Source organism: Amblyraja radiata, chromosome 11 (genome assembly GCF_010909765.2).
Source record: "Amblyraja radiata isolate CabotCenter1 chromosome 11, sAmbRad1.1.pri, whole genome shotgun sequence".
Classification (NCBI taxonomy): Eukaryota; Metazoa; Chordata; class Chondrichthyes; order Rajiformes; family Rajidae; genus Amblyraja; species Amblyraja radiata.
This window is the reverse complement of record NC_045966.1, coordinates 11,154,300-11,298,478: the sequence shown is the minus strand read 5'-3', so window position 1 is coordinate 11,298,478 and position 144,179 is coordinate 11,154,300. Positions and strand designations below refer to the sequence as shown.

Here is a 144,179-nt window from a genome sequence, read left to right as displayed (position 1 = left end):
AAATACCCAATTGGTTTTTCCGTAGTGAATTAAGATGAGAAACATACAAAGTGATGAATTCCGCTACAGAATTTGAACCATCCCAAACCGCCCCCCTCCCGTTTGAAAAACCTTCATTTACGCGTTGGGTGGCTTGTGCGTGGAAAGGTTATGTTTAATATTTTGATGAACTGGGAAGACCTAAAGGCTTATTTCACTTCTGCTGAACTAACCCAATCAAAGTTAGATACAAAATTCAAAGCAAGACTCCTAAAGGAAATGTTATCAGACTACAAAAGCTACTTGTTCTTTGAGTTTGCAACACCTGGTGTGCAGGAATTTGAAAGACTGAACAGCCTTTTTCAGCAAACCAAAGCTGATGCTCATGAATTGTACCAACAACTATTCTTACACCAGAAGAATCTTCAGAACAGACTGTATGATGCCAAAGGGCAGAAAAAAATACTCATCAAGTTGATTTTTGTATTAAATTCTTAACAGCATGTAATACGTTCCTGCAGCAGAACAACAGTGCTGAAGCTCATCTGGAAATTTTAAAAAGTGTCAAAGAAAGATGTATGTCTATGCTAGAAGAAGCTCTCTGTCAAGTTACACGTAAACTTCTGTCGGCAAGAGATACATTTGAAAGTTTATCAAAATTAAGCCCTGTGATAATTATGAATCAAATTTTGAGGCCTAGGTTTTCCGAGTTACCCTTTATACACCATGCAGGAAACAAGGTTCAACACAATTGATTGGAAAGATGAAGCTAGATTTAAGAAAGATAGACTCCCTACTGTCTCTATAGACACTATTGCATCCGCTGCTCTAGATGTCAGCTGATCTACATCGGTGAGACCCAGCGGAGGCTTGCCGATCGTTTCGCCGAACGCCTCAGCTCAGTCCGCATTAACCAACCAATAAGGTGGCTCAGCACTTCAACTCCCCCTCCCATTCCGTATCCGACCTCTCTGTCCTGGGTCTCCTCCATGGCCAGAGCGAGCAACACCGGAAATTGGAGGAACAGCACCTCATATTCCGCTTGGGGAGTCTGCATCCTGGGGGCATGAACATTGAATTCAACCAATTTTGTTAGCCCTTGTGGTCTCCTCCCCTTCCTATCTCTCCCTCAGCCTTCGGGCTCCTCCTCCTCCTTTCTTCTCACCGCCCCCCCCCCCCCCACCCCCCATCAGTCTGAAGAAGGGTTTCGGCCCGAAACGTTGCCTATTTCCTTCGCTCCATAGATGCTGCTGCACCCACTGAGTTTCTCCAGCATTTTTGTGTACCCTATAGACACTGACCAGTTTTGGATTGGTGTACTTTATTCAGCATCAGGCATTTAAAGAGCTCGCCACCTTTGCCCTTACTTGCCTAATAACCCCTGTCACCAATGCTGTCGTTGAGAGGATATTTTCTCTTGTATCCTCCGTTAAATCGAAGGCAAGAAACAGAATGCAGCTGAACCTTCTTGATGCTATTGTGAGAATCAGGGCAGAACTATTGCTTTCAAGTAAATGCTGCAAAGACTTCACTGCATCTCCAGAAATGCTGAAAAACTTCACATTGGACAAGATTTATGCCGTATGTTCCACTCATTCCAGTGGGGAAGATAGTAATGACGTGGATCTGAGGCTTTCCATGTGATGTGTGTACGAAATATATATCAAAGATTGTTTGGCTTTTTTCTGGGTTTTTCTAGTATTATTTGGCTTTTTAAGGCTTTTTCCTCGTGTTGTTTGGCTGTGAATTAAAATTTCAATCTGGCAACCCTGCAAGGCAGGAGAATGGAGTTAGGAGGGAGAGATAGATTAGCCATGATTGAATGGCGGAGTAGACTTGATGGGCCGAATGACCTAATTCTATACCTATCTCTTATGATATGTTGCTGACTAGAGGATGACCTAAAATAGATCAAGCCACCTTCCCCAATGCCACAGTGTCAGTTCAGATGGATAAAAGGATAGAACCTGGTCCCAGGGACAAGATGACTCTTATAAATGGTTCAAGCCCTTTGGTAGCTCTATCAATCTAAATATTTCTAGTAAGGCCAAACTTCTAATTGTTATATCCAATGACCACTGGAGATTTTAGTTAGACTGCAGCTCTAGCTGGGTGGCACAGTGGGCAACTGGTAGAGCTGTCGTCTCACAACACTGGAGACCCAGGTTCAATCCTAACTTCGGGTGCTCTCTGTGTGGAGTTTGCATGTTCTTCCTGTGGCTTTGTGGGTTTCCTCTGGATGCTCTGGTCTCCCCCCACATCCCAAAGAGCTGTGGGTTTGTAGGTTGACTGACCTCTGTAAAATTGTTTGAAAGTGGGATAACATGGAAACCAGTGTGAATGGATGATCGATGGATAGCGAATTCTTGATGGGCCGAAGGGCCTGTTTCTCAGCCGTATCTCTAAACTAAACGGACTACATTTGCTTACCCATCCCCCTTCTGGCCACATTATCTGGCACCTTGTTTGTACTTTCCCTATTTTACCTGCACATACGCTAATCTGGATAGCTAATAAATATAAAGCTTTTTCTACAACATAAATTGAAATGCAACAATTTCACTCATGTATCAGACGTCTCCATGGAAACCTCATGCATTTCCTTTGAAAATGGGCCTTTTATTGGTTGTCTTTTCTACAATGTCCAATGACCCAATCCAAAACGATGATGAAATATTCATAAATGCCATCCCTGGTTTCTTTTAATAATCTGGGATAAATGTCAACTTTTTCTAGAGATGTAGACACAGACTGCTGGAGTAACTCAGCAGGTCAAGCAGCATCGCTGGGGAACATGGATAGGTGACGTTTCACAGACTGCTGGAGTAACTCAGCAGGTCAGGCAGCATCGCTGGAGAACATGGATAGGTGATGTTTCACAGACTGCTGGAGTAACTCAGCAGGTCAGGCAGCATCGCTGGAGAACATGGATAGGTGACGTTTCACAGACTGCAGGAGTAACTCAGCAGGTCAGGCAGCATCACTGGAGAACATGGATAGGTGACGTTTCACAGACTGCTGGAGTAACTCAGCAGGTCAGGCAGCATCGCTGGAGAACATGGATAGGTGACGTTTCGGGTCGGGATGCTTCCTCAGACTGATTGTGGGGTGGAGGTTGGTGGGGGAAGCGGAGGGGGAAAGTTGCAAGGGAGCAAGGGAAGGCCAAAGCCTTGTCTAAATTTGCTGGAATTACTGTTCATCCTGAATTAGTTTAGTTTAGTTTTTTCTCACGTGTATCGAGGTACGGTGGAAAGCGGTTTTGTTGCGTGCTGTCCAGTCACCAAAACGATTATATGATTACAATCAAGCCGTCCACTCTGCACAGATACAGGATAAAGGGAATACCAGTTAGTGCAAGATGTAGTCCAGTAAAGTCTGATTATATATAGTCCGAGGATCTACAATGAGGTAGATCCTTAACTGGAACCATTTTTAACAATGTCAAATACCAAATTATTCCATGAAATGAACTTATTTGCACCACTGTTCACTGAATATATCGAGTGATAAACCAGGCAGCCTGCCAAAGAAATGCAAAGCTTGGGACATCTTTGAGTTTAGTTCAGTTTATCATCATATGTACTGAGGTACAGTGAAAAGCTTTTGTTGCATGTTTTCAAGTCAGCGGAAAGACTGTACATGATTATAATTGAGCCATCCACAGGGTGCAGAAACATGACAAAGGGAATAACATTTAGTGCAAGATAAAGTCCAGTAAAGTCCATTTAAAGATAGTCCAAGGAGGTAGATAGTAGTTCAGGACTGCTCTCTAGTTGGTGATAGGGTGGTTCAGTTGCCTGATAACAGTTGGGATGAAACTGTCCCTGCATGTGGAAGTGTGCGATTTCACACTTCTGCACCTCTTGTCTGATGGGAGAGGGGAGAAGAGATAGTGACCAGGGTGAGACTGGTCCATGATTATGCTGCTGGCCCTGCCGGGGCAGCGTGAGGTGTAGACGGTGTCAATGGAAGGGAGGTTGGTTTGTGTGATGGTCTGGGCTGCGTCCACAATATGTTGTGATTTCATATGGCCTTGGATGGTGCTGTTCCCAAACCGTGCTGTGATACATTCTGATAAAATGATTTCTACGGCGCATCTGTAGAAGTTGGTGAGAGTTGTTGGGGACATGTCAAATGTTTTAAGCCAAAAGAGACGTTGGTGTGCTTTCTTGACCATTGCTTCGATGAGGCTGGTCCAGGACAAGTTGCTGGTAATATTGACTCCGAGGAACTTGGAGCTTTCAACCATCTCTACTTCGGCTCCGTCAACCTATGTGTACATGTACCGCTTCGCTTCCTGAAGACAATCTGTCCTAGTACTGTCTGAAATAACAAATAAATAAAGTTGACGGAAGCAAGCAATAGAAATGGCCTTCATAGAAAACATAGAAAAATAGTTGCAGGAGTAGGTCATTCGGCCCTTCGAGCCAGCGCTGCCATTCAATATGGTCATGGCTGATCATCCAAAATCAGTACCCCGTTCCTGCTTGTTTGCCAAATTCCTTTATTCCGTTATCCCTAAGAGCTAAATCTACCTCTCTCTTGAAAACATCCAGTGAATTGGCCTTCACTGCCTTCTGTGGCAGAGAATTCCACAGATTCACAACTCTCTGGGTGAAAACGTTTTTCCTCATCTCAGTCCTAAACGGCCTACCCCTTATTCTTAAACTGTGAGCCATGGTTCTGGACTCCCCCAACATTGGGAACATTTTTCCTGTATCAAGCCTGTCCAATCCTTTAAGAATTTTATATGTTTCTATAAGATACCCTCTCATCCTTCTAAATTCCAGTGAATAGTGACACAGATGATCAGGTTTATTATTGTCACTTGTATCGAGGTTCAGTGCAGATCTTTAATTTGCATGCTATTCAAACTATCCATGAATACAATCAAGTCAAACTCGAGTACAATAGATAGTGCAAAGGGGACGATGCAGAATATACTTCTCAACATTGTAGCTCGTCAGTCGCATAGACATAGACACATAGAAACATAGAAAATAGGTGCAGGAGTAGGCCATTCGGCCCTTCGAGCCTGCACCGCCATTCAATATGATCATGGCTGATCATCCAACTCAGTATCCTGTACCTGCCTTCTCTCCATACCCCCTGATCCCTTTAGCCACAAGGGCCACATCTAACTCCCTCTTAAATATAGCCAATGAACTGGCCTCAACTACCTTCTGTGGCAGAGAATTCCACAGATACACCACTCTCTGTGTGAAAAATGTTTTTCTCATCTCGGTCCTGAACGATTTCCCCCTTATCCTTAAACTGTGACCCCTTGTTCTGGAATCCTTAAACTGTGACCCCTTGTTCTGGACTTGTAAAGTCCAACGTCCGCAATGGGGTAGAGGTGAATCGGACGGCACCCTAGGTTATGGAAGGACCATTCAGAAGCTTGATAACAGAGGGGCGAAAGCTGTTCCTGGTGGTGCGCGCTTTCGAGCTTGTGTACCTTCTGCCGGACGGGAGCAGGGAGAAGAAGGAATGACCAGGGTGGGACAAGCCTTTGATTACGTTGAGGATATAATACAAAGTACAGTAGTAATCTGTGCGCCCGTGCATTAGGTATTTCAAGTTAAGGGCATTAGGTGCACTCTGTAATGTTCAGCCCTTGCAATTTGACAGAACTCTTTGTGATGTCTTCAACATCTGTGACCCTGGACATTTTAACAACCTTTGGTGTGGGCCTGGCGCACAGTGAGGGCGGCATCGACTAATGGAGCTGGCTTTGAGGCTGGTGCGTGTACCGGGAACCTCTAAGATAGGAAAGAAAATTACTTTGACTTGCAAGCTGAATGAGAAAGAAAAAGGGGAAAAAGGCAGCCAGGTGGCCAGGTATTGTTCCACTCTTGTGATTCAGCAACTGACATTGTTCCATTGTGTGTGGAGCTGTGCCTGGTGTACTTTGCAGGTCCATCAGTGCAAATGATAAAAGGCTAGCGAGGAGAACAATTTATGCCTTTTCTGTCTGTGCTGTGTGTCTCCCCATTCCGCAAATGTGTTGAGAGCACCAAATGTCCCATCAGTTTTCATTCTTTCATAGACAGTAACTTGAGATGCAGACATTGATTTCCACCAGCATGCAACAGGCACCATGTTTTGTGTAAAACTATGCGTTTTTGGACTTGTTTTCACTCTCATTGAAGAAGGCCAAAAGATTACTGCATAGAAGTTGTATTAAAGTTTTGCCAAGACACATTTTAGGTTTAGATTTATTATCATCACGTGTACTGGGGTAGATTGCAAAGCTTTGTTTTGCGTGCTATCCAAACACATCAGATATACCATACATGGATACAATCAGTTCAAACTCAAGTACAGTGGACACTATAGATGCTGATGAAGGGTCTCGATCCGAAACGCCACCTATTCCTTTCCCCCAGATATGCTGGGGGAAAGCACAGAATAAAGGGGAGGTCATTTAAGACTGAGGTGAGAAAAAACTTTTTCACCCAGAGAGTTGTGAATTTATGGAATTCCCTGCCACAGAGGGCAGTGGAGGCCAAGTCATTGGATGGATTTAAGAGAGAATTAGATAGAGCTCTAGGGGCTAGTGGAGTCAAGAGATATGGGGAGAAGGCAGGCGCGGGTTATTGATAGGGGACGATCAGCCATGATCACAATGAATGGCGGTGCTGGCTCGAAGGGCCGAATGGCCTCCTCCTGCACCTATTTTCTATGTTTCTATGTTTCTATGCTGACTGACTTGCTGAGTTACCTCAGCAATTTGTGTCTACAATAGCTAGAAGATAGACACAAAGTGCTGGAGTATCTCAGCGGGTCAGGCAGCATCTCTGGAGGAAAAGGATGGGTGAGGTTTAGGGCCTGACCCGCTGATGTGCTCTAGCATTTTGCATCTATCTTCGGTGCAAACCAGTATCTGCAATTCCTTTCTACAGATATACAGCAGATCGAAGATGGATTCAAGGAACTGCAGGTGCTGGTTTACAAAGAAAGACACAAAGTGCTGGAGTAACTCAGCGCTGACCTGCTGAGTTACTTTAGCATCTTGTGTCTTTTTTTTACAATAGATGGAGCAGAGGAGAAGATATCGTTTCATGCTCAACTACCTCTTCCAGCAGCTCATTCCATACACCCTGTGTGAAAAAGTTGCCCCTCAGATTCCTATTAAATATTTTCCGTCTCACCGTAAACCTACGGTTATTCTCTGTTTTTTTATTCCCCTGCTCTTAGAAACAGAAAATAGGTGCAGGAGGAGGCCATTTGGCCCTTCGAGCCAGCACCGCCATTCATTGTGATCATGGCTGATCGTCCCCTATCAATAACCCGTGCCTGCCTTCTCCCCATATCCCTTGACTCCACTAGCCCCTAGAGCTCTATCTAACTCTCTCTTAAATCCATCCAGTGATTTGGCCTCCACTGCCCTCTGTGGCAGGGAATTCCATAAATTCACAACTCTCTGGGTGAAAAAGGTTTTTTTTCTCACCTCAGTGTTGAATGACATCCCCTTTATTCCAAGACTGTGGCCCTCTGGTTCTGGACTGGCCCAACATTGGGAACATTTTTCCTGCATCTAGCTTGTCCAGTCCATGTAGCTAGTTCCCTCGGCCTCATTGAGGCACTCCATTGGCGTGATGTATACACGATCTGCCCGGTGTGGAGTGTGGTTTAATACTCACAAGCCATGTCCTCTGTATTGCTCAATCTCCTCCCCAATCGAGCAATTGCACAGTGCGGACTATGTAATGGCTTTCTGATTATCTGTCATCATGTGATGAATGAAATAAATATGTACCGCTCAGGGTAAAGATAGGATGGTTAACACATCATCAGTGTTAAATTGTGGGTGTTCAGGCAGTGGGAGAAAGGTTGTAACAGGCTGTATATCACTAACTACGACTGTACAGTGAGCTGGGAGGATTATAATTACAATAGAAACCATAAAGACAAACAACAACCTGGCCTCTCCGAGAGAAGATAAAATCCTCGTGCAGTTAATAAAGAATGTTCCCACAATGGGAACACTTGCTCACTGATACGTTTACTAGTGTCGCTGGGGGAGCTATTCATTTTTGGTGCAACAGGGAAAAAAACAACTTGAATTTCAGCTGCACGTTTTGGATCGGCATGTCAGTACTGACGTGAAATTAATGCGTTTGCAACCTGCAACCTACTTGGATTGGAAAATGGGCTCGGACAAATTCCTCCCCAGCTGTTATCGGGCAATTGAACCATCCTACCTGCAAGGTAAACAAAAATGCTGGAGAAACTCAGAGGTTGCAGCAGCATCTATGGAGCGAAGGAAATAGGCAACGTTTCGGGCCGAAACCCAAGGAAATAGGCAACGTTTCGGGCCGAAACCCAAGGGGTTTCGGGCCGAAACGTTGCCTATTTCCTTCACCCCATAGATGCTGCTGCACCCGCTGAGTTTCTCCAGCACTTTTGTCTACCTTCCAGCATCTGCAGTTCATTCTAAAACATCCTACCTGCAACCAGAGAGTAGTGTTTGAGCTACTTCATTGGAGACACTCGGACCATCATTGACAATAGACAATAGACAATAGGTACAGGAGTAGGCCATTCAGCGCTTCGAGCCAGCACCACCATTCAATCCACAATCAGTAACCCATGCCTGCCTTCTCATCATATCCCTTGATTCCGCTAACCCCGAGAGCTCTATCTTGATAAAAGATTCTGTGCAACTACCCTATCTATTCCCCTCATGATCTTATACACCTCTATAAGATCAACCCCCACCCCGACTATGCTCCAAGGAATACAGTCCTAGCCTGCCCAACCTCCCCCTATTGCTCAGACCCTCAAGTCCTGTAAATCTTCCCCGTGCTCTCTCCAGCTAAACAACATCTTTCCTCTAGCACAGTAACTGATACAATGGTTAGACTATGTGGAGACCATGTGGAGACCATGTAGAGACCATGTAGGAATGCTGTGGTGGCTGGTGACAGGTCATATGGGTTTGGATTAGTTTTCAGGAAGAGGAGAATTTAATGTCAGACTAAGGTAGAGAGAGTAGAAAAAATGAAAAAGGATGAAAGCAGAGAGGAAGAAGGTAACAACATTAGAGGCGTCACGATGGCGCAGTGGTTGAGTTGCTGTTTTACAGCGCCAGAGACCCAGGTTCGATCCTGACTACGGGTGCTGTCCGTATGGAGTTTCTACGTTCTCCCTGTGACCATGTGGGCTTTCTCCAGCACTCCAAAGGAATGCGGGTTTGTAGGTAATTGGCTTTGGTAAAGATTGTAAATAGTGTGTGTAGGATAGTGCTAGTGTACCAGGTGATCGCTGGTCGGCACGGACCCGGTGGGCCGAAGGGCCTGTTTCAGCACTGTATCTCTAAACTAAACTAAACTAAAAATTCAAAAGTAACAAGTAATTGGTCCATGCTGGAATCTTGAGCAAAACACAAAGGGCTGGAGTAACTAACGATAACAGCATTTGAAAGGCACTTGGACAAGATACATGGATAGGAAAGGTTTAGTGGGATATGGGCCAAATGCAGACAAATGGGACTGGCTTTGAAGGGACATCTTGGTCGGCATGGACAAGTTGGGCTGAAGGGCCTGTTTCCATGCTGTATGACTGTATGACCCTATGACTCAAACTCGGCAGGTCAGGCAGAATCTATGGAGGAATGAACAGATGACATCTCAGATCAGGACCAAGTCTGAAGAAGGATTTCTCGATGTTGGGGGAGTCCAGAACCAGGGTCACAGTTTAAGACCCAAAACGTCACTTGAGTTTGAGTTCATTTTATTGTCATGTGTACCGAGGGACAGTGAAAAGCTTTTGTTGCGTGCTAACCAGTCAGCGGAAAGACAATGCCTGATTACAATCGAGCCGTCCACAGTGTACAGATGCATGATAAAGGGAATAACATGTATAACATTTAATGCAAGATAAAGTCCGATCAATGATAGTCTGAGGGTCTCCGTGGGGTAGATAGGAGATCAGGACCGCTCTGGCAAGAAGCATTTCACTACACCTAGGTGTATGTGACTAATAAATAACCTTTGACCTTTGACCTTCTAGTTGTTGGTGGGGTGGTTCAGTTGCCTGATAACCTGATACCTACCCATGTTCTCCAAAGATGCTGTCTGACCCGTCAAGTTACTCAAGTCAAGTCAAGTGAGTTTATTGTCATGTGTCCCTGTATAGGACAATGAAATTCTTGCTTTGCTTAAGCACACAGAAAATAGTAGGCATTTACTACAAAACAGATAAATGTGTCCATATACCATGATATAAATATATACACACATGAATAAATAAACTGGTAGTGCAAATAACAGAAAGTGGTTGCTAATAATCAGAGTTTTGTCCGAGCCAGGTTTAATAGCCTGATGGCTGAGGGGAAGTAGCTATTCCTGAACCTGGTTGTTGCAGTCTTCAGGCTCCTGTACCTTCTACCTGAAGGTAGCAGGGAGATGAGTGTGTGGCCAGGATGGTGTGGGTCTTTGATGATACTGCCAGCCTTTTTGAGGCAGCGACTGCGATAAATCCCCTCGATGGAAGGAAGGTCAGAGCCGATGATGGACTGGGCAGTGTTTACTACTTTTTGTAGTCTTTTCCTCTCCAGGGCGCTCAAATTGCCGAACCAAGCCACGATGCAACCGGTCAGCATGCTCTCGACTGTGCACCTGTAGAAGTTAGAGAGAGTCTTCCTTGACAATCCGACTCTCCGTAATCTTCTCAGGAAGTAGAGGCGCTGATGAGCTTTTTGATAATTGCGTTAGTGTTCTCGGACCAGGAAAGATCTTCAGAGATGTGCACGCCCAGGAATTTGAAGTTCTTGACCCTTTCAACCATCGACCCGTTGATATAAATGGGGCTGTGGGTTCCCCTCCTACTCCTTCCAAAGTCCACAATCAGTTCCTTGGTTTTGCTGGTGTTGAGGGCCAGGTTATTGCGCTGGCACCATATGGACAGTTGCTCGATCTCTCTTCTGTACTCTGACTCATCCCCATCAGTGATACGCCCCACAATAGTGGTGTCGTCAGCGAACTTGATGATGGAGTTCGCACTGTGGTTCGCTACGCAGTCATGGGTATAGAGTGAGTACAGCAGGGGGCTGAGCACGCAGCCTTGAGGTGCTCCCGTGCTGATTGTTATTGAGGCTGACACATTTCCACCAATACGAACAGACTGTGGTCTGTGGACGAGGAAGTCGAGGATCCAGTTGCAGAGGGATGCGCAGAGACCCAGTTCTGCGAGTTTGGTAACCAGTTTGGAGGGGATGATTGTGTTAAATGCCGAGCTGTAATCTCCGGCACTTTGCGCCCATTCTTCAGTAATCGGTCTACACCAGCGACCTCAGAGGTTGCCGTGGGAAACGAGGATGGAGTTAACAGTTGCACGGAACGGTTTTCAATCTTTGCTCTTGCCTGCTTGCCACTCTTGCACATCACCATCCCTCTGAAGAGTTGATTACTGCATCGGTGTGACTCACGGAGAGAGCGATGCGGTGAAAGTGCATTAGGAGAGCACTAATGTGGCTTCTGTTAGCCGCATTGTGCTTTCAGGCCATTCCCAGGCATCTTCCGTAACTTCCTCAGTGGGAAACAATGTGACGGCTGGATACTCTGACTCTTGCCACAGGTGGAGAGGGACAGACACCGCAGGCTGCAACAGGTTGAAAAACAGCCGCAGCACAAAAATCTAAAAACTCAATCTACATTGGGCGGCACGGTGGCACAGTGGTAGAGTTGCTGCCTCACAGCACCAGAGATCCGGGTTCGATCCCCACTACGGGTGCTGTCTGTATGGAGTACATACGTTCTCCCCGTGACCTGCGTGGGTTTTCTCCAGGTGCTCCGGTTTCCTCCGACACTCTAAAGTCGTGCAAGTTTGTAGGTTAATTAGCTTTGGTAAAGATTATAAATTGTCCCTATTGTGTTGGATAGTGCTAATGTACGGGGATCGCTAGTCGGCGTGGACTTGGTGGGCCGAAGGGCCTATTTCTGGAGGGCTGCGCTGCATCTCTGAACTAAACTGAATGAACAACCACCAGTTCTCCCCTGCACACTCCTCTTGACCCTGTGACGGAGGTATTCTCACTGTTGGAACCTGAATTGCAACCTATTTTTGTAGAGCCAAAATATTTTGTCATTCATCATTAGGGTGATACGGGTGGAGCTGCTGCCTCACAGCTTGCCATAGAGGGAGTACAGAGAATACATTCTTGCCATAGAGGGAGTACAGAGATGGTTCACCAGACTGATTCCTGGGATGTCAGGACTTTCATATGAAGAAAGACTGGATAGACTCAGCTTGTACTCGCTAGAATTTAGAAGATTGAGGGGGGATCTTATAGAAACTTACAAAATTCTTAAGGGGTTGGACAGGCTAGATGCAGGAAGATTGTTCCCGATGTTGGGGAAGTCCAGAACAAGGGGTCACAGTTTAAGGATAAGGGGGAAATCTTTTAGGACCGAGATGAGAAAAACATTTTTCACACAGAGAGTGGTGAATCTCTGGAATTCTCTGCCACAGAAGGTAGTTGAGGCCAGTTCATTGGCTAATATTTAAGAGGGAGTTAGATGTGGCCCTTGTGGCTAAAGGGATCAGGGGGTATGGAGAGAAGGCAGGTACAGGATACTGAGTTGGATGATCAGCCATGATCATATTGAATGGCGGTGCAGGCTCGAAGGGCCGAATGGCCTACTCCTGCACCTATTTTCTATGTTTCTATGTTTCTATGTAGCTCCAGAGGCCTGGGCACACTATAGCGCAGCAGTACAGTTGCTGCCTTTCACTGCCAGAGACCCGGATTTGATCCTGACTACGGATGCTGTCTGTACGGAGTTTGTACATTCTCCCTGTGACCGCATGGGTTTCCTCCGGGTGCCCCGATTTCCTCCCACATCCCAATGACGTGCGGCTTTGTAGGTTAATTGGCTTCTGTAAATTGTCCCTAGTGTGTAGGGAGTGGATGAGAAAGTGGGATGACATAGCACTAGTTTGAAGGGTGATCGATGGTCGGCATGGATCCAATGGGCCGAAGTGCCTGTTTCCACACTGTATCTTTAAATCAATCATCTGTGGCTGTGTAAGTGATAGCAACATGTAGCTTGTATAGACACAGAGAACTGCAGGTGTTAGTTTATTAAAAAAGCCACAAAGTGCTGGAGTAACTCAGCAGGTCACGCAGCATCTCTGGAGAACTTGGATAGGCAATCTTTCGGGTCAGGACCCTTCTTCACAACCTTTCTTGCCACACATTTTCTTGTATACCTTTGTCTGCTCACAGGAGGGATATGACAAAAGCTTTGAGAGACTTTCAACAAATTTCTCCCAATTTTGTTAGCCCTTGCTGTCTCCTCCCCTTCCTCAGCCCTCGGGCTCCTCCTCCTCCTTTTTCCTTCCTTCTCCCCGCCACCCCCTATCAGTCTGAAGAAGGGTTTCGGCCCGAAACGTAGCCTATTTCCTTCGCTCCATAGATGCTGCTGCACCCGCTGAGTTTCTCCAGCTTTTTTTGTGTAGATTTGAGAGACTGTTGTGGACACAGCCCAGACCATCACACAAACCGACCTCCCTTCCGTCAACTTCATTTACACTTCATGCTGCCTCGGCAAGGCCACCAGCATAATCAAGGACCAGTCCCAGTCATGTCACTCCCTCTTCTCCCCTCTCCCATCAGGCACACATCAAGTGCGAAAACGCACACCTCCTGATTCAGGGACAGTTTCTGAAGAAGGGTCTCGACCCGAAACGTCACCCATTCCCTCTCTCCAGAGATGCCTCCTGTCCCGCTGAGTTATTCTAGCTTTTTGTGTCTATCTTCGGTTTAAAACAGCATCTGCAGTTCCTTCTTACACAGTTTGTTCCCAGCTGTTATCAGGTAACTGAACCATCCTCTCATCAGCTAGCGTGCAGTCCTGACCTCCCATCTACCTTATTGAAGCCCTCGGTTGGTGGGGGCGCTGAGAGATGGCTGCCCTGCCAGCAGCGTGTTAGTCAATTCTACTTTTTTAGTTTTTTTTAGTATGTCCAAATGTTTGCTTTTAATGTCTCTCGGTGTGTCTTGTGTGGGGGGTGGTGAGGGGGGGGGGGGTAAGGGGGGAACCACTTTTGGTCGCCTCCTCCACGGAGAGGCGACTTTTTCCATGTCGCCTCCCTCGTGGCCTAACAACAAGGGTTGGTGCGGCCTTTCCCGGAGACGGGCCCGGAGCTTCAGCAGCGGGCGCAGCGTGAACTTTTCATCGCGGAACGGGCGAGCCCTCGCCGGGGGTCACCAGAAGTGAGTGCTCCGATCGCTGGCCCGCGGCAGCCTGAAGCAGTCTGCGGAGATTCCAGCTGGCGCGGCGTCCGGAGCCTGGGATCCCTCCTTGGGGACCCCGGAGGAGAAGAGCTCCGACCGCCGGCCCGCAGCCTACAACAGCTTGAAGCCACGGTCTGCGGTGCTTCTAGCCGTGGGCGCAGCAGGGACTTACTTACTTACCATCAGAAGCAGGATCCCTCCCCGGGAATCCCGGGAGAAGAGCTCCGACCGCCGGCCTGCGGCCTACGTCATCTTCAAGCCGCCGTCTCCGGTAGGGAAGCACTGATTCGGGACTTACCTTGCCTGTACATCTGGCCGCCCGCAGGGACGACTGCGGAGGGTTGTGGTCCCGACCACGGGGTAAAATGGAGGAGGACTGGCCGAACTTTGTGCCTTCCACCACAGTGATGAATGCTGTGGTGGATGTTTTTGTGTTAAATTTTTTATTGTGTATTGTGTGTTCTTTTTTATTGTACCGCTGCTGGCAAATTCATTTCACTGCACTTCATTGTGTATGTGACGAATAAATCTGACTATTGACTACTACTATTCTAAATGATGCTTTCTTTCATTGGAATTTGTTGGACTTCATTTTTATATCTTTGCACGAAGTGTTGTACCCTTTTATCCTTTATCTTTGCACTGTAGATGGCTTGATTATATTCATGTATAATCTCGCTTTTACTGCATAGCACGCAAACAAACGTTTTTCACTGTATCTTGGTACGCGTGGCATTAATAAACTAAACTAAACGGACCGAAACAGGGGCTGATTGTTGTATAATGCCCCTCATGGATAGAACACATGGTGCTGGAGTAACTCGATGGGTCAGGCTACAAATTTAAACGTGCTATACAAATAAATGTATTATTATTATTATTATTATTATTATTACATCTCTGGATGACATGGATAGGCCAGACGGGGAGAGGAGAGGGACGTCGGGTTTGTGGGAACTGCTCCAGTACATTGAGCGCGCGTGCCGACCGGCGGCCATTCTAAACGAGTATGACTGTCCTCTCATGTGACTTTGTTTAACGTGGGGAGACTGGTGCACAGACAGCCACCACACAGTCCTTGTCAGATCTGGGTCAGTATCCAGTGGCATGGAGTCCAAGATGACCGGAGACCTTTTACTACTGCAGCCTTCATCCGCCTTCCCAGTCGTTGTGACGCTCCACTAAAGATCAGCCATCGTCCTCCGCCTGTTCCACCGTTGAGGTCTCGGTTGGATTGCTCTTTGTCAGAGACCTCCCCCTCGACCTTACCGCCATGGGTGGCCCTACCAGGAGCACAGCTCCAGGCGGCATCGCTCTCAGGATCTCAGGTCCACACAAGCTTCTCCACCACGACAAGATGACGATCCACGGAGAATAATGGCGCCAAAAATATATATATTTTTTTTTAATTCACTGTGAGGCAAATAAAGCACCATTGAACCATTGAGAATAGACACAAAATGCTGGAGTAACTCAGTGGGACAGGCTGGAGAGAAGGAATGGGTGATGTTTCGGGGTGAGACTCTTCTTCAGACTGGTCCAGCTTTTTGTGTCTATCTTCGGTTGAAACCAGCTCCTGCAGTTCCTTCCTACACATTGAACCATTGAGGCGACATTTCGGGTCGGGATTCTTCAAGCACATTATTTAGCATTGATTAATTCAGTATTATCAATCAACGACAAATAGATGAGGAAAGACATTCTTGCCATAGAGGGAGTACAGAGAAGGTTCACCAGACTGATTACTGGGATGTCAGGACTTTCATATGAAGAAAGACTGGATAGACTCGGCTTGTACTCGCTAGAATTTAGAAGATTGAGGGGGGATCTTATAGAAACTTACAAAATTCTTAAGGAGTTGGACAGGTTAGATGCAGGAAGATTATTCCCGATGCTGGGGAAGTCCAGAACAGGGGTCACAAGGGTCTGGATCGCCTCGGCGCAGAGGGAGAATAAGAAGGAAAGAGACAAAAACTTAAGACTTTTGCCTTCCATCACAGTGAGGAGTATTCAACTCACTGTGGTGGATGTTAATTTGTGTTTTTTTGTGTGTGTTTTTGCCATTTTTTACTATATGTAAGACTGCAAGGCAACAAAATTTCGTTCAGACCGCAAGGTCTGAATGACAATAAAGGCTACTTTACTTTACTTTATTTAAGGATAAGGGGGAAATCTTTTAGGACCGAGATGAGAAAAACATTTTTCACACAGAGAGTGGTGAATCTCTGGAATTCTCTGCCACAGAATGTAGTTGAGGCCAGTTCATTGGCTATATTTAAGAGGGAGTTAGATGTGGCCCTTGTGGCTAAAGGGATCAGGGGGTATGGAGAGAAGGCAGGTACAGGATACTGAGTTGGATGATCAGCCATGATCATATTGAATGGTGGTGCAGGCTCAAAGGGCCGAATGGCCTACTCCTGTTCCTATTTTCTATGTTTCTATGTCTATGTTTCTATGAGAGAGAATTTTCTGCTTATACTTTTCTTGCCCTAGTTCGTGCTCGAACTTGCAGCCCAGCGGATGGGCAAATTACACAACTGTGGCTCCTCTAAACTTTATTATTATTATGACAAGTGTTTAAAGCTTTGATCATTGTGTTGAGGGATTTCTCATTAACCTCCCTGAACATGCCACTTCCACCAATATTTTCCAAACATTTTCATTTACTTCTCAAAACGTCACTGTTTAAAAATAAAATTGAACCAGGAACCTTCTGCAATCCCCATGATTAACGCGCAAAGTATTGGCGGAATTGTTATGTTTCTAATTAATTCTTTTTGCTGCATTATAAATCGACAAGGACACTTGTGCTCCATCGGCCGGCTGAACAGCGTCCCCTGATGCGAGGATTACAATCAGTCGAAGCCAAGAATCACTCCTCAGTTCCCAGCAGAACACTCCCTCAGTTCCATGCTGAATAATTGCAGTCAGGCAGGAGTTATTTTCACTGGGTTGTCTTTTTAATTCTTCACCGCACCAGGAGATTGAAGTGAGATTAACTTAATGTCACTTCACATGAAGAGAAGATGAGACTGATTTCAGGTCGCTGGTTGGAAGGGACTGTTAATTTAATTTTTTTTTTTAAATCCACATCAAAATAATTGCATTCGCGGTGTAACCACAAAAGTTGCCGATGTCATTTGCAATACTTTCAACAGTGGTTGGACTCCAAGAGTGTGGTATTCAGTGTGTGTGCCTGCAAATGGGTGATGGGTGAAGTGTGTGTCGACAATCTTTCCCAAGCTGGAAGTTATAGGGTCATAGAGTCGTACAACACGGAAACAGGCCCTTCGGCCCAACTCATCCATGCGAACAAGATGCCCCATCTAAGCTAGTCCCATCTGGTCCATATCCCTCTAAACCCGTCCTGTCCATCTACATGTCTAATTGCTTCTTAAACGTTGCGATAATACCTGCCTCAACTACCTCTTCCAGCAGCTCGTTCCATGCACCCACCGCCCTCTGGATGAAAGAGTTGCCCCTTGCGTTGTTAGTAAATCTTTCCCTTCTCACCTTAAACTTTAGTCCTCTGGCTCTTGCTTCCTCTACTCTGGGTAAAACAGTTTATGCATTCACCCGATCTATTCCCCTCATGATTTTGTACACCTCTATAAGATCACCTGTCAGCATCCTGTGCTCCAAGGAATGGAGTCCTAGATTGCTCAACCTCTCCCAATAACTCAGGCCCTCAAGTCCTGACAACATCCCGGTAAATCTTCTCTGACCCCTTTCCAACTTAATAACATTCCTCCTGTAGCAGTTTGACCAAAACTGAACATAATATTGTAAATGCAGCCGCACCAACTCTTGTACAACTGCGCAATAATGTTCCAACATCTATACTCAGCACTCTGCTACAGTCAGTTGAAGTGCAATGAACCAAAGGCCTTATTTACCACCATATGTTTATGTTTAGAGATACAGCATGGAAACAGGCCCTACAGATCACCGATTCCGTGCCAACCAGCGATCCCCACACATCAACACTATCCTACACACACTAGGGAAAATTTACACTTACCAATTAACCTACGTACCTGTACGTCTTTGGAGTATGGAAGGAAATCGAAGATCTCGGAGAAAACCCTCGCGGTCATGGGGAGAATGAACAAACTCCTTACAGACAGCACCCGTGGTCAGGATCGAACCTGGGTCTCCGGTGCTGCAAGCGCTGTAAGGCAGCAACTCTACCGCAGCGCCACAGTGGCGCCCTTGTTGTCACTTTCAAGGAACTATGTACATGTACTGCTGGATCCCTCTGCTCTACGACAATCCTCTTCTAATCACTGTGAAGGTGTTGCCCTGGTTTGAGTTCCGAAAAAATCATCTCCTGCATCAAACTCCATTCACCATTTCCCAGCTGATCAAGATCCTGGATAATTTTTGATAACCATCCTCACTATCTATGAAACCACCTACTTTATTGTCATCTGCAAACCAATCATGCCTTGTACATTCTCATTTAAATCATTGACATAAACCATACATCGCTGGAGACCCGGGTTCGATCCTGACGACGGGTGCTGCCTGTATGGGGTTTGTATGTTCTCCCAGTGACCGCATGGGTTATCTCCGGGTGCTCTGGCTTCCTCCCACACTCCAAAGACGTACTGGTTTGTAGGTTAATTGGCTTCGGTAAGTTGTAAAATTGTCCCTAGTGCTGGTGTATGGGGAGATAACTGGTTGGCGCAGACTCGGTGTGCCGAAGGGCCTGTTTTTGCTCTGTGGTTGCAGGTCTTACCTGCCACTACCTGCAACCTCCGGCAACCACCTTCAACTAGCATCGCAACCGGCTTCGACTAAAAAATTACCGATCTTTAAAACGGCAACCTATTTTTAGTTGGGGCCAGTTTTGAATTTTTTTAAATAATCGCCGGAACATAGAAGAAGCGGAAACCACTTTCGACCATTAGGGAGACTGACAAAAACCTCCGGGAACCGCACGGAAACCTTGGGTGGGGCGCAAAGTCTCCAGAGGTTTCCGTTCAGGTTTCAGGTGGGACAGGGGCATAAAGTCCAAACATCATCTGGTAGGTTTCTAGGTTTATTGACCTTCTGTAAATTGCCCCAAATGCATAGGATGCAAAAGTGGGATAACATGGAACTTGTGTAGGGATGATCGGTGGTGGGCGTGGACTCGGTGGGCTGAAGGGTTTCGATTTCACGCTGTATCTCTGAACTCAACTTGGTTTTGCATGGCTTATGTGCAGAAGGATAAGCTTCTTACGTGGAACCGGTTGATGGACACTAACTTAAACACGAGCTTTAAGGTTATAAGACACGGATTGACAGAGATAATTAAATTCTCCAAGCACCATGATGAATCATGCAATCTTGGTACGAGCATCGATTGCTCACAAGAGTTTATATGAGTCAGGCTGAAATGTGCTACTTAATTTCATCGAAGCCTGACTTAGTTGGTCACCTCTCTAAGTGGTCCATTTAAGTGTCTGTGAAAGGATCAAATATAAGAGACTGAAAGACTGTATCTTCCTTTACATTCAAAGATAAACATCTCACTTATTTTGTAAGAGGGAACTGCAGATGCTGGTTTACACTGAAGATAGACACAAAAAGCTGGAGTAATTCAGTGGGTCAGGCAGCATCTCTGGAGTAAAGGAATAGGTGACGTTTTTCCCGACCCGAAACATCACCTATTCCTTTTCCCAAGAGATGCTGCCTGACCAGCTGAGTTACATACTGGTAAAATCATAAGGAATAGGAGTGGAGTTAGGCCATTCGGCCCATCAAGTCTACTCTGCCGTTCAATCATGGCTGATCTATCTCTCCCTCCTGACCTTATTCTCCTGCCTTCTCTCCATAAACTCTGAGGCCTGTAGAGCCACTCCAGCTTTTTGTGTTTGTCTTTTTGTGTTTTAGTTTTAAATGCAGTTCATCTGTGATGCAGTTCGCTTGATGCTGAATTTTCTGCGTTGACCGCACGCTGATAATCAGACGGTCCTTTAGTTTCAGGTTCGTTGGATCGAAGGGAGTGATATCGGTGGGAATCTCAGGAAGAGAGCCAAAGCCACCAGCATCGACATGGAGTCGTACAACGTCACTCAGGCCATGGTAAACGACACACATCTCATCATCCCCGACGCAGCGCACTACATCATTGTCATTCTCTACGCCTCGGCCACCGGCTTGTCACTGAGTGGCAACTTGCTGGTCATCTGGGTCTTGAGCATGGGCTGCAGGACCAGAACAGATATCACCGTGTTTCTCATCAACCTAGCCGTGGCTGACCTCACCATGGGCATCTTCTGCATCCCCCTCACCTTCACGGAGGTCCTCCTTCAGAGGTGGCTCTTTGGAGAATTGCTCTGCCCTCTGGTCCGGTTTGCACAAGTAAGTGTCTTGCTTGAAAATTATACGATTTTGCGATTTCTACAACTGCTTTTTTTTAGTTTGGAGACACAGGCACTTCAGCCCACTCCACCGATTCCCCGCTGGCCATCGTACACTAGCTCTACCCGACACATTAAGGACAATTACAAATGAACTATTTACAATTGTCCACAGCTAGGGACAATTAACCAACAAACCTGCACGTCTTTGGAGTGTGGGAGGAAACCGGAGCACCCGGGGAAAATCCACGCAGGTCACGGGGAGAAGGTACAAACTCCGTACAGACTCTTTTGTTACTGGTTTCAAAAAAGCACAATCTTGAACGAAGTGTAGTAAATGTTACTTTGCTTGGGAAGTTGAACTTCTGCCACACAGGTGAGTCATGTCTACATCATATGTGAATGGAGCAATGAATGAATTGTTCACTGGAGTCATGGACATACAGCATGGAAACAGGCCCTTCAGCCCAACTTGCCCTCACCAGTCAACATGCCCCAACTACACTAGTCCCTCCTGCCCATGCTTGGCCCATATCCCTCTAAACATGTCCTATCCATGTACCTGTCTAAATGTTTCTTAAACATTTTGGTAGTTCCTGTCTCAACCTTCCCATTTATCTTCAAGATGAGTAAAAAGAGAGGCATACAACATGGAATCAGGCTCTTTGGCCCAACTTGCCCGTGGTGACCAACATGCTCCATCTACTCTAATCCTACCTGCCTGTGTTTTGGCCATATCTCTCCAAACCTATCCATGTACTGACTACCACAATGTTTCTTATATGTTGTGATCGTACCTGCCTCAACTACCTCCTTCAGCAGCTCGTTAATGTGACCATTAACACGTCTATTAAACTAACGAGGCAGAGTGTCGCCGCCAAACACATGTCTTTGCCACATCTGATTCCATGCCCCACTAATTATGGTTGAATTGAAAATGTTCTGGTAGTCCGACAATTTACCTTTTCTGATTAATATTAAATAACATCAAAGACTGTATCAGAAATCAAGGCCGTTAACATTTGGAGAATCCACATGGTCCGTATCGCTTTGAGCCCCTCCTGCTCTGAAAATAATCTCCAGACACTGGTCTAAATATTATTTAGATGCACGAGAAATGCCAGCTTGAATCAGCCACAGAAACAGCCTGTACAAGTCGTGCACTAAATTAGATGGTATTCCTGCAGACCTCAACATCACTGGTAACTGGTTCCAAAGCAAACGGTGATGTAGATAGAAATAGAACAAATAGAATGAAAGATACGCAAAAAATATCCAAAGAATATATTATTTGGTGTAAAGTACACTTGGTCTACTCATCCGCCTGCTAAAAAGACATAAATGTTATTTCTTTACTTGTATAATTTACATTCCCTCAACTCTTCATTCCCTCGACTTTCTTTCTTTTTGGGATGAAGAGTGTCTCCCTCCATTGATCAGGTTTAAGCATTGACCACAGTGTTGCTTTGAGTTCTCCAGGCTAAGTTCATTATATCTTCCACAAACATCATTTGGTACGTGGATAGGAAAAGCTTAGAGGGATTCATAGATTCATAGAAAATAGGTGCAGGAGTAGGCCATTCGGCCCTTCGAGCCTGCACCGCCATTCAATATGATCATGGCTGATCATCCAACTCAGTATCCTGTACCTGCCTTCTCTCCATAACCCCTGATCCCTTTAGCCACAAGGGCCACATCTAACTCCCTCTTAAATATAGCCAATGAACTGGCCTCAACTACCTTCTGTGGCAGAGAATTCCAGAGATTCACCACTCTCTGTGTGAAATGCGATATGGGCCAAACGCCCATTGCTGTCCCCAACAACTCTCACCAACTTCTACAGATGCGCCGCAGAAAGCATTTTATGGGGATGCATCACAGCATGGATTGGGAACAGCCCCATCCAAGACCACAAGAAATTGCAGAGAATTGTAGACACAGCCCAGACCGTCACGCAAACCAACCTCCCTTCCATTGACTCCATCTCCACTTCACGCTGCCTCAACAAGGCCAGCAGCATAATCTCGGACCAGTCTCACCCCGGTCACTCCCTCTTCTCCCCTCTCCCATCAGGCAGGAAGTACAGAAGTGTGAAAATGCACACCTCCAGATTCAGGGACAATTATTTTCCCAGCTGTTATCAGACAACTGAACCATCCCATCAACAACTAGAGAGAGAGTGGTCCTGAGCTATCATCTGCCACATTGGGGACCATCGGGCTATCTTTAATCGAAATTTACTGGACTTTATCTTGTACTAAACGTTATTCCCTTTATCCTGTATCTGTACACTGTGGACGGTCTGATTGTAATCATGCTAGTCCTTCCACTGACTGGACAGCACACAACATAAAGCTTTTCACTGTACCTTGGTCACAGACAGCACCAGTAGTCAGGATCGAACTTGGGTCTCTAACAGTGTAAGGCAGCAACTCTACCGCTGCGCCACCAAGCCACCCAGGACACACCAAGTCAAGAGTTACCCCAGGACTTTGTGTCAGTTTTCTTAAAGGGCCTGTCCCACGGGCATGCGACTCCATGCGGCAAGTGCGACGTAAGCGACTCCATGCGGCAAGCGTTACCTAACGTGGTCGCTTGAGCCGTACGGCCTCGCGGGGCCGGTCCCACTTCGATCGCCGGAGCTGTATGGAGTTGCGCGGAGCTGGTCCCAAGATCGCTCCGAAAAACTGACCGTGTTCAAAAATTCCACGTGGCAACGGCCTGCCGGCCCGCAGCCGCCTCGGCGCCGTACGTCACGCGCGAACTTCCCGCGGACTTCGCTCGCACTTCATGTCACTCACTTGACCTCCGCGCGGCCCCCGCTTCTGGTTCCTCCCTCATCCTAGTTCTCCGACTAGTTTGACTATCCTCCTGATTAAATGTTACTTTGTGTGCCTCGTTGTCAGCTTCCCCAAGTTAACAATGATCTATTCTCAATTTTCCTTGAACTTCATCCTTTTTTGGTTCTCTCATTTTCACACCTTACCCTTCTCTATCTCTGTGTCTCCCTCTCCCATGACTCTGTCTGAAGAAAGGTCTCGACCCGAAACGTTACCCATTGCTTCTATCCAGAGATGCTGTGTGCCTGACCCGCTGAGTTACTCCAGCATTTTGTCTATTAATATTCAATCACTTCAGTCTACATAGCCCAGTTTATAAATACCACAGCTGTAGTTTCTTGAAATCTCAGTTGTATAAAAGAAAATACTCACTGAGGCATCGCGCAGCATCTTTACATCATCAGAGACTGTTCCAGCAAGCATTCCTCTTAAGTGCCTTCTGAAATAATTGAAGGGTTGACGCAGCAGACTGATAAGGTTTAAACAGAGTAGTTTGAGATGAGCAATGGGGTTAAATGGCGTTAGTTGTTAGGAGGAGTATTTCTGAATCCCATTTGAATTTAAATGAAATCTAGAAATAGGTTGAAACACAGAGTATGTGGGATGCTGTGAACTGTAGAAAAATAGGAAGAAAATGTAGGTTTTAGGCCACTTTCTTCGGCCTTCTGAAAGTCTGGACACCCCCAAGACCAGAGATAAACTTCCAATAGGTCCCCAACTAACCTGGACACAAAATGCTGGAGTAACTCAGCGGGACAGGCAGCATCTCTGGAGCGAGGGAATGAGTGACGTTTCGGGTCGAGACCCTTCTTCAGACTGAGAGTCAGGGGAGAGGGAGTCTAGAGATATGCATATGGGAGATCGCGTAGGACTACCAACGTTGCTCTTTCATGCCACATTCTGTTGGATTTCCATCCGAATTACCATGGGATTTTGATGGGAGCTCTAAGGAATTTGTAGGTTAATTGGCTTCTGTAATTTGCCCCTGGCGTGTAGGATAGAACTAGTGTTCGGGTGATCGCTGGTTGGTGCGGACTTGTTAGGCTGAAGGACCTGTTTCTATGCTGTATCTCTAAACTAAACTAAACTAAACTAAACTAAACCACCCCATTTTGCTTGAAAAACATTCCCTGGGGATGTTCTATGACGTTAAAGTTGATATATAAATACAAATTTATATATATGATTTATGATTTGCAAAATGCATTTCTAGATGTCAATTCTTTACATTATGGTTAATGAATTCTTTAACTCCAGCTTCGAGGTGATTGTTTTTAACTGGACAATTCTGTGCCTAGATTCTCTCAGTGTCAGTCAGCATCTACACTCTGATGACCATTGGTGTTGACCGTTACTATGCTGTTTGCCACCCCCTGAAGTCGCACATGAGTCGATCCCGGAGCAAGGTGCTAATCGTCGTGATCTGGATGGTGTCGTTCAGCATCGCCTCCGTGCAGCTACTTGTGTCCAGGGTGAGTGTGCAAGCACTGAGTTTATAGTCCAACACAAAGCTATATGTCCAAAGTCATTCCAAATGGGCCTTTAGAGATAAGAACCCAGGAATTCCCTGGACTGTTCCCAACCAGATACAAGTTTCAGCTTAGTCTAGAGATACAGCGTGGAAACAGGCCCTTCGGCCCACCAAGTCCGTGCCCACCAGCGATCACTAATTCTATCCTACGCACTAGGGGCAATTTACAGAAGCCAATTAACCTGCAAACCTGCACCTCTTTGGAATGTGGGAGGAAACCGGAGCACCCGGTGAAAACCCATGCAGTCACGGGGAGATCGTGCAAACTCCATTCAAAATGCACCCGTAGTCAGGATTGAACCTGGGTCTCTTGCAGCTGTAAGGTCGCAACTCCAACGCTGTGCCACCCTGCCACCCTTAAACCTTGATTGAGCAGGTCCTTTTCATGTAGTATATGGTTCAGATTAGTTGATGATCATCATTTAATCACTATTAAAGCTGTTCTTTGTTAACTATCGGGCACAACACCTTTCAAAACACTGACCAGCGATCACCCGTACACTGGTTCTATCCTACACACTAGGGGCAATTTACAGAAGCCAATTAACCTGCAAACCTGCACTTCCTTTCATTGTGGGAGAAAACCGGAGCACCCGGATAAAACCCATGCAGTCGCAGGGAGAACGTGCAAATACTGTACAGGCAGGATTGAACCCGGGTCTTGTGTGCTGCAAGGCAGCAACTCTACCATTGTGACTGTGTGGGCTTTCTCCAGGTGCTCCGGTTTCTGTAAATCACCCCTAGAGTGTAGGATGTAAAACTGGGATAAAATAGAACGCGTGTACATGTGACCAGTGGTTCTTGTGGACTCGGTGGGCTGAAGGGACTGTTTTCATGCTGTATCTCGAAACTAAACACTAAACTATGAACGTTGAATTCTCCATTTTAGATAACTTACCCTCCCTCCACATTCCCTTCTCTCCCCTGTACCCCACCTGGACTCGCACCTATTGCTCCCCCCCCCCTTCCTCTCGCTTCACTATTTGCTAATCCTCAATCCTTATGTCCAAAGATCTAGAGCTCGATGATCTTTGCTTTTGTCGCACCTTCTGTCTTCTCATCACTTGCCTTTGTCCAACCATGTGGCTATCAACCCCCTCACCTGTATCCACCTATTACCTGTCACGCTTTGCTCAGCCCCTCCTCTCTTCCAGGTTTCTTCTCCCCTCCACCTTACAATCAGCCTGAGGAAGGGTCCCAACCCAAAACATCTCCAAAGATGCTGCCTGACCTGTTGAGTTATTCCAACACTGGTTTCTTTTTTGAAAACCAGTATCTTGTTTCTATACTTGCAGTAGTGCTATTTATAGAAACATAGCAAATAGGTGCAGGAGTAGGCCATTCGGCCCTTCGAGCCTGCACCGCCATTCGATATGATCATGGCTGATCATCCAACTCAGTATCCTGTACCTGCCTTCTCTCCATACCCCCTGATCCCTTTAGCCACAAGGGCCACATCTAACTCCCTCTTAAATATAGCCAATGAACTGGCCTCAACTACCTTCTGTGGCAGAGAATTCCACAGATTCACCACTCTCTGTGTGAAAAATGTTTTTCTCATCTCGGTCCTAAAAGATTTCCCCCTTATCCTTAAACTGTGACCCATTGTTCTGGACTTCCCCAACATCGGAAACAATCTTCCTGCATCTAGCCTGTCCAACCCCTTAAGAATTTGTTATATGGGGAATTATATGCAAATTTTAATATTAAAGATGTATTAAGTGAAAAGTCATTACTGAAGTGTTGTCATTGGCAATTTGCTATTAATAGTAAATCAAACAGCTTGTCAAAAAACTTTGCCAATATTTAGTTTAATCAATTTGCCATCTGAATATCATTCCCAGACGGTTGGTTACTGAATATTTCAGTGTTAGAGCTCCGGTCTGCACTGAGTTTGATGATTAAAGGGAGAATAATTGAAAGTGGGTGATAGATTCGGAGAGAAAAATACCTAGCAGCGATTCCGGTTCAATTCTTCTTCAAAAACAGATGCCAGAAGAACAAACTTCCAATGTGGGATTCAAGTTCAAGTTCAAGTTCAAGTTCACGTTTATTGTCATGTGTCCCTGATAGGACAATGAAACTCTTGCTTTGCTTCAGCACACAGAACATAATAGGCATTGACTACAAATTCATGAATAAATAAACTGATAAAGTGCAAAATGACAGATAAAGGGTTATTAATGTTCAGAGTTTTGTCCGAGCCAGGTTTAATAGCCTGATGGCTGTGGGGAAGTAGCTATTCCTGAACCTGGTCGTTGCAGTCTTCACGCTCCTGTACCTTCCACCTGAAGGTAGCAGGGAGATGAGTGTGTGGCCAGGATGGTGTGGGTCTTTGATGATACTGCCAGCCTTTTTGAGGCAGCGACTGCGATAAATCCCCTCGATGGAAGGAAGGTCAGATCCGATGATGGAAGGAAGGTCAGAGCAGGGCAGTGTTTACTACTTTTTGCAGTCTCTTCCTCTCCAGGGCACTCAAGTTGCCGAACCAAGCCACGATGCAACCGGTCAGCATGCTCTCTACTGTGCACCTGTAGAAGTTAGAGAGAGTCCTCCTTGACAAACCGACTCTCCGTAAACTTCTCAGGAAGTAGAGGCGCTGATGTGCTTTCTTGATAATTGCATCAGTGTTCTCGGACCAGGAAAGATCTTCAGAGATGTGCACGCCCAGGAATTTGAAGCTCTTGACCCTTTCAACCATTGACCCGTTGATATAAACGGGACTGTGGGTCCCCATCCTACTCCTTCCAAAGTCCACAATCAGTTCCTTGGTTTTGCTGGTGTTGATGACCAGGTTATTGCGCTGGCACCATATGGACAGTTGCTCAATCTCTCTTCTATACTCGGACTCATCCCCATCAGTGATACGTCCCATGACAGTGGTGTCGTCAGCAAACTTGATGATGGAGTTCACACTATGACCGGCTACGCAGTCATGAGTATAGAGGGAGTACAGCAGGGGGCTGAGCACGCAGCCTTGAGGTGCTCCCGTGCTGATTGTACTGTTTTTTAGTTCTAGTGTAAAGATACAGCGTGGAAACAGACCCTTCGGCCCACCGAGTCTGCGCTGACGAACGATCACCCTGTACATTAAAACAATCCTGCACACACTTAGGGACAATTTACTATTTTACCAAGCCAATTAACCTACAAACTTGTATGTCGGTGGAGTGTGGGAGGAAACAGGAGCACCCGGAGAAAACCCACACAAGTCACAGGGCGAACGTACAAACTCCATACAGGCAGCACCCGTAGTCAGGATCGATCCTGGGTCTCTGGCGCTGTAAGGCAGCAACTCTACCGCTGCGCCACCATGCCACCCCGGAGTTTAATCAGAGTTAGTGTCTCTTTAAAAATCAATCTTTTCTTGGAGCGGGGACAGAGATAACAGCAAACAGTAAATGGAACTTAATGGCATCGTTTTTTAACTTTCATCTGATACTAAAAGCAAGTGGCTGATTTTAATTTCTACTGATTGAACCTGGAGATCTCGGAAGTCTTTTCTTAGCACTCTACCTTGAGTGGAAAATTACATTTTAAAGCAGAGCTAGACAACGTGGGACCCGTTGGGCCTCGTTCCCCCAACCACTCCCCCAATATTCCACCACTCACCCATAGCCCCCAACTGCGCCTCACCATCCCTCTTCCTACCCCTATCCTCCTCCATTCCCCCTCATCCCCCAGCATCCTCCCCTCCTCTTATTTCCCCGTCTCCTCCTCCCCTCCCCAACTCCCTCCCTCACCTCTCCCTCCCTCGCCTTTCCCCTACCCTCAGTCACTCCTTCCATAACCCCTACCCCTCCCTACCCCTTGCTCAGCCAAACTAGAAATATCATGCAGACACAAGGAAATGTAGATGTTGGAATCATGACCAAGACACAATGTGCTGGAGGAACTCAACGGGTCATGCAGCTTTCTGACATGAAACGCCACCTATCCATGTTCTTCAGGGATGCTGCCTGACCTGCTGACAGCACGCAACAAAAGCTTTGCACTGTACCTCTGTACACATGAGAATAAACTAAGCTGAACTGAAACCGAGTCTGAAGAAGGGTTTCGGCCCGAAACGTTGCCTATCTCCTTCGCTCCATAGATGCTGCTGCACCAGCTGAGTTTCTCCAGCATTTTTGTGTACCTTCTGAAACTAAACTGAGTTACTCCATCACTTTGTGTCCTTCTGAGTACAAATTCGAAGTAGGTTTTATCGCACACTGCTCAACCAAACTACAAATATCACAGACACAAGGAAATGCAGATATTGGAAACATCAAATTCTTAGATGATTGGACAGGTTAGATGCAGGAAAAATGTTCCCGATGTTGTGGGAGGCCAGAACCAGGGGTCATAGTTTAAGAATAAGGGGTAAGTCATTTAGGACTGTGATGAGGAAAAACATTTTCAGCCAGAGAGTTGTGAATCTGTGGAATTCTCTGCCACAGAAGGCAGTGGAGGCCAATTCACTGGATGTTTTCAAGAGAGAGGTAGATTTAGCTCTTCTGGCTAAAGGAATCAAGGGATATGGGGAGACAGCAAGAACGGGTTACTGATTTAGGATGATCAGCCATGATCATATTGAATGGCGGTGGTGGCTCGAAGGGCCGAATGGCCTACTCCTGCACCTATCTTTCTATGTTTATATGTTTTTAAGATCTGTTAGAATTAACAATTTGATCTGCAGATGAATCATGGATTTAAACTTTAAATTTTGCCCTTAAGGTATTACAGCTTACACTTACATCACCCTCAGAGTCAGGAAACTTGACTTGTCACAGAGAGTCCAACGATTCACAACATGAATTATTTAACATTTTGAAGGGCAGAAGGATAAACGGGTTTTGGATGACTTTGTACCTTCAAGCCTAATATTAATCTACTAAATGTCAAATTCCAAGAGAAAACTTGATCAGAGATGAGGTACCAAAGGGGAATAAATCTGCCCAGAAGTCAGGAACTGTTTGAAAGAGATAAAGAGTTTTTTGTTATTGAAAGTAATACTAACAAGGAACTGTTATTATCGAGGTAGCACAGTGACACAGCGGTAGAGTTGCTGCCTTACAGCGCCAGAGACCCGGGATAATATTCAATCCTGGGATAATATAGAACTAGTGTGAATTTATGATCGCAGATAGACACAAAAAGCTGAAGTAACTCAGCGGGGCAGGCAGCATCTCCAGAGAGAAGGAATGGGTGTTGTTTTGGGTTGGGACCCTATGATCGATGGTCGGCATGGTCTTGGGTGGGCCGAAGGGACTGTTTCCATGCTGTCTCTCAAAATGAAACTTAACCGTGGGCTGTCAGGTCGTGAGGATTTAGACAGCTTTACTTCAATGCTAGAACTGTACGGACCGATTTTCTTCAACTCTCCAAGAGCTTTAATTTGGTAAATGGGGACCAGGTATGAAAAGAAAAGATGAAAAGAAAAGTTCATCTCTTTCCAGGTCTGGCTCTGATGCTCCCAGGACCATGTTGGATCCACCAGCCTCAGTAGAGGCCTAATGTGACCCCCATAGTTCCTTCCCTGTGGCCTCTGTGTGTAAAGAGCCTGGACTAAATAGTGAGAGTGGCACTCAAAGAGTCTACGCCTATTGCAAGCACAGTCCCTACACTGCCCCTGACAAAGCTCCTGTATATCACAAGGTGGTGTAAAATCTGTTGTGCTGAGTGAAAGATCAGGAAAATCGGGCCCTCTGGTATGGAGATACTGTCAGCTGAAAATAGGAAATAGTTTTCTGTTTGATAATGATTTTGTTAAGGGAGATAACTAGTTCAGAAGTTCAAAAGTTCATTAGTTATAGGAGCAGGATTAAGCCATTCAGCCCATCAAACCTACTCCGCCATTCAATCATAGCCGATCTATCTTTCCCTCTCATCCCCATTCTCCTGCCTTCTTCCCATAACATCTGACACCCGTATTATAAGAGTCTGTCAATCTACGCCTTACTATCCATTGACTTGGCCTCCACAGCCGTCTGTGGCAATGAATTCCACCCAGATTCACCATCCTCTGCCTAAAGAAATTCTTCCTCATCTCCTACTAAAGGTACATCCTTTTATTCTGAACCTATGGCCTTTGGTCCTAGACTGTGTGTCTGTTATACTTCCATTGATATTCATTCCACTGGCATTAGGTAACTTTATGAATAGAATATTTCAATGCACCTATTTTTAATGTATATTTTTATTGGAAATAAAGTTTCGTTTTGAAATTTAAAAATATTTAAATTTTCTCTAGTCACTGGAAAATATGATCCAAAACTTTGTCCAAACATGTCCATATCTATGGGTATATATAAAATATATTTAAAAAAAACTTCTACAGATGCGCAGTAGAAAGAATTTTATCAGGATGCATCACAACATGGTTTTGGAACAGCTCTATCCAAGAATGCAAGAAATTTCAGAGAATTGTCAAAGCAGCCCAGACCAACATACAAACCAACCTCGACTCAAAATGCTGTTGTAACTCAGCGGGACAGGCAGCATCTCTGGAGAGAAGGAATGGGTGAGTTTTCGGGTTGAGACCCTTCTTCTGTCACCCATTCCTTCTCTCCAGAGATGCTGCCTGTCCCGCTGAGTTACTCCAGCATTTTGTGCCTACTTTCGATTTAAACCAGCATCTGCTGTTCTTTCCTACACAAACCAACCTCCCTTCCATTAACTACATATACACTTCACGCTGCCTCGGCAAGGCACCAGCATAATCATGGACCAGTCTCACCCCAGTCACTCCCTCTTCTCCCCTCTCCCATCAGCCAAGAGGTACAGAAGTCTGAAAACGCACACCTCCAGATTCAGGGACAGTTTCATCCCAGCTGTTATCAGGCAACTGAACCACCCTATCACCAACTAGAGAGCAGTCCTGAAGAACTATCTACCTCATTGGAGACCCTTGGACTATCTTTAAATGGACTTTACTGGACTTTATCTTGCACTAAATGTTATTCCCCTTGTCATGTTTCTGCACCCTGTGGATGGCTCAATTGTAATCATGTACCGTCTTTCCGCTGACTTGAAAACACGCAACAAAAGCTTTTCACTGTACCTCAGTACACACGACGATAAACTGAACTAAACTCAAAGATGTCCCAAGCTTTGCATTTCTTTGGCAGGCTGCCTGGTTTATCACTGGATAAATTCAGTGAGTAGTGGTGCAAATAAGTTCATTTCATGGAATAATTTGGTATTTGACATTGCTAAAAACGGTTCCAGTTAAGGAACATTATCTGAAGTCTGAAGAAGGGTCTCGACCCGGAAAGTCACCCATTCCTTCTCTCCAGAGATGCTGCCTCTCCCGCTGAGTTACTCCAGCATTTTGTGTGTATCTCCGGTGTAAGCCAGCATTTGCGCTTCCTTCCTACACATTTCGTCCTGAACATTATCTGAAGTGTGTCTTAAAACGTGTTGTGTTCTTGTCGTCAGGCTAAGTACATGAGCCTGGATAGTGACTCGGAAATGATCTGCTTGGAGACGGGTTGGCCCAGCAATACTTATCGGAAGATCTACACGCTCTTCCTGCTACTTTTTACTTACATGTTGCCCCTATTCATCCTCACCGTAACCTACTGGAATGTGGGGATGAGGCTCTGGGGTCGGAGACCACCGGGAAACTTGGACAGAAACAGGGAAGCTCAACACGACAAGTCCAAACGGAAGGTAACGTCAAACTGGAGCTGGAAAACAATGTGACTCTATCTCCACACACATACACCAAAACTTTCCTTGCCAATAGACAATAGACAATAGACAATAGGTGCAGGAGTAGCCTATTCGGCCCTTCGAGCCAGCACCGCCATTCAATGTGATCATGGCTGATCATCCCCAATCAGTACCCCGTTCCTGCCCATATCCCCTGACTCCACTATCTTTAAGAATCCTATCTAGCTCTCTCTTGAAAGCATCCAGAGAACCTTCCTCCACTGCCCTCTGAGGCAGAGAATTCCACAGACTCACCACTCTCTGTGAGAAAAAGTGTTTCCTCGTCTCGGTTCTAAACGGCTTACTCCTTATTCTTAAACTGTGGCCCCTGGTTCTGGACTCCCCCAACATCGGGAACATGTTTCCTGCCTCTAGCGTGTCCAATCCCTTAACAATCTTATGTTTCAACAAGATTCCCTCTCATCCTTCTAAACTCTAGAGTGTACAAGCCCAGCTGCTCCATTCTCTCAGCATATTGACAGTCCCGCCATCCCGGGAATTAACCTTGTAAACCTACGCTGCTCTCCCTCAATAGCAAGAACGTCCTTCCTCAAATTAGGGGACCAAAACGGCCTTACCACCAAAATGTGTGGCAAGCGTTTAGTTTAGAGATACAGTATGTGGAAACAGGCCCTTCGGCCCACCAAGTCCATACCGACCAGCTATCCTCGCACATCAACACTATCCTACGCACATTAGGAACAATTTTACATTTATACCAAGCCAATTCACCTACAAACCTGTACGTCTTTGGAGTGTGGAAGGAAACCGAAGATCTCAGAGGAAAACCCATGTAGGTCACGGGGAGAACGTGCAAACCCCGTACAGACAGCACCCATAGTCGGGATCGAACCCGGTCTCTGGCGCTGTAAGGCAGCAACTCCACCGCTGCACCCCCGTGCTGCCCTAAAGTTTTAGAAGAAACCTTACCTGTATATGTAAACTGAGCCTAGACCACACATTAAATGAAGTTAGTGGTTGAGCGCAGTTTTCAAATAAGCTCCACCGGCTGAGGGGGTGATCGTATCAAGATCAAGTTCTATTTCTAGAGTATTAAATCATGAGGGGAATAGATAGGATGAAGGCAGTCTTTTGCCCCAAGTAGGGGAATCAAGAACAAGAGGACATATGTTAAAGGTAAGGTCATGTCATAAGGTCAGAAGTCATAGGAGTAGATCTAGGCCTTTCTGCACATCAAGTCTAACCCACCATTCAATCATGGCTGATCTATCTCTCCTTCCTAACCCCATTCACCTACTTTCTTCCCATAACCTCTGACACCTGTACTAATCAAGAATCTATCTATCTCTGCTTTAAAAATATCCACTGACAGCCTCCACAGCCTTCTGTGACAGAGAATTCCACAGATTCACCACCCTCTGACCAAAGAAAAATTTCCTTATCTCCTTCCTAAAAGAGCGTCCTTTAATTCCGGGGCTACGACCTCTAGTCCTAGACTCTCTCTCACGAGTGGAAATATCCTCTCCATATCCACTCTAACCAAGCCTTTCACTATTCTGTATATTTCAATGAGGTTCCCCCCTTATTCTTCTAAGCTCCAGTGAGTAGTTTAGTTTAGAGATTTAGTTTAGAGATATAGCGCGGAAACAGGGCCTTCGGCCCACCGGGTCCGCGCCAACCAGCGATCCCCGTACATTAACACTATCCTACACCCACTAGGCACAATTTTTACATTTACAAAGCCAATTAACCTACAAACTTGTATGTCTTTGGAGTGTGGGAGGAAACCGAAGATCCCGGAGAAAACCCACGCAGGTCACGGGGAGAACGTACAAACTCCGTACAGACAGCACCTGTAGTCCGGATCAAACCCGGGTCTCTGGCAATGCATTCGCTGTAAAGCAGCAACTCTACCACTGCGCCACCGTGACCGACCTACAGGCGTACAGGCCCAGTGCCGATAAACACTCATCATGGGTTAACCTACTCATTCCTGCGATCATTCTTGTAAATCTCCTCTGGACCCTCTCCAGAGCAAGTACATCGTTCCTCAGATTATGGTGCCCAAAATTGCTCACAATAATAGGGGCAAGATGTAATAAGATCCTGAGGAGCAACATTTATACTGGGGTGGTGAGTATATTCAAGAGGAGGTAGTTGGGGCAGGTGCCATAACAACATTTAAAAGACACTTGAACAGGTACCTGGATAGGAAAGGTTTAAAGGGATATGTGTCAAACACAGGTAAATGGGAATTGTTTAGATGGGGCATCTTGGTCAGCATGGATGAGTTGGGCTGAAGGTAGACACAAAGTGCTGGAGCAACTCAGCGTGTCAGGCAGCATCTCTGGAGAAAAAGAACAGGTGATGTTTCAGGTTGGAACCCTTCTTCAGACTGAAAGGCTGGGGGGGGGGGGACTGGAGACAGGAAAGGGCCAGTATAAATCAGGGCTGACAACAGATGACTAAGGGTTGTCAGTGGCCCAATTGAAAAATGAGGTGGTGTTCCTCCAATTCGCGCGTGGTCTCAGTGCCGAAGGGCCTGTGTCTATGTTGTAAGACTCTAAGTCTTAGCTGAAGAATGTTATTGCAAATGAATAGACAATAAACAATAGGTGCAGGAGAAGCCATGGAGGGAGTACAGAGAAGGTTCACCAGACTGATTCCTGGGATGGCAGGACTTTCATATGAAGAAAGACTGGATAGACTCGGCTTGTACTCGCTAGAATTTAGAAGATTGAGGGGGGATCTTATAGAAACGTACAACATTCTTAAGGGGTTGGACAGGCTAGATGCAGGAAGATTGTTCCCGATGTTGGGGAAGTCCAGAACTAGGGGTCACAGTTTAAGGATAAGAGGGAAGTCTTTTAGGACCGAGATGAGAAAATCATTTTTTACACAGAGAGTGGTGAATCTGTGGAATTCTCTGCCACAGAAGGTAGTTGAGGCCAGTTCATTGGCTATATTTAAGAGGGAGTTAGATGTGGCCCTTGTGGCTAAAGGGATCAGGGGGTATGGAGAGAAGGCAGGTATGGGATATTGATATGGATGATCAGCCATGATCATATTGAATGACGGTGCAGGCTCGAAGGGCCGAATGGCCTACTCCTGCACCTATTTTCTATGTTTCTATGTTTCTATGTAAGACCATTCGGCCCTTCGAGCCAGCACCACTTTTCAATGTGATCATGGCTCATCATCCCCAATCAGTACCTCGTTCCTGCCTTCTCCCCATATCCCCTGACTCCGCTATCTTTAAGACCCTATCTAGCTCATTGAAGATAATAATGAATGTAAAGTGAAGTTGATTGTGCTGCTATGTAAGTTGTGTACTTTGGGGTAAAGATTAAAATCTATTATCAATTCTTTCAGGTTATCAAGATGCTGTTCATCATAGTGGCTGTTTTTGCTCTTTGCTGGCTCCCGTTTCACATCTTCAGTGTAACGTACGAATTCAACCCAGCTGTGTTGCCCAGCGACCCAGTGGACATCACCGCCCTTTACTTCTTCTCCCACTACCTGGCCATGTCCCATAGCTTCTGGAACCCACTCATTTATGGATTCTACAATGATAACTTCCGGGTACGTTTGGTATTTGACGTCATCTGTTCATTGGGTTTAGAGCCACACCGCACCTGGTAAACACATGACATACTTGGGACAAATTAGCTGATAGCCTTCAATTTGTGAATGCTTTATTTGTCAAAGCTTTTCACCACCATAAACCCCTGTTATAACGGACCATAGGATGGTGAGAATGGTGCCGATTTAAACTTGTTTAGACTTTAAAGATACATCGCGGAAACAGGCCCTTCGGCCCACCGAGTCCGTGCCGACCAGCAATCACTCTGTACACTTATGCCCCTGTCCCACTTAGGAAACCTGAACGGAAACCTCTGGAGACTTTGCGCCCCACCCAAGGTTTCCGTGCGGTCCCCGGAGGTTTTTGTCAGTCTCCCTACCTGCTTCCGCTACCTGCAACCACCTGCAACCTCCGGGAACCGCACGGAAACCTTGGGTGGGGCGCAAAGTCTCCAGAGGTTTCCGTTCGTTTCCTAGGTGGGACAGGGGCATAACACTATCCTGACACACCCTGGGGTACAAATTTTACCAAAGTCAAACCTACAAACCTGCACATCTTTGGAGTGTTGGAGAAAACCGGAGCAACCCACGCGGGTCACGGGGAGAACGTACAAACTCTGTACACACAGCACCTGAAGTCAGGATTGAACCCGGGTCTCTTGCGCTGTATGCCAGCAACTCTACCGCTGCGCCACCGTGCCGCTCCTTGTTGTTTAACTATTTTCAAACACGTTGCTTTTGTATCCTTATAAAATACCACTGTTTTCTGAAAGAGATGGTAAAAAAATCACACACAGCCCAAGGCCCAGCACCAGGCCTGACCTGGCCTGCTCGTGTGTGATGGCATGGTGGAAGGTTTGTGCAAACAAGAGTAATAGGGTCTAGGTGACTCCACATAGACAGCACCCAAGGTCAGGATCGAACCTGGGTCTCTGACACTGTGAGGCAGCAACTCTAGAAGCTGTGCCATTGTGCCACCCTGGAAAAAAAATAACATTTTGGGTCACTAGCTTCACCAGAATTAGAAAGTGCTATAAATGTCATTGGTTTTAAGCAAGTATAATGGCCGTAAAATAGCAAAAGGAGAGATAAAAACGGGGTAAAACCCCAGTGAATGATCAACTCAACTTTGACCACATGAACATTTTTAACTGGGTTTGTAGTTTTCCACAATATAAGTAGATGTTATTAAGATATTGACTACAAGTGCTTGTCTGCACAGAGTCTGTACATTCTCCCAGTGACTCGAGTGGGTTTTCTCCGAGATCTTCGTTTTCCTCCCACACTGCAAAGACGTACAGGTTTGTAGGTTAATTGGCTTGGTACAAAAAAATGGTTTTTTAAAAATTGTCCCCAGTCTGTGTTGGGTAGAGTTAATGTGTGGGGATCATTGGTTGGTGCAACCTGTTTCTGTGCTGTATCTCTAAACTAAATCTAACCTTATCCAGGTAATGTATATGGGATCTAGGACAACAGTAGAACTCTCTTTTTTCTCCCCCCCTCAGGCTGACCTGCAAAGACTGTGCATTCGTCTCAATCCATCCCGTTGTTGCCCCCACATGCATGGAGATAACCTTTCAACCTACAGCGACACTGACATCTTCAGGAAAGAGAACACTATCAGCGTGCACATGAGCTCAATGGACAGTTGTAGATCCCTGGTCTCCAGGAAGCAACCTGTCATTACCACCTCCCGGACAGTCCAAATTCATGGCAAGTATCGCAACAAAAAGCACTGTATTCCTGTGTGTGAGAGTAAAGTTGAAGTTTGACCTTGTAAACGATCGAAGCAGCTGATTCACCTAGTTACGAGGTGACTCGTGTGTGAATTAAATTGTGTGTATGTCTAGGAATTGTCTTTGTTTGTATGGCTGTGGAAACAGAATTTCGTTTGAGCCTCACTGAGGCTCAAATGACAATAAAAGGTATTGTATTGTATTGTATTGGAATGGTTTGGAGGAATGCTGCAAGAATTGTTTCCTTATCAATTCCAGAGCAACAAAGGAAGAAACATTGCTTTAATTGAGAGTGGGGAATAATTGGGAAATAGTCACCACAACATGGTTAGGTTCAAAAATGACACAAGCTGCTGGTTAGGTTCAATATAGGACAGAACTGGAATAATGGATAAAAATGAGGCATCAAAGCGGAAAAGATTAAACCAGAATCAACTGGACATAAAAGAGTGAGAAATCATCTGTGGACAATAGTCAAATATCATTTCCATGTCACATAAAATATATAATTTCTAAAGAAGAATGATGGTGCCTTAAAGAAGCTACATTAAGCTGCAAGTGTCTGACGAAGGGCCCCAACCCAAAACATCATGCCCATTCACCCCATTGATTCTGCCTGATCCACTGAGTTCCTCCAACGTTTTGTGTTTTACTCAAGATGTCTTCTGTCTGCATTAACAAACTTAAGACTCTTATTTGTCTTCAGCCAACAATATATATTCCTCAAACTCTGCAGAGACAAAATGGAAATGCCATTAACCATTGGGATATTGGCACATCACCCATCAGTCCACTTTGTAGTATGAGTGGGATTGATCTGGTCAGTAACTTAATGGCCTTCTGATATGGTCGTGGAATTGGGATGAAACAGCCCTACAGTCACCTCTAATAAATCCAAAGCAGCACAGCAAAAACATATTGTCCTAACATGGTGACTTACAGCCCATTGGCACAGCCATTCAAATGTTACTTATCAGTTTTAGTTATATTCCCAGGTTTAATAACGGAAAGGTAACTTTAATGGAATTTATAACATTTCTGCTCAATAGTGTTTATGTTGATAAGACACTTTTTTTCTCGGCTTGATGCGCTAAGGAAGCTCATGGCGTTAGAGAAATATATCGATCAATTATTGGGTGACACAGAAGCGCAGCAGTAGAGTTGCTGCCTTGCAGCACCAGAGACCCAGGTTCAAGCCTGACTACGGATGCTGTCTGTCTGCGCTGCATCTGTCAGCTAACAATGCCTTAGGGGAAGATTGTAGATGAAATGGGTGTGGAATCTCTTCATTACAATTATTATCAGGGTTTAAAAGAAACTCTGCTCATCGAAACGTCAAGAATTAAATCAACAATTAAATGGTGGCCGACTAGGAAAAGGGGAGATGCAGCGAGACCTGGGTGTCATGGTACACCAGTCATTGAAAGTGGGCATGCAGGTGCAGCAAGCAGTGAAGAAAGCGAATGGTATGTTAGCTTTCATAGCAAAAGGATTTGAGTATAGGAGCAGGGAGGTTCTACTGCAGTTGTACAGGGTCTTGGTGAGACCACACCTGGAGTATTGCGTACAGTTTTGGTCTCCAAATCTGAGGAAGGACATTATTGCCATAGAGGGAGTGCAGAGAAGGTTCACCAGACTGATTCCTGGGATGTCAGGACTGTCTTATGAAGAAAGACTGGATAGACTTGGTTTATACTCTCTAGAATTTAGGAGATTGAGAGGGGATCTTATAGAAACTTACAAAATTCTTAAGGGGTTGGACAGGCTAGATGCAGGAAGATTGCTCCCGATGTTGGGGAAGTCCAGGACAAGGGGTCACAGCTTAAGGATAAGGGGGAAATCCTTTAAAACCGAGATGAGAAGAACTTTTTTCACACAGAGAGTGGTGAATCTCTGGAACTCTCTGCCACAGAGGGTAGTCGAGGCCAGTTCATTGGCTATATTTAAGAGGGAGTTAGATGTGGCCCTTGTGGCTAAAGGGATCAGAGGGTATGGAGAGAAGGCAGGTACGGGATACTGAGTTGGATGATCAGCCATGATCATATTGAATGGCGGTGCAGGCTCGAAGGGCCGAATGGCCTACTCCTGCACCTAATTTCTATGTTTCTATGTTTCTATGTAACAGGTTTAGGTGGCACAGCAGTAGAGTTGCTGCCTTACAGTGTCAGAGACCCGGGATCGGTCCTGTCTATGGGAGCTGTCTGTACAGAGTTTGTACATTCTCCCTGTGACCCCGTGTGTTTTCTCCGTGTGCTGCAAGTTTCCTCCTACATTTCAAAGACATGCAGGTTGCTCGGTTAATTAGCTTCTGTAAATTGCCTCTAGTCAGTAGGATGCAAAACTGGGATAACATAGAACTAGTGTACGGGTGACCGTTCGTCAGCCTGATCTCGGTGGGCCGAAAGGCCTGTTTCCGCGCAGTATCTCTAAATTAAATTAGGAATGAGACAAGGAGAATTTTCTTTATCAGGTTGAAATGCCTTGCCATTTCCGACTAAAATGGCTGTGGATGCCATGGACATTGGGGAGACCAATATGAGAGTAGGACAACAAATTGAGTTAGAAGGTACAGAAAAAAGCTGGAGAAACTCAGCGGGTGCAGCAGCATCTATGGAGCGAAGGAAATAGGCAACGTTCCGGCCCGAAACGTTGCCAATTTCCTTCGCTCCATAGATGCTGCTGCACCCGCTGAGTTTCTCCAGCTTTTTTCTGCACCTTTGATTTTCCAGCATCTGCAGTTCCTTCTTAAACAAATTGAGTTGGAATATCAGCTGCGATCATGTTGAACTGCCCACTCCCACTTGTGTTAATTAAATCTTCCATTTATCTTGACATTTGTGGGTTTTTTTCCTTTCTCTTACTTCCTATCTTTAAAAAAAAATTAGAAGCAGAACCAATCTACAATTGATAATATTAACAATGTACGACTGATATACATGAAATGTTTATAATGTTTGCTTCTAATAAAAATATATTTTTTAAATCTTCCATTTATCTGTGATTTTGATTGCTGTATGTTTTGTTTTCTTACAGCCTCTTCTGTGATGTAATATGCAGCGTGAAAGCAACTAATTGTCCAGGTTACAAAAAGATGCTTTATATGTGGAAGAATGTGACCTGGTCACGGATGAATCTAATGCCAGCCGAGACCAATAGCTAATTTTGTGTATCACAATTAAACAGATATACATGGGATGTACAAATGGAAAGACAGCTGGGTAATCCATAGTTTATGTGAAAAGAGACCAGTTCGATGCCAAGATTATTAAAATAAAGATTACCTATTCTTTTCAGTCAAGGTCATCCCACACACACCATGTGGACACCCAATTGAACTCAACAATGAGGATCATCACAGGAACAATCCGCTCAACACCACCCCCCTGGCTCCCTGTCCTATCCAACATAGCCCCTCCACACATCCGGCGAGTAGTCCTCACTCAAAGGATGCTCCAAAAGACCAAAAACTCCCCTCACCTGCCAATTCACATGGACATCTTCAACCCACCCACTGCTCGACTTCCATCTAGACGACCAATTTGGAAGAACCCACCACCAGCTGATTTCACCATCCAATCAGCTTGGAAAAAGGGATGGGAGTCCAAGGACGTCCCAAATAAACATCTGGTGTCAGACCCCACCCTACCGGTCCCTGGCACCAATCTCCCAAGGAAGCAGTGGACCACGCTGAATAGATTCAGGACTGGACATGGCCCCTGCTTGGCCAGCCTTCACAAATGGGGCAGCAGCCCAACCCCACGGTGTGCTTGTGGAGAGCAGCAAACAATGCAACACATCATTGAAGCATGCCCTCAACAAAGACTCAAAGGAGGACTTGTCACCCTTCATACAGCAGATCAAGAGGCAACTGCTTGGCTAAAGGACTTTGCATTCGCTAAATAAATAAAGGTTGAATTATATTGAATTGTATTGTACTGAATTATATTGATTTAAATTGTGGGTAAAAACTCAACTCATGTTGTATATATGTAATCTAAGACTCTGATTTTAATAATATCTCATTATACAAAATATACTTCTTTTCAGTGATAGACACAAAGTGCTGGAGTAACTCAGCAGGTCAGGCAGCAACTCTGGAGGAAAAGGATAGGCAACGTTTCGGGTCGGGACCCTTCCTCAGGCTCTTCTTTATAGTCCTAACCCGAAATGTCACAGATCCGTTTCCTCCAAAGATACTGCTTGACCCGCTGAGTCACTCCAACACTTCATGTCTATCTTTGGTATAAACCAGCATCTGCAGTTCTTTGTTTCTACTCTTCTTTTCAGTGTTTGTTGGTAGATCATTCCCAGCCTAATGAAAAGATGTATGCAATAAAAACACTAATTATCTGAATCAGTAATCTGTGTAAAATTACTGGGCTGTTTTTATTTGTAAATACTGAGATTGCCTCAAATAAGCAACAGTAAGCTCTCGATGCTCGGCAAAACTAGAAAACTAGAAACTATAATCTTGTGCACAATCTGATCAAATTTATTGAATAACTAAAGATAAAATTCCAGTCAATAACAAACAAGCTGACAAATGTTGGGAATAGAAGAGTCAGGAAGTCGTGTGCAGCTTTATAGAACTGTGGTGAGGCCACATTGGGAATATTGTGCACAGACACAAAACGCAGGTGTAACTCAATGGGTCAGGCAGCATCTCTAGAGAAAAGGAATAGGTGACGTTTCAGGTCGAGACTCTTCTTCAGACTGAGAGTCAGGAGAGAGGGAAGCTAGAGGTATGAAAAGTTTCAGAACAAATCTTAGAAGTTCAAATTGAACCATTACGAGAAGGATGTGGAGGCTTTGAGGAGTTTACAGAAGAGATCACCTATTCCTTGCAAATGAGAGAAAAAACACAATGAAAAAATGTTTTGGGTCTAATGGAATATCAAGGATTGAATAATAATTTCTGGGACAGAGCAATGGGAAACAATGATGTGGGTACAAACTACACGAAGTGCATTCATTGCCATTTGCCAAATTCAGCCTAAGCAACTGTTGCAGGCGCAACATGTTTTTACGCTGAGCAAGCAATGCTGTTGTTTTTGACACCAACAGAATGATTTAAATCAAAGATTCAAATAATCAGCAGTCCCATTAACAAAGTGCAAATGTTATATCACGCCACTGATTTTTTGGTCGTATGGCTTAAGGGCTCATACAAGGAAACGCTCCTTCCTACTTGTCAGTAGTGCGATAGTGTAGTTTAACAATGTGGCAGCTTTCCTCTGCTGCACAGTTGGTTTTTTGGGGAGCTGCTCGCTACTTCCACGTGTTAGTTTTGGCAACACTCAAATTATACCATCCAGAACAAAACCTCCTGCCATACTCCTTCATCAGGATATATTTGTAAGCTCCACGCATGAAGATTTTAATGTTTTTCAGCACCACCCTGTGGGAATGATTCACAATTTAACGAGCGAGCGAGCGAGCGATCTCTCCTCGAAATGTCTATAGCAACGAAGATTGAACTTGATATGGTGCCTCACAATGAAGTTAAACTCTAATATGTCTTCGTATAAAATGACAGGAGACGACTTTGAAAACAATGGGCATCCAGACAAAAGAAAATCGAATGTTTGGATTATATAACAAGATTTTATTCAATATTCTAGCATTTAGCTTATCATGACATGACATGCTCTGTTACCATTAAAATAGAACAAAAAGGCATTTTTCCCTTCACATACAATGCAAGCACGCGATGCATGGAGAAAGAAACTCACTGGATGCCCTGGTACATAACCACCTAGCTGATTCACCTGTCTCTTTGCTGGAGGGGATAACAGACTTCACAGGCTTGAATAAATGTTTCACCTAACACTACAAAGTCGCATAAAGGTAAAATCATGGTGTTGACTGCCAAATAACGTTTTACACTAGTGGCATGATTTTACTGGATTAATTTACGCAAACAACTAAACTAAATATGTAAACTATTAGGTATCTAACTTTAAATGGATTTTGAATTGCACAATATAAACATTCACTCTGCTCTACAATGGCTTATAGAAAACGCAAAGTCTAATATAAATACAAAACCTGGGTCAAATAATTTAATCACAGTGAAAGAATAACAAACACACTAGACAGTAAATTCTTTCCAGCCAAACACAGTCCCAAATAGTGGAAAAAGATCAGACTAGTAGACTGTCAGTCATTAGTAATGTCAACTTTTTAAAACAGAATAATACACAGATGTGACAAAGGCTTTGTTGTACTCTGCACTTTAAGTTACAGTCCCTTTTGCATTATCAAATGGATTATTATGTCTATGCAGGCAAGATGAGGTTCTTGTTGTATGCTGAACCATGTTATTATAAATAGATAGCACTAACACACCATTTAATGTCAAATTTTGCAAAATGAATTAAAGGAAAAATGTTTCCTGAAGTTTTTGATAATGCCTTTGAATGTGGTTTTCCGACCACATAACTCACTTTTAAATTTACATTTTATTTTTCCTTCAACCATTTTTCTGGATAAAGTGATTTCAGGAGGAAAAACAACTGAGCCTGCAACAGTGTGAAAGGTTAGTGCCTGTTAAATTTAAAGGAATGAATGGCAGACAGTGCCTACTGCAAAGTTGGATGAGACAAAGCTTTTCCTCATTTCCATTCCTTTCCCGTGCTAATTGGAGTCAAGGCAAATGAACTCCAATTAAGGCAAGGACCTCATGGGAAAAGATGAAGGTGAAAAAGTAAACACAAAGATCTGCAAATACATCTCCCATTTTTCCATACGTATCCATTGAGCGATTGATGACATCAGCTGGAATTCCAGACAGAAGTAGGGCTGCAGTCAATACTGTTGTCTTCACCTTCTTCTCACTCTACAAAAAGATTAACATTGATCAGTGCCTTTTCCCTTTGTTTTGTCATTCTGACATTCAATCAAATTTCTAATGGCAAGTTGAAAAATGACCCAGCTGATGTGATCTTAGTTGAGGTGCCACCAATACTGAAGGGAATGGCAGCATTAACCACACACAAACTATCAATTAAGCCGATTATTAATCCACAGTATCATCCACCAAGGAGACAAAGTAATAATAGGATGATGCTCACTCATGGGAATGTGCAAGTATAAAAAACTAATTAAAAGAGTTGCATATTTTTTTTAATCAGAAGCTTTGAAAGTTAAAGTCCTTGCGTTACAATGCATGAGTAACATGTGACCTAGAACACATAAATGAGAAAGCTGTAAAGCAGACAGATTATTCACTCGCTGACAAACAATAGTAGATTATTATTAATGTCTAGTGATTTTTTAAGGGTTATTTTTACTTTTTTCAACAACACAAACGTGGCACAGAACACTTAATTATGCAAAAGTTGATACTCAACTCAACGATCGCATGACTCATCTTTAAATCAGTTTTAACCAAAGAATTTCAAACATTTGTAATGCACATTATAACATCATGTTTTCAAGAATTCAAATGATACAAATCCATCCTGGGTTACTGCCAGCAAGATGCTTTAAATATAATTGGGTAATGAATTAGAACACATAAGTTGCACATTATCCATTTATTGTATTTATTTCTGCGACGAATTGGAAGTTGGAACTGTCCAATCTGAAATCCATTTCATTACTTTCTATAATATAATGTACTAATGGTTTCATTTTTTAAAGATGCATTATACTAAATTCAGGTCAAGCATAAAGTTATAGTCCAAGAATTATATCTTACCTTAGGAAAGTACTTTGATAAGCCAATATATGCAAGTTGAAGAGTCAGAAAGGGGGCAAAAATGGCCTGGAAAATATTTTTAAGAAAAGATTAGTTCGGGAAAAGACAGCTGTCTGGGGCTAAATTGAATGACTTGATAAACGGCCAACACTACTGCATTTGCATCTGTTCCAATTCCTAAATTCTAGTGCCAATGAATGTGGCATTATAAATTGTAAGATTTCAGAAACATTGGCTCTGATTTTGCAGTTTGCAAAACTGCTGCCAGCAACTCCTGTCATGTTTATTCCAATGCACACATTTACAACATGCCAAGGGACCTTGCAGTTTTAAAGCATCAGCTTCAGCAGTACCAAAGATGCAGAGCTGGAAGTTTACTAACTTTGGACATGGCAGTGCGACACTGTTAAAGAGGTACAGAAGTGTGAAAATGTAAACCTCCAGATTCAGGGACAGTTCCTTTCCAGCTGTTATCAAGCAACTGAACCATCCCATCACCAACTAGAGAGTGGGCCTGACCTACCATCAATCTCATTGGAGAACCTAGGACTATCTTTTAGCAGGCTTTACTGGACATTCGCTTGCACTAAATGTTATTCCTTTATCCTGTATCTGTACACAATGGACAGTTTGATTGTAATCATGTATAGTCTTTTCACTGACTGGATAGCACGCAACAAAAAAGCTTTTCACTGTACCGCATTCATGTGACAATAGTAATAAACTAAACTATGTCACCACAGTCTGAAATTTTCAGCAATTCTTTGGCGAAGACTGCAAAGCCTAGACCATTTGAACAACTTCAGGATTAAATCATGTGCAAAAATTCTAATGCTGTCCCCACTTTCAGAATGCAACGCCAGCACACACCGTAGTTTTAAGGATGGTAAAACTACCGATAAAATGTCAAAAAACTATATCCACACATTTGAAATATACTTCATTTTCCAGATGTAGCATGCACAGATACTGATCCAGGTGTTATATACACTCCTAGCATTCCCCAAAAAATGACGAGAAGTAGGGACTATAGTGGTGCGAAGGTGCACAACGCTCCATGCACACCGGCTCAATGTAAGTGAATAAGTAAAACAAGAAGGCTGAACTTCAGCAGGGTATCTAGGGTAAATGGGAAGGAAAATGTGTTGCAGGTCAAATTCCCTCTGAAAAACTGCATTCAGTCTTGTCTTTCAACATGACTCATGAGAATATTTCGGGCTCTGTAATTAAGAATGCAGAGTGGTGTTTTTGGTTAAAGGGTTAATTACAAGGACAAGTTACATAACCACTGACTTTATGCCTTAAAATAAAAGCAACTGGGGTCCTGTATATAAAATGATACAAGAAGAAAAAGTATTTATTAACTGACAATCAACTACAAAACATTATGCTTCACTGCCTCACTGGAAACTTACTTTCCTTACTTTTTCCACAAATTATATACACAATTCCACCAGCAAATGTGATAATGTGATCTTTAATTTACTGTTTTAGAGATACAGGTAAAGATACAGCATGGAAACAGGCCCTTCGGCCCATCGAGTCCAGACTGCACGTCTTTGGAATGTAGGAGGAAACCTGAGCAATCGGAGAAACCCCAAGCAGTCACAGGGGGAACGTGCAAACTCCACACAGAGGAATGGCACTGGAGCTTTGCAAACATATATCATAAATAAAACACAAAGGACTGGAGTAACTCAGCGGTCAAGCAGCATCTCTGTAGAAAATGGACAGATGACGTTTTCTGCCGGGACCTTTCTTCAAACTCAAATATCTATGTGTTCTCAATCAGCCTTCAGGCAATGCCAGCAACAGGTCAGTTTGCACAAATTGTCAAGTGATGTTTCGAGTCAGGACCATTCTTCAGTCTGAAGAAGAGTTGCAACCTGAAAAGTCATCTGTCCATCTCCCTGATGAAGGGTCCCGACCAGGAACATCACCTATCCATGTCGTCCAGAGATGCTGCCCGCTGAGTTACTCCAAGTGTCAACCTAGTAAACCAAGAGTCAAGAGTGTATTATTGTCATGTGTCCCAGACAGAACAATGAAATTCTTACTTGCAGCAGCACAAGGAATATGTAAACATAGTACCCTGTAAACAATACAAGAAACAACAGGAAAGTTCTATACCCACACACACAAATAATAATAATAGTGCAAAAAGACAAAACCAATGCCTCAAAGTCTACGTAGTTAGGAGCTTATTTGGAAGTTGTAGTATTTAATAGCCTGATGTCTGTAGGGAAGAAGCTGTCCCTGAACATGGATATGACAACTTTCAGGCTCCTATATCTTCTTCCCAATGGCAGTTTCTTGTGTTTAAATCTCAAAAATATACTGGTACACATTTAAAAAAAAATCCCCTTTAACAAATATAAGATTCTTTATGCATGAAACCAGGTGCAGTACTCACCAGATATTTGCACACAAAGATTCTAACCACTAAGGCTAGAAGAGCGCTACCTACTAAGCGGAAGATCCGGAATGTACCAAACTCCTCGGCTTCACTTCCATTCTCCTGACCGGGCTTCTCACTCATCAGCTGATTCCGAAGCTTCATTGCTTCATCGAATCGTGATATATATTGCTCAATGCCGCGGCGGGGAGCCCGCTGAACCTGCTCCAGCGGAACATCTGGTTTACTTAGGTCCTGACTTTCTGGGTCTAAATCATTGTCAGCCTCAATACTTTTAAATGAGTCTTTTCCATCTGCAGGGTAGAACCCTTGGTTCTCTGTTCCATTCGTGTAGTGAATGGATGTTGCTGAACCATCAGTCTCGTCTGGAATTCCTGGGGTTCTTTTGGAAAAGCTCGAAGTAAGCAGAGATTCTGTTTTCTCCAGCTCATACGGCGGAAGGGAATCTGCATCGTTCCCCTCTTCTACATATAAAGGAAATTAAGATAGATTATATTGATCTTTCCAGTGAGTATGATGAAATACATTTTTTAAATATGAGTAAAAAACCATCAAGACTTAATTTTTTATATAAGATCGTTACAAGATTGCTTCCAATTCTAAACCCTCTCATTTCCACATCAATAACATGCTGAATCTGATAAATAGCTTCTGGAAGACCATATAACATGAATACCACATTTTTGTTACATTTTTACAAAACTGCTAGTCACATTTCCATACAGGGTTCTTATTTACTGCATTTTCTATATTGGCAAGACCGGGCTATTACAAAATTGAATATATTTACATTTTCTAAGCATCTACAATACAGATATTCAAGTGCTGAATCAGTAATAGGGGAAAAAAAAGTAAAGTATGCTGCCAGCAAAAACAAAACAGTTGTAGTCATATTTGTTTCATTCAATATAATTATTTGTCAAGAACAAACAAGAATAAAATTGTCGTCACACCTAGATTTATCCACACAGAAGGCACCTCAATGAAGGATTTGATAAACAATACAAGTGAAACAGATTACAAAGCCACAAGTAAGAAGTGGTTCATGTTGTCTGGCATATAGGCAATGCATTTTTCATCACCTTTACTATTCCAAGAGCGTTGTTAGCTTGCATTCAGAGGTCAATCAGAGGTCAATCAGACATTTAAATACAGGAACGTAATTGGTTTACTGGAATTGCAAAGACATTTGTGCAATGGAGTCAGCCAGCCAACTATCCTGAAAATTAATAATTTATTTTTATTGCAGGATGATAAATCAGATAAACTTTCCCTCATAACTGATCAATTGGGAGTTCCCAACTAAAATGTGGAATACATTTTTTTTTTTATGACAGCTTTTTTCTTTCATTTGTCAATTTCCAAAGTCTCTTGTATGTTATGGAACACAAGGTATGGCATAACTACTGTACTGCAATTAAGTAGAATTACAAATATTCAAACTGCAAGTATCGAGATTTAAAGTACATTCGGTTCTGTTGTTGCTGCAAGATAGTTCCATAAACAGCCTTACTTACAAATTCAAAAAAGGTAATTGCTCTATTTGGAAATTTGTCAAAAATCGCTAATTTCAAATAACATCAGATTTCTAACTATATATTGGCTCCACACAAAATACTGCAACACTGCCCAATGTATGATAACAGTGAAGAAATTTTGTAAAAATGCATTATCATAAATGTATAAATTATGGTATTGTTAAAGTACAACATTTTATACTTGATTGATTTAAAGATGAAAAAAATTAGATGACAAGGTTAGCCTCGACGGAACTTGTGTAATCCATTAAGGAGCAGGCTATCAGAATTTAAATTAAGGCATCATCTTCTATTGATCCCATCCTCTCACTCAATGATATATTCCTAATCCCTTTGTGTTCTCAGGTTATGGATAAAGTGATCTAGCTACACACGGGTTTCATGGAACCAGATGAGAAATTGTGAACAAGTTATCGGTATGCTTGATTTTTCTTCCAGCGAGACTCCAACCGTCCCTCAAATTTTGTTTACACCAAATACACCAATGCTTCACCAAATGGCATGAGGTCCAATGTTCCTGACGGGCTGTGCGGTACATGCAGAGACTAGTGGGTGTATTTGACTGTTGTTTCGCCACTGACTGGGACATTGGTTGAGCCTGCTATTGTCTGCTGACGAGCCTGGTGCCAGTGGCCAGGAGGGCCGTTGCCAAGGGACCCGTTACCAGGAGCCCGTTACCAGGGGCCCGTTACCAGGGGCCCGTTGCCAAGGATCCAGTTGTCAGGGGACCAGCACCAGGCCTCGCGCCCTACTCCCAGCCACCCCACCCCACCCATTCATTCATTCATTCCCACTCACCCGCCCCGTTCTTGTTGAAACCCATTATTCGGTTCAGCCGATCCTCCGAGTTGAGGAGCAGCTTCCTCCGGCGGAGCTCGGCTCGTCTCCGCGCCGAACTCATCTTCTTCTGATCGCCGCCGCCGCCGCTGCCGCCGATCTCCATGGCCGCCGGCCGGATGTGCGGCGCCGCCCGCCAGTCCAGCCGCACTTCCGGCGCGCCGTGGTGACGTCACAGGGCGCAGTGGTGGCGCCACTGGGCGCCGTGATGACGTCACATGGCGCCGTGGTGGCGTCTGTGCGCCGTAGACACGTCACAGGGCGCCGTGGTGACGTCACGGGGTGCCAATCACCTTCCCCCACACAATGTGGAGAATGTAATCTTTGCTCTATATATTCTTCTTTTGTGTGCATTTTTCATGTCATAATCTAATATTTCATCAATCAAGTTATTTATTATTAATAACAACAATTATTAGATAATTACTATTAAATAATTTAATAATCATGTTATTTCAAAGGTTTCTTTATCGTCTGCCTCAGAATTCTCTGCTTCAGAAGGCAGTGGAGGCCGGTTCACTGGCTGCATTCACAAGAGAGATAGATAGAGACCCTTCTCCGTGGATCGTCACCTTGTCGTGGTGGAGAAGCTTGTGCGGACCTGAGATCCTGAGAGCGATGCCGTCTGGAGCTTTGCTCTTGGTAGGGCCACCCATGGCGGTAAGGTCGAGGGGGAGGTCTCTGACAAAGAGCAATCCAACCAAGACCTCAACGGTAGAACAGGCGGAGGACGATGGCTGACCTTAGTGGAGCGTCACAACAGCAGGGAAGGCGGATGAAGGCTGCAGCAGAAAAAGGGCTCCAGTCGTCTTGGACTCCATGCCACTGGATCCTGACCCAGATCTGTCAAGGACCACGTGGTGGCTATCTGTACACCAGTCTCCCCACGTTAGGGAGTCCACTCTAACAGCCTGGATTAAGTCCTATCGTGATCAGCAAGTGGCGACGGGGGCAGGATTGTGAGATCTGGAAACCCCAGTCCATGAGCTGGCACCACAGGCGGTGGGTGCTAGATTCAGTCGCTGGACTCTTGGAACGAGGCAAAAGAGCCCTTCGGCAGCTGCACCCACGACTGAGCTGTCCTCTTTAGGATCCATTCTGCTCACCCCACTTGGGGAAAGGGCTAGAAAAGGTTCCCTAAAAATAGCCTGCCTCAAACTTACCGACTGGATTACTGCGTCCAGAGGTATCACCACAAGCGGTCAGAAACACAGGTCTCAACCACCCACGTTGCATCAAGGTATGTAGATCGCAGATCGGTCTATACAGACATCTGCATACCCACAAGTAGACGACGACCCCGTTTCGAGTGACCACCGATGATGATGATGAGATAGAGCTCTCAGGGCTAACGGAATCAAGGGATATGGGGAGAAGGCAGGAACGGGGGCACTGATTGTGGATGATCAGCCATGATCACATTGAATGGCGATGCTGCTCAAAGGGCCGAATTGCCTACTCCTGCACCTATTTTCTATGTATGTCATGTGTACCAGGTGAAATACATTTTTTGCACACAGCTCATTAAGACTATCCCAGTACATCAGCATTTCTTATTAATTAAATTGTTGCTTATTTGTGAAATAATGTAAAGATTTAAATTAAGTATAATCATGTATAATCATGTGCAATTCTATATCTATCCAGATACCTGGTATAGTATTATCTGAAGATATACTCAAAATGCTGTAGTAACTCAGGCAGCATCTCTGAAAAGAAGGAACAGGTGACGTTTCGGGTCACGAGTTTGAAGGGTCTTGACCTGGAACATCACCTTCCTTCTCTCTAGAGATGCTGCCTGGGTTACTCCAGCATTTTGTTTATCTTCAGCATAAACCGGCATCTGCTGTTCCTTCCTACACATCTGATCTGATTGGAAAACATGCAAAACAAAACTTTTCACTGCTCCCCAGTATACGTTACAATAATGAAGCTAAACCAATTTTCCCCAATCAATGTACACTAACAGAGATTACAAGATATATAAACAGAGCTATATGTATATGTCAGAGGCACTGAAACAGCCCCTTTGGCCCAACTCATCTATGCTGACCAAGATGCCCATCTACACTAGTCTCATTTGCCTACGATTGACCTACATCTCTAGGCAAATTAAACATTGTCCACCTTTTCAAAAATGGGATCTATTTATGACTCTACATTTATGGTGTTTCTAAGCTTGTATATTCTATGATACGAGACCCTCAGTTACACTTTATACTGTTAAATACAGTAGACTGCTCCCTCTTCTGGCAAGATATATTACAGCAGGCTAGTCACCAGCAAAATTGCACTGCTCAAAGGCAGCGCAGGGAACGGCAGATGCTGGATTACAAAAAAACAGACACAAAGCACTAGAATAACTCAGTTGGTCAGGCTGGTGTGAGAGTTGAAAGTAGGAAGAGAGGTGGAGGCGGGACAAAGCCTGGAAAATGATAGGTGAGGGGAGGGGGTGACTTTGGCAAATTGCAGGACAAAAGCCTGAGATGAAGAGACAAAGCGACAGAGGAGAGGACGGACGGAAGATTGACAAATTGTGAAGCCAGAGGAAGGAAGTATAGGTGGAAGGGGAGAATTGGGTGCGAATCCAGGTGGGGCACAGGAAAGGGTGGGGGTTGTTTGTAGGTTAGTTACCCAAAATTAGAGAATTCAACGTTCATACCGTTGGGTTGCAAGCTATCCAAGTGGTATACACGGTGCTGTGGTAGTCAGAGTGTGGAAACAGGCCCTTTGGTCCAACTTGTCCACACCGACCTATGTCCCATCTACACTAGTTCCACCTGCCTGCATTTGGCCCATATCCCTCCAACCTATCCTATCCATGTATCTGTAAAACATAGAGAAAGTGGATTTGTAGTATACCAAAGAGGATATGCTTAAAAAAAAGTAGGTAATTTATTTTTAATTTGTTCAAAATGAAGTGGAAAACACCTACTTTGAGCATTTAGTTCTAAAAGTATATGTCACTCAGGCACAGTAAAGGGCCTGTCCCACTTAGGCGACTTCAGCGGACTGCCTGTGGTCTTCAAGCTCGCGGCACTCTGAAAAACCGCGAACTGGATCGGCGACCGTCAGAGCGGAACACACACACACACGCATGGCAAAGGCGGGGGCCAGGTAAAGCGGGGGAGCGCAATCTGTAATTCGCACAGTGCAAAGCCAAGGTGATACAGACACACACCGCGATGAACAGGAAGGTTAAAGAAGGCTAGCACAGTGTACGGTAAGTCCTTTAAAAGAGCGGGTAGCCGGGGAAGGGAGAAGGAGTGGAGACTTTTAAGAAGCCAGACAACTTTTAATAAGCCAGAGATACACAGCTGTGAAGTTTAGCGGGCATTTAAAACTGGTTGGTTTTCCTTGGTTCTGAAAACTCGTGCTTACGCGTTTTTTTTTCCCCCAATGGAAATGCCCGGTCAGCAAAGGAGATTAACTAAAACTACCTACAACGACATGTCGACCCCACTACCACTGCACCTACGACTACAAAAGTATCGCTATTCTCCATGGCAACCAATTTTTGGTTGCAGAAAAATTTTCAACACGTTGAAAAATTTGCTGCAACCAAATTTGCTGTGACTATTTCCCAGAATGCAGGAACTCCTCTCGACCATGGAGACTCACCAGAGACCACCAGCGAACATGTGGCGACAATGAGGCGAGCGCAGACTCCTGCACTTGCCTAAAAAGACACCAAAGTGGGACAGGCCCTTAAACGTAATGAATTTAAGAATCCCTTTCCTTGCTGTCAAAAGATAATTTTAAGCCCAAATACTAGAGTAAGATTATTACCCCACTTTTCTCCCCAGCAATCTGGTGAAATCTGTAACTTGCCTTGTATACAAATCCACAAAGGCCATGAAGACGTATCCAATATATTCCATACTATCCTTGGTGCTCATGATTCACAACACCAGGGATTGGGTTTGATCCTGATCTTGGATGCACTGTGGGGGAGTTGCATATTCACCCTACGGCTGCATGAATCTTCCCTGGGTATTCCACTTTTCATTTGTAAATAGGTTGCTGTAAAAATGACCCCTTAACATCAGCAAAGGGCAAGAGGAATTGGATGCGAGTTGATGGGAGTGTAAGTGTATGAAGGACAGGATTCAGGGAAATGTGACTGAGGAAAAGTAACGCCTCCCTGCTATTTAGACTTTAAAGATTGTGCGGAAACAGGCCCTTCGGCCCACCGAGTCTGCGCCAGCCAGCAATTACCCCGTACACTAACACTATCCTACACACTATGGACAATTTTACAACTTACTGAAGCCAATTAACCTACAAACCTGCGCGTCTTTTGTGTGTGGGAGGAAAACCGGAGAAAACCCATGCGGTCACCAGGAGAATGTAAAAACTCAGTACAGACAGCACCCATAGTCAGGATCGAATCCAGGTCACTGGCGCTGTAAAGCGGCCTTTACACGGGGCGACTTGACGCAAGAGTTAACCAGAGTTTAACATCGTGGGAACCTCGTGCGATAACAGTACGGCATTCGTGGACCACCGTAGCGCTAACGGCAGGTAATCGTGTATCTTGGTCACTCGGGAGAAAATTCAAGAAAGTTTGAATTTCTCCAAGTGACTTGTACACTTGTGGTTGATCATTGCAACATTATATGGACGTAGTGGCCAGTGCGATATCCGTAATAACTCTTGCGGGTACCGTGGGAACTCCTGCGAACGGTGAACCCGGAAGCTGGACAGAGGGGACAGAAGGTGAGTAAAAATTGTCTTCTGTGGGATTGAATTTAAAAAATAAATAAAAATAAAGATTTGCATCCGCATATGGACATCAACTTATGAGTTATGTTAATGAGATTCAAGAAAATAACTATAATCTTTAAAGGGGACTTTAAAAGGGACTTTACTGAAAGGTTACGCATTTTTATGGTCCGTGAGAAATTTTTCACATGTACTTCTTTGAGAGATACAGCTCGGAGTCCTCGCCGACTAGCGATCGATGCCTTTCCGAAGCAGGGTCCGGAACGCTACCAATCAATGTTCTCCAGAGACCCGTGTAAGGAGTGAACTGCACATGCTGGTTTAAACCGAAGACAGACACAAAACGCTGGAGTAACTCAGCGAGTCAAGCAGCATCTCTGGAGAAAATTAGCTGATGTTTCGGGACGAGACACATCTTCAGACTCAATTCCGATTAGGATGTCTGAAGAAGGGTTCCAATTCGAATCGCCACCTATTGTTTTTCTCCAGAGATATCGAGACCCTTCTGATATGCTGCCTGTGGTCGATAAATGCGTAACCTTTCAGTAAAGTCCCTTTTAAAGATTATAGTCGAGGGAGAGACAGATGGGGGTGTCTTCATTTACTGGCTGCGGGTGTCTGTCACTGAAACAGGCAGGTGAGATTTCACATCCACCTTGTGTGTGCCTCTCTCTCTCTCTCCCTCCCTCTTACACAGGCTGAGACTCTGCCTCTGTGAGTGTACGTCTCTTTCTCCCCCTCTCCCACACACAGTAAGACCGAGGTACTGTGCTCAGTCCATCTGTGTCTCCCACATACACAGTAAAACATGTCTCCAAATGAGCCAATTCAACCAAGGGAGGATATTTATAGTGTGTGAAAAAAAAAGTTACATCATTTGTGTCACGTGTAGTTCACGATGTTCATTCAAGATTTAACCCGAAAGCTCGGGAGACGGACAAGTCACTCGCACAAATAACAGAAATGCCGAGTACCGTGGGAACTCTTTATCTACCCCCCGTTATATCGTGCGAGACTCGTGCTGGACCACGACCACTTCACTCTGGTGACATCTTGTGTCAACTCGCCCCGTGAAAAAGCCCCATAAGAGAGCAACTCTATTGCTGCACCACTGTGCTGCCCTAATCTTGAAATCTCCAACTCTTCCCCCTTCAAATTAGTGAATTAATACACGATGATCACATCAAGGGTTACAACGAGGTGTATTATCTCAAAGTTTGAAGAAGGGTCTCGACCCTAAACATCACCCATTCCTTCTCTCCAGAGATGCTGCCTGTCCCGCTAAGTTACTCCAGCATTGTCAACCTTGTATTATCTCAAACGTTGAGACAATTGATTGTGTTGCAATAGAATGGGTTGCCTTAGTAAATATCCCTCTGTACATAGAGCTCCCATAAGCATGTTAAGATTTTGTAGTCAATAGGGAAGGGACGTTGTTTACTCGGGACACGGACACACCCAACTCTGTCAAGTAATTCTCATTCAGATTCTAGATTGCTCTTTCTAAAGTTGTGTACCCAAAGGTCAAATCTCACTAGATAATAATTCTTCATAAAACATTGCTCAATGTGAACTTTGTGTTGCTGTCCTAGAAAACACTCACCAAAGATTCAGAAACCAAATCTGAATGGCAAATTTATACTCTGTAGCATGGCTTTATCTATGAGAAGAACAAGCAATGTTAACTGTTAACACTTTTAAGTCTCAATTCGCTCAACATAAATGTTACTGCGACATTTCAATTTTTCTCATGAATTAAAAAACAACGGCAAGTACATGAAATAAGAGTTTTACCATTTTAGTTCAAATCTTAAGCTGTGGAAATCCAACTGCCCTAATTGTAGAGGAAGGAACAACAGATGCAGGTTTAAACCAAAGACAGACACAAAATGTTGGAGTAACTCTGTAAGACAGGCAGCATCTCTGGAGAGAAGGAATGGGTGACGTTTCAGGTCGGGAATGTCTCCCTCTCCTGACTCAAGAGGGGCCTAGACCCGAAACGTCACCCATTCTTTCTCTCCAGAGAGAACATGTTTTGTTGCCGTCAATCGTCAGGGTTAAATTGGTGAAACTTCTTATCCCGGGAAAGAAACTGCTCGCAATATATGGTTGATCTACACCATACATATAACTGTTCATAAAGACAAAAGATCCCTGGCAGCATTTTACTCCAATCCGATTGAAATGTTTATTTGGAGAACAGCTGGTCAGAAAACTTAGTCATGTCTGAATGCATTTACAATCTTGAGCCATTTCAATATGAGGAACTTGTACTCTGAACACTCTCTTATTCTTTGTCACCTGGTATAAATCCTGAAATTCATAAGTGTTTTTTACAAATTCTTCAGTCTTCAGCATATTTAGCAGTGCATCGAGTGTTTCCGATGATCATCCGCTACAAACTCTCCCCATTTACCTCCCACGCCAAAATATCCCTCAAAAATCCATTACAACTGACCCTTTTGTTCAATAATTTGAAGAGTAAATGCACAACTGTGTGAAAGGTTACATTCTCCTCTGCACTCCAAATCTCACACCCTCCTTCCCAAGAAACATCTAAATTGCTGAACACACCAACAGTCAAGTTCTCAGTATTAGACACTTTAGAGAATTAGGATTTAATTTGTTACAATTTTATACACTACTTTACAAAATGCAATTTACTATTTACAGATTACATTTCATAGTGTATGGACTTTCAAATTGATATTTGTGGTCCCAGATACTGTCACAGGAGGTTTTTGCAGCATTAATTTTTGTTCACTAATTTAAACAACTCTGTAATAAAAATCCTGTCTGCAAAATACACACGTTCCAATGATTTCAAAAGTGTTTGTTCTATTCAAGTAGAAATATCAGACATGGCAGGTAAGATTACAATCTCTGCCCTTTAGCATTAGAATCATTCAAACTTAAGTATCAAGACAAATTTAAAAAGGTGATGCACATGATACTCCAAGCACAAAGATGTGATAATATTAGCAATACAGCAACATCAATATAAATCACACTTTACCATATGCTGGTGAATTACATAAATAAGTCACTTTTGCATAAATCTGTATTTTCCTAGTAAAAAAGCAGGAGAAACTAGAAAAATATACCAAATTTAGGATAATGTTACACTGAATGTAATCATATCTAGCGGTTTCAAGACCAGATATAATCAGACAGGAGAAGCAAATGTTAAAGTTAAGCCCAGAGTCTAAAAACTGCTTTATCAGCATATATGATTACAAACAATGACTTTAAGTCTGCCTGATCTCTCACGTGCCAAGTTGACAAGAGTACATGTACAATTAAGTGATAAAATTCCATTGTTACACTTTTGAATTCTTTACAAGCATCTCCTGTAATATTGTGCCTCGTCTTTGGGGGAGGGGGAGGGGGGGGGGGGTGAGGGGAGAGGAGGAACAGACATTCGACCATTGCTTAAATTGAAATCAGAAATTTACATCATACTCTACATTGTGATGCTTTCCTCTAGTTTCCACAGCTTTTACAAAGAGAATATTTAAACCATGCTACTACATCTGTGTGGCATTTAAAGAAAAAACAGCTCCACACTCCCAACAGTAGAAACCCAAATCATGAACAGAACCTAGGTTTTCACAACTGTATGCAGCTAGGTTTTACTAGGTAAATCTTCAAAATGCTATTAACAGAAAATGGCTTAGTTCGATTTATATTTTTGTGATCCAATCTATTAAATGGTTCCACACTGTGCAGAAAATGTAGACTGCCTCAATGAAAGCTAGAATGTGACTTACAAGGATACCAATAATTATTTTATTAAGCATATATAAATACTGGTACCCCTTGTACCAACAAGAGCCATCTCCACACAATTGAAGCATGCATTTCTTCTGTAGATCACTTATTCACTTGTTGCTGTACATGAAGCAGGAACTCATAATAAGACAATGCTGATTCTGTTCTATCTTCAACCATATTCTGTAGGAAGCTATTCCTATTGGGAGTCTCGTCCCTAGAACATGGAGAGAACAAAAAAAACCTCAGTTATGAAAGTAGCCATATTTATTTATGCAAAAAAAATTCAATCCGCGTCACTAATCTAACAAATGATTATTGTTTTGAAACTTCTGAAAAACGTTACAAGCATTTAATATCTGTACAAGAATAAGTTGTTTCTTGTCCAGTTCTTTTAACTTATCGGCTGTCCTGGCAGTATCAAGACAGATGTATTTATTGAATTTTGCATTCAACATTAAGAACTACCATTTTTAGATGATTAAACCTCTAAAACTGGAATTTAAACTCTAAACGCAGTACAGGTCGATTTTGCTTTGTTTGGTAGTTTTAGGAATTGTAAAAAACAGTCCTTAATACGTGAAGGGGAAGAACTGTTAAGTGATGCCCACACTACGCAGCTTATGCCCTTCAACATATGCCCTTCAACATTTAAAGTGTTGAAATTTTAATAAATAATGTCCTTTCTCTTGTGAACTCTAAACTATTTACACCACAAATTCCACAAACGACGTAAAATAAATGATTCAGCAGAGCTAATGTTATTCTCAAGAGGAAAATACAAATGTAAAGAAAAATTAATTGCACCCATTTCCAAACAGTCAACATCTTTCCTCCATATCACCGACCAATTAGCCCTTCTCCCACTACCTCAAAATACTCCGCAGATTAGCGACTAGAAAATTCTTCTGCCAATTTCAAAACTCTTACATTTATCAAATCTATCTTAGGCACACTGATGAATTTTAAAAACATTGGTGGTGGGTACATGGAACAAGTTGCCAGAGGTGGTAGTTGAGGCAGGTACTGTAACAACATCTAAAATACATTTGGACAGGTACATGGATGGGAAAGGTTTAGAGGGATTTGGACCAAATGTGGGGCTAGCGTAGATGGGGCATCTAGGTCAGTATGGATAAGTTGGGCTGAAGGGCCTTTTTCCGTGCTGTACGACTATGACTACCACCCATTGGTTCATTTAACTTCAGGTCTTGAGGCATGAGTAATTCCTGCTGAGAGAGAATTTCCCACTGTTCCTGATGTAGGTTGATGACGTGCGACCTCTCACTATTACCTTCAACTCCAATGCCAGATAATGCTTTTAATGGAACAGCTGACTGTTGCTCGTTAGGTAGCTACTTGTGTAGTTTTTAAATTAAAGATTTGGAAACCATTAAAAGTAACGTTGCTGTATCAGAGAGCTTTGTTTGAGGCTAGCTCTCAAAATCAAATGCTATGTTTTATCTCACTGAACAAAAACCAATGCAAAGATTTATAGAAAGATATCCAATGAGAAAGGTTATACGATAAAAGATAAGACTGAAGAGTAAACAGGCTTTGTGCTACAGTAAGTTTTTAGATTGTGAAAAGAATCAGATTCACAGACTCTGTTTGTTTGGTGCCACACCCATGAAGACTTGTTTCATGCATAAGGGCTGAACAATTTTAGATGAATAGATTGTACTGGAATCAGCCAGTTGGTGGTTGTGGAGGGTGTGGGGTTAGTGAGGAGATGGACAGTTAACAACCAGGGGCAGTAGTTCTGTTTTCCCAGCACTCCCCTTTTTCAGATTTCCAACAGCACCTCTTTCATTTCCTTTCTCTCTCTCCATCAATATCTCCAGATCCTTCCACACCATCGCCTAATCAACACTAATTTGCAATGTCTTCTGATTTCCACCCGAGATATTCCTTGTACTCTCAAATTCCACCCCCACTTCCCCAAAGTTGAAATACGTTTATTTTCGAAATTTAAAAAAATAAAGAGACGCTAATAAATTCCATTACAAAATTCAAGAGGGACTTTATTTGTAGTGCAAGATTGTGGTACACAACATTGCAAGTCGTTGAGCTGAAGAGAAGAAATGGTGGCTACATTAAAAAAAAGTGATATTAATTGGATTAACTCTAGGACCTCAAGCAAAAGTTCTTAGTTACATAGCATATATCGCACAATAGGCTTTATGGCTCAACCAGTCCAAGACACGGTGAACACTACCTGCGGAGATGGTCTGTGTTGCGGTATCAACACGTTTAGAAAATCGCATCACTTACTTAATCACTTGGAGTACAGGGTAAAAGGGCCTTTGATCCCGCAGCCAAGAAAGGAAGGCTCTAGTTCGTTCAGATTCAACGGTGTCCAGTTCGGGAAGCTGTGCCTGTTTTAACACATAATTAACATTATTAATATGAAAAAAGACTTCCCTTTCAATAACACAATTCTTAAATAGCCCAAACCCAGTGGGAAAAGACCAAAAGTAGGTTTTGACATTCTTGCAGAAATTCAAATCTAGGACGTTGAGGCCACAAATCTGTGTTGGCTATACACATAAACGGAAGATGCAGCTATCAAAATATAGATTTCCACCTCCGAAAATAGTTTCTGAAAATTGCTAAAGCACAAGAAAAACAGATTTAAATACTTAACCTACCATGCTTTGCGGTATTGAAGCACAATTAGAAACACCCAGCACTTGGGTCACAAACTGCGAGCAACAATTTTTTCCAATCCAAAGAAAGAAAGCCTGAAAGATAGAAGAGAGTAATTCTTCAAATCATTTTTCCCTCTGCACATTAAAGACAATTAAATCTAACATTACTCAAGTTATCTGAAAAATGTTCCTTTGTGAATTAAGCTTAACAATTTTAAGTGTTTTTTTTCTTACGAAACAGCACATCTGTATATTCAAATTAAGTGGAAGCAAACCATGAACAAAAAACTACTTAGAAAATGTAACCATTCCCATCTCTGCCACAAAGCTAGGCAAATTGAATTACAACACTTTGGCCAAGGAAATAGCAAACAATATTGCAATACCTCTCAGAAAACAGTTTCAACAAAGCTAAATGAAAAATACTGCTTTGTGGAAGTGTATTCATCAATTTAATCAGCAATAAAAGGCTAGTTAAAATCACAACCTGAACTTTAAACAGCAGTCACAAAGGCGATAATCCAATAAACTAAAACTAACTAAGGAAACTAAGGAAAAATGTTCAAGAAATAAATTACATTTTATCTGACAGATTTTCTGTAGACTAAAGATAAACCCAGAGAAAGACTTTTAATTCAAAAACAACCTCATTTCATTATGAATTTGAACAGGTCAGTATGAAACGGGTGTCAGGGGTTATGGGAAGAAGGCAGGAGAATGGGAGTTGAGAGGGAAAGTTAGATCTGCCATGATTGAATGGCGGAGTAGACTTGATGGGCCGAATGGCCTAATTCTGCTCCGATAATTTATGAACACCAATTTGGAGAAACCTGGGTGTGTACCTGTTCTCAATCTAACATTTTCATCGGCAATATTTTGAACTCTCTTCAAAATATAATATGCAAATGTGCTTTTTAATCTTTCAAAAACAAAGTTAACGAGTAAAACCATTAACTATTTATAGGGCGGCACGGTGGTGCAGTGGTGGGGTTACTGCCTTAAAGCGCCAGAGACCCAGGGTCGATCCTGACTATGAGTGCTGTCTGTATGGAGTTTGTACGTTCACCGTGACCACGTGGGTTTTCTCCGGGTGCTCAGGTTTCCTCCCACTCTTCAAAGATGACAGGCTTGTGGGTTAAATGGCTTTGGTAAAAATTGTAAACTGTCACTAGTGTGTAGTATAGTGTTCAATAGTATAACTTCCCAACCAGATAAATAGCAGGGTGGATTGGGCAGCAAACATTTCCCACTTGGGAGTTGTCGGGGCAGACGATGCTTCCAGTCCGAGCGGCGGACAGGATTGTGACTCGAACAAGCGAGGTCAGTATTCCGAAAAACGCAAGGAATCATGGGATTTGTCAAAGGTCATTCGCGATAAAGAAAAAGCAAACGAAGCACTGGCTGTATAAACGGTGCATAAATTCTTATCTTTATTCATAATTTATGTGTAAAAATATATTTAATCTGGGGAACGGGGGTGCCAGATAGCAGGAGAGCAGGGTGTAACAGCAAGAGAGAGGGGGCAGATGCGAGTGAGAGACGTGGAGACATTCTCAGCCGCTGCACTGCTGCGCGCACACAGACCCGCGCCTCATCCGCAGCCAGGATCGGACCCGGGTCCCCAGCGCCGCCGAACCACCACTGGACCGTCCCTGTCCCACAAGTGTCCCATCCACGCCTGGGGGGCGGCCGGAGAGGACCAGGGCGACCCTGGACCGACGGGAAACCGGCAGCCCCAGGCCCACAGCAAGCGCGGAAAAGAAGAGCCAAACCCAGCCCAACTCCTGAGGAACCCGCTCCCCGACGGGCCGGGGACTGCCAGCCGCACCTACCGACCCACCCAGCGGCCGTCGGTCAACCCCCCTGGTGCCAGCGAAAGCCGAGCACCAGCCATCAACGGGGACACACAAAACGCTGCAACAGCTCAGCGGGACAGGCAGCATCCCCGAAAAGGAATGGGTGACGTTTCAGGTCAAGACCCTTCTCCAGAGATGTTGCCTGACCCGCCGAATCACCGCAGCACCCCATGTCCACCCCCGCCGATGACCGTGGGGGCCAACCGACAGCCACTAGGCAAGGCGAGAGGCACAGCCGACAGTCCCGGGAACGGGCCCACCGGGAGCAGGAGCTGGGCCGAGCCGGAGGCATCGCCCCCCCCCTACAAGTCCACGGCCACCACCGATCCGGGCTGGCGCCCTACCAGTCCAGGGCTGCCGGCAAACCCAGCGGGACCGGCAAAGCCAGGCTGGAGCCGGCACCGCCCCCCCTGCGCCGGCTGCAATCTCGGGGCCGCCACAGTCCCCGGCTGGCGCCCCGCTGGCCATGGGCCACCCCGGACACCTCCGGCCGCCCCTGGACAGGGACGGGGATGGTCCAGCAGCAAGTGCGGAACGCAGGCCTATACACACGCTGCAGCACAGCTGCCGAGAATGTTTATCACAAGTGACCTATGACCTGGGCATGCGCAGTCGGAATACCAAACTTGCTTATTCTGGCGCTGAGGCTCGACCGGTGTCAGGCAGAGCCACAGTGGCGGGTGACTCCATTATCGTGGACAGGAGATTCTGTGGCGACAGGCGAGACTCGAGAAAGGTGTGTTGCCTCATTAGTGCCAGGGTCCACGATGTCTCAGACCAACTTAAGAACATCCTCGAGAGGGAAGGTGAACAGCCGGAAGTAGTTTAAGAAGGAACTGCAGATGCTGGAAAATCGAGAAGGATGCCTATCTCCTTCACTCCATAGATGCTGCTGCACCCGCTGAGTTTCTCCAGCATTTTTGTGTACCAGCTGGAAGTAGTTGTTCATGTAGGCACAAATGACGTGGATAAGGAGAGGAAGGAGGTTCTGCAACGCAAGTATAGAGAACTAGGTAGGAGGCTGAAAAGCAGGACTTCTAGGGTAGTTATTTCTGGGTTGCTTCCAGTACCTCATGCTAGTAAGCATAGGAACAGGGAGATGGGGGATCTGAATGTGTGGTTGAGGAGTTGGTGCAGGGGGCAGGGATTTAGATTTCTAGATCACTGGGATCTTTCAGGGGCAGGGGTGACCTGTACAAAAGGGACAGGTTGCACCTTAATTGGGGGGAGAGCGACATTCTGGCAGGTAGGTTTGCTAGTGCAAAACAGATGGGTTTAAGCTAAACAATGGGGGGGGGGGGGGGGGGGGGGGGGTGGAGTCAACAACGTGGAAGCAAATGCGTGCAGTTAACAGGAAAGAGAGTGTAGGAAAGGTCACATTTAAATTAATAGGGCAGTGGGATGGGAACCAATGCAAGGAGAGAAGGACATAAAAGGAGGACAGAAGTAAAAGGTAGAAGGGAGATAAGAAAAACTAGCCTGAAAGCTTTGTGACTTAATGCGAGTTAGTAGTTAAGGAATATGATATAGTTGAAATTACGGAGACATGGCAAGAGGATTTGAGTTTAGGAGCAAGGAGGTCTTTCTGCAGTCGTACAGGGCCCTGTTGAGACCGCACCTGGAGTATTGTGTGCAATTTTGGTCTCTTAATTTGAGGAAGAACATTATTGCTATTGAGGGAGTGTAGCTTAGGTTCACCAGGTTAATTCCCAGTATGGCAGGACTGACATACAGTATGATGAAAGAATGGGTCGACTGGGCTTATATTCACTGGAATTTAGAAGGATGAGAGGGAATCTTATAGAAACATTTAAAATTCTTAAAGGATTGGACAGAGTAGATGCAGGAAAAATGTTCCTTATGTCGTGGGGAGTCCAGAACCAGGGGTCACAGTTTAAGAATAAGGGGTAGGCCATTTAGGACTGAGATGAGGAAAAACTTCTTCACCCAGAGTTGTGAATCTGTGGAATTCTCTGCCACAGAAGGCAGTGGAGGCCAATTCATTGGATGTTTTCAAGAGAGTTAGATTTAGCTCTTAGGGCTAAAGGAATCATGGGATATGGGGAAAAAGCAGGAACGGGGTACTGATTTTAGATGATCAGCCATGATCATATTGAATGGCGGTGCGGGCTCAAAGGGCCGAATGGCCTTCTCCTGTACCTATTTTTCCATGTTTCTATATAAAACACCTGATCAGATTATTGGCGCAGATAAGCAAATAGCTTCAGAAGTTACCTCATAACATGGACGAGTAATTGGAGGTAGAAAAATTTGAGATGAGAAGAGTATAATCTGCTGTGCTGGGGCCTTGGCTTTTCACCATTTAAAACGTAGCAATGCAAGGAAATGGCGCAGGAGTGGGCTACCTGGCCCTTCAAACCTGCTGCACCAGTCATCAAGACCATGGCTGATCAGCCTCAGTGCATTACCCCACATCGTTTAGTTCCTTTAAAATCCAGACAATTACCATTTTTTGTTTTGAATGAGTGTGTCGATAATTTGCACAGCCCTCAGGCGTAGGGGAATTCACTGGATTCGTCATTTGAAGCATGAGGACATTTCACCTGATCCCAATCGAACATGGCCCATCTCTTATTGTCAGACTCTACCTCTGGCATTAGACTACTCAGCCAGAGCAAACAACTTTCCCTGCAATTTTCTGCGTTAGCCCCAAAGAATATTGTATGTTTCAATGCGATCACCCTGTTCTAAACCCTTAGAGAAAAGTGGCAAAGTCTAGTCAGTGACACTTCAAAAGAACCAGCTACCCCAGAAAACAGTTTAGCCAATCTGTACAGCACTCCCTTTTGGCATCGGTATACTATTGTGCAAACTGCATGCAATATGGCAAGCTGCATATCCAAATATGAAAATGGCACCGTGAGAATATACAGTAGGTTGTGTGGAGCGGGCTGGGAAGCTGCAAAGGCACATGGGCAGGCTAGGCGAGAGGGGAAATATAAAGGCAGATGGTTTTCAGTGTGGCGATGCTTGGCAAGATGATTTTATATAAACAGCCAACATTTACTTAAGTGGCAAGAGAATGAATTGTGAGGTAAGCAGAAAGAAATTTTGATGACCGCGAAGAAAACAAAATGTATTAAAAAGCAGCAAAACAATCACAAGATTAAAGAGAATGCACTAAACTAGTTTGGTTTTGGGCACTGCACCTGTAAGAAAACAATGACTTAGGGGAAGATTGTGGGTGAAATGGGTGTGGAAATCCTTCACATATCAGGGTTTAAAAGAAACTCTGCTAATCAAAACGTCAAGACTTAAATCAACAGATTTTCAGGCAGGCAAGGGTGTAACAAAACTCAAACAAAGGTGTGCAAAGGGATTACATAAATGCACATTAGCAAGGGACTAAATGGCTTCGGAAATCCCTTGTTACTTACTAACAGACGGTGTTACTCAGATCAGGAAAAACATCAGAAACAGACAGGAACATTAAAAGGAGATAAACCTAGAAAGCTATCAATATTTTCATTCAAATAAAAAAGTGCTCATCTTTCATTAACACTTAGTTTGATTGCACAATAGAGAAAAGAAAATTACTCTCCAACTCTGGAAATTGTGCAGAAATGGTGGATTTTGCTGGCTTTAACTTGCACTAAACATTATTCCCTTATCATGTATCTATACACCGTAAATGGCTTGATTGTAATCATGGATTGCCTCTGCTGACTGGTTAGCACTCAACAAAAGCTTTTCACTGTACCACGGTACATGTGACAATAAACTAAACTAAACTGAACAAATCTGTGAGACAATTATTCTGCCAGGTACAGCTACGTCCAGGATTTTTTTATTTTTACTATTTGCAAGCAAGCGATTTGCTCTTTAATAAAGTTGTAATGAAAGTATATCTACAATAATGTAGAAACAAGGAACTTCTGAAGAAGAGCCCCGATCCGAAACGTCACCTATCCATGTTCTCCAGAGACGCTGTCTGACAGCTAAATTACTCTAGCACTGTGTTCCTTTTTAAAATATCTACAATAACATTTTCTACATTTAGCACCTGAGTTCTCAACTGGAAAGCCACAAAGCATTTTTCTGACAAATGTAGTACAACAAAAATCTAAAAGTTAACCATAAGTAGAATTAAATTGGCCCACCACCGACCACATCATCCCAACTCCTCCCGTTTGCTTTCCGCAGAGACCGCTCCCTCCGTAACTCCCTGGTAAATTCGTCCCTTCCCACCCAAACCACCCCCTCTCCTAGCACTTTCCCTTGCAACCACAGGAAATGATACACTTGTCGCTTTACCTCCCCCCTTGACTCCATTCAAGGACCCAAATGTCTTTCCAGGTGCGGCAGAGGTTCACCTGCACCTCCTCCAACCTCAGCTATTGCATCCGCGCCTCTAGGTGTCAGCTGCTCAACATCGGTGAGACCAAGCATAGGCTTGCCGATCACTTCGCCCAACACCTCCGCTCGGTTCGCATTAACCTACCTGATCTCCCAGTGGCTCAGCACTTCAACTCCCCCTCCCATTCCGAATCCAACCTTTCTGTCCTCGGCCTCCTCCATGGCCAGAGTGAGGACCACTGTAAATTGGAGGAGCAGCACCTCATATTTCGCTTGGGCAGTTTACACCCCAGCGGTATGAGCAATGACTTTTCTAATTTCAGGTAGTCCCTGCTTTCTCCTCCCCTTCTCAGCTCTCCCACAGCCCACTGCCTCCGCCTCTTCCTTTCTTCTTCCCACCCCGCCCCCCCCCCCACCCTCACATCAGTCTGAAGAAGGGACTCGACCCGAAACGTTACCCATTTCCTTCGCTCCATAGATGCTGCCTCACCCGCTGAGGTTCTCGCAGCATTTTTGTCTACATTAAATTGTAAATGTATCCCGATCTAAAGTGAAAAACGTATATATATAACACCGAGGCACTTACACAGCCAGCATCCATTAAGAAGGCGCCATCCCTATTTAGCTTCTCTACCGATAGTTGAAGAATTGGTGGCTGAGGTATAGTTTTGTCATTGATGTTAATGGATCCCTGCAAAAGAAAAAAAAATGCATTCAATAATGGCTCTTCAAGATACTTAATACGGTGCTTCAAAGGAATTAGTGCAAAAGGCACCAGCCTACCTCATCTGACAGATTATCAATCCTGTACAGACTTGGATGAATCATGAGGATGAGGTAAGACACAGGCTGGTATTTCAGTTCACACATGGCAAACACACGGTCATCCAGCCTTGTACTGGTTCCAGTTCTGAAAGCTTTCTGCAATAAAGACAGCAACGTTATTAACCACTGCAATCACAGGTCACCACTGTAAACACATGTGAAAGTACAAATTGATAAGCAGCGTGACAACACCCTCGAGTAAAATTAGTTTCAATGTCTTTGGAGTGTGGAAGAAATCAGAGCACCAGGAAAAAACCCACGTGGTCCCGGGGAGAACTCCGTACAGACAGCACCCAGAGTCAGGATCGAACCAGGGTCTCCGGTGCTGTAAGGCAGCAACTCTACCCCCTGCACAACCATGCCGCCCCTAAATGCGTGTTATCAGATTTGATATCAAGCAAAACAAAGCTTTACACTGTAACTCTTTACAATAATAAACCTAAACCAAACCATAAATGTTTTAATAGCCGTTTGCTCATGTCCAAGCACCAAATTTAGAGACATGTTTAGACTTGTACCAAATCAGATAGTTGAAGAGAAGAGCAAGGAAGGAACTAAAGATGCTGACAAAATGATTTCTCAAACTCCCCAGGAGGGGGATGGGTTTTTAAACTGGACACCGGAGCATACCTCAACCCCCCCCCAATTACGACATTCTTGAGGTTGGCGCCATTTGCAAAACTAGAACATTTTTTCATAACAAACTAAGCTAACCATACAGTATAAACAGAACAAACTCTTCGCATATACGTCAGGTTTTAGATAAGATTTGCATCCAGCATAAAAATGTTGTTTTAAAAGGTTTTGATATCTTATGAAGGGAGAGATGAGTAACTGGAAGAAAAAGATATCCCGTACCTGTTTCAGTAGAGCTAGCACATAGAGAGGAAACAGTCGCAGTGACAAGGGGGCAATCACACCGGGCTGCTGTTGCTGCTGCTGGCTTAAAACTGCAGTGCGGAAAGTGGAGAGTGAATCTATCACAGCATTGACCAAAGCATCTCGGGCATCACTCAAACTCGATGAAATAGATCGGTCAACAGCTAGAGAAAGAGGCAGAATAGGATCATGTTCAAAACTGAAATCTTGTTTCCTCCTGCAAAAATTACACACACATGTTCTAGTTTCTTTTGTAAATAAAATATGAGTGTTCAAAAATTAAATTGCACTTGCTGGGGTTTCCACAATGAAGATGCCATTATTTATAACTAATTTCTCTTCACGTGAAAAGGTGGCTCCAAAAGGCATTTCTAAGTTACTGCTTTTCAGACTTTGGTTTGGCTGCATTGGAGTATTGTGTGCAGTTGTGGTTTCCCCATTACATGAAGCTTTGGAAAGGTGCACAAGGTTTCCTAGAATACAACCTGCATTAGGGGGTATTAGCTATCAGGAGAGGTTGGACAAACCTGGACTGTTTTCTCTGGGGCATCAGAGACCTGATTAGAAGCATATAAAATTATGAGGCATGAAAGGATGAGAGGATGGAAATGAACAAATTCATTATAAAGTACCACTGAACCATTAAAATGTCAAAGACTGGAGGACATAACTTTAAGGTGATGTAGGGCAAAGTTGGAAGGAGATGTAAAGGGCAAGTTGCTTTTCCACACATTGGCGAGTGCCTGGAAGGTGCTGCCAGTGGGGGAGGGGGCAGGGCAGCGATAGTTAATGTTGCGATGGAACCAATTTGCCTGCCTACATGTCAGAGAAATGCTCTGTAAGTATGTGGCTACCACAATGAGAAACAAGGAGGAAAATTTAACAAACATCCGTGGACATGCATTTTGTTTTAATCTCATTGATATATTCAGAAAAAGATAAAGTTATCTGTTACAAACTGTCCAAATGGGAGAATCTACATTCACTCGCACAATGAAAACAAAAAAGGGAAGCATTTCAAACAGAACTGAGTTTGCACACTTACCCATGCTGGCGAGCAGGCAGGTAACAGACTGAACATCAGCTCCTGCGTACACATCCGCTAGTGAACTCACAACTGGCAGACACAAGGTATGAACCCGAATCCGACGCTCACCTGTAACGTGACAAGGCTCAGATTTACATTTTGATGCAATTTGAGTTGGTTACAACATAGCAGCATGTTAAAGTAAATCAAGAACGAGATTGGAACAGTAATCTCTCCCCATCAAGCTGAGATACCCGTTATTCCTCGAATTCTGCTTCAGCAAGGAACCGTAGTGAGGTGTGTTGATAGATTCTTGGCTAATACAGATATCAGGGGTTATGGGGAGAAAGCAGGAGTGGAGTTGAGAGGGAAAGATAGATCAGCCTTGATTGAATGACGGAATAGACTTGAATGGCCAATTTTGCTCCTATAACCTAGGAAATAGGTGCGAGTCCAGGTGGGACACAGGGAAGGGAGGAGGTGGGGAGGTACTTAATGGGCCATATGGCCCAATTCTGCTCCTAAACTTAAGAACTTATAATGCTGTATGACACAAATGTACGCAAAAGCAGCTACTCAAAACAAAACATAAAATCCTAGCCATGAGATTTGGGGGCAATGAGAAAGAGGGGGGGGGGGGGGGGAAGAGGGGGGAGGGGGAGAGAGAGAGAGGGGAGAAATATTTGGGAAAATGAAGCTCGAGGGGAGAATAGAAACGTAGAACGTTTTATTTGGTTAACGTTCCAGGTGAATGACCCCTTGATCATGCTGAATTGCGTACAGTTTTGCTCTCCAAATCTGAGAAAATACATTCTTGCCATAGAGAGAGTACAGAGAAGGTTCACCAGACTGATTCCTGGGATGTCAGGACTTTCATATGAAGAAAGACTGGATAGACTCGGCTTGTACTCGCTAGAATTTAGAAGATTGAGGGGGGATCTTATAGAAACTTACAAAATTCTTAAGGGGTTGGACAGGCTAGATGCAGGAAGATTGTTCCCGATGTTGGGGAAGTCCAGGACAAGGGGTCACAGTTTAAGGATAAAGGGGAAATCCTTTAGGACCGAGATGAGAAAAACATTTTTTACACAGAGAGTGGTGAATCTCTGGAACTCTCTGCCACAGAAGGTAGTTGAGGCCAGTTCATTGGCTATATTTAAAAGGGAGTTAGATGTGGCCCTTGTGGATAAAGGGATCAGGGGGTATAGAGAGAAGGCAGGTACAGGATACTGAGTTGGATGATCAGCCATGATCATATTGAATGGCGGTGCAGGCTCGAAGGGCCGAATGGCCTACTCCTGCGCCTATTTTCTATGTTTCTATGAAGATAGACACAAAATGCTGGAGTAGCTCAGTGGGTCAGGCAAAATCTCTGGAGAAAAAGAATAGGTGACATTTTGGGTCAGACCCCCCTTCAGTCTGAAGAAGGGTTCCGGCCCGAAATATCGCCGTTTCGTTTTCTCCAGAGATGCTGCCTAACCCACTAGTGTCTATCTTAAGTATAAAGCAGCAACTGCAGTTCCTTCCTATACATGTTGATCGTGCTGGCAGAGGGTGCCCAGCCTGCATTTTCTGGCACCTACAGCGTTTTATATTTTTTTGTGAAGAGGAGATTGTTCTACTTATGTGAGGGTATTCGCACCACAATCACAAGACAATTATGAAAAAAGCCCCAACTGGTTTCTGGAGTAGAAACTCCATCGATCACCAGTTCATACTTCCATGTTATCTCACTTTCTCATCCACACTCTGCACACTAGGGATTTTTTTTTTTATATAAAGAAGCCAATTAACCTACAAACCCGGAGTTCATTGGGGTGTGGAAGAAAACCACAGCACCCGTAGAAAATCCATACGGTCATAGGGAGAACGTGCACATTTCTCCACAGTTTGTTTCCACGGTGATTCTCAACTAGTGAACACAGCAATAAATCAAGTTAAGATTCCAACAAGTGTGGGATTCTCCACATTCCCACACGGGCGGCACAGTGGTGGAGGTAGAGTTGCTGCCTTGCAGTGCCAGGGACCCAGGATCAAACCTCACTACAGGCACTCTCTGTATGGAGCTTGCATGTTCTCCCTGTGACCTTGTGGGCTTTCTCTGGGTGCTTGGGCTTCCTCCCACTTTTCAAAGACCTACAGGTTTGTAGGTTAAATAGCTTTTGCCTCTAACATATAGAATAATAAACTGGGATAACATAGAGCTGGTGTAAACAGGTGATCATTCATCAGCATGGACCGAAGGGCCTGTTTCCATGCCGTATCTCCAAGCTAAAATTTATAGCCAGTACTTTTGTCTGTCCACACCTTTACTTGAAGTATACAAAAGGGCAGCTTGAAATGAGACAAGCTGAACATCCACCAGATTCTCCTCTATTGACATCTGTACTGCAAACCCAGCATCAGGATTTATGTTGGGCAGGGATAGCAAGTCTGTAGAACGCACAAAGAAGTTTCCATGGAAAGTATGAATAGCAAGGCCTGAGGGGAACAAGAACAAAGGTTATTATTTCATTTTCAAAAAGACAACATTGATGTACTTATTGTACTGTTATTAAAGTATTAAGCTCAAGAACCAGAGAACATAGGTTTATGGTGAGAGGTGAAAGATTTAATAGGAACATAAGGGGCAATTTATTCCACACAATGCATGATGGGTGTATGGAATGAGCTGAAAGAGGTAGTTGTACCAGGTACTATCACAACATTGAAAAGACATTTGGACAGGCACATGGATAGAATGGGATTAGAGGGATATAGGCCAAATGCAGGCAGGTGGGACTAGTGTAGATTGGGCAACTACGTCGGTGTGGGCAAGTTGGGCCAAAGGGCCTGTTTCTGTGCTGTATGACTCTCTGACTATGTTCTTCAGGCACATTCCATACCAAAGAGTGTTCAAAAGTGGAAGAACTCCCAACTCTTTCAAAGTAACATTAAACCATCATCCTGTGATATCCAGCATGTAAACGTGATCAGTGACTTGCCTTTTGTGCAGCGTATCCTCATGACTGCTTCAAAGCCGATCTTTCTAATCAAGTAGCGCTTTAAGTCCTTTTGAAATTTCTCCACCTGGACAAGATTGTGTTTGTGATGATAGGATGGGTAATAGTAAATGCAACCAGCCGAGAACTTTGAAATACAAGCTGAAAAATAGTAGCAAAAATTGTCAAATTTAGAAAGGACTATCAAAACAAGAGCACATAAATTACTTATTTTTCCTACAAGTAACTTGCACTTATGTGGCGTTTTAAACAGAGTAAAATACTTTCTAATGCTTCATAGATCAAAGTCAGCAAATACCACATGACCAAACATATTGAGATGGACAGCATTGATATAGATTTTAAATGAATGTTTTAAGAGAAAACTACCCATTTTAAAAAGGAAATTCTGCAGCCTTGACGCAAGGCCTCTCAAGCTATAGCTGACTTTGCTAGGTGAAGTGAAGTGATGCATGCACAAGAGGCTAAAGTCAAAGAATGGAAGCATTTCTTGCAGGGTTGAAAGAATAGAAGGAAGAAAGGGATAAGCAGGTTTGAACACTAGGGAAGAAAATGTTAAAGCTGGCCAGTAAACATTGGTCGGATTGGGGAACAAGGAAGGAGAAAATGGAGTCAAGAATTTTGGAAGAAGGGTCTCTACCTAAAATGTCACCCATTCCTTCTATCCAGAGGTACTGCCTGTCCCACTGTCCCAGCATTTTGTGTCGATCAAGAATTTTGGATACCATCAAGATTGATGGCGGTATGAAGTAAGTGGCCAGGAAACGCAGCAGAAATTACCAAAAACATTTGTTGATGGCTTTTGTTAGCAATAAGCAAAAGTAATGGTTGTCAGAAATGTTTTTTGTTTTTTTTTGTTTTAATTTTTTTTACACATTTTGAAATAGGCAATTTTTGAAATGAAGGGGAAATCAGAAGCTCAGTCAAGGATAACAAAAGATTGCAGAGGATGGGAAGGTGTCCAGAGTGAAACATGTTGATATAAAGAGGAGACACAAGGAACTAGAGATGCTGGAATCTTGTGTAGAACATGAAATCTTGGAGTAACTCAACAGGTCGGGCAGCATCTTTGGAGAAAATGGATAGGTGACGTTTTGGGTCGAGACCGTCTTCCAACTCAATGTTTGTGTTAATATGTTAACATAACATGTTTATATAATACCGAAGACATTAGCACAAGAACAGCAATTAGGGTCTAACTTTCTGTGATGTGAACACTAGACTTACTTACCCAGAGAGGCCAAGTCCGTATATTGGCCATTCAACATAAAGAGGTCTACTGCAATCTGTTGCCCTGAACAATCCAGGGCAAGTTTCTTGTAGAAATCAATCGCTGGAGAAAGGTGCTGGACATCCTTAGAGAATATTTAACAAAATACATTTTAGAAAGCATATTTTAAAGACATCTAGTTAAGAAATTTAGAATTCAACCTCAATTCAAAAACAGCTGACATTGGGGGGAAAAAAACACATCTGTATGTGTGCACTTGCACCATATTTACAAAAAAAAGACATGAAAATTCCAAAGCATTTGAACATGATCCGTGAGAAAAATTAGGGAAAAGAGTTTATTTCTAGGCTTGGATAGAAATATACATGTTTTTCATTTTAAAAATATTCATACATCATTTTAGTTTAACAATAATCAACTAATAACAAAAGTAATTAATATGTAAAAAATATAACGTTAGTCTTTTGAGGGATAAACGCCACCGTCTGATGAAATGATGGGAGGAAGAGTAGCAATCTACCTTTATGTTAGACCTTTGATTGGGGTCTTCCCTTGACTTTAGTGCCCCTACACCTAATGATGGTAACTGTGTTTGGAAGACTGAGGCCCGGCCGCCTGTTGGGGACATCAACTTGTACGCAGCCTGCAGCGCAGGACCCAGGGCACTTTGAGTCTCCAATGTATTGGTAAACATTTGTGGCAAGTTTCTTAACAAGTCTTGGATCAACTGGAATGACAGAAAAATGTAACAACCGATTTAGACGAGAGTTTATATGTTAAACAATTGAAGCAATCCTGGTAGTCTTCAATCTCTTTGATAATAAGCGTTCCATCATTGTTTACATTTGACAAATGATTACGCGAAAACTACTTATTCATTGCTCAGCATTTATCACCTACATCCTAGAAATGGATGAAAAAAATCCAGTTTAAGCGTATGAGAGGATTTCGGCAGCAGAGTGGCGCAGCGGTAAATCTGCTGCCCTACAGCGTCAGACACCCAGGTTTGAACCCGACGACAGGTGCTGTCTGTATGGACTTTGTACGTTCTCCCTGTGACCGTGTGGGTTGTCTCCAGGTTTCCTCCCACACTCCAAAGACGTACGGGTTTGTAGGTTGATCGACCGTTAAAAATTGTGAATTGTCCCTAGTGTTTTAGTGCTAGTTTGCAGGGTGATCGCTGGTTGGTGCGGACTCGGTAAGCCGAAGGGCTTGTTTCCGTACTGTATCACTAAAGTCTAAAAGGCAAAAAAAGCACACTGCATTAAAAATTGAAATAGTGCTTAGATGTTGCTTAAATGTTGTTATCAAAGTGATATGTTCAATCCAAATTAATAAAAAATCCAATTTATCCAATGCAGTGTCCACACTTGCACTCCCCAAGGACATACTCTATTAATGGTTAGGTGCGGCAGTGTACTGGAGTTGAGCAATCACAGCTCCATGAGTTGACAGTACAGAGCATGGGAACATTTCTATTGCTGGACCAGCAAGAACTACCTTTCAATGACTGAGTCATTTGCCACGATGCTTGAAAATTGGGATGATAAAAAACTCCTATGAATGACCGATCTTCCTGGAAGAGATGTTGGAAATCGGAAACAAATACAAATACATAAAATGCTGGGGAAAACTCAGCAAGTCAGACAGCATCCCTGGAAACAGAAACACGAGTTGGCCAAGACCTGAATGTCAACTGGTTTCTCTTTCCACACTTGCTGCCGAATCTGCTGATAAACACCAGCATTTTCTGCTTTTATTTTTAGATTTCCAACATCAGCTTTTGGATTTTCATTTGCTACGAGATCATTTTAATTTAAATATTTTTCGGCAATATGTATGTTAACTCAAAGCCACAGAACTTAAATGGATAGTTTACTGCCTTAACCTTGTCCATCCTTCAAAAAAAAGCATGGATTAGTTCCTACTAATCATTTTAAAGATTCCACTGACAATGTAGTTCTCCAAATCTTTTCTGATCAGATTAAACAGCCATCTCTTATCCGTCCACTGCAACTGATCAGGATAAAGAAACCAAGAGCACCAGTGCATGTGGCAGGCACAGGCAGCCTCCAGAAATGCATGTGACACCTATTCAATCGATGCCAATTGTGGAGGATTTCATACAGCCAGGTGTAGTTAGTCCAATGTTGTATTCCATATTTAATAATCACCAACTTCTTCAAACAGTAGTTCCTCTTTTACTAATAGTACTTCGATTGGTCAATAGTTCCATGATATTGTGCAGAAACCGTGATTGACAATTTTGATATTATCTTAGCTTTCTTAATTTTTTTATAATTCCATTACATATTTCTATAATTGAATTTTATTCAATATGAATGTATTTCATAATATTTACCTCTTTACTTTCATTCAGATTCACCAACAAGTTGTCTGGTGTTGGTATAAAGACATCTGCAAAAGGCAAACAATATTTCTGATTATTAATAAAGAATCTTCAGCTTCAATCAAATGTTTTTCAATATGACACGTCTAAATATGCCTAGTTGATCTATCCCATTCATTAATATGGTTCATACTCAATGGATGGAAGTTTCCACTAACTTGTTGACAAAGCTACCTGTATCATTACAAGAACACAAGATATGCTGCTCATAACCTAGACCAACTAAACATTGGGCATGACAGAAACATGGAAATGCTAGCATTTGCACTGGCATGGGTTTCAACAATCAGATGTGATGAGAGTCAGAAACAGCTGATCAGAACAAGCAACAAACCTCAGACATATGTGTTCTCAATCAGCCTTCAAACCATAAATGTAGGTCATTTTTCACAAACAAAATCTATTTTAACATGGAGGCACAAGAAAATGCAGATGCTGCAATCCTGAGCAATAAATGCTAGAGGAGCTCAGCAGATTAGACAGCACCTGGAGAGGCGATGTTTTGCATCAGAACCTTTTTCAGACATGGTGAATCAATTACGATTGAACTCATTATTCCGTTCTGCACACATTGCTATATTTGGGTCTTCACTGTGTGTGAGGTTGATAATGGGCTGCTAGAAGCTTGATCAAAGCTTTTGAGAAATGCAAGATGGAAATCCAGACATTTTGCTAATTCGAGGATTTAGGAGTAAAGCCAGCTGAGGATACAGCTGCGAGTCTTAAGGAATGGATAGAGTCTGAAAATTTGAGAATTGCATTGAATGGCTGAGGCTTACAAGGATGAGGTTTGTTAGAATTTCTGCTTTTTAAAATTAGGCTACAAGACAATGGTACATTGAAAATGGTTAACAAGGGGAAGCTTTTTGGTAGAAGGGATTTGGTACGAGATAGTAGATCGAGTTTGGAGACTGGAAGCCTGGCTACAAAAAGCATCGTCAGGAGGGAACTGGAGACGAGGGTGATTGAAGTCCATCCATTCAAGTTCAAACACTAGCAGAGCTGGAAACTGTCAAGTTCAGTCAGAGGCAATGACAAGAGGACAAAGAGTTTTTGACACAAGTAGAGAAGTTTCCAAACATGTGAAAGAAAATACCGATTCAACCAAGAACGGAAGTAATGCCCCTTGATTGCAATCACATTTGAATGCAATTGTTCAAGATTTGAGTATCTTTGCAGTGGTAAAATTACCATTTGTATTTCCATGCAGTTACTGTGAATTAATCCAAATGATGTTTATTTCACATGCAAATACACATTATACAAAATATGTGAGATTACACAAGAAGTTGTTACAGGCCATGCAGTAAAAAAGACAACTGTTCAAAATGTACCTTCTATATCAGAGACCACCATCATTTGAGGCTGTGACAGGCCTTCTTGCAGATTGTAGAAATGAATGGTGCTATCAAATGTAATAAAACCTATCCTTGTACGAGAATCACCAGGTAATCTGAAATTTAAAAACAAAGCCATGTCACTCAGGATCTGAAACATTCGATTTCTCTTTCCACAGAGTGGCCTGTCAAGCTGAGTATTTCCAGCATTTTATTTATTTTTATACAAGAATCCTGAACAACCAGTCTGATATTTATTTTTACCAAAATATCCAAACTGCCAATTTATGCAATCTAGAATGTGCTTCAGTTCCAAAGATTAGAAATCACAAATGGAGACGAGTGCACCCATTATGAAACCTAACATATTTGACAGTAATCAGACATCGAGTGATTGTAACCTGCAACATTTTCTCGCAAGACAGCCACATCAAGTAACTGCACACAATAGGTATCAGTATAATATACTTTCTATGACTCCCAGCTATTATATATCTTTTCTTGTTATAAACTCAAGCAGGGATTACTAGTAGACATGCAAAAGGGAATTTAATGAGCCCAATTCCATACAACCTGGCAGTCAAGGTCTAACCACCTCTCAAGGAATTGCATTCCCTTCAAGGAAGAAGCCATGGGATGCAATGAGGGATTGAGCACTAATGTGAATGATTGAAAGTGGTAACTGAAGATATTATCACATCATCAATTTGCATCTAAGATTTGGAGTATTTGCCAGAAGACTGCATATAGTGACAATTCTGTAGCCAGTTAGAAGGGAGTCAACTGGGCAATTCATTTGCCATCAGGTTTGGTAGCCACATGCTTGCTGTATGTGACTGAGAATGATTTACTACACAATTTCGTATGTAACTTCTCTTCATTCAATTTTTCTGTAGTAACTTCCAAGCTTTAAATTTGAAATGCTAGTTTTAATTTCCCCTCCGTTCATTTAGGTTCCGTTTCTTGGCTTTGCTGTACTGTGGACTGCTTGCTACGGGTTATGTGTCCGCGCCACCTCCAATAGTATGACTTTAAACAATAAATGATACTTCTGCAAACATGGATCCATCTCTCTCTCTGATAAGTTGCTCTTATCACATCCTCTCAGATGTGCTAATAGCAACTTTTGCTTCCAACTCAAAGTTTTTGTGCCATGAAGTAAACTGAATATCATTCCCAATCTTTTAGTTCATAACACATCGATATACAGTATGTAATTATAGACACCATAAACATACAAATATCAATTATTCCAACAGCAAGGCAGTTTCTCCTTTCAAATAACTTAATAAAAGCAGCAATGAGGGGGAGTAAGGTGATAATCTTACGTGTCCAAATTATCCAACAATAATTGGCAGACAGTATTTAAATATCCAGACTCTATCGCATTATGGGACACGTCCAAGATGTAAAGGTATACTGCAGGTTGTGGTGGTCGCAGCTAAAATAAATAGAAATAGATAGATTAGAAAAAAATTATCAAAAAATGAAACCGGTTCACAGACCTATAAATAAACCATGCCATTGGAAACAAAAATTACCAATAGTTTGTTTTCCTTAAAGTCACTAGCGTAACAGATTGTATAAAGACAAACTCAATTAAAAAAAAAAAATAATGCCAACATTTATTTCTCAAACGACATAACAAAATTAAATTCCCCATGTCCCAATACTGGCTCGCACGCTTACAGCAGGTAGTGTTACTCAAGAGAGTAAACCAGAGTTAATGTCATGAAACCACCTCTGTTTCTGTCCTAACTATTGTGAACAGGTCTGTTAAAAATCTGTACTATGAGCTGGGGCAGGGAAGGGAAGGCATGGACAAAGTATTATTTATTGCTATTATAGCTATATTACAATTGCATGGAATTCAACACGGCTTCCTTATGAAATCATTAATCAGTTGCATTGCATCAAAATGCATTTGAAATTATTACAGGTGTGCACAATACTCTTCTCACAATCTGCACTGGTTAGCTGCACAAGGTGGGGGTAGAAAGGAGGAGGATGGGAATTTGAGCAGGCACATGGTCAGAAATTGAAAATCAGTTTGGGGATTGATGTGGAGAAGGCTCTAAATGAACCAAGGTGCCAAAGACACGCTCAACATCAGTAGATGTTGGAGCTGGGTCATGAAAAAGAACAGGGAATGGAAGCATCTAAGGATTTTGGTAAGTGTTTTAACTAAATCTACTTGCTTCCCAGTGTGGGACCACAAAGACTTCTCAGAAACCTTTACGAGCACACTACTAGTATAGCATAACCCAAGTCTCGCTGTAATGTTCCAAAACGAGGGTTGTCCCGCTGTGCAAATAATGCTGGGGTTATGATGGTGAACCTCAACAGGAAGTGCTCATCCAATATTCCCAATTGGTACAATTTGATCCAGAAAGTTACAAATTCTGTTTATTCAAAAATAAGAATAATTTTCAGTCATATAATAGCAGCATTACAGAATAAAATTGTATAAACCATATGTTTCATCAGCAAAATGGGCTGGACTAACATCACCAGAAAAACTGTGAGGAGATGACAGTGATGCAATTTATTGCCCCGAATGAGTGTATTACTTGAAAAAAAATAAAAACCACACTACTTACCATGTACTCTGAAGGAGCAATAAACTCTATGGTTGCACTTTGAACTTCAGGTCGTTTATGTGGCTCTCCATATGATCGCGTCACAGGGTTATACATGAATTCTTCAGGAACTAAGCATCAGGGGAACACATTTTAAAAATTATTTTACAGCAAGAAAGTACAAAATATCCTTCAAACTTACATTTTTGCAATTTGTGCCCAACTATGGAAAGACATTACTGGTAAAATTTTTGAAGATTTTCCCTTAGACTGTAGATCGTACATCATGTTCTTAGATCAAATTATTTGTAAATAAATAAACCTGCACCCTGCCCTAGCACAGCCTCAGAAGTCCATCGCCAATGTGCGGCAACCATTCATTTTCACAATAGCCTTTGTGCGCTCATCATTTTATTTCTGAATGAAATTGAAAAATCATACAAAAATAATTTAATTTAGGACTTTAGGAAAAACTGTTCAGAGAAACCCCCAACTCCCAGCACATCCAGGCTCATCCCAAATTTGCATCTTTCTTCAATTGATGTCCCTAACCTCAAGTTTATTTACTCCACAAGTTCCAACTCCTCCCCCCTCGTTTCCTCCACTGCTGATCATCCAACATCCCTTGCAGATTTGTTAATTAAGATTCTTATTCCATTTCGGCACCCCTCTTCAAATTTGCTACCTAAAAAAAATCTCAACTGACCCTTTTCTTTGAAAACTAGTACTCCTCACTTCCTTTCTAGATTCCCTGAACATATTATTGACTCCAAATTGTCCTGGAATTCCAATCATCAATCCTGGGACTCCGGGAATTTTTTTTTAACATATTGTCGTTTTAGCTTTTAAATGTCTCCATGTCCCTGCTCACTTCTATCTTCATTCATACTGCTGCATGATATCCTTTTCCAATTCTGGACTCTTGCACTTCCTCACTATTAATAATGCAGCTGTTAGCAGCTACGCCTTCAAAGTTAAAGGCCCCAGTTTCTGTATTTGCTCCATTTGTCTAAGACAATCCTTAAAACATAGCTATTATGTGGCAGGAGTTAAATTTTGTTCGATAATATGAGACACACTCAAGGACATGCTAATACGTGACAAACGTAAATTGGAACAAAAGATTTCATAAGGAAGTCTTTCTCCACTGAGAAATTTGGCATTATTGTGGCCCCTAAACACAAAAATCCAAGTACGTAGCTTTTTTCATGCATGTGTACAAAGCTGCTTTCAAATATAGCAGATTTTCAGTATTTTAAAGTGCCTGCAAAAATTAAAAAGACACCCAACTGCTGAGATCAGGCTATTAATACTCCAGTCCTCCAACACAAAGCGGAGGATGAAAGGACTGAGAATTTGTTAAACCAAGACTATATTAATTTATTGAAAATGTCTAAAAAAATGCCAAGACCACCTGCAGGAGTGTCTACAATACAAGTACCTCAACCAGTGCCAAAACCAATTAATTTGCTACGTTAGTTCTTCATTGCTGAACATAACTGTGCTCAGACAGAGGAGCCCACTATTAATGTAATCCTTTCAGACAGCATTCTTGAAATACAAATTCCCTCATCTCTCCACAAATGTTATTTCCATTGTCCACACACCCTCCTTCTCTGCTCCACAATTGTTGACTGTATTTTAAGCAGACTCGGTGGTACAATGCTAAAATCCTTCTAACAATTTAGCCAAACCTCCCTTCAACTAGCCAGTTGTATCTGAAGACCATGTGACAGCTGTGTTGACGTATTTTCCTCTTCTCTATGCTATAAATCACCAATACATTTCAAACTTTTTTTTCAAAATTCCTTTAACATTATTTGAGGTTTATGTAACTTTGCTGAGCCTACCATCATTAACTCGATAGCACAAGTTACATTTCCATCTTCTTTGGTCCAGAAAGTTAACAAAAGGATTTATGTAGGTTCGGCAAGAACGACATCTCACAATGGTGCTCGATGTAACCACGGGCAATTGCTGCAACAATAAAGCATAACAATAAGGAACGAAAGATGTGGGCATGGGAAAGATAAATTGTACAAATGAAATCATTTCCACCAAGGGAAAGATTGTCTGCTTGTGCATGAAGAAGTGCCCCAACTCACCCTGCACATCACCCATCCTTTTTATCCAAAGATGCTGCCTGACCTGCTGAGTTAATCCAGCACCTTGTGTCTATCCACACTTATAAAAATTTAACATTAGACCCGACCAGCATAGTCAACCATCAAGCATGGGCAAGAGTACTCTACCTCACTGCCTTTACTTTTTTTAAATTTTTAAATTTTTAAATTTTTATTTTTTAAATTATTTTTATTAGAAGTACGGTAAATTACAATAATACACAACACATATCTTAATACATTTTTTGTACCGCTTCATTTTTTTGAGCTTTAAGAAAAAGATAGAAGTAAGGAAAGTAAAGAAAGTGCGCAAGAGTCGTGAAGTGCAAGAGAGTGTTGGGAAAAGAAAGCCCCTTAGAAAAGAAGTTAGAGAAGGAAGTAAAGTAAGAAAGTAGACCCTAGAAAAGAAAGAAAAAGAAAGTAGGAACAATCGCTCTATTATAACATTAAACTCCGCAGAAAGGGGACTACCAACCAAGTCTGTTTTTGTTGTTTTACCTCCCATTGCCAGGTCCTGATACCATTTATTTATTTATTTATTTATTTTTTAGATTACTATTGCACCTCATGCTTGTAATAGGTCCAGAAACGTAGACCACGTCTTTTGGAATTGGTCTGCTTTACCTGCTAAGAGGAATCTCATCTCTTCCAGATGTAATGTTTCAAACATATTTGATATCCATATTTTTATTGTTGGTGTGGGCGCATTTTTCCAGAATTTAAGTATGATCTTTTTTCCCATTATTAGCCCGTAATTGAATAAATTCTTCTGATACACGTTTAATTCAGGGATACCTTCCGATATTCCAAAAATGATCCATTCTGGTTTTGGTACCAGTTTTATTTTGATTAATTTTGAAAAAATATCAGATATTTCATACCAGAATTTTTGGATTTTTGTACAAAAAACAAAAGAATGCGCTATGGTAGCTTCTTGACACAGACATTTATCACAGATTGGTGAAACATTAGGAAAGATTTTATTTAATTTAGTTTTTGAATAATATAGTCTATGTAATGTTTTGAATTGGATGAGCGTATGTCGTACGTTGATCGAACATTTATGCACCTGTAGTAAATGATTATCCCAGCTCTCTTTTGAAATTTTTATAGCTAATTCTTGTTCCCAGTCTCTTCTAATTCCATCTGTTGTGGGTATTTCTATGTTTAAAATGATATTATATAAGTACGATATTAGATTAGCTGATTCCGCCTTTGTCTTCATTGCTTCATCCAGTAAGTCGGAAGGCATATTATGAGTCTTTTGTGTATTTTTTCAGATAATCACTGCCTTTACCAAGTGCTATTAACGTGACCAAGCTATGACTTGCCATCAAGAAACCTGATTAATAAAAAAAAAATTTTAATCAATTTTCCAAAATAGACTATATCACTAGTTTCTTCTTACCGATAGATCTCTGAATGGATGTAGCTGTAATCCTAGAGGAAGCTTAGCTTTGCTCAATAAAGACTGAGTTTGAGGGATGTTGGTCAATGTGCATCTGAACACTCTGAAATAGAGAGAAAATAAATCAGTTGAGCAGAACTATTCTGTAGTGAAATTATCAATTACCTAAGAATTATACAATGTATTGAAAACTCCAAGCTTACTCGGGATTGCAGTTCAGTTTCTGTAGATCCCTGTGCAGGTTTGGTAGAGGGGCTTTCACTGGTGTTGTAGGCAGAATATTTCTTTCTTGCAGGAGATTCAGAGGACATACTCCTTCTGATTGGTGGTCCTGCTGCAGACTCAGCCCGCCAATGCCAGCCATTATTTGATTAAAATTCGGACCCTTAAAGAAATAGGATTTGGCATGAGGAAAACATAGACCAGCAATGAACACAAACTCATTCATTATTTTGAAGCAGACTTCCCAGCCAACAATTCAAATAGTCAAAGGTCACTAAAATTGTTTTGGTGTATATTGTTTTGCATTACCCTAAATCTTGAAGTTTCTTTGTGATACACTCAAAAATGCATTTCATTCAACCGAGCAATCAAAACACTGAATAAATTCACCAATAACAAAAAATAATTCTCCAACCACAAAGAGATCAAGAACTTCAACTTAATGGAATCACTGAAGCCCGATGGTCTTAAAGAAAAAGTGATACTTAAGTTGCAAGAGCACAAATGAAAGTTGTGGTAAAAAGGGGCATGAAAACAGGATTATATATATTTCAATAAGCATTATCTGCAGATAACCTTCAATAATTCTGGGCTTGTTTTAAACAAAAATCAATTGTGGCAGCAAATGGAGATGGCTTCAATGGGAATAGATATAAACTTCCTTTCTATTAGATTTCTGTCGTAATGTAAAGACGGATCAATACCGCTGACTGAGCATAGGCAAATACGAGACAAATCGTTTATCCGGATTTACTCCAAAATGTTGTGAAGAGAACAAAACTGGCAAAGATTCAACATTCACGACATCCGGTTGGAGGGTACCAAGCTCGAGTGGATGTAACAACTATACAGTTCTCCCACCAGTACAAATAAGGAGCTACTTATAAAGTGTGAATGCAAGTAGATTTCAAAGAAACGACATAACACAAGTGTACTGCTTGCTCATAGCAGAAGAATGTAAATTTCCTAATAAGGATAATCTGCATCTTAATTTTGTTTCCTTTCATGAACATTTCTCTTCACATTGCACACCAAGTAAGACCATGAGCAAAACAAAGACAGTGCTGGAGAAACTCAGTGGGTCAGGCAACATCTCTGGCGAACATGGATAGGCGTTGCTTTGGGTAAGGACACTTTTCCAGATTGATTGTGGTGGGGGAAGGGGGTCTGAGGGGAATAAAGCTGGAAGAGGTGGGGGCTGAATAAAATCTGGCAAGTGATCGGCGGAGATAGATGAGGGTGCTTTTGACTGGCAGATGGTTGGACAAAGGCCAACAGTGAAAGCACAAATTGCGAGAAAAGGATAAGAGGCTGAATTGTGAATCGGAGTAAAGAATATTGGTGATGTTGGTGGAAGGGGATAGAGGCGGGAGGGAGAAACGGGTCGCCTTTCCATGTTCTCCATATATGCTGCCTGACCCACCGAGTTACTCCAGCACCATGTCTTTTTTGTAAATCAGTATCTGCAGTTCCTCGTTTATAAGATCATAAGCAAATTGCTCACAGATCTTTATTGTTACTCAAAAGGAGGGAATAAAGATTTTTCCAATAATCCTCCTTCCAGCTTTGTTCCACTTAGTTTAGTTTAGAGATACAGCATGGAAACAGGCCCTTTGGCCCACCGGGTCCGCGCCGATGAGCGATCCCCGTACACTAGCACTATCCTACAAACTAGGATAATTTACAATTTTTACCAAAGCCAATTAACCTATACGACTTGAGTGTGGGAGGAAACCGGAGCACCTGGAGAAAACCCACGCAGTCGCAGGAAGAACATACAAACTCCATACAGACAATACCCAAAGTCAGGATTGAACCAGTCTGGCACGGTAAGGCAGCAACTCTACCGGTGCCTGCCACTTTAACTCGAGTTTCCACTAGGATCACATATTTCCAGCAGGAATTTGTGCCCCACCAGCCCATGATCTCGCAACACCATTCAAGAGGAAGTACTAGTTCCTCCAAGTATGGGGATGCAAACCTACTCCGATGTTCACTAACTCTCATTTCTCATTAGCTAAAAGGCAAAATGTAGTTGACTATCTGCACCTAAGTACCTGAGGATATTGTTGTGAACCTGCTGCATCTGGCACCTGACTGCCAGGAATTCCAGGGCCAGCTAAGTTTTGGTATCCTGGTGGCAAGGAGGGATAAGGGTGGCCGAGTGTTCCTCTGGCCTGAATACCTTGTTGAAGTGGCTGCACTGTAGGGAAACACAAACATCGTCAGGTAGTTAAATTGCACATAAAAATACAGCAGAGAACCGCACAGTTATACAGCATGTCAGTATATGACATAACATGTCACCACCCCGATAACAGATTAAAGTCCGCATACAATAGAGCACAGTTCAGAGAAAAATCTGTTTCATATTTGCAGATTTGATCTTCCATTGATTAATTTAAGTGTAGAGACTTGTTTACTAATTACACAATTGACAGGTTTATTTGATAATCAGCTCCTGTTCTCTTTACAAAGCAACAGCACAAACATACTGCGATTAATTTCACTTACTAATTTTACCACCTCCTTCCAAAGAATCATAGTTGTCATGAGATTCTGATTGATCGCCAGATGATCCAGAAACGAATCCTACAAGATACAGGATAATTGCATCAAAATTAAAAGCACACTTTATTACACTGCGATCGCTATTTAAAAAATATTTGTATCTTTTATTTTAGGCGGACCATTTCGATGCCGTTCGACTACTCTCTCGGAGGCCACGACCTGTTGGTCTGGCAAAACGGATAATCTAGAAAGGCTCTGGAACCAAGGGTGCCGGAAAATGGTGGGTGACAGTGAACCGGTACTGTTCCTTGGAAGCATTACCTTCAGAGTCCCTGGAAATGTTCTGCGTTGGCGGTGCATCATGATTAGTGTTCACCATAGGTTGAGACGGTCTGATCAAAGGAGGACCTCCACTTGGAGGGGGACCCAGGGGTGTCCTGACTTGTTGATACATCTGGTGTGGTGGTTGGCTGACCGGTGGATGAACTGATCCTGCAGACAATAAAATAACGTCAACTTTGGTCACACATACCAGCAATTATACTCCATTTAACAAAGCGAGTCATTCCATCAAATACTGTGGACCTATATCAGAATCCTGAGGAAGACAGTGAAGAAACCTCAGTGCAAGCTTCCATACAATACATTATTATCTGTACATTTTCTCTATGGGTTAGCCTAAGCGGTAAGAAAAATGCCTCCAACTCATTATGAAGCAACCGTGACATCAAATTCAACAAAATGTGTCCTGTCTTGCCATGAGAAACCAAGGGGTTTATCAAAATAAACCTGTAAAGCAGCTCAAAGGAATAAATTGTTCCTTTCAATTTCAAAACTTTTGAAATCGGGTGTGGCTGTCCACAAGACTTAGAAATGCACAGGGAAGTTGTAGCGGTTTCATCAAATCCGTATTAATCCACAAAGCTGTTGGAACTGTTAATTTTCAAATCATTGTTAAAGCTAAATCAATTTTTCAAAATGATAAAATGTAGAACTTTTCCTATGGAAAACACCATGGCAAAATAAAGGTCAAAACATCAAACAGAGTTTTGGAGAATGAAAGATGATCTCATTGCAGCGTTTCGCTGCACCCAGTACACATGACGACAAACTAAACTAATTTAATCTAATCTTGAAATGCACAAAATTGTTAAAAAGAACCAATGAGGTAGTTGCAGAGTTGACATTTCCCATGGCTGGAGTGACAAGAATCAATTGTTGTACAGGATAGAAATATTTCTTCACTTTTAAGATATTGGGCTTTGGCATTCTCTATCCAAAAGAATGCCTATTCAAGATTTGTATGTTAGGGGAATCAAATGGATTTTGAAGTTAATATAGGAAAATGAAGCTTCACTTGATTCAGGTTGTGACAAGTGCCCTGGCAAATGATATAACATTGGTTTGTATATATAGTGCAGTGGGGATAGGGTGCTAGAGTAATGTGGCAGGAAATAGAGAAAATCAATGACATTTTAGAGAAATAAGTAACATTAACCAGTGACAGGAAGAAACAGGGCATACTTACAGAAAAGTGCACCTGCAACAAGAATCAGTATTGAAAAGGCACTATCGAGGCTCTTTGTCCGACCATATACTACATTCACACCGATAAATTAAAGTCACAGTAGAAACCAGCTGGCGTGATCAATAGAGGCAAAGACTGGAATTAAATATTCTACAGCAACTAACATTTCCTAGGGATAGCAAACAAAAAGGCTGCTGGGTTAGCCCCATTAATTAGATTAGTTAGAAAATAAGAAATTACCTTGGCTCAGAAGGTCATGTTATGGAATCAGTTTGTGTGGAGGCAATAATTAAGAGTTGGTAAGAGTAATTTGTTGGCCACTTAATAGTAGCTACAGTATAAACCATTGTGGCTCAGCATAAACCATATAATAATGAAAGGCGCCACAATAATCGCGAGCAACTTTAATCTGGGTAAAATCAAATTGGTAGAGGTACACGAGATGGCGTATGCGTCATTTGGCAGTTTTCTTCTTTGGTCAGGAAACTGAGTAAAGAGGTGAAAAATAAACAGCTGGAGAATCTCAGCAGATCAGACAGCATCTGTGGAGGAAAATGGACAGACCACATTTCGCAGTACCCTTCATCAGACGAAGGGGATTGTCAAGTCAAGTCAAGTGAGTTTATTGTCATGTGTCCCTGTATAGGACAATGAAATTCTTGCTTTGCTTAAGCACACAGAAAATAGTAGGCATTTACTACAAAACAGATAAATGTGTCCATATACCATGATATAAATATATACACACATGAATAAATAAACTGATAAAGTGCAAATAGCAGAAAGTGGTTATTAATAATCAGAGTTTTGTCCGAGCCAGGTTTAATAGCCTGATGGCTGTGGGGAAGTAGCTATTCCTGAACCTGGTCGTCGCAGTCCTCAGGCTCCTGTACCTTCTACCTGAAGGTAGCAGGGAGATGAGTGTGTGGCCAGGATGGTGTGGGTCTTTGATGATACTGCCAGCCTTTTTGAGGCAGCGACTGCGATAAATCCCCTCGATGGAAGGAAGGTCAGAGCCGATGATGGACTGGGCAGTGTTTACTACTTTTTGTAGTCTTTTCCTCTCCAGGGCGCTCAAATTGCCGAACCAAGCCACGATGCAACCGGTCAGCATGCTCTCCACTGTGCACCTGTAGAAGTTAGAGAGAGTCTTCCTTGACAAACCAACTCTCCGTAATCTTCTCAGGAAGTAGAGGCGCTGATGAGCTTTTTTGATAATTGCGTTAGTGTTCTCGGACCAGGAAAGATCTTCAGAGATGTGCACGCCCCGAAATTTGAAGTTCTTGACCCTTTCAACCACCGACCCGTTGATATAAATGGGGCTGTGGGTCCCCCTCCTACTCCTTCCAAAGTCCACAATCAATTCCTTGGTTTTGTTGGTGTTGAGGGCCAGGTTATTGCGCTGGCACCATATGGACAGTTGCTCGATCTCCCTTCTATATTCTGACTCATCCCCATCAGTGATACGCCCTACAATAGTGGTGTCGTCAGCGAACTTGATGATCGAGTTCGCACTGTGGTTGGCTACGCAGTCATGGGTATAGAGTGAGTACAGCAGGGGGCTGAGCACGCAGCCTTGAGGTGCTCCCGTGCTGATTGTTATCGAGGCTGACACATTTCCACCAATACGAACAGACTGTGGTCTGTGGATGAGGAAGTCGAGGATCCAGTTGCAGAGGGATGCGCAGAGACCCAGTTCTGCGAGTTTGGTAACCAGTTTGGAGGGGATGATTGTGTTGAATGCCGAGCTGTAATCGATGAATAACAGCCTGACATGTGAGTTTTTGTTGTCCAAGTGGTCCAGTGCGGAGTGGAGGGCCAGCGAGATTGCATCCACCGTTGATCTGTTGTGGCGGTAAGCGAACTGCAGTGGGTCCAGGTTTTTGTCGAGGTAGGAGTTGATTTGCTCCATGATCAGCCTCTCAAAGCACTTCATCACCACCGGCGTTAGTGCCACTGGTCGATAGTCGTTGAGGCACGTCACCTTACTCTTCTTGGGCACCGGTATAATTGATGCCCTTTTAAAGCAGGTGGGGACCTCAGATCTCAGAAGTGAGAGGTTGAAAATGTCCGTAAAAACTCCCGCCAGTTGGTCCACACAGGTTTTTAGAACACGACCGGGTATACCATCAGGACCAGGTGCTTTTCGGGGGTTCACCCCTCTGAAGGATTTCCTGACGTCGGCCTCTGTGACTGAGACTGAAATGCCATCACAGCGAATGGGGGTTCGGGAAGGCACATCAGTATTCTCCCTGTCAAAGCGTGCGTAAAACGCATTGAGCTCGTCAGGGAGTGATGTTTCACCGACATTCGAGCTGCCTCCTGGTTTCACCTTGTAGGAGGTGATTGCATTCAGGCCCCGCCACAGCTGCCGAACATCTGTCTCATCCTCCAGTTTGGAGCAGAAGTCCCTTTTGGCCTTTTTGATGGCCTTACCAAGGTCATATCTGGACTTCATGTAGGCCACTGTATCATCGGACATGAATGCCCTGTGTCTGGACTTTAGAAGAGTGCGGATCTCAAAGTTCATCCAAGATTGGGAAACACTCGGAAGGTTTTTGTAGGGATGCAGTCCTCCACACATTTCTTTATGAAGTCTGTAACGACTGTGGCGTATTCGTTCAAGTCCGTTGCTGAGTCCTTGAACATTGCCCAGTCTACAGACTCCAAACAGTCCTGGAGTTGTTCTTCTGCCCCCCCCCCCGACCAGCTCTGTGCTGTCCTCACTTCTGGGGGTGCACTCTTCAATTGCTGCCTGTAGGCAGGAAGAAGCAGCACCGCGGTATGGTCGGACTTACCGAAGTGAGGGCGAGGGATAGAACGATAGGCATTCTTGATGGTTGTGTAGCAGTGGTCGAGGGTGTTAGGTCCTCTGGTGCAGCAGGAGACATGTTGGTGGAAGTTGGGGAGTGATTGATTGAACCCAAATGTCTGTCCTATTTCCCCACACAGATGCTGCCTGACCTGCTGTGTTCCTCTAGTAGTGATTTTTGCTCATTATAGTATCTGTAGTCTTGTTTCTCCATTGAGTGCAGAAGTCAGTACATCATGTTGGAACTACATAGAAACATAGAAATTAGGTGCAGGAGTAGGCCATTCGGCCCTTCGAGCCTGCACCGCCATTCAATATGATCATGGCTGATCATCCAACTCAGTATCCCGTACCTGCCTTCTCTCCATACCCTCTGATCCCCTTAGCCACAAGGGCCACATCTAACTCCCTCTTAAATATAGCTAATGAACTGGCCTCGACCACCCTCTGTGGCAGAGAGTTCCAGAGATTCACCACTCTCTGTGTGAAAAAAGTTCTTCTCATCTCGGTTTTAAAGGATTTCCCCCTTATCCTTAAGCTGTGACCCCTTGTCCTGGACTTCCCCAACATCGGGAGCAATCTTCCTGCATCTAGCCTGTCCAACCCCTTAAGAATTTTATAAGTTTCTATCTTCTTCTTCTTTTCGTGTCTTTGAAGCTGGTTGACTATATGACAGTTTCCCATTCCTTTACACAGTCCTTTGCGTTTTTGTTGAACACTGCAAGATCCTTTGAGCTGCACTGGTTGGGTAGTAGGGGGCAGGCAAGGCAGTGCTGCATTGTATGGTCCCCTTCTCCACATTCACAGGTGGTTTGGCCAGTTTCATAGCCCCATCTGGCCATGGCAGCTTTTGATCGCCCTGTTCCTGTTCTCAGGCGGTTGAGCGTCTTCCACTGGACCCATGGTGCTTCTGAGCCCGGAGGGAGGGCTTCAGAAGGAGGGATACCCATGTCGGTAGGAGGGGGGTCGTCCTCAAGCCTTTTTGTCCATAGTTGGAGTCTGGTTTCTTCCCGTGATGTTATTAGGGGCTGGACATGGCTGAGAAAGCTTCTCCTGGACTTCAGCCGTTGGGCCGGGGGTACACGTCCATAGAGGAGGTGGCGTTCATCACTGGTGGCCTTGGTCATCTCTACTCGGCTGGCGACTTCCCGTCTCACATCAGCAGGGGCAATGCCAGCGAGGACGTGCAGGTTGTTTATGTTGGTGGGCTTCAAGCAGCCAGTGATTGAGCGGCAGATGTTATTCAACGCTGGGTCTAATTTCTTGGCATGAGATGATCTCTCCCAAACAGGACACGCATACTCCGCAGAGGAGTAGCACAGGGCCAGAGCAGTAGATCTTAATGTGTGTGCTGTGGCTCCCCATTTGGAGTTGGTCAGCTTCCGGAGGATGTTATTTCGGGAGTTAACTTTCAGTTTGGTGTTTTTGACGTGTTCCTTATAGGAGAGAGTGCGATCCAGTGTTACACCGAGGTAGACAGGGTTGGTGCAGTGCCCAAGAGGTGTTCCAGACCATGTGATGTTAAGGGGTCTGTTTGCTTCCCGGTTCCTGAGATGGAACGAGCAGGCTTGGGTCTTTGCAGGGTTTGCGTGTAGGTGGTTGCGCTCGTAGTAGAGGTGTAGCTCATCTAGGGCTGAGGTGAGATTCGCTTCTCCAGCTTCAAACGTACGCTCTTGAGATGTTACACAGAGGTCGTCGGCGTAGATGAACCGCTCAGTGTTCTGGTACATTGGCTGGTCATTGGTGTAGATGTTATATAGTAGTGGAGCCAGCACACTGCCTTGAGGCAAGCCATTCCGTTGTCGTATAAGTTTCTATAAGATCCCCTCTCAATCTCCTAAATTCTAGAGAGTATAAACCAAGTCTATCCAGTCTTTCTTCATAAGACAGTCCTGACATCCCAGGAATCAGTCTGGTGAACCTTCTCTGCACTCCCTCTATGGCAATAATGTCCTTCCTCAGGTTTGGAGACCAAAACTGTACGCAATACTCCAGGTGTGGTCTCACCAAGACCCTGTACAACTGCAGTAGAACCTCCCTGCTCCTATACTCAAATCCTTTTGCTATGAAAGCTAACATACCATTTGCTTTCTTCACTGCCTGCTGCACCTGCATGCCTACTTTCAATGACTGGTGTACCATGATACCCAGGTCTCGCTGCATCTCCCCTTTTCCTAGTCGGCCACCATTTAGATAATAGTCTGCTTTCCTGTTTTTGCCACCAAAATGGATAACCTCACATTTATCCACATTATACTGCATCTGCCAAACATTTGCCCACTCACCCAGCCTATCCAAGTCACCTTGCAGTCTCCTAGCATCCTCCTCACAGCTAACACTGCCCCCCAGCTTAGTGTCATCCGCAAACTTGGAGATATTGCCTTCAATTCCCTCATCCAGATCATTAATATATATTGTAAATAGCTGGGGTCCCAGCACTGAGCCTTGCGGTACCCCACTAGTCACTGCCTGCCATTGTGAAAAGGACCCGTTTACTTCCGTTTACTTACTCTTTGCTTCCTGTTTGCCAGCCAGTTCTCTATCCACATCAATACTGAACCCCCCTACAAGTCATACTTGGGAGCAGTGTGCACAGTTTTAGTTGCCCAGTTTTAGGAACGATGTTACAGGTGCACCTTTTATCCGAACATCCAAATAACGAAAACCTCCGAATAGCGGCCATTTTTTCGGTCCTTGAAGAAAGGTCCTTGAAAACGTTCACCGAGGGCGGCCTGCAGAGGTGACAGCGGAACCTCCGGTCGGTCCTCGAAGAAAGGGGAACTAAATCCCCATTCATAAAAGAGACAGTGAGGGTATATTGCGCGGGAGGGTTAATAATTGACAATCTGCTGCTGCCTGCCCGCTGAGTTAAAAAGTTCCCACGGTCACGATACACAGTGTATCGTGAGTCAGTTTCACCCCACCTACACCCCTCTGCTTCCCGGCCATGTGTGTGACCCCTTCCCTCCCCTCTCCAGCCCATTGCACCGGCGCGGGGGCTTTGCACTGTCTTCACGTCGGCGATGCTAGCAGGTTCGTGCCAGTCACCGGAGACGTCAGGACCAATTGGACATCGACCACCAGGCCCACTGCAAGCACGGAGATCCCAGAGACCCACAGCCAGCAGCAGCCCAGCCCCGTTCCAACTCCAGAGGAAAACTGCAAACTGGCCGGAGACGTCAGGACCACCAGAAGCCGTTCCCCGAGCTGCGCCCCCTCATCGGGACACCGACCCCCAGGCCCACTGCAAGCACGGAGATCCCAGAGACCCACAGCCAGCAGCAACTCCAGCCCAGCCCCGCTCCAACTCCAGAGGAACACGTAGGGGCAGAAGCTGATGGTGTGCAAGGTACGTCTTGTTCTTGGGGTGACGGATGAGGGGGCGCAGCTCGGGCTGTGGGCAAACTGCCACTTGTCGCCATAGCGGCCCATCGGGGAGCGGATTCCTCTGGAGTTGGAGGGGGAGGGGTGTATTGTGCTGTTTGATCGCCCCCTGCTATCCCAGGGACAGGGAGACACAGCGGCTTTTTAGACTGGTGGGCAATCACTTCCAAAGTTCTGCCCACACAGTCAGTACACCTCTCCTAAACTGCATTTCATACAAACATTTATTCTGCAAGAAAAAACTACATTGAAGACTCAAACTCTTCGAGTAACTGCCGGGATCAAGGCGCAAACTCGCGACCTTGCGGATATGAGCCGAGCACTCTACCACTGAGCCAGCCATTAAAATCTACGCTAAAAAAATTCCATTCCGAAGACCGACAAATTCTGAATTATGAAAAGTGTCTGGTCCCAAGGCTTTCGGATAAAAGGTTGTGTACCTGTATTAGAAACAATGTTGGAAAAGGTGCAGAAATTTCAGGAGGCTGTTATTAGGATCAGCAGGGCTTTAATTATGAGGGGAGGTTTGGTCTTTTTCCCTGGAACAATGGAGATGAGGGGTGCAGATAAGGTGTATTGTTACAGTATTTTTCCCAGCATAGGGAAGTCAAAATCAATGGGTCATAGGCACTTGGTGAGAGGGGAAATATTTATAAAGAGCCCAAAACCAACATTTTCCACACAGAATAGTGGGCATACAGAACAAGCTACCATAGGAAGCTGTAGAGGCAGAATCAATTACAAAGACAAGATGCCTGAAAGGTTTGGTGTGATATAGGCCAAAAACGGGGGAAATGGGATTAGCTCAGACATTTTGATTGTCAACCCGGCTAAAATGGACAAGTAAAATTAATTAGAAAGGGCAGTAAGCAGATATCAAAGGAAAATGTTGTGATCCTCAATAAAGATGTATTCCATGGGGAATTAAAAGATTAAGAAATAGATGACTATATGCAGAAAGTAAGCCAGAAATGGGAAAGCTTTAGAATTTTCACAAAAGCAATTGGTATTCAAAACGTCATAAAATAGATTAACCAAGGTAAATTTGGGCCCCCTGGTGGTTGTTGATAGGGAGGAGAAAGAAAACAGGAAACTATAGGCCAGATAGCCTAGCATGTCATCGTGAAAATGCTTTACCCGTTTAGAAAAGTCATTCTGGGATATTCAGAATTTAATAAATACTAGATTAAGTGGGACGCGTTGGGTCCCAGCGTCACACGGGAGGGCTGGTCACCAACGCAATATTCCACCTCTCCACCAATTCCAATACTGTTCACCAGTGGGGGGGGGGGCTGTCTGTTGCGCTAGTATGGGTGTTGCGGGCCGAAGGTACTGCTTTCCAGAGGGCTAGTATAGACATTGTGGGCCGTATGGATGCTTGGGCAGGCATCCAACTGTTGCAACGACTTTAAAAGCCAAGCCGAGGCAAACAATTGGGCTGCAGCCACCCGACAACCAAAATTCATTTTGTGAACACAAACTTGCTTAAAAAAGGCGAGGCAAACAATTGGGCTGCAGACACCCGACAACCAAAATTCATTTTGTGAACACAAACATTTTAAAAAGGGCTGCAGCCGCTTTACAGCCGCATCGAGGGGACTCACCGTGGAGTAGACGTGCGTTCAGTGTTATTCGCAGCTCAGTCTCTGCCAGACCCTCTCGCTTCCTGGGTCCGGCAGAGACTGAGTGAGGCACGACACTCCCTGGTTTTATAGTCCCTCCCACTGCCGCCAGCGGGGCAGCACAGAGAATGGGGAATTTTGTAAAAACATAATATCTCTCTCATTTTTCATCGACGGAAAACATCCTCCGCACTCATACGGCGGAGGGGGGCTCTGAGCGAGGTGGCCAAAAATGACGGCCGTAGGTGGCGGCGTTCTCTCGGAAATCGCAGCACAGTCGGCCAAAAGCGGTCAAGATCAGAGATTTAGTAATATAGATATTACATTTAATACTATTGGACTCTGAATGGATTACTTTTGGAAAAGCAAGTTCCTCCTAAGGCACAGTGCAAAGGGAATATTTGATTGGCAGATGGTTGTACAAAATCCATAGACAAAAAAAAACAGAAAGAGTGAAACAAAAGGATTGAAGAGCTGCCAACCATCTGCCTCACCCCCACCCCCACCCCTCCACTTGTGTTCACCCTTTACCTGCCACACTTTCCCCTGCTCATCCTCTCTTCCAGCTTTCTTCCCCTCTCCACAATCAGACTGATAGGTCCCGACCAGGAACGTCACCTATCCACATTCTCCACAGATGCTGCCTCACCTGCTGCGTTATTACAACACTGTGTCTTTTTTGTAAATCAGCATCTGCAGTACCTTATTTCTACATTAATCCCACAGCACTTTAATAAGCCATCCTTACCAGACAAAAACAACTAAAATGAAACAAACAAATCAAACTACATTTACCTCAAAACTCATTTTCAAATATATATTTCGATTGTATCCAGAGGGGGTGCTAACACACGGAATATTCCGCTTCATCACATGCTCTATAATCATGCTTCTATATAGAAAGGGACATAACCAATTATCATTTGTCACAATTCTTCTCACTTTGGCATGCAATCCATTTCCTGAAGTCTCACTAATATTCATCTCTTTCCCCCTCAGCTATACTATTTGCATCTGGAATCTATATTATATTCATAATAATCATAATCATACTTTATTAGCCAAGTATGTTTTTACGAGGAATTTGTTTCGCCATACAGTCATACCAATAAAAAGCAACAGAACACACAAATACATTAACATGAACATCCACCACAGTGACTCCTCCACATTCCTCACAGTGATTTATTCCCTTCTTTGTTCTCCCGTGGTCGGGGGCCGTGAGCCTTCCGTTGACGGGACGATCTTGACTCCCATATCCGGTGACGGGCCTCCTTGTCGGGGCGATCAAGCCCCTGCATCGGGGGTATGTCAGCTCCCCCTCGCCGGACGATCTGACCCCGGGTCGAGGCTGGTCAAACCTTCTGCATCGTTGGATCTCCCGACTCGGCCTCTCCCGAGACTGCGAGCCCTTGATGTTAAAGTCCGCAGGCCGTGTTTGGAGCATCAATCCCAGGCAAGGGATCGGCTCAGATGGTGTCCACGCCCCGCGGTGGATCTCAGTCAGTCCTGAGCAAGGCCTCCAGCTCCATGATGTTAGGCCGCAGAGCAACCGGAGATACGACCAGGAAACAATCGCATCTCCGGCAAGGTAAGAAATTGAAAAAATGTTTCCCCTGACCCCTCCCCCACATAAAACAAACCAGAAAAACATGAACACAAACTTTTAAAACAAACTAAAAACAATTTTTTAAAAGGACGAAAGGATAGACGTTGGCAAGGCTGCCATTGCGGCGCCACCCGGCACAGAAACCGCGGAACACCACATTTACAAGATAGGTGGCCCACAATAGATAATCTGCATGCTTTCTCTAGGTATGTTGCAAAGCCTACCTGAAGCGTCGTTGAAGATCTGCTGCTGAGGGTGTGCGCGATTTTGGCGCCGTTTAGAGGGGGCGGGTTTAAAACGCGATTTTCTCTAAGCTGTTCCAATCGAAAATGTTCAGCCTAGTTAATTATTAACGAAAAATCGCTGGAAGACCCCGTCGCAAAAGCTATTATTAGGTTTAAAGGCCTTGAATAATAGTTATAGTAGTTTAAAAATCAATCTCTAAACCCGCGACCGCCAGCAACCGCAGGGTCTCATAAAGCAAATAGCAGAAGTTAGGTTGTATATTTTTACATTAAAAAGGGCTTCTAAAGATCCCTTTATACAAAGTTTAATATTGCGAGTAGCTCAATTTGGGCCCATTATATCGCGCAGTATTTTTCTCGGCATTTGGGGCACAAATCTACCGCAATGTGAACGTTTTAAACCAGCGCGTTCCACAGGGACCCACTGGAAAGCTGATTTAAATGGGCATTTATTTACAGCAATTAAACACTAAATTCCTTCCATTTGGCCTATAAATTAATGTAAATGAGATTTAAAAATCATGTTTTATTGTGAATTATTTGTGAATATTATTTGGACATTTAGGCTATTATTTCATATTTGTTTCAGAATGCTTCAATCTATGATAACTGAAAATTTCATTCAGTTCTCTTAATTTTTAAGAAAGTTATGGGCTTTTGACTGTTCACGATCACAGCTTTTTTGTTATGTCCATAGAAAATCAATAGGGAACAAGATGCTCATTTCCCAGTATGAAAATGGCCATAACTTTTTAAATACTTGAGATATGAAAGTGAATTAGGTGTCAAATTAAACTTATTTTTATGCTTTATCTGATGGGATAAATTACAGACTTGATTTTTAAAATCTCAAAATTTTGTAACATTGCTACTTTCTCACAGCAATCATTTTTCTTGAGCAAGAATTATTGCAACCACAACTCTGTGTCATAAAAATATATCATCAAGGCCACTTTATTGTGCAACTGTAAATAACTTTTTGTTTGACTTTATCACCAGGTTATTTATCTGCCATGTTTAATAATTACTCCCTTTACTCCCGAGCTCCCTTTATAAATCTCTTCCTTAAAAAAAATGTAACAGGAAAACATTAACCAAATCCCATCTTGATAGATAACCCAGTGTTATCTGATGTTCACATTTTGCGATGTGTAATGACGGTAAACGTTAAAATATTGCGTTACTCTTCACTTAAAGGGCCTGACCAGATTACCCATGCCTAAATGTTCTTAAGGGGATGTCAATGTGCCTTATGGAGATGCCAAACTGCTGCAATTTTACTTCGGAGTTACGCGAGTGACTACATGAAGAACCCCACCACGACGCATGCGTGTCATATCGCTTCACGCTTGCGAAACGACAGGCGGGGGGAAGCGTTCCCCCGCAGCGGTAAGTTTGAAACCGCGACCTGCAGGTAAGAAATTTACTCTGCGGTAGTTTTGTTCCCCGCGCTGTTTTTTCACAGGGGGGGAAGCTGGACAAAATAGTGTCCACAAATGCTGCGAGGGAAGCTGGCTGGGGAGGACCACGAAGTTGCGGGAGCCAGCAGCAGCTGAAGGCACAAGCCCCGTAAGGGATCAGCTGTGCCGACTTTTGGTCCCGCGCCGGCCAGAACACCACGGCCGGGCGGGAGACTATTCAGAATGGGGCCGTCGACTTTTTGGACAAGTCAAAAGCGGCAGGAGACGGGGTGGAACGACGTTCCCCCATAGCGACAATTTTAACCTGGACCTGCAGGTAAGAGCTGCGGTCATTTTGTGTTTTTACCATGCTGATTACAGGTGGAGAAACCAACGGGCTGCGACAAAGCTGGTGGGCTAGATGGGATCAGCTGTGCCCGATGTCGCCTCCGCACCGGCCAGATCCACTCCACGGAAGGGCAGTAAGGACAAAGCTGGTGAGGGAGGACCACGGAGCAGCGGGCAGCCAGCAGCACTCGGATCACCGATAGTGGGATCAACTGTGCCCGATGTCGCCTCCGCACCGGCCAGATCCATGCGGCCGGGCGGTAAGGCTAGACACAAAAACAAACAAGGTCGTGGACTCAGAGGAGTCCGACTTTGAACAACCGCGGGCAGCCAGCGCCCGAGAGCGCTGGAGCCGGATGGAGCGGTGTGTTGGAGCATTTGCTCCAACGTGACAGACTCCGGGAGATGGAGTCGGGTCACTGAGGGCCCTATGATAAACCCACAGCAGTACCTCTTGAAGGGCTGCACAGTGCTTCTACCTCATCAGAGGGGAGCACTGCGGGTCAGTTCTGGGCTGACCTGGAAGAGGGGTCCGCAGAAGGAAAGACAAGTGTGCAAGGGGTGCAGGAACAAGAGAACCTACTGGAACCCACTACAGCCAAAGACAGCACCCTACGCACCCACCAGCAGAACTGGTGAAAGCTCGAAGGCCCGGTACTCAAAACATGAGTCTTTTTTAGGCCATGGCCCAGGCCGGCCTTCTTGGAAGATGCAGGGACCTCCAACGCCAACCAAACCGAAAATCCAGACACCAGCGCAACAACAGCAGCGAAGAACCTACAAAGAAGTAAACCTGCCACTGGTAACTATGGAGGTAGGTGGGTCTGGTTCCCTACAAAATACAGGGAGCATGGAGGTTGGGTGGAGATTACACTCTTTTCTGAAGGCATGGAGCATGTTAACAACCGATACTTACATAAGCAGTATCCAGGGATATACAATAGAGTTTATACACAAGTACAGCCCTCCAGTTCAACATATACTGAACCGAATGTTCGTGCCTTCTGATAAAGAAAAATCAAAAGCGCAAGCCGAACTGGAGCGGCTTTACATAAAAGGTGTAATTGAGAAAACTCAACACGAACCATTAGAATTCGTGTCCAATACATTTATCAAAAACAAAAAAGATGGTGGTTGTCGCATCATCATAGATCTGACAAAATGGATACCTTAGTTACTGCTAAACAATTAATTTCCAAAGGTTACTTCATGGCCAGCATCGATTTAAAAGATGCTTACTATTCAGTGCCTATACGAGGTGACCACAGATGTTACTTAAAATTCAACTGGATGGGACAACTCTAGCAGTATAAAGCACTGCCAAATGGGTTATCATCAGCCCCAGGCTGTTCACAAAAATTTTGAAACCAGCCCTAGCGTCTCTACGGAAATGTAAACACATGGTCATGGCATATTTAGATGACATACTCATTGTGGGCAAAACTTTGGAATTGGCCAAACAAACTGTAACAGCCACAAAACAGTTATTTGAAAAACTGGGATTTATTATCCATCCAGTTAAATCTAAACTAACGCCTTCCACTACTATGGACTATTTGGGGTTTCACCATTGACTCAGTTCACATGTCGGTGACTCTGCCTAAGGGAAAGGCTAGAGATTTAATAGAGGCTTGCAATAACCTCATTGACATCAGCAAACCATCCATCAGATTGGTAGCAAAAGTAATTGACAAAATGGTGGCTGCCTTTCCAGCCACACAATTTGGACCTCTACATTACCTAAACTTACAGAGAGCAAAAATACAAGCACTATAAATTAATGCAGGTCATTTTGACAGACCTATGAAACTACCAATCAAGCAAAAATGGAACTAAAATGGTGGATAGATAACATCTGGCTTTGTTCCAATCCAATCATTGTCAGTAACCCTTCCACGGTACTACAAACTGATGCCAGTGCACTTGGGTGGGGAGCCACCAATACCATCACCAGCTGTGGAGGTAGATGGACTGCTCAGGAGGCATCATTATTACTCACACTGGGCAAAAACTACCTGGAAATGTTGGGTGCATTACATGGCCTAAAGTCGTATTGTACTGGGTCATATCACCAGCATGTTAGACTACAGATAGACAATACCACCGTGGTAGCATACATTAACCACATGGGTGGAAACAAATCGACATCATGTGACAATCTGGCTAATACAATTTGGCAATGGTGTATCCAGAGAGATATTTGGATATCAGCCACTTACCTACCAGGAAGACTAAATTTAGTGGCAGACACCAGGTCACGCAAAGTTAATAAAAACACCGAATGGATGTTGAATAAAAAAGCATTTGCTGATATTACAGCAAAATATGGAACACCAGATATCGATCTATTCGCATCCAGACTTAACCACCAGTTATCAAATTATGTTTCATGGGAACCAGACCCTGGGGCAGCGGCGACAGATGCATTTTCGCTGCATTGGGGGGGGGGGGGGGGGATTGTTTATTTACGCATTCCCTCCTTTCTGCCTCATCAATCGGGTATTAAGGAAAATACAACAAGACTCTGCGTCTGGTATTGGTAGTACCCGATTGGCCTACTCAACCATGGTTCCCAGTAGTATTAAACATGGTATTAGAACCATGTATCACCATCCCACATAGACCAGATTTACTGCTCGAACTGTGATAGGGGAGGTGTGGGGGTGCTGAAAGATCATGACTAAATCATGTATACAGTGCCCTCCATACTGTTTGGGACAAAGACCCATCATTTGCCTCTGTACTCCACAATTTGAGATTTGTAATGGAAAAAAAATCACTTGTGGTTAAAGTGCCCATTGTCAGATTTTAATAAAGGCCATTTTTATAAATTTTGTTTCACCTTGTAGAAATTAGAGCAGTCTTTACCCATTTCAGGGCTCCATAATGTTTGGGACATTGCTTCACATGACATTGCTCAGGTGTGTTTAATTGCCTCCTTAATGCAGGTATAAGAGAGCTCTCAGCACCTAGTCTTTCCTCCAGTCTTTCTGTCACCATTGGAAACTTTTATTGCTGTTTATCAACATAAGGACCAAAGTTGTGCCAATGAAAGTCAAAGAAGCCTTTATGAGACTGAGAAACACAAATAGAACTGTTAGAGAGCCAAACCTAAGGCTTACCAAGATCAACTGTTTGGAACATCATTAAGAAGAAAGAGAGCACTGGTGAGCTTACTAATCGCAAAGGGACCGGCAGGCCAAGGAAGACCTCCACAGCTGATGGCAGAAGAATTCTCTCTATAATAAAGAAAAATCCCCAAGCACCTGTCCGACAGATCAGAAACACCCTTCAGGTGTGGATTTGTCAATGACCACTGTCCACAGAAGACTTCATGAACAGAAATACCAAGGCTACACTACAAGATACAAACCACTGGTTAGCCGCAAAAATAGAATGGCCCGACTAGTTTCAAAAAGAGCAGCCACAGTTCTGGAAAAAGGTCTTGTGGACAGATGAGACGAAGATTACCTTATATCAGGGTGATGGCAAGAGCAAAGTATGGATGAGAAAAGGAACTGCCCAAGATCAAAAGCATACTACCTCATCTGTGAAACAGTGGTGGGGGTGTTATGGCCTGGGCATGTATGACTGCTGCAACTGCTGATGGTAGTAGCATAATGAATTCTGTATAGACACATAATGTGTATAAACACATCCTATCTGCTCTTTCAAACAAATGCCTCAAAACTCATTGGCCGGCGGTTCATTCTGCAGCAAGACAATGATCCTAAACATACAGCTAAAGCAACAGAGGAGTTTTTCAAAGCTAAAAAATTGTCAATTCTTGAGTGGCCAATCACCCGATCTGAACCCAATTGAGCATGCCTTTTATATGCTGAAAAGAAAACTGAAGGAGACTAGCCCCCAAAAGAAGCATAAACTAAAGATGGATGCAATACAGGCATGGCAGAGCATCACCAAAGACACTCAGCAACTGGTGATGTCCATGAATCGCAGTTTTCAAGCAGTCATTGCATGCAAAGGATATGCAACAAAATACTAAACATGACTACTTTCATTTACATGACATTGCTGTGTCCCAAACATTATGGTGCCCTGAAATGGGGGGATTATGTATAAACACTGCTGTAATTTCTACATGTTGAAACCAAAATGTATAAAAACAACCTTCATTAAAATCTGACAATGTTCACTTTAACCTCATGTGATTTGTTCTATTACAAATCTCAAATTGTGGAGTACAGAGGCAAATAAATAAATGACAGGTCTTTGTCTCAAACATTATGGAGGGCACTGTAGATCATTTGTTAAATCTATTTACATTCTCCAACATTCTTCAGCTATTTGCATTCTCCAAAAGCTTTGCCATCAAATTATTATATGAAAATCCTCTAAGCAGCATGATTAACAACATCTATTCAGTAAATACACTGCATTATTGTTATTACATGACTGATCCCCCTCAACACCTTGGAGAGATTCCATTCATCTATCAAACATTTGCACTTGGACAAACATAACTCGGTCACAACACAAACAGGTCACCCGGCCCCTCAAACCTGTCCCGCCAGTTAATTTGTTCATGGTTAATCTAACCCAAGCTTCAAATCGTTCCTTCAGGCATTACGTTGCATTTTTATTCCAAAGCAAAATTACATAGTCATGTAAGGGGTGCGGACATCTCCAGTACCAAAAGTAGCATCAACCCTAAAGGTAGGAACAAAATGCCGGAGTAACTCAGCAGGTCAGGTAGCATCGGTGGAGAAAAGGAATGGGTGATGCTTTGGGTTGAAATCCTTCTGCTGACTGACTCTTTAATGACTTCAGTTTTCCAGGCCCTAGTTCCCCCATCTTTATTAGGACTCTCAGTCTGAAGAAATGTTTCAACCAGAAATGTAACCTATTCCTTTTTTCCCCACTGATGCTGCCCGACCCCACTGAGTTACTGCTGCATTTTGTGTCCATCTGCAGTAAACCAGCATCTGCAGTTCCTCCCCACATCAACCCTAAAGGAACTGACATTCTGTGCATCTCCTTAGTAGTAGCCATCTTATCAATAGTTGGCAATGGAAAACGATGCAATCTTACCTTGGTTTGCATAATTCTGCGTAGCGGTAGGTCTTCCAGCCATATTGCCATATTGATTGCCCATTGCTGGCTTTGGACAACTCATTCCATAGGTGGTGGAGATGGGCATTGAAGGCCCGTGCCCCTGGCCAATTCCTTCAGTCGGGACCACGTGATTTATCTGCATTCCTGCCGGGGGCTGTCGGACAGGATGGGATTGTTGCGGGTGACCAAACTGCCAGTCGGACTGTGGAAGGATTGGGGCTCTTGCAGGAACTTTCTCCGAAGGTGGAGGCGCAAAGGAACCTTGAGATGGCAGTGGCATTCTTGAGTAAGATCCCGAATGTGCAGCCAAAGAAGCACTCTGTACTCCAGAAGAGTTCACCTTCTGTAACAAGTTAGCATTTACTGGAGGCCTGTTGACAGTCTGTCCAACACTCTGAAAATTCCCAATAGGTTGAAAACTTTGTGGGTACTCATAGCTGTATTGTTCAATAGGGACCTGCGGAAAGTTCTTCGCTGGCAATTGATGCACATGTGGTGCTGGTGGAACCACATTATACCCTTGTTCAGTTGGAACAGAATAATTTTGGTTCATCAATCGATTTGGACCAGGACCTGGGGATAAGATAACATACACATGTTAGAACACTAACCCAACATTTACAAAATATATATATACATTTAAATATGTAAGCAGGCAATTTCCTCGGCACTCTTATTTGGCTCAGTGAAGTGCTAAGGATCTTAAAGAATAAAAAAGTGACAAAGATGATATTTCAGGTAGATATTAAAGTCCATTAGCAATTTTGCAGAATATTAAGCACTATTGTCAAAACTGAAGCTTTGAGTTCAATTCACAAAAATGTTAAACACCATAAATAATTCAAAAGAACATGCCCTCAACTTCATCTCATAAAACTCAAAGTGCACATTTCTATTTGTAACCAGCACCAAAAATAAAGCTAGATACTCCAGAAAAAGCTTATTCTCTCAAACCGGCACACAGAGAGAGTATCTCTTATAACCACATTTTGGTGGTTTGTTTAAGTTAATGAAAAAAATTGACCTTCATCTTCATCCTTTCTGGTAGAAGCGAGACTATACTACATTACATTGAAGCCAGGATGGCAATGAATGCAATTCATGAAAGATTTGAATGTACTTAAATGATACACCACAAATAGCATACACATCTTTGTATACAGTACTCATCAGGTCAGGCAACATCTCTGGAGAACATGGATTGGGTGCGTTTCGGGTCAGGACCCTTCTTCAGAATGAAGGGTCTCAACCCAAAACATCACCTATCCGTGTTTTCCAAAGGTGCTGCCTAAACTGCTGAGTAACTCCAGGACTAGATGTCTGTTTTAGTAAACCCGCAAATGTAGTTCCTTGTTTTGCCCTCTATTTAAAATGACAATCATTGATTAGTAAAAAACCACAATTAATATTCTAGTTTGAAACAAACCAAAAACCAAGTAGTGTGGTGTAAGAAAATGAGATGCCAGAGTTAAGAAATGAAAGAAGTTACAGATGTTGACAGCCTCTGTAGTCTTTTATTCAAAACCACTCGGCTTTTAGTAGTTTTTGAATCAGTACATTGAACATTTTACATATTGCAACACACGGCACAAAACAAGCAATTCCTTTGCGATTAAACATGCATTGTATATCAAAGTTCTTGCATTGGAGGTTTTAACAATCCAGAGATATTTATGGAACATCAAAACAAAATAACAGCATATTCTCAACAGGACATGCACCAACCCATTTAAAATGTATATGCTACATGAGGGATAATCAAATCAACCCATCCTGTTACACAAATCTACTCAATGATCTTCATAGTAAATGGTATATCTCAAATCAACATAAGCTTAAGCAATGCCATTTAAACTGCAGTCAGCGATATATTTTACCAATCTTCTCTCTGCATTAAAGTGAAATGGTCCCTTTGATAAATTACAATCACATGAACACCAGTTAATTTCTTGCCTTCTACCAATTGACATTTCTAAATATATACAATCTCAGGGAGCAAGAAAACTCTATAGTTAAGCACTTGTCTCATCTGATGCATGTAGAGTTACACTTCTGGGACAGTCAATATCAGAGTGAGGTTACCACTTTGATCAACATTTCCTTCGCAACAACTGAATTGCCACACTCTCAATCAAAACTTGGATCTTCATCTGTGGCATCAGTTGAGCCTGAGGAAATGCAGAAATTAAAAATTATAATCTCTTTTTGCACTCAAACAAACTTGTGTATGATATAATGAAGTGAAAAATTAAAACATAATCAAAGTATCATATAAATAGGAAGAGGTTGCTACCAAAACAAGGCCATCAATAGCTTTCCGAGTAGTATTAGACTAAAGTTTCAATGTTTACTTGTATAAAACTTTAGGAATGTAGATACATTTGATGTCCATGAACCTAACTATGTACACCACCATTCCTGGCTTGTCTGCAATATTATCAAGAAAAACCTTTCAAGAAAAAATGTTAGAAACATATTTTTAAAAATTGGTGCAGGAGTAGGCCATTTGGCCCTTCAAGCCTGCACCACCATTCAATATGATCATGACTGATCATCTAAAATGAGTACTCTGTTCCTGCTCTGTTCTTGCTTTTTCATCATATCCCTGGATTCCTTTCGCCCTAAGAGCTAAATCTAACTCTTGAAAACATCCAGTGAATTGGCCTCCACTGCCTTCTGTGGCAGAGAATTCCACAGATTCACAACTCTTTGGGTGAAAACGTTTTTCCTCGACTCAGTCCTAAATGGCTTACCCCTTATTCTCAAACTGTGACCCCCTGGTTCTGGACTTCCCCAACATCGGGAATATTTTTCCTGCATCTAGCCTGTCCAATCCTTTAAGAATTTCTATAAGATATCCTCTCATCCTTCTAAATTTCAGTGAATACAAGCCCCACTGTCCCGGGAATTAACCTGGTGAACCTACAATAGCAATCATGTCATTCCTCAAATTAGGAGACCAACATTGCACACAATACTCCAGATGCAGTCTCACCAACTGCAGTAGGACCTCCCTGCTCCTAAATGTTGACTTCAAGCTAATGATAAAACAAGAGTAACATCTGTTTTCCAGTAACTTCTTAAAGGTTCATGTTAATCAAGAACAAGGGCAACAATGTAAATTCACTCTCAACGGCAAGGTTGCCGACTCATCCGAAGACAGCGGAAGTTCCAAAATGTATCACTAGAAATTAGTCAAAAGTATTAAAATGCTTATTTTAATACAGGAGAGGCACTCCACTCTAGGGGTAGGATACCATTATGTTTGACAGCTCCGCCTCTCTTACTCCACATTCTGAGGTTTTCATTCAAGTTCTGACTTTTAATGCTTCTTGTTCCCTCTATGAACATGCTATTTTTTCCCAATCCTGTGAAAAACTATGTCTGTGCTGTCACTCAATATCAACTGGGAAAATTGTGGAGAGAAAAAAATGCGAATCTTAGTTACTCTGACACCACGACAATCCTCAAGTGCATTTATTGAAAGTACATAGGTGCAAAACTCTAGCATTTTAAGTAGTGCTTGCACATGGGTCACAAGTTTATTTGACAAATGCTAGAGCAGTTATTTTGTGGGGTAGAAAATTCAATACTGGATTCATTTATTTTCACATGTTATTTATAGATTTTTAAATTTTTTTTAAAAAGTAGCCTCGGGTTGTTTTAAAACCCAAAACACTCACTTGGGCCCTTCAGGATGGCAAATCCAGATTTGGTCTAAATCTAACTCCAGTCCCACATTATGCATTCAATAATCAATACACTCAAGGGGATTGGTAGGAAGCCTACAAGTTAGACGGTAACCTTGAACTTGTTCAGAGCCTTTGACATTGCTTGGTCACATCAAAATGGTTTGCAAGCAGAGAAATACATCAGAAGTGTTATTACAATGGTAACCCAGAGAGAAATGGGAGCACAGTGAGCTTTATTCATATTTTTAATATTTTAATATGTGACCTAGTATTCACAACTGTCTGGGATAGATCTATAAAGCTTTTTAGTCTTTCTGAGGAAATCTTTAGCTCTATGTGGGCCACCCTTCATTTTGTGACCACTAGCTCCAGAGTTCTGGACTCTAACTGGAAGAGATATCTATCACGGCAAGGCCTTGTCTAATGTGTTTGCTTAAATGAGATTATCTCCCATTCTAAACATTAAATAACAGAGGCCTGAGTTACTTAATCTTTCCAATCAGGACAATACTCAGGGACATGAGTTAAATCTAAAAGAAAAATACTGCATATTATGGTAAATATCTAAAAAAAAAATATTTTGCTGGAAAATTTCAAATCAAGCAGAAGAGTTAATGCTTTTTTAAATCAATGACCTTTCATGGAAACCATTCTGCCATTTTCTAAGACAGATCCCCAGCCCAAAATGTGAACCGTTTCAAACCCCACATATGCCACAGGACCTGCTGGATATGGTCAGCTTGTTGCACTTTAATGTGTTTCTCCTTAGGCAATAAGACCAAAACTGGGTACTAGAAATAAGCTCAGTCATGACATTATTAAAACAACTTTCCTTGTGCACACATGCATTGTACAGGCAAATATGACAGTAAATTTGCACAGGGCCAGGCACACAGCTGGTAATGTGGTATGCAATCACATAACTCCTTTCTGGCACGATAGTGGTAGAGGAAAGGGAAGGAGGCTAATTTGTGTGTTTGGCTGGGCAACATCCACAACTCTGTATCATCTTGAAGTCTTGGGCAGAGCTGTTAACAAACCGAGCTGTGATGATTCCAATACAATTCCTTCTATAATGCATCTGTGGAAGTTCGTAGGAGTTGTTGGAGACATGGCAAACCTCCTTAAGCTTTTGAGGAAGAGGGTGCATTGGTGTGTTTACTTGGCTGTAGCTTTAAATGCATGGTAATATTTGTACCTGGAAACTTGAAGCTCTCAAGCACCTCGACTTCGGCACCATTGATGCTGACCAGGCTGTGTACACCACTTTGTTTCCTGAAGTCAATAACTAGCTCCTTTGTCTTGCTGACATAAAGAGAGAAGTTGTTGTCTCGTTACCATGTAACTAAGCGCGCTCTCTCTCTCCTTCCTGTGCTTTGTCTTGCCATTGACATATGACCCACTACAATGGTGTCATTTGCAAACTTGCAAATGGAGCAAGAGCAGAATTTGGCCACACAGTTGTGAATGTATGGGGAGTGCAGCAAGCGGCCGAGAACGCAATTGTGTGGGATCCTGGTGTTGAATCGAGGTGGTGTTACGAAATGCTACACAATGATATAGAAATGGAAGTTACTGTGGCGGCTCCCAAGTCTCATGCCATCATAGTGTCGAACCCCTCGGCACAGGAGTGGTTCAGTCCGGAGGCGGCCCTTAGCCAGAGGGTTTAAAGGCAGGGGTTTGGGTGCCATCTTTCTCTCGTTTGGTCTTCCCTACAACCGGGAGGAACATAATAAAAGGTGCCTCTCAAAATACTGGACTTCGTGCTTCCTTTTGAGACCCACGCACTACATTGGAGACCCCCGACGCTCCATTGGCGTCATGATGGAGAGAAGAGAAAGCCCTACCTACCTCCTCACAGGCTGGCCCGGCCCTGTCTCTGGACGCGGTCTCCGTGAAACTAAAGGCAGCACTGAAGGCACGACTCTCCGGCCCGGACGGACGAGTTGCCGTGGGTCATGCTGGGCATCCGGACTGCTCCCAAAGAGGACTTGGCCTCATCATCGGCGGAGCTCGTGTACGGGTCGCCACTCACGGTGCCCGGGGAGTTCGTGCCGTCGGCGCCGGGGCAGCAGGGAACGCCCTCATCCATCCTAAAGCGCCTTCGCGAGCGAGTTGGCAGGCTCGCACCCGTCCCGACGTCCTGCCATGGGACATTTCGCCCACATGTGCCATCAGCCCTCAGGGACTGCCCTTACGTCTTCCTGCGCCGTGATGCCCACCGGACGCCACTCCAGAGGCCGTACGAGGGCCCGTTCCGAGTGCTGGAACACGGGCAGTCGACTTTTGTCCTGGACATGGGGGGCCGGCCGGAGGCAGTGTCGATTGACCGTTTGAAGCCGGCACACCTGGACATTGACCAACCTCGGCCTCGAGGGCGCCCCCCTTCACGGCTCCCTCCGCCTGTCACTCCACCTGTCCTCCCACCGGTCCCTCGACCTGTCCCTCCACTTATGCCTCCGCAAGCCCCACGAGCGGCTGACTTCCGCACGCGGGTCGGCCGGGTCGTGCGCCCGCCGGTGCGTTTCGTGCCTCTGGTTCTGGGGGGGGGGGGTCCTGTGGCGGCTCCCAAGGGTCGTGCCATCATAGTGTCGAACCCCTCGGCACAGGAGTGGTTCAGTCCGGAGGCGGCCCTTAGCCAGAGGGTTTAAAGGCAGGGGTTTGGGTGCCATCTTTCTCTCGTTTGGTCTTCCCTACAACCGGGAGGAACATAATAAAAGGTGCCTCTCAAAACACTGGACTCAATAGATATTTTCACGGCAGAGATAGATAGATTCTTGATTAGGACGGGTGCCAGAGGTAATGGGGAGAAGGCAGGTGAATGGGGTTGAGAGGGAAGGATGGATCAGCCATGATTGAATGGTGGTGTCGGCTTGATGGGCCGAGTGGTTTAATTCTGCTCCTATCACTTATGAACATCAGAATTATTTTTGAAGCACCTAAATAGGATGGCTAGTTAAAGTTAATTTATGAGATTTTTCTTTAAACTTAACTGATTAATGGAAAGATCAGCTCATAACAATACTCACTTAATTTAAAATAAAATAAAATTGGTAAACATGCATTTTAAATGTTCCCACTTAATTTCAATTCATTCACCATAGAATTTCTATAAAATTATTTTTAAGTTTTTTAACATTCTTTTTAAACAGTTTTTAGTTTTGCTCATTTTGGAAACATGGCACAGATATAGGTTCTTCGGCCCACCGAGTCCACACTAACAATGTTAGTGTGAATGTTAATTCACACCAGTTCTATGTTAACCGGTTTTCTCATCACCCTCTACACACAAGGCACAATTTTGAGGCAAATTAACATGCAAACTTGCATATGTTTGGGAACTGGGTGGTCACGGGGAGAACATGCAAACTGCACAGAGACGGTACCCAAGGTCACGATGGAACCTGGATCTCTGGCGCTGAGGCAGCAGCGCTACCAGCTGTGCCACTGTGTTGCCCTTTGATAGCACACGATTTTCACTCAATATGGCCTCTGATTTTTCCACTACATCTAAATTGATTGACATCCATATCTGGATGTGTAGAATTTTACAGTTAACCAAATATTGGAAACAGCATCAACCTTATCCTCTTGAGTGACCAGCCGGTACATTTTCAGCTTGTTGAGAACCCACGGTTTTGTTGATAGTTTTGGGCTGTCATCACTGTCGAATTAAACCTACGGCAGAATTAAACCACTCGGCCCATCAAGCCGACACCGCCATTCAATCATGGCTGATCCATCCTTCCCTCTCAACCCCATTCACCTGCCTTCTCCCCATTACCTCTGGCACCCGTCCTAATCAAGAATCTATCTATCTCTGCCGTGAAAATATCTATTGATGACTTGGCTTCTACAGCCTTCTGTGGCGGCCAATGAATTCCTTAGATTCACCACCCTCTCGATTCCTCCTCATCTCCTTCCTAAAATAACATCCTTTTAATCTGAGGCTATGACCTCTGGTTCTGGGATTCCCAACAGTTTGTTTTTAATGGCATTTTAAAAATTGGTATTCATAATAAATTTAGTCATCAATTGATGCTCCCCAACACGTTTAATAACCCAAAGTTAAAAGAGCAAGAACTAGAGGCATGGAAGATTCATGGAATAAATGTACCAAAGCAAGTCATTTTCATTAATCTCAAAGTAGATATCTTGAACTTCCCAGCAATAACTTCAAAATCCCCCTTTGGGATCATGGAAAACAAAATCCTGCCGTTGATATTTAATCACCACAGCGCAACAGTAAGCACACAGTTCAATGTCTCGCAGAACTTAGGAGATAAAGACAACCTGCGACAGTCAGTCGACAAACAGTATAAAACACTTGGAATCACGAACACCAATTAATAACAGGTCGTTGGAAAATACGCAAATAAATAATACACGCGAGGTTAATGTTTCTGGTTTAAGGATTGCGAAAGATTGCAAGCAGACAAGGGGCAGGAAATCGGGGCGTCGTCGAGCGGCACTGACACGTTGACAGCACCGGGATCAGGCAGCAGACGAGAACAGAGGTCGGTGTATGGAGAGTATCGGGCAATCGATCGGTTGAAAATAAAGAGGGGAGTGGGAGGGTGAAATAAAGAATAGGGAGGGAGAAAATAAAGAGCGAGGGTGAAAATAGAGGGAGAGGAGAAAATAAAGAAGTGGTGGACATAAAGAAAGGAGATGGGGTTGAACATAAAGAGAGGAGGCGCCGGTGGGAATGCAGATCAGCGTGAAGAAGGGCCTCGACTCGAAACGTCACCTTGTGTCCGGAGATGCTGCCTGTCCTCCAGTATTTTGTGTCTATATTCAGCCTGAAGAAGGGAGTGGACCAACGTCATGCTCCCCAAGTTAATGGCCCATGAAGGGAGAATAAATTCAATTGGACGATTAGCCGATTCTCCCCGGGGAGGCCCTGGGTAGAGGGGCCACCCGCTCCTCCCACAGGGTCGGGTCTCTACCCTAGGTACAGGGCCCAGAGTCAGGCCTCTCGATCACCCGCGCCCAGAGACCACCCGAGGCCCGGACTACAGAAGCCTCCCGCCCCAAGAAGCCCCCGGTGGTTCTCATCCATCCCGCATTCTAAGTCGGTGCGGGGCCCCTCGCTGCCCTGAACTGACACACTCTCTCTCTGCTGCACCCGCTGAGTTTCTCCAGCATTTTTGTGTACCTTCGATCTTCCAGCATCTGCAGTTCCTTCTTGAACACTCTCTCTCTCTCTCTCTCGCTTCTCTGCCCGCACCCTCTCCCAGGACTTCCACTCACCGTTGAGGCCGGGTCATGTAGAGAGCCACCCTCTTTCCTCTTCCTCCCCCAGGCCGTCTCCCGGGGCCCAGGCTTCTCTCTCTCGCTCTCCAGGGACCCAGGCCTCACTGTCCCGAGTAACCCTATTCCCCCACTCGATCTGGATCAGGCCTCTCCCCACAGAGTGCATCCCCTCTCATTCTGCGTTGAATGCCGGGCCCCGACATGGCGGCGGACGCCGGCTCTCTCTCCCCCAGGCCTCCTTCTTCTCCTACAGGCCTCAGCCTCCATCGGCTCTCCCCAGGCCTCTATGATATCTCTCCCGGCCCCCACTCACTGTTGAGTGCGGAGCCGGCGCCGGGCCCTGACATGGTGGCGGACCCCGGTTCGTTCTCTCCCTTCCCCCGACCAGGCCACTCCTGCCCCATCTCCCGTCACAGAGTCTCTGCCCCCCCCCCCCGCTCATCGTTGAGTGCGGGCGGCGGGCTGTGACCGTGTGTGGAGCAAGGCGCCGGGCCCCGACATGGCGGCGGCGGCGGGCGGGCGGGCGCCGGCTCTCTCCCTCCTCCCCCCACCGTATAGAGAGCAACGCTCTCCCCACCGCACCCCGGGCCGTATAGAGAGCCTCACCGTTGAGTGCGGGCCGCGGGCTGGGGCTGAGGCTGTGACCGTGTCCGTGTGTGGAGCGGGCGCCGGGCCCCGACATGGCGGCTGCGGGCGGGCGGGCGGTGACTCAGGCGCTGGCGCTCGCGCTCGCCGCCCCCTCTACCTCCTCTCACTGTGACGTCACCGTCCGGCCCTCCGCGCAGCCGCACTCCGTACACGTGGCAATTCCGGCGCGCCACCCTAAAGTGCGCTGAGGGAACACACAATGTAGCGAGCAGCACCTACAATACAATACCGTTTATTTGTCATTTGAACCTCACATGAAGTTCAAACGAAATTTGGTTTCTGCAGTCATACAAGAAAAAAACCAAGACACACACCAACACAATTTACACAACATCCATCAGAGTGAATCTCCTCCTCACTGAGATGGAAGACAAAGTCTTGTCTCTCCCCTGCTCTCCATTCCTCTCCCGAAGTCAAAGTCAAAGCCCCCGGCGGTCGCTAGCAAGTCCCACGGCGAATTAAAGCCGCGCCGGGCGATGTAAGGCCCTGCTCCGGGTCCCGATGTTGGAGCCCCCGGCGGGCGCTAGCAAGTCCGCGACCATTTAAAGCCGCGCCGGGCGATGTAAGGCCCCGCTCCAGGTCACTTTCAACCCCGCAATTCGAGCAGGAGAAGTCGCCTCATAGCTCTCTTGGGGCAGCTTACACCCCAGCCGTATGAATATTGACCTCTCTAACCTCAAGCAACCCCTTTGCCCTTGTTTCCATCAACGCATTGTGCATGCAAGCAAAGAATGTTGCTGTGCCCAGTCATAGAAACATAGAACATAGAAAATATGTGCAGGAGGAGGCCATTCCACCCTTCGAGCCAGCACCGCCATTCGTTGTGATCATGGCTGATCGTCCCCAATCAATAACCCGTGCCTGCCTTCTCCCCATATCCCAGTCACATGTGACAATAAAGTATTCTTATTCCTATTCCTTTCCCCCTCTCCCCATCCCCACCCTTCGGTAGCTGTCCGACTAGTCTTAGACATAAAAATCTGGAGTAACTCAGCGGGACAGGCAGCATCTCTGGAGAGAAGGAATGGGTGACGTTTCAGGTCGAGATCCTTCAGACTGTCCTCGTTTACATTTGGCTTTGTTGTTACCATCTCCCAGCTAACAATGATCTATTCTACATTGTCCATGATCCTCATCCCCTTTATCTCGTTTTCACGCCTTACACTTCCTTATCTCTGTATCTCCCTCTCCCCTGACAAAGGGTCTCGACCCGAAACGTCACCAATTACTCTGTGCCGCTGAGTTACTCCAGCATTGTGTGTCTATCTACAATGTAGAACAGAGGTTCCCAACTTTTTTTGACCCGTTTACCCCTGGCAACTTTAATAGCACATAACAATGTTATTTCACTTACTTATGAACAACTAATGATGAACAGATACTGGTACATCAGAACCAAACACAGTCAGTCAATGCGAAAAAATATGTACAAATCCAGAATCAATAAATTTACCCCTTGGGTAGGTGAAATTTACCCTCGGGTAAATTTATCCCAGGTTGGGAACCCTTGATGTAGAAGAACCTGGTTAACAAAATAAGACACAACATACTGAAGTAACTCAGATGCTGGCTTACAAAATAAGACACAAAATGCTGGAGTAACTCAAAATATAACTTACAAAATAAGACAAAGTGCTGGAATAATAGATGCTGGTTTACAAAATAAGACAAAAAATGCAGGAGTAACTCAGATGCTGACTTACAAAACAAAACACAAAGTGCTGGAGTAACTCAGAAGAAGGATCACGCTCCGAAGCAAATGCTATCATGTCATGTTATTGAAAGCTTAAAAAAAATCAATTTAATTAGATCTATACTATGTATTATTCTCACTAACAGTGAATCTCAACCTAAATCTGAAGAAGGGTCCCAATGCGAAACGTCACCTATGGATGTTCTCCAGATATGCTGCCTGACCCCCTGAGTTGATCCAGAATGTTATGTATTTTTTCGAGTCTTCACAACTCCTTTCATTATTCCCTTTTCATAAATGTTTCCCGCCCAAGATGTTTCAACTGGTCACTCAAATGAGGGTATGGAGAGAAGGCAGGTACGGGATACTGAGTTGGATGATCAGCCATGATCATATTGAATGGCGGTGCAGGCTCGAAGGGCCGAATGGCCTACTCCTGCACCTAATTTCTATGTTTCTATGTTTCTATGACCCGCAGAGTTACTCCAACACTTTGTATATCTTTTTTGTAATAATGTGACTCTTTAGCATTTTTCCATGATCAAATGTAGCATTGACAAACTACACTTGGGGCTTCGAGCTTTTGTTTGCACTGATGTTTTTTTTGTTTGCTACACTTTTTCTTGTTTGTTTGTATTATGCTATCTATTGAGAACTGTGTTTATAGACATAGATATGTTATGCTGCTGCGATTACGAATTTCATTGATCCGTTTCCGGACATATGACAATTATACAATCTTGACTCTGGACGTTTTTCAAAACGTCAACTACAAAAACAGCAACCCCGCACAGCGATCACTGTTAGATTTCTGTGATTCTATTATCAGCTGTCCAGGTTAAATGCTACAAAATTCAGCTAAAGCTAAGGAGAGTCCAGGCTATGAGCTGACATCTATGAAGAATGATAGACGTCGGCGCAGAATTATTTAGGGCAGGGTAAGTTAGAATTATTTAGCACAGCTGGGTTAGGTAAATCCGCCTAAAGGGTTTATGTTTTAATTTCATGCAATTGAGAGATTCGTGTGAAATCTAATTATGCCATTTTAAGAACAAATTATTTGCATTTATGTCATTGATTAAATAAAAATTGCTGGGGGCACTCAGCTGCAACAACTGGTTTCCCGGTGTTTTTCTGCCCACTATGTTCCAAGTACGCGTTATCAAAACGGTTCCCAGAAATTGACACAAGTCCCTAACACAAATAGGCTTTCTCGCAACATCACAAGGTTATTATGCACGGCATGTACCCAGTTATACCGGCGGAATCATAACTTTCATAATGTTCCTACTCAGGTTTCTCCAGTTACGTGCGTTGAACATAAAGCAATTTGGGTTGCCAAAGCTGTTTATCCAAAATATTCTGTGAAGATCAAGCTACCGAATACATCGCGGCGTAGCAGGGTTAGGTAAATCCGCCTAAAGGGTTTATGTTTTAATTTCAAGCAATTGAGAGATTCGTGTGAAATCTAACGATTGTGTCTGCTTGATAAACAGTGATTGGCGATAGACACAAAATGCTGGAGTAACTCAGTGGGACAGGCAGCATCTCTGGAGAGAAGGAATCTATCTGACCCTGCTGCGTTACTCCAGCATTTTGCGTCTATCTTCGGTGTAAACCAGTATCTGCAGTTCCTTCCTACACGAACAGGTGATGGGTTATGCTTGGCTCTGAGATGTAGTTGTGGTTTGAAGAAGAAGGGTCTCGACCCCAAACGTCACTTGTTCATTTTCTCGAGAGATGTTGTCCGACCCGCCGAGTTACTCCAGCACTTTGTGTCTGTCTCTTGTGGTTTATTAAGTGGGTTAAGGTGGCTTCCCCTGTGAGCAGGGCTGAGTCGACCTGACAAAAAAATATGTAGGAAGGATCTGCAGATGCTGGTTTACATCGAAGATAGACACAAAATGCTGGAGAAGCTCAGCGGGTCAGGCATCATCTCTGGAGAAAAGGAATGGGTGTACATTCCCTGCAGAGATGCTGCATGCCCGCTGTATTACGCCAGCATTTTGTGTCTATCTTGAGCTGAACTCGCTTTGGTTGGGCTGGAGTGAGCTGAACTGATCTGGGATGAGTTGAGCTGGGCTGAGTTAAACTGGACTGGTCTGGGATGAGTTAAAATGGACTGGTCTGGGATGAGTTGAGCTGGGCTGAGTTAAACTGGACTGGTCTGGGATGAGTTGAGCTGGGCTGAGTTAAACTGAACTGGTCTGGGATGAGTTGAGCTGGGTTGAGTTAAACTGAACTGATCTGGATGAGTTGAGCTGGGCTGAGTTAAACTGGACTGATCTGGGATGAGTTGAGCTGGGCTGAGTTAAACTGAACTGATCTGGATGAGTTGAGCTGGGCTGAGTTAAACTGGACTGATCTGGATGAGTTGAGCTGGGCTGAGTTAAACTGGTCTGGGATGAGTTGAGCTGAGCTGAGTTAAACTGGACTGGTCTGGGATGAGTTGAGCTGGGCTGAGTTAAACTGGACTGGTCTGGGATGAGTTGAGCTGGGCTGAGTTAAACTGAACTGATCTGGATGAGTTGAGCTGGGCTGAGTTAAACTGGACTGGTCTGGGATGAGTTGAGCTGGGCTGAGTTAAACTGGACTGGTCTGGGATGAGTTGAGCTGAGGCTGGGCTGAGGGAGACGTGGCAGCCGCGCCAGGGGGGAAGTGTGAAGGGGTTGCACCGGGCGGAAGTGAAGCGGCCGCCATTGTGGTGTCGTGGCGGTGACGGCGAGTCCAGGCGGCGATTGTCGGATCAGGTGCCCGCGCCGAGCCGAGCCCCGGCCTCCCCCCGCTCACGCTGTCCGGGTGAGTGCAGTCCCGGGGGCGGGGTGATCTTGTGGGATCTTCACCCCCTTCCCTCCGCCTGGCCCGGCCCGGCTTCTTTCCCCGGTCCCCTCCCTCCCTCCCTCCCTCCACCCGCGGCCTATTCCCGGCGCCGGCCCTCGGTCCATCCAGGTCCCGGCCCTTCCCTAGTCCCGCTTCCCGTCCGGTTTTCACCTCCGTGGCCCCTGCTTTACCCTCCCGCCACCCTGACCTCCCACTCCCTGGCCTCTTCCCTCCTCCCTCCTTCGCCGGCATTTCCCTCTACATCCACCTCGCCCCCAACCCTGACTTTCCTTCCTCCCTCCCCACCCCCCAATTCCCGGCCTCCCTCTCCACCCATCCCCTGGGCTTCTCCCTCAGCCCCATTTCTTCTCTTTCCCCCAACCTTTCCTCCCACTTTTACTCTGCCCGGCTTCAACCTCTCCACATTTGATCTCCCAGATCCCTGCCACCCCCAGCCTTCCTGGTTGTGCCGGTGCCGGTGCCACTACCCGAGTCCTGTGTCAAACCACCTCTGCTCTCGGTTTAATGGAAGGGTCTGACATTGAGATTGTTTTAACCCGGTTTATTCCATCCGCCTTTCACCGAATCTGCAGTCTCATCGCAGATTAACAATAACATGACCTAGGCCGTCCTTTCAAAGATAAACTATCCGTGTTCGCAGCAATTTAACAAATTTAACAGCTTTGTGTAATAAGTACAGTAAAATCCACAGGAAATTTGTCTTGACATTTTAATTTTGTATTTGTGTACAGTGTCGTCTTATCTGCCAATGTTTTTGATTATTCAAAGTAGTTCAATACCAAGGCAGGTTTTTCAGCTTTTAAATTCTCCTGCTGAGGTAGGGTTTTCAGAGTAGGGTACAATTACAAGGAAATCATAACAATTAAGCCAGAACCTGTTCCATAAATGCAGTCTGACTTCCAGCATTTTATGTTTTGGTTATTGCAGGTGATATTTTTTGGATTACAGTGATAAACACTGGAACTGAAACAGTGACCTACATGTTTTGCCTCCACAGATGCTGCTTGACCTAAGTTCATAGAGTGTTCTGTTTGTTCCATATTCCAGTGGGTGCTGTCTCTTTTGTCTTCAATTAATTCTAGTGGTTTACTCTGGGGGCTGGTGGTGGTGCCAACAAGGGACGGATATAGAACAAGGTCTCTTTAAAACTGTAGTGTGTTGTTGTTTACTGGAAGGATGATGTGTATTAAGATTTGGAGAGAATGCAAATGGATTGAAAATTAGTTATTCCAGTTTTTTTGTAACTGTCTTTGAAATCCAGTTTAATAAATAATCTGCATTGCTTTCTCCCAGGGATGCAGGGAAAAGCATCAGTTGACACAGCCAGTGAGTTAAACAAACTCAGGGAAAAAGGGTATTTGTATTTTTACAGAGTTAACAGTTTGCTGTCAATTGTCAGTTGGCTATTTGATTGTATGGTTTCAGCATGTTCTGAATGAAAGGATGCTGGTTTACACCAAAGAGAGGAAATGGTTTACTCTGGAGAGAAGGAATGGGTGACAGAAGAAGGGTCTTAACCCAAAACGTCACCCATTCCTCTCCAGTCATACTGCTTGTCCCACTTAGTTACTCCAGCATTTTGTGTCTTTCCTCAGATGAAAGGGGTAATTTTGTTCATGCCTTATCCCATTTTTTTCTAGTCACTGATTTATTGCAGTTAAGGTGTTGAAATTAATTTCATCTTTTTGTTAATAGGAAAGGTCATTTAGTGTTCCTGTTGGAATTATTCAACTGTAGATTTAATTATAACTGGAGGAGCAGCACCTCATATTCTTCTTGGGTAGCTTACAACTCACCAGTTTGAACATTGAATTCTCCAATTTTAGGTAACCTACAATCCCCCCACTTTGTCCCCCACACCCCCCCTCCTTTCCTCCCCTGTGCACCACCTAGCCACCCACCTATTTCATTCACCCTCCCCTCCTGCTACTTTCCTCCAGCTTCACAGTTTGTCTCACCCTGTCTCACACATTCTGTTTTTATCTCTTCTCCAGTAATGCTGTCTGACTCGTTGAGTTACTCCAGTACCTTGCGTCCTTTTGTGTGTTAACCAGCATCTGCAGTTCCTTGTTTCGACATAATTATTCAAGACTTTGTTGCAAATCTGCTAGTTTGGATTCAGCTGTGATTCTTCTTGAGTTTGATTAACTCACCAAAAGGCTCATGTAGATAGTTGCAGTCCTGAGTGTGGTTCTAGGCCTACGGTTTAGTTTTAGTTTCGAGATTATAGCACGGAAACAGGTCCTTAGGCCCACCAAGTCTGTGCCGATCAATGATCCCCTTACACTATCCTGCACACTAGGTAGAATTTACAATTTTTGCCGAAACCAATTACCCTGAAAATCTTTGCCGTTTTGGAATGCGGGAGGAAACCAAAGTTCCCAGGAATAAACTACGTGGTCACGGGAAGATAGCACAAACTCCGTACAGACAACACCCGTAGTCAGGATCGAACTCGGCTCTCTGGCGCTATAAGGCAGCAACTCTACCGCTGTGCCGCCCCTTAGTTCATCGGAATTTGTTTGTTTTCGTGACTATCTGTGCAGTTCCACCCCAGAGCAGTCATTTTACTATTTATTTTGTATATTTTTAAAAAGCAAACCTAAGAGTTTCTTCTTGATCAGTGAGAGGTCGAGTAATTTTAGACAAATCACGTGGAAGCAGATAAGGGATGGTGGATATACAAACTTAAATGTACATCTTCTGTGCAATTCTGTGCTCTAGCTTGGCATCTTGTCAAATTACACTCTGTACTGGCATCAGAAGCCAGATTGTAGTCACCAAGTAATTGAAGCTCGCTGTGAGATCCATCCATCTTGGGTCACAGTTATCACCTTTTTCAGGACTAGCTGTTCCTTAAGTGTAGTTAAACCATACTCATTGCACATCACTGTGTAGCAATGTTAAAGTATATCAGATTAATTCGGGTTGATGTGCAGAGTCCAATCATTTTTTTCAGAGGCATGTGTAATCTACCGGGTGTGCATACTGCTGACCTTATGGGTTTTCCCGCATGCAATCAACATCTATTCTGAGTTGAGTAACTTTTTAAGTTTTACTACCCAATCATTTTATAAGGATTGGATTATTTTTTGTTAATGTAGTTTGGGTTCTGAGTCTTGAGCTTTTAGATTGATCAGCTTTGTTTCGGCAAGAAATTGGCATCCAAACCTCGATTCTACAATAGATTTATTTGTTATGCAGAGATTCTTTAGAGCACAGGAGGCCATTCAGCCCATCAAATCTGTGCCATCTGCTTGAAGCCTGATTAATTCACTCCCATTCTCCCCTCTTTCTCTGTAGCTCAAAAAATCAGCCCTCTTCTGGTCCCTATCCAATTGCACTTTGAATTTCTGTACCTTGCTCTTTGCATCAAATATTCTTGGGAATTTTATTTTTACTTTCTCTCCTTAAACCTGTAATCTTGTGGACACTTTTTGGTAAAAAGCTACACCTCAGTGTATTTTGCTCAGAGAATTACCCCATCTCCTGTATTCTAACCATGTAGCTAAAAATCCATCACTTCTTCAACCTTTTCAGTAAATATCTTCCATATCATCTAGGATTTTCATGTCCTTTGTAAAGCGTGGTAAACAGAATTGTCACTCGTCGAGGCTATTATTTTTTAAATGTTCAACGTGACCTTACTTTTGTTTTTGGTGATGTAAAATGTAACTTGGAATTCTATTAAAAAAAGCCAGGGCAGAGCGTTGCACACGATGTAGATCTAAATAATAGCAGCTTGCATTTAATTTGTGTTGTTGACATAGGAAAAGCTCCCAAGGTGCCTCACAGGAGGAAAAAAAATGGAAGTTAAGTTGTAAGTGGAAGTATTGGGAGTCTTGGCTAAAAAAAGGATTAAAGAGGAAGATGATAAAGATAGACCCAAAAAGCTGGAGTAACTCAGCGGGTCAAACAGCATCTCTGGAGTAAAGAGCCTATCCCACTTGGGCGTCATTTGCGCGTCATTTACGCAACATCCTAAAATTGTTTGGCGCGTCGTGACGCGTGCGTGGTGAGACGTGGTGGCGTATGCAGTAACGCGCGGTGCTCCAGGATTTTGGAATGCTCAAAATCCTTGCGCGCCGCCTGCGGGACGTACTGATGGCGTACGCTGACATACTGACAGCGTACGCGTAACGCGTGGTGACGCATGGTTACGCACGGTGATGCACGAACATTGCCTATGCTAATTTATTGTGCATCAACGTCCTTAACCATGCGGCGCCCGTATGTCGTCGGCGCGCCATTTGCGCGTCATTTGAGCACCGCCCCACGTGACCACCCGGGTATAAAGCGCCGTAGTTTTGAAAAATTGGGAAAAATCCTTGCCACGGAGTTCAGACGAAGGACATCGCAAATGGCTCCCAAAAGAAGCAGGGCCCTCAAGAGCACTTGACGCGCGACTGTTGTACTGCTGGACGATTTTCGCACGACTGTCGCGCGTCAGTCATTACCGGCCTGTCACGTGGGACAGGCCCTTAAAGATGACGTGTTGGGTTGAAACCCCTCTTCAGAAAAAGGCGTCGACCCAATACATCACCTATTCCTTTTCTCCAGAGATGGTGTCTGACCCGCTGAGTTGCACCAGCTCTTTGTGTCTATCTTTAGTTTAAACCAGAATCTGCAGTTTCTTCCTACACAAGATTTTACAGAGGTTGATGGAAAGAGCTGCTGAGGTTTGGGATAGGAATTTGAATCCAGAGTACACTTGAGGGAAGCCCGGAAATACGGTTGAGTTGTGTGCCTCATTATTTGAATCCTTATTTCCTTTCTGCCGTGGAATCTATTCACTTATCTGTATGTGGCAATCAATGAGTTCAACTTTATAGTGATCACATTTAAATATGAAAGCCGCTGGTGTTTTGCAGTAGAACTGAATGAAGTTGATGCCGCCTGTTCTTGGTTCAAGTGTTAATTCTAAGTTTGGAGCCCAGTGCTTGGTAGTTGGAGGTGATGAACTCTGGAGTATTAACATGAAAATCATAGGGCAAGCGTTGTGGCTCCTTAACCAGCTGAGAACATTTACAAAAGAAGCGCTGCATATGTGTGGACGTGAGTGATTCAAATCAAGCACTTTCTGTTATCTGATTTCAGTGCGTGCGTTGGTATATTGGCCTCGGCTCCTTGATAGTAGCTCCTTGGTAGATGTGATGCCTCGCAATGTTCTGTGTGGGTTTTCAGTCTAACTAGATGTTAAAGGTTGTGCTGTCAAGTCAGAAGTCCTAGCACATTCTGAATGGGAACAGGAAAAAGTGGCATTGTGGCACAATAGTCTCCAAATGTTAACTTCCAAGAGTTATTGTCATGTCCCAGATAGAACAATGACATTCTTACTTGCAGAAAGCAGCAAGTATAATAGAGTAAATAGTAAGTAAGTACATTTTATTTATATAGCACGTTTAAATCAACTCGCGTTGAAATCAAAGTGCTTTACATAAAAGAAATAAATTAATTTTCCGTACATCCATAGAAAAAATTTAAAATAAGGAAAAAATGACACAACACATTATAGAATTCAACATGAACGTCCCCCCACAACAGAATCAAAATTTTCCACTGTGGGGAAAGGCATCAAAAAGTTAAGTCCTCTTCCTCTGTGAATCACCCGAGGTCAGGGCATATTTGTGGCCTCCGCAGCCAGTCCGATGTTTTCAGGCCCTCTTGCCGGAAAGCTGGAACTCCAGCGTCGGGTGAACACTCCTCGGCGGCTTGGAAATGTCTGGAGCGGCCGCTCTTGACCCATTCACAGGGCTCAAGGGACTGAGATATAGGGAGAAGTTGAGCAGGCGAGGGGTTTAATCTTTGGAATGTAGGAGGATTAGGAGTAATCTTATGGAGGTGTATAAAATCAAGAGAGGAATAGATCGGGTAAACGCACAGTCTTTTGGCCAGAGCAGGAGAACCAGAGGACATTGGTTTAAGCCCTTGTCCTCACCTTCCACCTCATCAGCTGTCGCATGCAACATATAATCCTCCAACATTTTCGCCACCTCCAAAGGGATCCCACTACTGGCCATATAACCATATGACCGTATAACAATTACAGCACGGAAACAGACCATCTCGGCCCTTCTATCTTCCTATCTCCACCCCTTTCTGCTTTCCGCAGAGACCGTTCCCTCCGTAACTCCATGGTCAGCAGGTTCCTTCCTACCCAAACCACCCCCTCTCCAGGTACTTTCCCCTGCATCCGCAGGAGATGCAACACCTGTCACTTTACCTCCCCCCTTGACTCCATCCAAGGACCCAAACAATTTTTCCAGGTGAGAATCAGAGGTTCATTTGCACCTCCTCCAACCTCATCTACTGCATCCGCTGTTCCAGGTGTTAACCTCCACATCGGTGAGACCAAGCGCAGGCTCGGCGATCGTTGTGCTGAACACCTCCGCCCAGTCCGTCTTAACCAAGCTGATCTCCCGGTGGCTCAGCACTTCAACTCCCCTTCCTATTCCCAATCTGCCTTTCTGCCCTGGGCCTCCTCCATTGTCAGGGTGAGGCCCAGTGCAAATTGGAGGAACAGCACCTCATATTTTGCTTGGGTAGTTTACACCTCAGTGGTATGAATGTTGACTTCTCTAACTTCAGGTAGTTCTTGCTCTCTCTCCTTCCCCTCCCCCTTCTCAGTCCTCCCACTAGTCTCACTGTTTCTGCCCATTTTCATTCTTTGTCCTACCCCCTCCCCTGACATCAGTCTGAAGAAGGGTCTCAACCCGAAACGTCGCCAATTCCTTCTCTTCATAAATGCTGCCTCACCCGCTGAGTTTCTCCAACATTTTGTGTCTACCTTCGATTTTACCAGCATCTGCAGTTCTTTCTTAAACATGTGTAGGAAGATCTGCAGGTGCTGGTTTACACCAAAAATAGGCACAAAAAGACAGAAGAAGGCATATATTTACTGCAAGTAGTGACTTGGTTACATTTGTAGCTGCCTATGTACCAGAGCATGACATCTCATGCTCAGATATACTGTTGGCATTTAGAAGGCATACAACATGTGCTTTTTGCTCAATTAAATGAAGAATACCGGATATAAATGTAAAATCAGTTGATTTACTAACGTAATGCAGGATTTAATTTCTGAGGTCTTAGGGAGATTATTGTAATGGAAATATAACTTGTCAAATATGACCAGCTGAGTGATAATGAAAATATTAATGCTGTTGTGAAGCTTTCTTCAAAAGTGGAATTTGTAAGATTGAATATATCTATATATTATATTTGTTAGCATTTAAAATTGAAATTCTACAAAGCATGATTCTGAAATGCTACTTTTTGTTCAGGAATAATCTGTAATTGTGGACACAAGGACCTGTAAACACTGGAACCTTGAGCTAAACACAACGTGCTGGAGTAACTCTGGGTCGGGTAGCATCTCTGGAGAACATGGGTAGGTAATGTTTCAGGTTGGGAGCTATATTTAGACTGATTGGAATAGGCTTTTGGTACATTGTGCTTCATCAGTCAGAGCATTGAGCATAGAAGTTGGGAGGTTATGTTGCAGCTGTATAAGACGTTGGTGAGACCGCATTTAGGGTATTGTGTTCAGTTCTGAGCACGATGTTATAGGAAAGATGGTCTCAGCTATAGGGAGAGGTTTAGGCTGAGACTCTATTTCTTGGAGCACAGGAGGATGAGGAGTGATCTTATAGAAGTGTATAAAATCATGATGGGAATAGATCCAGTAGATGCACAGAGTCTCTTGCCCAGAGTAGGGGAATTAAGGACATGGGGACATGGGTTTAAGCTGAAGGGGAGAAGATGTAATAGGAATCTGGTGGGGTAACATTTTCACACAATGGGTGGTGGGTGTATGGAACAAGCTGCCAGCGGAGGTAGTTGAGGCTGGGACTATCCCAATGTTTAAGAAACAGACAGATACATGGATAGGACGGGTTTAGAGAGATATGGACCAAACGCAGGCAGTTGTGAGTGATGCAGCTGGGACATGTTGGCCGGCATGGGCAAGTTGGGCCGAAGGGCCTGTTTCCAGGCTGTAAAACTCTATGACTCTAAAGGTCCCAATACATATCATCATTAGTCCATTCTGTCAACAGATCCTGCCATTCCCACTGAGTTTCTCCAGCAGTTTGTATTTTTGCTCGAGGTTCCAACATCCATAGTCTTTTGCGTCTCTGTTTGTCTCGTATCTCCTCACCCTTCCAGAAAAACCATGAGCAAGTATCGGAGGTGGAGACTAAACAGTTTCACACAGCCTTGGGGCACCTACTTCCATTGGGATTCTGAGGTGACCGATGAGGCCAATATGAGAACGCGGCACTCTTCTTTCAACAGTTGAGTCTGGGGGTTTATGATGGGAAGGGTAACATGGTAGTTTATGATGTGTTGCAATCCTTCCACCATTCATGCTCTGCCTCTCACTGCACCCAGGACATGGGTGTGATGTTTCAAGCCAACCGTCTCCACTTAGAATAGTCATGGGGCAGGGATCCCAAGAGCCCGTAGTTATTGGACACCTTCAGCGAGGCTTTAATCTTTTCTTACAACTGGCAATCTTTTCCCACGTCAGAGTTCAGGCCAGAGTGTCAAATATCCAGAGTCTGTCAACATACCTATTTTTAGATCGCTGAAGTATACAAAGCCATGCACATTGAGTACCAGATTCATCTACATTTTCCTATTGCCTAAGCACAAGGCCAGGTGGACTGGGAGGCCAGAAGGGGTTTGATGTGCAGTGGCATTGACCAAAAAGCAAACGAGCCTTGATCAGTAAAAAGAAACAGTGGTCAGAATGGATCCCTACATTTAGTGGACAATGCAGTAAGGAGGGAGACCCAGCATCGATCCTGACTATGGGTGCTGTCTATACAAAATTTGCACCTTCTCCCTGTCACCGTGTGGGTTTTCTCTGGATGCTCTGATTTCCTCCCACATTCCAGAGATTTGCAGGTTAATTGGTCTCTGTAAATTCTTGCTAGCGTGTAGGACAGAACTCGTGTACAGGTGATCGTTGGTTGGCGTGGGCTGAAGGGCCTGTTTCCACATTATTTCTCTAACATAACCTAAACCATAAACCCATGATTCTGCCCTTACATAGAAACATAGAAAATAGGTGCAGTAGTAGGCCATTCGGCCCTTCGAGCCAGCACTGCCATTCAATATGATCATGGCTGATCATCCAACTCAGTATCCTGTACCTGCTTTCTCTCCATACACCCTGATCCCTTTAGCCACAAGGGCCACATCTAACTCTCTCTTAAATATAGCCAATGAACTGGCCTCAACTACATTCTGTGCTAGAGAATTTCAGAGATTCACCACTCTGTGTAAAAAATATTTTTCTCATCTCAGTCCTGAAAGATTTCCCCTTTATCCTTAAACTGTGACCCCTTGTTCTGGTCTTCCCCAACATCGGGAACAATATTCCTGCATCTAGCCTGTCCAACCCCTTAAGAATTTTGTAAGTTTCGATAAGATCCCCCCTCAATCTTCTAAATTCTAGCGAGTACAAGCCGAGTCTATCCAGTCTTTCTTCATATGAAAGTCCTGACATCCCAGGAATCAGTCTGGTGAACCTTCTCTGTACTCCCTCTATGGCAAGAATGTCCTTCCTCAGATTAGGCTCTTGCCTAATTTCAACTAAATGTTTTTTTTATTACACCACCCCACATTTACTGATCTCTTTCCATGATTTTGAATGTGCCTCATTTTCATATTTTTTGGTCTGAGGTAAATTACCCTTTGTTTTACATATTTATGATGTTAAATAATGTATGGAGATAAAGTGCTGAAGTAATTCAGCAGGTCAGGCAGCATCACTGGAGGTCATGAACAGGAGATGTTTTGGGTTCCTAAACGTTAACTATTCATGTCCTCCAGAGATGCTGCCTTACTCGAGCACAATGTGTTTTGTGCAAGATTGTCGCATCTGCAGTTCCTTGTGCCTAAATAATGAAAGATTTTGTTCTATGCAATAATATTGCTTTGGAAAGGATGCAGAGGAGGTTTAGTAGAATGATGCCTGGATTAAGGGGTATTAGTTACAAGGAGAGGTTGGTAAGACTAGGATTGTTTTCTCTGGAATTCTGGAGGTTGCGGGAAAACCTGAGAGCTGTATTGAATTGTGAGGGTCATAGATATGGTAGACAGTCAAAACCTTTATTCCCAGTATAGAAAAATCTAATACTCGTGTGCATAGCTTTAAGGTGAGAGGAGCAAAGTTTAAGGGAGATGTGTGGGGAAAGTTTTTCTTTACACAGAGGGTGACGAGTGCCTGGAACCCACTGCTGGGATTGGTGGTTGAGGCAGATACAACAGGCGTTTAAGAGACTTTCAGATAGGTATATGGATATGCAGGGAATGGAAGTTGAAGAGTTGCTCTTGTCATCATTTTAGGCATAGACATTGTAGGCCTGTTCTTGTGCTGGACTTTTCTGTGTTAGTCATCGAGTGATACAGTGTGGGAACAGGCCCTTCGGCCCAACTTGCCCACAATGGGCATCATGTCCCAGCTACACTAGTCCCAGTTGCCTGCGTTTGGTCCATTTCCCTCCAAATCTGTCATCATCATTATCATCATTGAAGGGAGACAAAAATGCTGGAGAAACTCAGCGGGTGAGGCAGCATCTATGGAGCGAAGGAATAGGTGACGTTTTGGGTCGAGACCCTTCTTCAGACTGATGGGGGGGGGGGGGGACAAGAAGAAGAAAGGTAGAGGCGGAGACAGTAGGCTGGGGAGAGCTGGGGAGGGGAAAGAGGGAGAAAGCAAGGACTACCTGAAATTGGAGAATGTTCATACTGCTGGGGTGTAACTGCCCAAGCGAAATATAAGGTGCTGCTCCTCCAATTTGCGGTGGGACTCACTCTGGCCATGGAGGAGGCCCGGGATAGAAAGGTGGGATTCGGAATGGGATCCGCCGAGCCGCCTACTGCCGCCGATCCCTGCTAAGCCGCCGGGAGATCAGGTTGGTTATTGCGGACCGAGCGGAGGTGTTAATCATCATCGTTGAAGACATCAATGGGAACGGTGCCTTGCAATGCTGTGTACAACAGTGATCGCATTGTAAAATATTGTAACAAATATTTGTTGCACGCAGAGGTCATCTGTATTTAATCTAGTATTACAGGTGACTCCTGTATAACAGCTGTTTAGATAATCAAAATGCACCCATACAGGATTCGCAAATCACTACCCAAAAATTTGCAATGCAGAATAAAATTGGGCATGTTGAAAAAGAAGTAAATAAACATTTTTTTTCTCCCCACTTTTCTTGAGGTACATGAGTTCACATTACAGAAAATTGTGATTTGTTTTCTAGGAAGACCCCCCTCCACTCCCATTTGTCTTGTCTTCTGTAATGATAAATGATGCAAGCATTCAATAGATCTGGCTGTTTCGATGGAGAGAGGAACGGAGCAAATCTTTATGTCTGACTTGCAGCTTAAAATGTATTTGATTTCTAACTTTTCCTATTCCTGATCACCAACCTGAAACACTGACCGTGTGTTTCTGCCTCCATAGAAGCTGCCTGACCCAGTGAACACTTGGAGCATTTTCGGTTTATATTTCTCCTTCTCAGCATCAGCAGTCTGTTTTCCAGCTGTGATTTTGTAAATTTAGTTACCTCCAGTTCTGTTGCGTAATGTATGTGAAAGCATTAATGCCTAATATTGTGGTTGAGGTACCAAATGGTGAAATGAATGGTTATTTAGGGCTGATGTCAGAATTAGGACGTACCTAATCTAATTTAGAAAGGAGATGAGGAATTTCTTTAGCCAGACGGTGGTGAATCTGTGAAATTCATTACCACAGGCGGCTGAGGAGGCCGTCTTTGAATATTTTTAAAGCTGTGATTGACAGGTTCTTGATTAGTAATGCCCCTGTCCCACTTAGGAAACCTGAACGGAAACCTCTGGAGACTTTGCGCCCCACCCAAGGGTTCCGTGCGGTTCCCGGAGGTTTTTGTCAGTCTCCCTACCTGCTTCCACTACCTGCAACCTCCGGCAACCACCTGCAACTTCCGGGAACCGCATGGAAACCTTGGGTGGGGCGCAAAGTCTCCAGAGGTTTCCGTTCATGTTTCCTAATTGGGACAGGGGCATAAGGGTGTTAAATGTTATGGGGAGAAGCCAGGAGAATGGGGAAAGATAGATCAGCCAGGATTGAATGGCGGAGTAGACTCGATGGGCCGAATGGCCTAATTCTGCTCATGACTTATGAACATATGAGTTTTCACACATTTCTAATAGGACACAGAAAAAACTCCTTTATTTTTAAGACATAGCTTGATACATTCGGATCCTCTGGGCTACTTAAACGTGATTCAGAGCGTAAATGGCAATCTGCGTGTTGGAAGAGATGAGTTTGATTGGTCAAGTGTCTTCCCACGTACTTCTAATGAACTAAGCGAGGTTTCTAAAGCATTAGAGTATACTATTTGATTTTTTTTACCACGGTGGAATACTTGTGGTTTAATATATTAAAGACTGATGACAATGATGCTACACTGTCAATTTGGAGGTTAGCAGTAGGGAAATGATAACAGTGAGGAAATGTGTAGGAAGGAACTGCAGATGCTGGTTTAAACTGAAGGTGGACACAAAATGCTGGAGTAACTCAGCGGGACAGGCAGCAGCATCCCTGGAGAGAAGGAATTGGTGACGTTTCAGGTCGAGACCCTTCTTCAGACTGATGTCAGGGGAGAGGGAGATGGAAATGTTTTACAAAATAGAAAATGTGTCTAGGTATTCAGCACATGCAGTCAGGTTGCAATTAATTAGAAATGGGAATGATTCCACGGTATATAACCGAGAGGGCTGAAAACAAAAGGAAATAAAAATAAATTCTCTTCGTTTTAGGACCAGTCTCCATACAAAACCATTCAAAATACTCTAGTTCACTATTGGAAATCGGGAATAATGTTTGATTCCCCGGCGAAGATTCAATATGTTGCATCCCACACTGCTTTCTGAAACATTTTTTGTATTTCTTTGTTTTTCAGATTTTTTTTAAGACCCGGATATGACCTCCTTTTTTGAATGGATTTATAGTGGTTTCACTAATAGTTTTTCTAGTGCGCTTCAGTTTCTAGGTAAGTTTTACTCTTTTTATCTCAGCTTTGATACGGACAAATTGACAAGTAAAATATTATATTCATTGTGTATGATTTTAAATTTTATTTGTTAATTGGCCAATTATCCCCATTGATGTATTTTGTTTTCCTCTGACCTTACCATTTCAGAAAAACGTTCTCCATGTTGCCAAGTTCTCGGTGTTCCATTGGCCTTTAATGTTTTGTTTGTATTTGAATATAATCAAAAATTGGCCCAAATAATGTAGGTGGAACTGAAACATTAACACTGTCTACATTCGGAAGAGGCATAAGAAACTGCAGACGCTGTAATTTTGAGCAAAACAAAGTGCTGGAGGAACTCAGAGGGAAGCATGGGGAAGAGGCTGGGTGCTACTTGAAATCTGCTGGGCTTTGGTCAAAATCAAAGTACGAAAGTTATAAGTTACCAAAGCCCAAAAGATGCTGCCTGACCTGAGTGTATTTCCAGCATTTTCATTTCAGATTTCCAGCATGTTCCATGTTTCACTTTTGGATCTGTTCTATATAATTGTTTGTACTATTGTTCTTAATATGGGATGAATGTCTTTATTTTTCCAATCGCCTTGCATATAGGAAGCTGGATATTTTGTGTTCTGGGATTTCTCTAGATTCTCGGAATAAACTGCCTTATAGGGACAGTGAGAACTTACTGAAAAGTAATATGAAAATAGCAAAGTTATTTGCCACTTTTGCTGCCTCTATTGTTTGCAATTTTTATTTCTTCTGTAAGCTGAGTATTTTTGCTAGACGTCTTTAGACTTTAGAGATACAGTGCAGAAACAGGCCCTGCAGCCCACCGAGTCTACGCTGACTGGTGATTTCCCCTACACTAGCACTATCCCACACACTTGGGACAATTTGCAATTTTACTAAAGCCAATTAACCTACAGACCTGTACGTCATTGGAGTGTGGGAGGAAACCGGAGCACCCGGACAAAATTCATGCGATCACAAGGAGAACGTACAGACAGCACCCGTAGTCGAGATCGAACCCGGGTATCTGGCGCTGTAAGGCAGCAACTCTACCACTGCGCCACCGTGCCCGTTGATGCCCATTATCAGAGAGCATATAAAGGAACTTGATTTGGGGATATCCACTTGCACATACAAAATATTGTATATTTACACCAAGCAAGCATCAAGGTTCCTTTAATAGCACTCTACTGAATCAAAAAACAGTCCAAATATAGAACTGTACAGCATAGAAGCAGGCCCATCGGCCCACAATTTCTGTGCCGAATGTGATGCCAATACCGACTCTTATCTCCCTGAACGCAAGCCATATCCTTCCATTCCCAGCTTATCCACATGCCAATGCAAAAACTTCTTAAACGCCACTATCCTATCTGCCTTCACTCCACCCTTGGCAGCGCATTCCACGAACCCACTGCCCTCTATGTAAACAAAACTTGCACTGTGCATCACTTTTAAACTTTGCCCTTATCACCTTAAAGCTAAGGAAGATAGAGGTGAGACCAGCCAATTTCCTGTAACTGGAGAAAAGATTATCCTTTTTATTACAGGGTATATATTCAGAGATATGGAAGTGTGATTTGTGTAGGGAAGAACTGCAAATCGAAGGTTCGATACAAAATGCTGGAGTAACTCAGCGGGACGGGAAGCATCTCTGGAGCGAAGGAATGGGTGACGTTTCATCTCACTCTCAGTCAGAAGAAGGGTCTCGACCCGAAACGCCACCCATTCCTTCTCTCCAGAGATGCTGCCTGTCCCGCTGAGTTACTCCAGCGTTTTGTGTCGACCTTGGAAGTATGATTTGTTTACCAATTATTCCTAATTGTGTTTTATTATGCTTAAATGATTTATAGAGTTGCTCGCCTAAAGGAGTTCGTACGGATGCTGATGTAACACCATGGGAAGAGCAGCTATTTATAAATCATTCATACCACATTACTATAACGAGTAGCAGTGCAGAATTTATTAATAAACATGTTTTATAATATATGGAAGTGTATTCTACAGAGGGGTAGAATTGCAAGAACTCGGGAGATGGTGTATTTTCCCTCAGCAGATAAGAAGCTTCCATTTTCTGTCCTTTCAGCATTTATTGTAATTTTTTCTATTAATACAATTAGTTGCATTAAGATTTATTAAATAGTTTTTCCCAACATTGGTGCTATGACCATGTTAGGTTTCTTTGACAGAATGTTTCCTGGAAGTTTGATATTTTGAAATCTGCTTCCAGCACCTGCAGTCTTTTGTGTTTTCACTTGAAACCCAATTCACTTCAGATTCACATTAGTTTATTGTCACATACTCCAGAGTGTCATAAAATTTCTTGTTTGCATAAAGCATAGAGTAAACTATGCACCCATAATGATAATTACAACGACAAATACCAGTCAGCAGATGGTGCATAGATTGCATCCAAAAGCAATGCGGAACTATCTGAAGCGTTGCCATCAAATGGAAGATTTTGTCAGAAATTTTCGAATAACAATTCACGGAGTGTCCGGAGATAATTAATTGAGTGTGCGGGTTTTATTTTTCTCGTGGAGTGGCTATCACTGATAATGCCAGCATTTTTTGTACACTGCTATTTGCTGTGAAATGAAGAAACAGTAAAGCACTGGGTTTAGACTCACATTGTAGACCAAACTGCGACAGGATGGCAAACTTCCTTCTTTGAAGTGCATTAGTGATCTAGATGAGCTTCAGACTTGAGAGAAACAGCGGGGAAACGGGCCCTTCGCCCATCGAGCCTGTGCCGACCTGAGATCCCGTACACTAGCACTATTCTAAACACTAAGTACAATTCTCAATTTTACCAAAGCCAATTAACTGCCTCTGTAACTTGTCCCTAGCGTGTAGGGCAGGGGTCAGCAACCTATGGCCCCTGGGCCGAATCCGGCCCGTAACCCAAAATCATCCGGCCCGCAGGCATATATATATATATTTTTTTCCTCAATCATCCGGCCTGCAGACTTCCGTGATCTCCGCTACCTGGAACGTTTAGGAAAGAACTGCAGATGCTGGAAAAATCAATGGTAGAAAAAAATGCTGGAGCGAGTTTCTCCAGCATTTTTTTTCTACCTGCGGTGCCTGGAAGGTGATTTGGCTGTACCGCATCCTGCGCACGGCCCCGCACCTTCTGTGTTTGGGCCTCACTGTTGGGATCGGGATTGTCAGTAGGGCGGGGACGAGTGAGTATGATATTTGCGATCAGTGCTCTGGGTGCCGTGCTCGAAGGGGCGGGGTCTATGTAATCACGTGATTTGATGCCTGCCATCCAGGGCGGGATCCATGTGTACACGTGATAGATGTGGCCCGCCATCCGCTCACAGATATATGTCCTGGCCCCTTGGCAGAAAAGGTTGCCAACCCCTGGTGCAGGGCATGGATGTGAAAGTGGCATAACATAGTCATGCAAACGGCGGATCGATGGTCAGCATGGACTCAATGGTTGGCATGGACTCGACGGGGCAATGGGCCTGTTTCCATGCTCTATCTTTCAATCAATAAATTTCAAAGCACTATGAATTGATACTTGGAACACCATGAAATGCTGTTCAAATATTCCTGACAAAATCTTTCATTTGATCTCAACACTTCAGGTCCTTTAGAGCATGATTCCCAACCTGGGGCCATAGGTCATGGCAAATTTCAGGGGGGTGCACAGAAAAAATTTCTGGGGATTTAGGGGGCCACAGGTTCAATGAAGGGGGCCACATTTTTTCCGCTAATAATGTCAGGGGGGGGGCCACAGAAAAATTAAAAATCCCAAGGGGGCCATGAACTAAAAAAGGCTGTGAACCACTGCTTTAGAAAATCTATTTATCTGATGTCAGGAATACTAACATTGTAATTTCAAGATGCCACTTCAAATCGGCACCCTTATTGTGGGCTATTATTTCTTCCAAATAAGAAATAAGATCTCCAAATGTCTCCAGTTTGAGGCTCAAATTTGGAAGATTGGCACATATCACCAGAGCAAACAAAAATGTTTGCAGATCTATCATTGCACAATTTTCCATTGCAGTGGGCTGTTTGGTGAAAAGTATCTTTGGCACATCCCGGAAAAAAATCATTTGTTTGCAAACATTCGAGTGGTTCAGTGACCTGTGCAAAAGGGTGCTGTCATGCTGACTCATCTTGTTCTAGTACATATACATTCAAGGTTTTGTTTGGCGTTGTTTTGAAATCAGTCAGTGTGTATGTGGGAGAATGAGAGGCGTGCGTTACTGCGTTTCTCACTCCCAGCATGTGTGTGCGTTCTTTTAATATGCTGAGATACTTGTTTTTCTTGTTCCAGGACTATACAAGAAATCAGGAAAGTTAGTGTTTCTAGGACTGGACAATGCTGGAAAGACTACGTTGTTGCACATGCTCAAAGATGATAGACTGGCACAGCATGTGCCAACACTACATCCAAGTAAGATGACTGACTTTTGTGGTGTTATCATTGCAAGAAATCGTTGATTTATTTGTAATCTTTTGAAGCGTTTTATCCTATCTAAACGTCATATAGAAGATGATAAGATGAAGACCTCAATGAAAGGGGAAGTGGTAAAGATCATAAATGGAAAAGAGCTGCTAGAAAACGTGTCTACGCTTAAGTAAACTCCTCTAATTCGCAGTGGCACGCATCCTAGTTTCTTTGGGACGTGAAATGGAAGATCTAGAAGGAAGGAGTTCCTATAACCGTTTAATTCCCAGATAAGGGAGAGCTGCCAGAGGTTGGGAAAATAGTAACCCCCTTCTTCCTCCCCCTCCTTCATCAGAAAGATGCGTAAAATGATGTGAAGTTTCGTTTATTTTTTAGTTTAGAGATACAGCGTGGAAACAGACCCTTCAGCCCACCGAGACCAGCCATCCCCGCACACAAGCACCATCCTACACACACTAGGGACAATTTTACATTCATACCAAGCCAATTGACCTACAAACTTGTGCGTCTTGAGTGTGGGAGGAAACCGAAGATCTCGGAGAAAACCCTTGTGATCACAGGAAGAACGTACAAACTGTGTACTGATGGCACCCGTAGTTGGGATCAAACCGGGGAACCGGCGCTCTAAGGCAGCAACTCTACCGCTGCACCACTGTGCTGCCCTCAATGGTAAAGGATGCTGTTGTAGATTTGATAAAGGCTGGTTCTGGCTGACCAGATTGAATTTTTGAATTAATAGAGATAATTGATGAAGGAATTGACTTAGATTTTATTGCTTGGTTAGCAAGATTGTGGACTATAGAACTCGTGGACCTCCAATGGCAGGAAATTGGTGAGTGGTTATTTCTCAGATTGGAGGATGGGCAGAGATCATCCATGAATAAATGCGAGGAGCAAGTTTGTTTTGGCTGCTGATGATTTGGGCATGGGTGCGCAGGGTGATGTTTCCTAATTTGTAGATGACGCAGTGCATAAATATGGTAAACAAAGTGGAGAATGGTAATAGTCGACTGGATGACAGTCCAACTGAATTTGCTGACAAGTTGGGGATGAAATTTAATATAGAAACCTAGAAAATAGGTGCAGGAGAAGGCCAGCACCGCCATTCATTGTGATCATGGTTGATCATCCACAATCAGTAACCCGTGCCTGCCTTCTCCCCATATCCCGTGATTCCGCCAGCCCCTAGAGCTCTAATTAACTCTCTCCTAAATTCATCCAGTGAATCGGCCTCCACTACCCTCTGTGGCCGGGAATTCCACAATTTCACAACTCTGGGTGAAATCTTTTTTTTCTCATCTCAGTTTTAAACCTTTATTCTTATACCGTGGCCCCTTGTTCTGGACTCCCCCAACATTGGGGTCATTTTTCCTGCATCTAGCTTGTCCAGTCCTTTTATAATTTTATATGTTCCTATAAAATCCCCTCTCAACCTTCAAAAAAAAAAGTGGGAAATCAAGTACTTTGGCATGTGAGTAAGAAGGGCCAATGTAGATTAAAGGACTCCTCTTAAAGGTATGAGGATTGTATATGTGTGCATGAATTCTTGAAAGTAAAAGTGCTTAATAATGAATCCTGAGAACCTGGAATTCAAAAACTGAAGACGCAAAAAAAAAAATATGTTGACCTTATTCCAAACAGCAATTTGGTCACAGTGGGAGAATCGGGTCCAGTGCCAGGTCGGATACATTAGAGAGATTTTAATATCCAAGAGAGAATGCAGAAAAGTTGTACAAAATTGATTCTGAGGAAATGGGATTTCAACTGCAAAAGTTATAAGGAGAAATTAGAGTGGCTCTTCTTGGACCAAAGAATGTTTAGCCATGAACAAAATGAAATATGTTAGTGTATTATTTTTATAGCATTTCAGCGCCCAATATGATGGTCACAAGGAGTACTCAGTGATTTGAAATCATAACTTACTATTTTGTGTATCTTGATGTACAGGTGGTATCCTGTGTTTTAAATGGATAATGCAGTTACATAATTTTTCACTAAGTGCGAGAAAATAATCAGTGTTTTGTTTGTACCGTAGCCTCGGAAGAGCTGACGATTGCTGGGATGACTTTTACTACTTTTGATCTGGGTGGCCATGCACAAGGTATGGGTCTGTTTATAATGCCATTTGGCATCAGCAAAATCCCAGTGCACCTTTTATAGACACAAGATGCTGGAGTAACTCGGCGGGTCAGGCAGCATCCTTAATTTAGTTTGGAGATACATAGCGGAAACAGGCTCTTCGGCCCACAGAGTCCCCGCCGACCAGCGATCCCCGCATACTAACGCTATCCCACACATATTTACAATTTTACCAAGCCAACTAGCCTACAAACCAGTATGTCTTTGGAGCGGGGGAGAAAACCGGAGATCATCGGGAAAACCCACGCAGGTCATGGGGAGAACGTACAAACTCCGTACAGACAGCACCTGCAGTCGGGATCGAACCCGGGTCTCTGGTGCTGTAAGGCAACAATTCTACCGCTGCGCCACCGTGCCGTCCGAATTTCCATTCCCCTGGAGAAAATGGACAGGAGACGTTTCGGGTCAGGACAGGTGACGTTTCGGGTCAGGACCCTTCTTCAGACTCCTAGACTTTATGACTTTCCGACCAGAGATGCTGCCTGACCCGCTGAGTTACTCTGGCATTTTGTGTCTATCTTTGGTATAAAGCTGCATCTGCAATTCCTTTTTACTGCATCTTTTATGGTCTTCTCATTTTCTTTCTTCTTTCTACTTTGTTAAAGCTCGCAGAGTCTGGAAAAACTACCTCCCTGCCATCAATGCCATTGTCTTCCTGGTTGACTGTGCAGACTGCGAGCGTCTGGCAGAATCTAAAGCGGAGCTTGATGTAAGCAAAGTCAAGGGTGTTTTATTGCCCTATACCCTGAAGCAGAACAATGAAATTCTTACTTGCAGCAGCACCACAGCACGTTTAGTTGGAATACCTAACTCTATATAAGATGATGTTAAAGTAACATGAGTAAAATATGCCAATGCATTTCACAGAAGTATTTTTAAACAATATGTCTGTGTGCTGTATGGGAAGATAGAAGAGCCATGATCACAATGAATGGCAGTGCTGGCTCGAAGGGCCGAATGGCCTCCTCCTGCACCTATTTTCTATGTTTCTAGCAGTTGACCAAATATTTTGCGGAGAATCTGATGAGAGGAAATAAAAGTTGGAATGGAATGGGCGGCACTGTGGTGCAACTGGTAGAGCTGGTACCTCATAGTGTCAGAGACCTGGGGTCGATAGTGATCTTGAGTGCTGCCTATGTAGAGTTTGCGCGTTCTCTCTGTGGCCACGTGGGTTCTCTCTGGGTGCTCCAGTTTCCTCCCACATGCTAAAGACATATGGATTTGCAAGTTAATTGGCCTCGGTAAATTGATTCTACTGTGTCGGGAGTGGATGAGAAAGTGGGATACCTGGGCCAGTTTGAATAGTGATCGAAGGTTGGCGTGGACTTGGTGGGCCTGTTTCCATGCTATATTGGAAGCCATTTCTGGTCATTGAGTATTGAACATGTAATATGTTAGTGGAGTTCAAAAGAGGTGGTGGTATCACATGATGAAATGTATCTAAATGAAGAGTTTTGGTGCTGGTCCATAACTTGACCAGATCTAATCCTCACCCAGATAATCAAGCCATGTACATCTGTCAATAGGTAGTGATTGGGAATGGGAAACTAGTGACTTCTGCCTTCCCAGTAACAGTGGTCTTCCTTGCCTTTTCCCAAACCAGGGATGGATTAAAGAGGGCTAGGAAGACTGAACTGACAATACGTTGAGGATATTATTGTTAAAGGCAGCATAGAGCTGCATGAACATCGCATTTCACATGTGGGTTATATTCTTGCAAAGCAGTGCATAATTAAAAACGTGTCAATTATATTTGCGACTAGCCTGCCAAATGTAAATTTGAGCACGTTATTCCAAAAATAAGGGCGCATAAATCAGGATTTGGCATTAAATGAACGAGGACATTATTCAGAAAATGCATACAACAAAATGTGAGGTGCCTGTATTGTGGCCGTTGCACGTGTGCTTTGCGAGGACTTTGACCAATGTCCCATTCAGTTTGTTATACCCCCATGCTTTATAGTTTGAGGCAAACTAAAAGTGTGTGCGTGTGTGTGTGTGTCACAAGGTTGAATCGTGTTAACAAATTGTTGTTCTATTCTACAGGCACTAATGACAGATGAAACTGTTGGAAATGTGCCTATTCTCATCCTTGGAAACAAAATTGACCGACCTGAGGCAGTTAGTGAAGAAAAGTTCAGAGAGCTGTTTGGACTGTATGGGCAGACAACGGGAAAGGTAAGATTCATTCTCCCTTCATTCCTCCCATCCATTGACTCCATTTAAACCTCGCGCTGCCTTGGCAAGGCAAGCAGCATAATCAAGGACGAGTCGCAACCTGGCCACTCCCTCTTCTCCCCTCTTTCATCAGGAGAAAGGTGTAGAAGTGTGACAACGCACACCTCCAGATTCAGGGACAGTTTCTTCCCAGCTGTTATGTCTGAACAAGGATCTCGACCCGAAACGTCATCCATTCCTTCTCTCCAGAGATGCTGCCTGTCCCTCTGAATTACTCCAGCTTTTTGCGTCAATCATCAGTCAACTGAATCATCCTACCACAACCAGAGAGCACTCCTGAACTATTTTACCCTCAGACTACCCTTGATTGGACTTTGCTGGCTTTACCTCGCACTAAACGTTATTCCCTTATGCATCTATACACCATAAACGACTTGATTGTAATCATGTGTTGTCTTTCTGCTGACTTGTTAGCATGCAACGTATAAAGATTTTCACTGTACTTCGGTACCCGTGACAATAAACTAAACTGAAACTGAACTGTACAAGTGGTTAAAGCGGCATTTGAAACACCTTTATGGGTTGTAGTCCAAAATCCACTCTAGCACCAATAATTATGAAAATAACTATTACCAATGTGAATGCAACTAATTAGTGTTTGCATTGAACCAATAAATAAGGAGATACTCTTTGAACATCTTAAAAAGGCCAATGAGACAATAGATGCTGTGGGAAATGAATTAGTTGGTTTTAAGGAGCATTTGCGGAGGGAAAGTAAAGTGAAGTGTGGCCAGCTAAGAAAAATAAATTTAAATCATGGAGCGAGCAACAATGTAAACGAAGTTGGCGTGGCTGAACAATATGTTTCAATTTTGTATTTTAGCTGAACAATAAGTTTCAAGTTTGTATTTTATAAAGGTTTATCTGTTAATTGTTGACGCACTCAGACGGTCAGGCGGCATCTGTGGAGGGAATGGATAGATGCCATTTCGGGTCAGGACCCTCCTTCAGTTGACTTTAGCCTGAAATTTCCATTTATACATTCCCTCTGCAGATGCTGCCTGACCTGCTGAGTTACGCCAGCACTTTGTGCTTCACTGAAACAAAACAACTTTTTATTGTGCTCATTGTAATTCAATGAGAATTATTGAAAGTCAATAAATAAGCATAAAATAAATGTCATTGAATATGATTAACCTCTCTCTCTCTCTCTCCCCCCTCTCCCCCCTCTCCCCCCTCTCCCCCCTCTCCCCCCTCTCCCCCCTCTCCCCCCTCTCCCCCCTCTCCCCCCTCTCCCCCCTCTCCCCCCTCTCCCTCTCTCTCCCCCCCCCTCTCCCTCTCCCTCGCCCTCACACACCTACCTGATCTCACAGGGAAATATTTCCATGAAGGAGCTTAATGCGCGACCACTAGAAGTCTTCATGTGCAGTGTCCTAAAGAGACAAGGTTATGGAGAAGGTTTCCGTTGGCTAGCCCAGTACATAGACTGAAGCTGAATTATGAGAATGCAATCAGTCAAGGACTGAAGACTCATCTACCAACGTACTACAACTTGAACCTAATAGACATTTTCTGGGCATATGTTTGGTTATAAAAGTTTGATGTTTTTCTAGAAGAATAACAATAACATGGCTGTGCTTAAAAGAAAAAAAATCATCTGTATGTATGAAGCCTCAAAAAAAAAAAGTTCTTAAACGATTTGTATGTTTGACGTTACAATATGGTAACATTCTAATTTCAGTGGATAAAATACTTGTTTCTTTATTTGATTTATTACATTAACCAAACTATCAATCTGTACAGTTTTGAACAGAGTGTGTACTTAGACAAAAATAGCCTCTGAATGCACTTTTTAACATGAAAGCAACGTACGTGAGTGGTATTTAATGATCATGTCAAATTTTTTATGTACTATTTTTGAAATTGTTCGGTTCAATAAATTTAGAACATGTAACCACCTATCCTTTTAGTATCTGAAGAAGACAAATATTTTTAGAAAAATCTCAATTTAGTGAGACTTTCTGCATGATGCCTTAACATTCAAGTGGCCCTCAGCATGTTAATCTGTAACCTATTTATTCCTCCCTTGAAAAATAGATACACCAAATGCTCATTCCATATCTATTTCTGTTGTTCTGCTGCAAACTGTAAGCACAGCTCAATTTTATTTAAAGCTTTAAATTATATCCTCTTCATAGAATGGAAAGCACGAATAAATTATACATGCATGAAATATTCCCACTAGCATTTTCCTTCAAACATGTTAGGATCTGTTTAAAGACAATTAATTTGTACGAAGTTAATCCTTTGGCGAGAATTCTTCCAGTCTCCTGTTCTTAATCCTTAGTTTTCTGTGTTTATGCCCAGGCAGATACAGCTGGAAATGCAAGCTAGGATGAGTGTCATTCTGCTAAAGAATAGTTGAGGAGTAACTGTCCTATTGTTCCACAGTAAGGATTATTCAGCATGACAGCAACTGAAGACAGCTAGGACAGAAGTGCTTGATGGTAATGTGAACCAAAAAAAAAAGAACAATCCTTGTCTACAATGTAATTAAACTTGTTTCACATGCACTTTATAATGCCTCTTCGTGGCTGAATAGCTTGCTAAAACCAACCAAATAGCAGTTGAATTGTCCCTAGTTTGAGTTTTAGATTTTAGTTTGGTTTATTATATGCATGGAGATATGCCCTTCGGCCCACAGAGTCCACACTGAAAAACAATCACACTAGTTCCATGTTATCCCACTTTCTCATCCACTGCCTACACATTTGGGGCAATTTTACAGAGGGCAATTAACCCGCAGGTTTTTGAGTCATACAGTGTGGAAACAGACCCTTTGACCCAACTTGCCCATGCCGATCAACATGTCCCATCTACACCAGCCCCACTTATCTGCGTTTGGTCCATATCCTTCTAAACCTATCCTATCCATGTACCTGTC

General features: G+C 43.7%; 5 protein-coding genes across 7 annotated transcripts; 3 read left to right on the top strand and 2 right to left on the bottom strand.

The window, feature by feature from the left end:
- The first annotated feature begins 20,196 nt into the window (after positions 1–20,196).
- LOC116978764 (neuropeptide receptor 22-like) lies at positions 20,197–20,694 on the top strand. Its single transcript, XM_033030067.1, has 2 exons — positions 20,197–20,575; positions 20,635–20,694. Exons 1-2 carry the CDS (start codon positions 20,267–20,269, stop codon positions 20,692–20,694), a joined length of 369 nt encoding a protein of 122 aa, XP_032885958.1. The 5' UTR covers positions 20,197–20,266.
- An 11,660-nt stretch (positions 20,695–32,354) lies between these two features.
- LOC116978739 (RYamide receptor-like) lies at positions 32,355–36,281 on the top strand. Its single transcript, XM_033030048.1, has 2 exons — positions 32,355–32,598; positions 35,974–36,281. Exons 1-2 carry the CDS (start codon positions 32,374–32,376, stop codon positions 36,241–36,243), a joined length of 495 nt encoding a protein of 164 aa, XP_032885939.1. The 5' UTR covers positions 32,355–32,373; the 3' UTR covers positions 36,244–36,281.
- A 7,222-nt stretch (positions 36,282–43,503) lies between these two features.
- Positions 43,504–50,559, bottom strand: camlg (calcium modulating ligand). Its single transcript, XM_033029318.1, has 4 exons — positions 50,374–50,559; positions 48,035–48,501; positions 45,622–45,687; positions 43,504–44,757 (listed from the first exon to the last, which is right to left on the bottom strand). Exons 1-4 carry the CDS (start codon positions 50,516–50,518, stop codon positions 44,566–44,568), a joined length of 870 nt encoding a protein of 289 aa, XP_032885209.1. The 5' UTR covers positions 50,519–50,559; the 3' UTR covers positions 43,504–44,565.
- A 7,180-nt stretch (positions 50,560–57,739) lies between these two features.
- Positions 57,740–115,000, bottom strand: sec24a (SEC24 homolog A, COPII coat complex component). The gene is made up of 23 exons (XM_033029314.1): positions 114,865–115,000; positions 105,287–105,883; positions 87,608–87,778; positions 87,290–87,367; positions 86,833–86,978; positions 84,757–84,938; positions 84,554–84,656; positions 82,873–82,999; positions 81,044–81,153; positions 79,772–79,884; positions 78,441–78,559; positions 77,059–77,114; positions 75,217–75,423; positions 74,697–74,820; positions 73,448–73,606; positions 72,771–72,944; positions 70,482–70,592; positions 69,416–69,600; positions 68,516–68,653; positions 68,319–68,423; positions 61,560–61,652; positions 61,183–61,286; positions 57,740–59,125 (listed from the first exon to the last, which is right to left on the bottom strand). Exons 1-23 carry the CDS (start codon positions 114,938–114,940, stop codon positions 59,011–59,013), a joined length of 3,393 nt encoding a protein of 1,130 aa, XP_032885205.1. The 5' UTR covers positions 114,941–115,000; the 3' UTR covers positions 57,740–59,010.
- Positions 113,501–143,808, top strand: sar1b (secretion associated Ras related GTPase 1B). 3 transcript variants are annotated; one of them, XM_033029317.1, is made up of 7 exons: positions 113,501–113,519; positions 132,403–132,492; positions 136,784–136,903; positions 138,954–139,019; positions 139,663–139,766; positions 141,104–141,235; positions 142,609–143,808. In XM_033029317.1, the coding sequence occupies exons 2-7, from the start codon at positions 132,423–132,425 to the stop codon at positions 142,723–142,725; spliced, it is 609 nt and encodes a 202-aa protein (XP_032885208.1). In that variant the 5' UTR covers positions 113,501–113,519; positions 132,403–132,422; the 3' UTR covers positions 142,726–143,808. The 3 variants fall into 3 exon arrangements, with proteins under 3 accessions (XP_032885208.1, XP_032885207.1, XP_032885206.1); XM_033029316.1 differs by lacking the exon at positions 113,501–113,519 and adding an exon at positions 117,954–118,007; XM_033029315.1 differs by lacking the exon at positions 113,501–113,519 and adding an exon at positions 119,302–119,398.
- The last annotated feature ends 371 nt before the right edge of the window (positions 143,809–144,179 follow it).

Excerpts from the sequence above, each read along its gene's own strand:
- sec24a (XM_033029314.1), bottom strand. The coding sequence starts at position 114,940 with ATGTCGGGGCCCGGCGCCCGCTCCACACACGGACACGGTCACAGCCTC. Across the intron at positions 86,979-87,289 it reads GGAAGGAGGTGGTAAAATTA|TGCAGCCACTTCAACAAGGT; the intron begins GTAAGTGAAATT and ends GTTTCCCTACAG. Across the intron at positions 61,287-61,559 it reads CTTCAATACCGCAAAGCATG|GCACAGCTTCCCGAACTGGA; the intron begins GTAGGTTAAGTA and ends GTGTTAAAACAG.
- LOC116978739 (XM_033030048.1), top strand. The coding sequence starts at position 32,374 with ATGAGCCTGGATAGTGACTCGGAAATGATCTGCTTGGAGACGGGTTGG. Across the intron at positions 32,599-35,973 it reads ACGACAAGTCCAAACGGAAG|GTTATCAAGATGCTGTTCAT; the intron begins GTAACGTCAAAC and ends CAATTCTTTCAG.
- LOC116978764 (XM_033030067.1), top strand. The coding sequence starts at position 20,267 with ATGGAGTCGTACAACGTCACTCAGGCCATGGTAAACGACACACATCTC. Across the intron at positions 20,576-20,634 it reads CTCTGGTCCGGTTTGCACAA|TTTGGAGACACAGGCACTTC; the intron begins GTAAGTGTCTTG and ends GCTTTTTTTTAG.
- camlg (XM_033029318.1), bottom strand. The coding sequence starts at position 50,518 with ATGGAGATCGGCGGCAGCGGCGGCGGCGGCGATCAGAAGAAGATGAGT. Across the intron at positions 45,688-48,034 it reads TCTTTGTGTGCAAATATCTG|GCCATTTTTGCCCCCTTTCT; the intron begins GTGAGTACTGCA and ends AATATTTTCCAG. Across the intron at positions 44,758-45,621 it reads TATCAAAGTACTTTCCTAAG|AGTGAGAAGAAGGTGAAGAC; the intron begins GTAAGATATAAT and ends ATCTTTTTGTAG.
- sar1b (XM_033029317.1), top strand. The coding sequence starts at position 132,423 with ATGACCTCCTTTTTTGAATGGATTTATAGTGGTTTCACTAATAGTTTT. Across the intron at positions 132,493-136,783 it reads TAGTGCGCTTCAGTTTCTAG|GACTATACAAGAAATCAGGA; the intron begins GTAAGTTTTACT and ends TTCTTGTTCCAG. Across the intron at positions 141,236-142,608 it reads ATGGGCAGACAACGGGAAAG|GGAAATATTTCCATGAAGGA; the intron begins GTAAGATTCATT and ends CTGATCTCACAG.